Source organism: Pelodiscus sinensis, chromosome 18 (assembly GCF_049634645.1).
Source record: "Pelodiscus sinensis isolate JC-2024 chromosome 18, ASM4963464v1, whole genome shotgun sequence".
Lineage (NCBI taxonomy): Eukaryota > Metazoa > Chordata > Testudines > Trionychidae > Pelodiscus > Pelodiscus sinensis.
This window is the reverse complement of record NC_134728.1, coordinates 16,542,800-16,686,978: the sequence shown is the minus strand read 5'-3', so window position 1 is coordinate 16,686,978 and position 144,179 is coordinate 16,542,800. Positions and strand designations below refer to the sequence as shown.

At 42.9% G+C, this 144,179-nt stretch overlaps 1 protein-coding gene across 10 annotated transcripts; it reads right to left on the bottom strand.

Annotated features, from left to right (window-relative positions):
- Positions 1-40,357: 40,357 nt before the first annotated feature.
- On the bottom strand, positions 40,358-138,779 carry BCAS1 (brain enriched myelin associated protein 1). 10 transcript variants are annotated; one of them, XM_075901170.1, is made up of 14 exons: positions 138,629-138,779; positions 131,161-131,242; positions 129,719-129,806; positions 112,418-113,007; positions 99,266-99,409; positions 98,241-98,285; positions 93,482-93,622; positions 87,899-87,934; positions 87,378-87,593; positions 68,120-68,296; positions 57,582-57,647; positions 50,653-50,706; positions 49,918-50,169; positions 40,358-41,794 (listed from the first exon to the last, which is right to left on the bottom strand). In XM_075901170.1, the coding sequence occupies exons 2-14, from the start codon at positions 131,230-131,232 to the stop codon at positions 41,717-41,719; spliced, it is 1,959 nt and encodes a 652-aa protein (XP_075757285.1). In that variant the 5' UTR covers positions 131,233-131,242; positions 138,629-138,779; the 3' UTR covers positions 40,358-41,716. The 10 variants fall into 10 exon arrangements, with proteins under 10 accessions (XP_075757285.1, XP_075757287.1, XP_075757286.1 ...); XM_075901172.1 differs by having other exon boundaries at positions 131,161-131,237; positions 138,629-138,669; XM_075901171.1 differs by lacking the exon at positions 138,629-138,779 and adding an exon at positions 137,923-138,046.
- Between the last annotated feature and the right edge of the window lie 5,400 nt (positions 138,780-144,179).

Genomic DNA, 144,179 nt, shown 5'->3' with positions numbered 1-144,179 from the left:
GGACAAGCAGGGATGGGTGATGACTGCACTCATGGCTCCCAGCAGCCACCCTGCCTCTTCCCTCAAGTGCCCATCCCAACAATACTCCCCAGTCAATGCTAACCACTCTGCTGCCATCAGCAGAGCCTCACAGCCGGCAGCAGCAGAGGGGCTGGCATTGACCTCCCTGGGTCAGCAGATGTCCTGGTTTGGGACCAATCAGGTCCCAAGGGTGCTGGACCAGGAGGTACATATCTGTTTTCCTTTGGGGGTGGGGGAGTTATGAAAATGATCCCAATACAAACCCTAGCGTGGACATAGTTGTACTGAAACAAGGTGTTTATAATAGTATGGTTCATACCCCTTCACGTATGACAATATGTTATACTGGTATAAGTACTTTTAGCCTAAGGGTGTGTCTACACAGCACCCTAAACTCAAAATAAAAGTATCTTATTTCGATTGTATTTTGAAATAGGCTATTTCGAAATGTGGCGTGTCTACACAGCATCACATTTTCAAATAATGCACTATTTCAAGACATCCCTTAACCCTCGTGCAATGAGGGTTATCAGGATGCCAAAATACTGCGCCCATTATTTCGAAAAATATTTTGAAATAACAGGCAGCTCATGAAGACGCAGGGTAGCTATTTCGGGATACCTCTAGTATCCCGAAATAGCCGTGCAGTGTAGACATACCCTGATAGAACTACATCCATATGGAAGGGATGTACCACTTTAAATTATACCACATAATTAAATCAGAACAACTTGTGGGTGTAAATAACATCACAATAAAGCTAAAGATGTTAAATTATGTTTCTGTTGGTGTTAAAAGGGATGTTAAATCAAGTATGAGTTGCAGAACTTAAATTAATTCAAGTGAAATATATACAGCTCTTAGGGACATATGTCTACATACGGACATTTAATGATTTAGGTCTCTTCTAGTATGCAGGTCAAATTTTCAGTGGAGATAAGAGCCTAATCAAGATAGGGCTGTAAGAGTAACAAGTTCTATTCATTTATTCTATTTATTTTGGGTCTGCAAATTCTAAAGTCAAAACTCTGGTCATCTGAAGAAGTGGGCTGTGCCCACAAAAGCTCATGATACCATCTATGTGTTTTGTTAGTCTGTAAAGTGCCACCAGATCATTTGTTGTTTTTTAGGTTCTCTTCTGACAGCATAGAAAGAATATAAGGAAATTAAATAAGAATTCACTGTAAGCAGGTTTTTAAAATAGCCAATACAATCTCCTTATTCTTAGATTAACAATATATTTCATCCCCAAATCCAAATAGTAAATGTAAAGGGAAAATATTTCTTTCTAAATAATCAATAAGAAGGCAGCAGTAAGTGTATAAATAAAAGACAAGTTAAATAACTATAAGAGAAGATGTAATTGAGTTTTCATTTCTTTCATCCATTGTTCTTAGCATATTACTAGCAATAATCGTACTTGGAAAAAATGATGCAGAAGGTGGAAGAAACCCTTTTTCCAACAATGCAAACATGCTCTGAAAAATATGAAACTTTGGAAATTCACCTCTCATTCTGGAAAAGCCAGACAATAGAGAGTGTAGGTGCTTCTCCCAACATTCAGCTTTTCTAAATGGTCATAACATAATAACCAACCAGAATGTTTGTACATATGTCAGCTTGATCAACTGAGTAACTGGGCTAAATAAATAGTTGTCAAAACCACTCATATTTTGCAGCCACGCCTAGAAAAGATTGTACATGCATTCAATCTATTTTCTTTCAGTTATACAATACTGCATTTAGCAAATGGTTAGAGTAGGTGTGGCAAGTACTTTGTAATCTTGCAAGGTAACCTAGTAGCTTTGTTAAAAAGTACCTTCCCCCACTCCCCCATGTACCCTTTTTCAATTACAATGGGTAAAAAAAATACTTTATGTAGGTGATTAAACTTTAAAGTAGTCTCATGCATTTTAGAGGACTGTTTACCTGTGATTTAAAACCAGTATCTGTTGATCAAAGTGATAAGCTGTCTCCATGCTGTCTGGTGATTAGTACTTTCATAGGTCCTTCTCCACCTTCTGTTAATTTGTTTTAGTTCTACCTGAATAATAAAGGAATGGGTGAATACAAGTTTGCAGTTTGCTATTAGAAGGTGACACATAATTTTGCCTAGCTTTATATTACTATGTCTGATGTAATGGTTCTGCAATTTAGGTTTAACAGCTGCTGTAGAGAATTGCAATTGGATAATCACAACCACACAATAACTTTGAAGTTGCCAGTTTCTTGCTAATGTTGCACTTATTATCAGACAGTTGGGGAGAAGATTTTCGATGTGCCCTTAAAAACTTTGTTAGCTCTTTTTGCTAACTTCACCTTGAGACCTGCAGATGAACAAAAATTAATGCTCTATTCTTCTTAATGGAAGTTTGAAGTGTAAATAAAAGTGAAATAAAGTTTGGCCTGATTTCCTTTAGTATTTGTTTATAACTTCAGAGCCAAAAGAATCTTACTGCTTGGTGGCAGTCCATTTCCTGAATTTAAAAAAAATAGTGCAAGTTACACTGCGATTGCAATGCTTTGAATACACGAGTTATTGATCTGGCTGAAAATTAAGGATAGAAGAAGGACTCTGTATATTTACCAACTCCATCACAGAGAACAAGAAATTTTTGTCTTTATTACCAAAGTATTTTATGCTCACTGAATTGGGTAGTACATGTTAGCCCTCCCCCCAGCCTTGTTAAAGACTGCAATGATTTCTCTCTGGGATGATGGGACGTAATCAATGATTATAAATATTTACTTGAAAATAATGTCAGAGTCAGACTTAATTGAAATGCTAAATCTTTTGTTTGCTTCTTCTAGTTCAGTACAGCTGAAACAACAAAACCAGTTAGACAACTTTTTTTTTCCGTCAGGTATGTACTGAATTACTGGTAATAAGGCTCAGGATTCTTGAAAAAGCTATTACAGCCACTTGATTTCTTCTTCTGAAGAAGAGGCCTCATTTGAATATTTGGGGTTTTTTTCCTATATGGGATGTTTGTTGTTGTTTCAGATCATTACATTATCCATTTTGGGGCTAGACACACAGAATTTAATTTTTAAAATGCCGTAGCGCCATTTTTTCAAAACACTAATGGGCTATAATGATTGAAGTTTTTATACATACATAGACCATATGTGGAGGAGGGAGAACTGGGTTTTGGTTTTTTTTATATACTATAAAAGGTAATGAATATTTGGAACATGAAGAATAAAAGACTTGCCTTCATGTTTTTCACATTTGTCGTGTATATGTTGGTTTGTAATACAGTGTCTGATAACAAATTTCATGTGAGTTTTTCCTTGAGTAGGAATTTCAAGATTAAATGATTCAGTTCTGTAGAGTTTATCTAGATTAGGGAAATTAACATTATATAGCTACATCTCTCTCTCTCTCTCTCTCTCTCTCTCTCTCTCTCTCTCTCTCTCTGAAATCCCTGACTTAGGATACGTCTACACTGGAAAAGTTTGACTACAAAAGTGCTGTCAACAGGCAAAAGTCACCAAAAATGAAAACCGGATAAACTGTTTTTCCTGTCTCTCATTGTCGACATTTCATGGTCACATTGCTTGCACCTTGTTGACAGAGCAAAGCAATGTTGGTAAGCATCCCACAATACAGTGTTGTGGGAAGGCAGAGCTGATCCCTGAGTTTCTTGGGATTCCCTCATTGTTCTGTGAGCTCTCCGTGCTGGGGAATGACAAAGCAGCACAGCAGTCTCCCCTGCCCGCCCGCAAACAGAGCAGCTCACTTAGCTTTTCTAGGAGCTTTGAAAAGGGAGAGGCACATGTCTGCAAGGCAGCAGAGATCACAAAACATTGAACACAGCCATCAGGTCAGGCATTGTGGGATACTGGTGGAAATCTCTCACAGGGCTGGAAGTTTTTGTTGCCAAGACAGGGTGTTTTTCCCAAGATAAGTTGCATTGCAGTGTGAACGTTCTCACTGTTTTGTCGCCAAAAGGTATTTTCGGTGACAAAATGTGCCAGTGTAGACTAGTCCTTGGGCTCCACCACTGGACCTTCCTCTCAATCCCAGTGTGTTGATGTTGTTGTTATATCATGGGGTGTGTTGCATTATAGGAAGCTGAGACTATCTTGTAATTATTTGGCTTCAGCAGGTGAGTCTTTAAGTAATTAAGCAAATAAATATTAAGAAATGCATCAAATATGGAAAGAAGCATGATACAATCATGAGCGTTACTAACACTGCAAACTGTTTATACCCCTGGTGCAGAAGAGGCAAGGTAGCAAAGCATTGTCTACATCTGGCCATTTTCCAGGTGTAGACAAAGCCACAGAGTTTTGCGGATGATTTTTATATCATTTACAGGTGAAAAACAGACAAAACTCTGATAGTGTTCAGTCTGCTTTTTAAATCAGTCATTGTAAATTGTATACCATAAAACAAAAATGGTTTTTGAAGGGCATATCAATTTCTGTTCCATAGACAATACCTCTTGAGAGTAAGTAGGAGTCAGAATTTTCCCACATAGGCCCCTCTTCACAAAGAAAGAGAAGAGAAAAATACAATTTATCACTGTGTGTGTCACACAGTATGCAAAGATTCTCTTTTGTTTCATAAAGATGTGGTGATGCATACCAGGATGTGGGTGACTCAAAGGTTAGTGCTAATATTATGCAAAAAATATATGTGTGGGGTGGGAAACAGATCTACAGTAGAATGGCATAAACTGTATATACCCCATTAAACACACACAAATGCAGGCAAAATATCTAGAATCCCATTAAAAACCACACACACAGAGCCAGACAAATGTGTCTTTTTTCAATCTATGACTTAACATAACTTCTAATAAGAATGTTTCAGAGGCTATAAATAAGTAACATTCATAGCTCTCTAACTATGTTTCATGAATTTGGTTGGTAAGATTGTTAAAAGCACAATGATCATTTATGTGCTTCATAGGAGCCAGATTTTTACATTGAGTTGTGATGTTGCTTTCAGTGGGACTGCTTTTCCTGCAAGGTACAACTCAGCCTGAATAAAGGTGGCAGAATCTCGTTCAACTGCCACCACTCTGCACATAAAGTAGCAACTTCCTCCATATCGATCTCAATAGATTTCAATGGAGCAACTACTCAAAATGACTCAGAGTATCAAAATCTAGCTGTCAATTTCCTTTTTTCAAAATTAAAGTGAAACTATGAATTTCATTGTGCAGAGCCCTCCACAAACAACTAAGCTGACATAAGTCAATGTTTTTTTACAAAGGTGCTACCTATGGATACAGACTGATATCTAGTGGAATTTTAAAAAGTGCCTAAGCAGATTAGGTGTCTAATGCCCAATGAAAGTTAGGCACCTGACATGCTAAGGTGCTAATGAAAAATCCTCTTAGGCATCTGTCTGTATCTTTAGGCACTTAAGTGCCCTTTAAGTGTGGCTCTGTGGTTTCTGCCTTGAATATCTTACTAAAGATCTTGTTAAAGTAATTCTGAACATGGTAGACCTATTAGTGACAGAATTCAGAACCCAGAACAAAAACAAATATCAAAGTTTCATAGGTCAGATTTTCACAGCCAAAAAGGCGACTAGAGTGTGAATTACTGTGACTCAGAAAACCAAGGCAGAGTGGGTGAAAATAGCCCATGATGTAATTAATATTCCAGCCTTCACAGTGAGAAATTCCATTTTGATAAGTAATGGCAAATCAAATATGTGCAAGTTCAGCTCTTGCAATTCTGGGCTAGATTGTGCAAACTATCCTCGCCCTAGTGTGCATTTACATGATCAATCTGACACAGAGCTCAATAGAACCCTAGTACCAGGAATTCTTGCATAATCTAGTGCTGGCATATGTTTTAATTGTACAGGATATTCAGGATTGTGAATTTGCCACCCTTCCTTCCACTGAATGAAATTCACCCCTGTACAGCAATAGCAAAAACTTAACCAATATTAAGTTTCACTTCTGGCCTTCTGCTACCCTATAGCTCATTATATCACTCATTATTACTTTACTCCACAAGTATCCCCATTGCTGGACCATTCAAGTAGTAAAGTGCAACTCTAGGTGAATAAAGATGGCAGAACCATAACTAATCATATTGTATGGAAAATGGACTCTCAATCTGGCACCAAAAGTACTGTATTTGAAATGAAACAAAGAGAGTAGTGAGAGACAACCTAGGCTAATGAGTGCACCTCATGAATGGTCCACTATCTTAGTGGGCAGCAAGACTGTTATAATACAATGGTATCCCGGGATAGGATAGTTTTGCTAACTGCATTTGTGTAGCTAGAATTTGCAGGGTGTGCGGATTGAACTGTAACAGCACTTTGATTAGATGCAGAGATAGCACATGACTCACAATATTGTGGGTAATCAGCATGCACCTCACTTCATGTGCCCTTGTTTTAAGTGCATGTCACTTTTGTAACTTAGCACAATAGGAAAACAAGTACACAGACGAAAACCAGCAGAGTCTGGCAACTCTGTGCATGGGCAACAATAAACAAAATGCCTTATGGGCTACACAAAAACTCCAATTGGCCACTCCAATAGTCCTCAGCCACAGCTTGCTGACCACTGAAACAGAGGAATGTCTTTTATTAGGAGACAAATATTTATAAATGGTTGTTAAAGATGCGCATGTTGGCTTCTCTAATGTTCTAACATTTATTAACAGAGAGATATTTTTTCTTTGTTTTTTGTCTGCTTTTTGCCCATCTGCTTTTTCATTAAAGATTATTGATAGGCATGCAGACAGCACAATATGATTATCTGATAGCAGGCAATGTTGCTTCCACTTGCTTTAGATCAATTTTATGCACTTCTTAGAAACACAGAACAGTTGCACATAATGGTAGTGCTGCTTTTTATGAAATATGCAATGTTAGCTCGATGTACTACATTGATCTAATTGCTACATCTAGCGTAGAGATTACATTATTAGGTTGGTGTGGTGGGCAGCTTCCACTGGCAGGAGAAATGTTGCAGCGTAGAAGACACTTGGGCTACGTCTACACTGGCCCCTTCTTCGGAAGGGGCTTGCTAATTTTGAACTTGGGAATAGGGAAATCCGCGGGGGATTTAAATATCCCCCGCGGGATTGAAATAAACATGGCCGCCGCTTTTTTTCCGGCTTGGGGAAAAGCCAGAAAAAAGCGTCTAGACTGGCGCGATCCTCCGGAATAGAGCCCTTTTTGAAGTAGGAATAAGAGATCCTCCGGAAAAGGGCTCTATTCCGGAGGATCGCGCCAGTCTAGACGCTTTTTTCTGGCTTTTCCCCAAGCCGGAAAAAAAGCGGCGGCCATGTTTATTTCAATCCCGCGGGGGATATTTAAATCCCCCGCGGATTTCCCTATTCCCAAGTTCAAAATAAGCAAGCCCCTTCCGAAGAAGGGGCCAGTGTAGACGTAGCCTCTCAGAGCTAGGTCAACATGAGCTGCCTTACCTCAACCTAAATCTAGTGTAGACAAAGCCTTAGACTCCTAAGTGCCTCAGATAAATTCAAAAACAGGGCTTAGATACCTACATCATTTAGGAGTTTTTGAAAATATTACCTGAAAAATGCTAAGCATTACTATGAATGCATAGTAATGCATTCCAAGCATACTGCTTGGAAGTATTACTGATATTTCCAAGGTGTTTAGCAAGTATACAGACCTGTGATATGTCTCCTGATCCTCAGTCTGAGGCAGTTCATCATCTTATTGATAGAGAATGCATTCCCTGTAAGGAGGAGAATGTGATGCATTTTGCTGTAGTGTAATAGGATGAATGAGCAATAGGACTATGGGAATCTGTTTGAAAACTGAAAAGTGTATTTATTACAGATGCTCACGCTTACATTTGACAGAGAGCATTTGCCTCCAACCTTCTGAGCCAGAAGTGGAACAGATGTTCATGGAAAGCTAGCTAATTTCCTGCCATTTGTGAACTGATTAGAAACTGAAACTCTAGTGCTGGCACTTCTTTATTTTTTTATCTTATTCATGCTTTGAAAGGAAAAGAAAGGACCACTAGGAGCTAAATTCAGATAAGAATGTGCAACACATTCTTGTTTCCTGTTTTAACTCAAACCTTTTCTGTCAAGGAAATAGGAAAAAGCAAAACTGACCCCACAACCTCTTGAAACTGATAGAGTTGCAAACTCGCTGTGTGTAACCGGCACAGTGAGTAAGTGAAGGGGAGAGAGAGAGAGAGAACTCACACACTCTTGCTACTGTAACAATTGTTTTGCATGTAAATAAGGCAGCTCTGGTTGGCTTCAAATGCTGCTAGCAAGCAGGCAGTTAAGCTCTAACGATGATTGTCCAAGCTCAGTGCATTGCCCCATAATGAGGAACAAGCAACAGGGAACCTTTTCAGTTTTTGTTTTCAAAAACATTGTTATTGATCTTCATTCATGACTGAAGCCAAATGATCTTTCTGTTGTAATAGCTTTCCAGAATAGGAATTTAGGGCCAAATCCAAACCTGGTGTAAATAGGCTCATCTCCATTCAAAACCATTCATTATTCTCTAGCTCTAATCCCAGGACAACTCTTTTGTTATAAACAATGTATGTACTACTACAGGTATTATGAATTCCAGTGGAAGATCTTTGGACATGTGTTTATGAGTTGTTTACATATTCCAATCCTGAATAGACTAGGGACTTTTACTGCCTTGGGTCAAATGGAGGAGCTTACATAACAACAATAAAAAGCACTGCCTTTTCTCAAAACCGCGAGCCAAACTTATTTTGTCTATCCAGGAAGAATTTGGAAGTCCCTAATAGGTTGGTCAATATTCTCTATTCTTTGCCCATATCATAGTGAGATTTGGAGCTGGTTAAATAAGGTTTTGATTTCTTAATATATACTCTGCCACTGTAGGTTGCCAAATGGAAGATACTTATCTGATAAGCAGACAGTGATAAGTAAATCTCCAAAAAGCTTCATATTTCTTAGGATTAGGGGTATGGAAACCTTTTATACTCAAACGTAACTGAGTTGGATAGAGGGACAAAAAGAGAAACAAAAGCTGATGTTTCTTGCCAAACTTATATGGGTTTTCCAAATCTGTCACTCCAGGTGAGCCTTGTTTAGTGTATCTAGAATGTTTGTTTTGTTTTTGTCTGAGTTTCATGCTTTCATAACTGTTGGTTGGACAAATCCTCATAAACCGGCATACAATACACAGAGCCTGACTTGTTTTGCCTTTACCAAACTGAGCTGGAAGAACACACCCAAGCTTATGAAACCTTGAGTGAAACTAACTCAAATGTTACCTCTCTCCCAGTGGACGAACAGTACAGATGTTACACAGAATATTCTTTTCTTGATTTCATTCTGACTCTTATCTGCAGCTGGAGTAAACTTGTGTAGCTCATTTAAAGCCAGCAAGACATCACATTTATAAAGTAAAACAAATGCTTTGTTGGATTCAAACCAGCATGCCTGCATCCTTGCAGGATGGAGCCCCCTGGTTTATAAAGATAATTACAAGTATTCATTCAAGACATGAATCAGTGCAATAGCATTTCTCCTTCACTTCTACCCCACAGTCAATATCTACTGGTCAGCATTTGGTATTTGCCCATAGTCACTAAAATTCCTAGCCCAACCTACTTTCTGCACTAGACAGAAATCCCCCTCCTAACTACCACAGCCCTGTTCCAGTGAAACAAATGGACTCTACAGCAGACCTGAAAGGCAAGGTGGCTTGGGGGATTCTTGGACCATGCTTAAGAAGCATTCCCAAACAATGGGGCCCTCACAAAGAATGCTTTGCAGCCCACGGTCCCTTATACTTATGGGGTCTATAATGACTGTTTCAAGAGAACTTGGAGAACAGCAATAAAAGTAACTATATTTCTGGATGGATTTATTTGTAGGGAAAAAAGTAAAAGAACTAAATGTGTAACATGGTTAAGTGGTGAATTAGGGAGGAAATAGTGACTGTCTACAAATATTTGAAGGTTGTGAGCATCAAGAAGTGGGGATGAATAGTATAGGCTGAGAATGAAATTGACCAAAGGAAAAATTAGGCAGAATAGCAATGAGATCTTCTAGACTGGAATATTTTCTTAAGAGTGTGTGGGTGGATGGGGAGGGGAGAGAAGACGTGCTTGAGTCATTTAAAAACCAGACTGGATGAGGAACTAGAGAATATTTTTATAAAAGCTAATGTTTTAAATGAAAATTCACATTACACAGATTTAAAGCATACTACAAGGAGCAAGAACCTGATAGATCAAAGGCTGGTTTTCAAGCTCTGAACCACTGTGCTCCTCTGGGGGAATGTAGATGAGGATGAAGAATGTGAGAGCTGGAGACAAAAAGCTTGATTACAAAATAATTTTCCAGAGGAGAGGAGAGGAGAGAAGACACATTCAGAACTTGCTCACGTTTAGGAAATGATGGGAATTTTTCTTTTCCTCATCAAAAAAGCCTTTCTGCTATAAGAAAGGGTCCAACAGCCTCCACGGGCTCCTGGGCAAGGTGTGTGCGGGGGAGAGGGGGGTGCTGGCTCCACGGTCGCAGAAGAGGGGAAGCATTAGGCACAAGGGGCGGGGCCAAGAGCAGCCAGCCCTCCGCATGACCTGGGGCACAGTGCCCCTCCCCACCAGTCTTCCCAGAGCACACAGTGCAGCACTCTGACGACGATTTAAAGGGGCTGCTGCTGCTATAGCAGGTCCCTCTGAATTGTTGGACCCCGGGGCAACTGCCCCATTTTCCCCACCTCTCATTGGCAGACCTATGCCCATACTGTGGACAATGCCATCAATCAAAAAAATCCCTCCAATAAAAAATACTCCCCCAGGCAGGGTTTGGATCCCAGAAAATTAAAGTACCAGAAAATCACTCAATGAAGTTCACTTGGGACTTCACTATTGCTATTGATTTTACATGAAAGATGTCGAGATACTACGGTGAAGAACAGTGGTTTAAAATCCTAGAATAAAGGAGACTAAGCTAAATCGGAAAAACGGCTCTCTTATTATAAAATAATAAAATAATATTTGGGGTGCTATTCTGAACAATGTCCCCATGTAGACAAACCCAGCTACTAGGGTTGTCAGGTGTCCGGTATTGGCCCGGACAGTCTGGTATTTGTGGCTTCTGTCTAGTAAAAAAAAAACCAGAAAATATGTTTTGTTTTTATTGGACGGAAGGCCGCTTGGGACATCTTTCCCTGTCACGTCTGGTGAGAGCAGGGGGAATTTAAAGGGGAAGTTTTTTTGCTCAACCAATTTTTTTCCTTCCATGTTCGGTATTTTTTGTGAAACTATCTGGCAACCTTACCAGATACAATATATAGACTAATTGTGAAATGATAGGGAAATAAACAATATTTGATGACCTAATTGATATTTTCTCTCTCAAATTTGATTTTTTTAAAATAAACTTACATTTTAAGCTAGTTCTAATTACTTGTCCATGTTAGAAAATTTAGTGTAAATTTGATTTATCCAAATTAAGCTAAACTGTTTTAAGTAAATGGGTTGAAGTGGATCTACATTCAGAAGCTGCACCAGCTTTACAAGTTTGATTGAAAAATCAATTTAGTAACCCTGGTGCAACTTTTCTATTGTCTTTTTAGTTAAAATTAAGAATGGTTTAGTTGTCAGAACACTTTAAACATAATCAACACATTTTACATATTTTAGGGAATTTTTCTCTGTTTAAATGATGGACTGAATAAAAATAATTACTCAGACCAGGCTCTATAAAAACTAAAACTGATTCTGCAACAATGGAAGTCCCCGTTTTCTGCCTACAAGAGTTATATCTGGAACATACCAATTGGTGATTTCATAGGGGCAGAAAAGATATCTTGCCAGAATGAACAACTTGGCAGTATGTCATCAGGATACACAGTGATCATTTCCTTTGTCCTATTAAAACAAAATCAGATTTTAAATTTCTCCATGGACGTTAATGAAGTTACACAAGGGATTAATTTGACTCTTTTAAATATATATGTACATGTGTATAAAAGCAACTTTTATATACAAATTAATTTGCACTACTTTAGGAATACCTGTTTAATCCATTGTTCTTTTCAATATTTGTGCTTCTTTGGTATTTATATGAACTGAGCTTTATTAGCTTCATTAGCAGTTTAAAATTACAAAGTATTCCTATTAGAGATGTATAGAAGATAGCAGTCCTATTTTGTGAAGAGGTTTGCGATTTAAAAATATGGCTTTGTTCCAAATCTGAAAATTTTGAAATATATCCAAAATGTCTGTTTTGAGGAGACATGTAGCTTGGCATAGGATAAATGGTTGCTTTTTTCACTCATCTGATCTTGTGCTATATCATTTTCCTTACTGTACGTGATTGACACATCTAATGTTGAACCATGAAGCTGTGGTTATAAAAAGCTTTTTATGCTAGAGAAATTAATCCAACAGGATTGAAAGCTTTTGTTTTACCACTATGTCACTGTAGCTTTAGATGTGTGTTGATTCCTGCCAATAATCTCATTTTATCTGAAAGACCTGATTTTCTTACAGTTTAGGCGTGCAATTGTATGTAACACCTATATATAATTGCACCTCTAGTTGTGTATGCACATAGATTTCTCGTAATAGTTATTTAACATTAGTTGCCCAATCTGTGCATGTGATCCTAGGAACACGGTCCCAGAGGAGTATGAGCAAAGATGAACAGTTTGCCAGACCTCCAAAAGTGCCCCCCAGTGTTTACAGAATATAAATTTTCATTAGGTTCTAAAATTGGTAAAGATCCGTAGATTTTAGAAAGTGTTTTTGACTATTCTTGTAGAAAAAACATACTAACATTCACTAGTCCAATATTCTAATTGTATGACCCCTTTATTTGCTTGTTTGCAACTGACCCTGTTTTTATACACTAGTATATTCAGTGAACACAGAAGTTGCATGAATCCTAGTGTAAATAAATATTTTGGTAGGGCATTCACTAGCTATAAGTGTCCTTGTGGCTGTTCTGAAAATCCATTTTCATTATTTGTCTAATAGCTAATTTGCGGTTGGAACCTCTATATGTCATTTCAGTCATCCAATCAAGAAAGTATCATAGGACCAATCACATGATAAGAAAAGCAAAAGGAATTACAGAGAATCCTTGTATTGGCCAGTTCTTGAACCAAACCCATAGGCTAAAATTAATTTGCATAAACCATTTGCTGAATAGTTTTGAATAACAAAACAAGAAACAAATACAGACTTTAGGAACAGAAGTAAGGGCTAAATTGGATAAATCATTTATAATGAATCCGTGAAATATAAATGTGGCTTATTATCTTATTCTATCAAGTTTTTATTTATCCAACAGATCCACCTAGCCCAAATTTTTATACAAATGGCAGTCCCAGGCACAGCTGAGATGTGAAGTGAGCAACAATTGCTAATCATTTGGGTGGGGATATTGAGGGAAAGTGCTGAGCTTTTCAAAACTCTTTCTTCAAATTCAGGTTGTATATGATTTCATGCAGACTAGTTTGCCAAAACTTGATTTTTACTGTCCTTATCATTGCTACCCAAACCCCACCTTCCTCCAAAAGATTCTTTACTAACTGGAAGTGAGAACATCAGCTTCCCTTTTGAGTAACCATATGTGTTGTTACATACAAATGATTAATGGCTTTTGGTGGTTTTACCCATAGTGATGGGCCTAACCCCACAGAGACTGGATCCAGATCCAAACTTCCCTAGCTTTAGTGGCTTTCAGAACTGGAAGATTTGGTTTGGTTCTCTCTCTGTTTATTAAGCTTTACAAAATGGACTGTTGCATGCACTTTGTGTTTCTCGATAAAAGGGCATGACCGTGCAAACTACTAACCACTCTCAACTTGAGTTGACTTCATTGCAAGTCAAGAATATTTCCTGCAATGAATTATTCAGCATTCTGTGGACAGTAAACTTAGTTGTACTCCAGAAGAACATGTTTTCCTGTCACACAATTGTGTTGACAAACCTAAAATGAGTGCAGTCTCAGAGCCAACACAGTCTTTTTCCAGGAAAACAGATCTCAATCTCTCTCTCTCTCTCTTTTTTTTTTTTTAAAGAATCTGTACCAACAGGCCCAGAAGGTAAATGTGAGAAGTGGTATTCTGCACTCTTCTCACAAGGTTGCATAGATTTTGTGGAACAGTAAAGCCAGCACTTGATCCCTGAGAGGTAAATCACACATTGATTTGGTTGTTAGGTTTTGATATCCATAGCCTTGTCTACACTAACCCGCACCGTTAATCTAATCTATGTCCCGTCAGTGTGTCGTAGACATTCTTACTGCAGTGTCTTGTGTGCAGTAAAGTTGGTGGGAGCTGCTCTCCTGTTGATGCCATCTACTCTTCATAACCTGGTGGAGTACCGGTGTCGATGGTAGAGTGCTCAGAAATCGATTTACCATGTCTAAGCAGACGCTATAAATTGATGGCCAATGGATCGATTGCTGTAGTGTGGATCCCCATCATAGTGGAGACAAGCCCTATGTTAACCCCTGTGAAATCTTTGTTAGAAGTAAAGTAGCACTGTGCATTGGCTTAGGCAGAGGCTGATGTGCAGTGGTGTGTATGTTCCAGTGTCAGTGAGTTGGAGCAGGCAAGCAGACAAGTGTCTCCATATCTATTGTGTATCTGAATACAATATAATTATTTATATTCTGTCTGCTTCAGGTTGTCATTCATTAAAGCTTGGCTTATAGTAGGGATGGGCAATAATTTCTGAAGGGGCCCCGGGCCACTCTAGAAGCGGCAGGGCCAGGAGACTTCCCATGCTCCCCCACCCACAGACCATGATTGGCCTGGGGTGGGGGGAGCATGTAAAGTGTTTGACCCCCACCACCTGGTGACTAGAGAGAACTGCCAGCTGTTCTGAACAGTTAAAGGTTCCCTCTAGGCGTCATGCACTCCTGGTGGCAGGAGGAGACTTCATGCGCTCCTCCAGGTCAATCAAGGCCTGGGAGTGGGGGAATGTGTGAAGTCTTTGCCCATCACCCTGCAAGGGGCACCCAGTGCCTAGAGTAAACCACCAGCTGTTCAAAACAGCTGGTGTGTCTCTCTAGGTGCCACATGCCTCTGGTGCAGTGAGGGGACTTTGTGCACTGCCCCTACCCCCAGCTCTTGATGGCCTGAGGGCAGGGGAGTAGCAGGATGGCCACGGGCCAGATCAACTGGCTTGGTGGGCTGGATCCAGCCCATGGGGACTGTCTTGCCCACCCCTGGGTTATAGTCAGAGGGGCACCTTATTTAAATTTTGGTCAACATTTCTATTCTCTTCTGTACATTTTACTGATTCTGCTGCTGCAGGGATGAGCATTAAGCCAGACATGTCTCACCAGGATTAGCCCCTGGTAGGCTGCTGCTGCTGTATTTACCTGTGCCTCCACAGATACAGCTGCTTGAAGTTCCCGTTTGCCATGGATTGCCGTTCTCGGCTAATGGGAGCTGCAGGAAGTGGTGATCCATTGTGAACAGAAGCTTCGAGCAGTCGTACCTGTGGAGGCACGGGTAAATACAGTGGCGGCGGCCCTCCAGGGCTAACCCTGGTGAACTTCATTTGGCCTGCCGGTAGATTATTGCCCATCACTGTTCAACTGGCAACGAGTTACTATTTTTGCTCTCCTGCAGCAGTAGATATACGGGATGTTTAGGCTGATGTCAAATGGACTAGAGCTGCTCAGCCAAATTCGTCTCTAGCATAGTTCAGTCTGTGGTGCATTCTGTTTGGCCCTGCCTGATTAAAAAATGGCCCTGCCTTGGCTATGACTAAAGTAGAAACATACTCTGTGAGTCACTGGAACCTCCCCTGACTTTGTCAGAAGGCGTGTGCAAGAACAGCCCAGAGTGTGAGTGCCTGCATAGATAGTCCACTTGGAAAGTTGATGCTTGAGTTAATCTGAAACTGTCTCCTATGCTGTCTAATTGAATCAAGGAGAGAACTCTCCTTTTTTCCCATTGTCTGATAAGGGGTGTATAAGTGACTTGCAAGCGGGAATTAGATAATGTCTATCTTGCCACTTATGTTGGCTCTCTCCCATCGATTTAGAGTGGCTACATTAGAGAGCTTTGGCCTAAGACTTTGTTCAACACTCCCCTTCTTTGCCACCTCTTCCTGGCCAAGACCTGGATTTATGTATGCAAACTGCACTCTGCACTGGCAGAAATGCTGCTGAAGTGGAAATGTGACAGGATTGCCCAGGCAGTTTATACTTCATGATCTATTAGGATTAGGGTCGCCAGATACCGTCACAAAAATCCCAAACATGGCAGGGAAAAAATTGGTGGGGGGGGGAAGGATTGCTGCACCTTTAAATTCCCTCACTCCTCACTCCCCCTCCAGACGCAGCAGCGGAAAAAATGTCCCCACCAGCTTTCCGTCCAAGAAAAATAGAAAATACCAGACATTTTACATGTCCAGTATTTTCTGTTTTTTTTTTTTTTTTTTTTTTTTTTTCAGGACAGAAGACACAATTACCAGCCTGTCTGGGCAAAAACCGGACACCTGGCAACCCTAATTATGATATGTGGTTCCGTTAGGCCGGTAGCTATGGATACAATTTTTGACTCCAACCAAACTTCCCAAGGCTTAAAAATGAAATTTATAACCACAAAAGCCCAGCATCAGAATTTCCCCACCCCCATTCCACATAAGTACCCGCTCTCACACTGATTACTCCACCTACTCCTCCCAGCCACATAAGTACAGACCTAGACAACAGGCCTGTGTAGAATTTATCTATCCTAGTCCTCAAGAACCCCCAGCATATTGTATCCTACCCAGTCAGTGCCAGTAGAACTTAGTAGATCCCACCTGCAGTGCTCAGAAATCATTCTGAGCCTAACACACTTGAAAGAGATAATCCTTTATTTAGCAGTGAGCAGCAACTGCCTCTGCATAATGGAGCCTGGGCTTCTGCACCAGATAGGTCTGTCTCTGAAGCTGAAGTAGGGGTGGGCAAAAGGGCCTCCATGGGCCGGATTCCACTGGCAAAAGCGTTTTCTACACTGGTAGTCCCAGATGTGTTTTTAAAACCCAAATGCACTTGCAAAATAAGACAGAAAACATTGGCCTTGTGAGACGTGTTTGGCACTTCTTGCTCCAGACAGGGCTGTGTGCACTTTGCGAAGGCATGAATTTCTGAGGGATTGAAACACCAGTTTTCTGTCATGACAATTGTTTTCATTGTTGCTGCTATCCTTTAGCTCAGGGACAGGCAATAATTTTTGGCTGCGGGCCACCCCGGAAGGGGTGGGGCCTAATCTGGAAGGAGAAGGGCCAGAATACTTCTGGGCTTCCCCACCCCCAGACCATAATTGGTCTGGGGGTGGAGGAGGCCCTTTGTCCCCCCCTTCCCACTAGGCACCCATGCCCCTGGCAGGTACAGGGTTGTCAGGTGTCCGGTATTCACCCGGACAGTCCGGTATTTTTGGCTACTGTCTGGTAAAAAAATTCAGAGAATACCGGACACCTAAAATGTCTGGTATTTTCTGAATTTTTCCCCGGCCAGGAGACGAAAATGCCGGGCACCTGACAACCCTACAAACACTCAGTGCCCAGCCTCACCCCCCCAAGTACCCACTTGGCTCCCTAAACCCGCAGCCCCCCTACCCCGGCCCCCATGCTTACCTGGTTCCCTGCTTAAATGGCTGCCAGCCAAAAGACCTAGGGGAAGCAATGCTTCCCCTGAGTCTTAGTGCTCTACTGCTCCCCTGTTCCTATCCCTGCACTTACTCTTAAAGGAGACATGTTTTAATGCTGTTTTATTTTAATTTGGGGGGGCTTAATAAATCCTTGGAATATAACTTCGGTTTCCCCCCCCCTTTTTTTCCCTTCAACAGAATTTTTTCCCTGTTTTTTTGGGGGGGTGGGGTTGTTCGGTATTTTTGTTTCAACCATCTGGCAACCCTAGACAGGAAGAGGCTTCACACATTCCCCCAGGCCCTGATTGGCCTGGGGGTGGGCGGAGCGTGCAAAGCCTCCTCCCACCCTACACCCGCCCTGCGAACAGCACTTCAAAGTGCCACGTGCTGCTCGTAGGGCAGGAGGAGATGTCACGTGCTCCCCCTCCCCAAAGTCCTGATTGCCTGGGGGCAGAGGAGCTGTGCGAAGCTTCCCTCACCTTGCTCCCACCTTGAGCAAGCGTATGGCACTTTGCACTGCTTTGCTCTCCTTGCAGTGTGGGGAGGTAAGGCAGAGGAAACTTCACACATGCCTCCCGCTCCCAGGCCAATCAGGGCTTGGGGGCGGGGGAGCGCATGATGTCTCCTCCTGCCCTGCAAGCAGTGTGCAATGCTTCAAAGTGCTGTGTGCTTTGCATGCTCCTCCACTCCCAGGCTGTAATTGGCTTGGGGGTGGGGGAGCGGCAGGGCCTCCGCAGGCTGGATCAATTTGCTTGGTGGGCTGGATCCAAGCCATGGAAGCCCTTTTGCCCACCCCTGTTTTAGCTACATGGATGGTAAATTGTGGTCCCTAGTTTTTCTGGTGTAGACAAGGCCTTCTTTTCACTAGTAACCGAAGTGCTGACTAAGAAGCTGATGGTTGTGACATGCAGGCAAACATGTACAATTGTGTTCTTAATTTACACATGCAATTGATACAAGTGCACCTGGGAATTGGTTAACCATGCATGCAAATAGCTAGTTATACATCTCACTAGCAATCTACACACTTGGCTGATATACACATGCAAGCACAAATATAACTGCAAGCAAAAACTGGTCATGCAGTTGTGTGTGCATTTGAGCTGTAGTTCTGAAAAATCACATTGTGTAGGTCTTTGCTGAACTGCTTACAATCTTCAAAGTCCCCTCCCCTATTCATTTTGCCACCCATCATGCATTAATAGTGTCAATTAGTTACAGCTAAAAGAATTGTTCTCATTTAGAAGCCATTGACAGGTAGAAAAGTTTTTTCAGTAACAGATGTGTCTCAGGTCTTATGCAGAAGAAGGCAAGTTGTTTTCCAGGAAGGATATGATAAGTGTGTTGCAATTTTTTCAAAGCAATGCGGTGAAGCACACAGGTAAGTAAATGAGCTCACTGCAGCTGAATTTCCTGCTGGCTACAAACAACAGTCAATCGCTCACCCCTTCTGTTTTTAATGCAACCTTTCCATATTTATTATTAAAATGTTTTTAAAACTTTACATATGCACAAACAGGGCAGCAAGATGAGAACAAGGTGAGAAAAAAGTTAAACACAAACCAGTTTCCATGTAGTAAATAATATAGTCTGACTAGTGCTTTAGACCCACTTTTTTGGCAGGGAGGGGCAGGGGCAGGTAACATGACAGGAGGAGCTGGGGACTGAGAAAGCGTAACTAGCTTTTTTGAAGGAGTTGGGGGAAGACATTTTTCTTTTTCATATAGTTAAAGATGTTTCTGTAGTGCTCGTCTTACCTGAAAGCCCTCTTATGTGTACACAAACTTTGAAATAACTATTGAGGTAATTTTTCATTTTCACAACTGTACTAATCATAAAAGGGATATTTAGAAAATGGGAGGACTAGCTGCAGTACTCTTTTGTCCCCCTCTATAGTGTCAGCCTTGCCCTTCCTGTCAATGTCACCATTTATCTGCTTTATAGGCTCCAAAGAAGCATCCCTAGTCAGGACAGTACTTGCTTACCTTTAAGTCAGTGGGATTGAAACACATGTTCAGAATTAAACATGTACTTAAGTGCTCACCTGAATATGTATGTACGTAAGTGCCTCGCTGAACAGGGGTGTTTCTGAGGACAATATATACATACCAGAAGATTTACCTGGTATTGCTCAGATCCTTAAAACTATTAATTTTTGTTTTTCTTCATTTGAATAATTGCCCTGGGATAGGGCCGGAGTTGAGGGATTCAGTATGCAGGCTACCCTGGGGAGAGGACTACCCCAGCCCTCTCTCACTACAGCAGCATGGGATCAGGTGGGAAGTGCCTCTCTATGCCTGCTGCTCCAGGGAAGAGGTGCATGTCCCCCAGCTGGGGCAGATCCAAGTTTGTCTGCTCCCCGAGCTTCCCAGCCAAAGTGAGGAATGCAGCAAACTGTGCACTTTCCCTCACTCCCTGAATATACTACTCACCTTCACATGAGGGAAGTGGGCACAGTCATCAACAAGTACATTGGGCAGTGGTTACCAAGGACAAAAGTGAAGTTTGAACTATACTTTCTACCAAAGGAAAGTAAATAGAAAGGGAGATATGCTACCTCTCCATATCATCCATAGTTCTTAGGGTGTGCCACCATTTTGTTGTGAAAGTGTTATTCTTACACAGCACCTATGTGAAATAATAGAAAGGATGTGTGGGATGGTCTACACTATGAATCAAAGTCAACCTAACTTACGCAACTCCAGATACGTGTGTATCATAGCTGGAGTTGATGTACTTAGGCTGAGTTACCTCAGGGTGTCCAGGGCAGAGGGTCAACAGGAGAGTTCTGTGGAGTACCAAAGTAGAGGAGAGAGAGATCAGCAGTTGATTTAGCAGGTCTTCACTAGATCCTCTAAGTGACCCGGGGGATCTATTGCCACAGCCAGTCCCCCCATAAATATAAACAAGCCTTGTGTGAGCAGATTCTTACAAAGAAACTAGAAACAGAAAAACATCAAGAATGACATTTCTAACTTAGAGAGTCTCATCTCAAGACAAACATCCACACCAACTGACACCTTGCAAGACTTTTGTTCCACCAGACAAGAAACCTACTATACACACTTCTATTCCCTACAACAAAGAAAAGACAATACATTTTCCAAACTGCTCCACACCCCAGGCTACAACAGCAACAACCTCAACCCACCGGATAATATTGTTAACCTCTCCAGCTACAAACTCAATCCAGCAGAAGAGTCTGTCTTGTCCCGGGGTCTCTCTTTCTGCCCCACGTCCCCCACAAACTGGATACAATTTTGTGGTGACCTTGAAGCTTTTTTTTGCCACCTCCGCCTCTGAGAATATTTCCAAACCACCAATGAACACCAATCTGACCTACCAGATCCCCCCTATCAACATAAAAGGAAGAATAATTCTATATGGACTCCCCCTGACGGTCGGAATTACAATCTGGATTTCTATATACAAAGCTTCCGCAACAACGCACAGACTGACATTATTCGCAAACAACAACAAGCGACACACAATCTCAGCCACGCTGAACAACATGCCGTCCAGAGTCTCAAAAACAACCTGGTCATTATAATCAAACCAGCTGATAAAGGTGGTGCTGTGGTCATTATGAACAAGGCCGACTATAACCAAGAGGCAACCAGACAACTCTCCAACGCCACATTTTACAAACCTCTCTCCTCTGATCCTACCTCGGAATACCAAAAGAAATTACTCTGTCTCCTTAAAAGCCTCCCTACAGCTACTCGGAACAAATCCACACAGAAACACCTTCTGACCCCCGACCAGGATTTTTCTATCTGCTTCCCAAGATCCATAAACCTGGACACCCCGGACGCCCCATCATCTCTGGTATTGGCACACTCACTACTGGTCTATCCAGCTATGCAGACTCTCTCCTCAAACCCTACGCAACCAACACCCCCAGCTATCTCCGAGACACTACTGACTTCCTAAGGAAACTACAAAACATCGATTACCTCCCCAATAACACCATCCTTGCCACCATGGATGTAGAATCACTATACACCAACATCCCACATGAAGACGGATTACAAGCTATTAGAAACACTATCCCAGAGGACACCACTGCCAACCTGATAGCAGACCTATGTAACTTTGTTCTCACCCACAATTATTTCCAGTTTGAGAACAACTTATACCTCCAGATCAGTGGCACAGACATGGGTACACGCATGGCCCCACTGTATGCTAATATCTTTATGGCTGACCTAGAACGTTTCCTCAACTCCCGTCCCCTTTTACCTCTTCTCTACTTACGCTACATCGATGACATCTTTATGATCTGGACGCATGGCCAAGAAACTGGAGACATTCCACAGAGATTTCAACAACCTACACCCCATCATCAACCTCAGCCTGGACCATTCCACATGGGAGATCCATTTCCTGGACACCACAGTACAAATCAACATTGGGAAATTAGACACCACCCTCTACAGAAAACCCACTGACTCATACAGTTACCTACATGCTTCCAGCTCCCATCCAGCACACACCATACGATCCATCATCTATAGCCACGCCCTTCGATACAACCGCATCTGCTCTAATCCCACTGACAGAGACCAGAAACTTCAGGATCTCTACCAAGCATTTATAAACCTCAACTACCCACCCGGAGAAATAAAAAAGCAAATTGAAAGAGCCAAACGAATACCTAGAAACCATCTACTTCATGACAGACCCAAGAAAACCAACAATAGAACACCACTTGTCATCACCTACACCCCCCAACTTAAACCTGTCCAACACATTATCAATAAACTACAGCCTATCCTGGAACAGGATACCATACTCCAAGAGGCTCTGGGAGACAGACCCATAGTCTCCTATAGACAACCACCTAACCTCAAGATGATTCTTACCAACAACCACAGGACATACCACAGTAATACTAACCCTGTTACCTTCCCTTGCAACAAACCCTGTTGCCAGCTTTGTCCACATATTCATTCTGCTGATACCATTATTGGACCTAACCAAGTGAGTTATAAAATCAAGAACACATATTCCTGCGCATCCAGAAATATAATTTATGCTATCATGTGCCGAAAGTGTCCGTCTGCTATGTACATTGGACAAACATCTCAGACACTTCGCCAAAGGATTAATGCCCACAAAACAGATATCAGACAAGATCACAAAGAAAAAACAGTTTCTTGCCACTTTAACCAGAAAGGACACTCTATCGATGACTTAACCACCTGCATTCTGCTACAAAGACCTTTTACATCTGCACTTGAAAGGGAATCCTCTGAACTGTCATTCATGTTAAAATTCGACACTCTTTGAGAAGGAATGAACAAACACTCAAACTATCTTACCCATTACCAAGATAGCTTCCCCAATTATCACCTCTAATACCATTAGCTCAGAGACATCCCACTCTCCCCACCTCTAATATCATCAATTCACAGACACTGACCTTCCTTCCTTTCCCCTCCCCGCATCCCCCTCCTGTTCTGAAATGTGATTTGTCCTTTTCATATGTGTTCATTTTTTTTTTAATTGTATCCTTTGGTATATATGGTTGTGACTATTTTCTTCCACTATTTGATCTGAGGAAGAGGGTCTGGCCCACGAAAGCTCAACATCTAATAAACCATCTTGTTAGTCTTTAAAGTGCTACATTGTCCTGCATTTTGCTTCAGCTACCCCAGACTAACATGGCTACATTTCTATCACTATGCTAAAATTCAACACTCTCCGCGGGGGCATGAACAAAGACTCCAGCTATCTTACCCATTACAAAGATAGCTTCCCTAATTATCACCTCTAACACTATTAACTCACAGACATCTACCCTTCCACACCTCTAATATCATTAACTCACAGGCATTCAACTTCCTTTCTCCCCTCCCCCCGCATCCCCCTTCTGTTCTGAAATGTGATTTGTCCTTTTCATATGTGTTCACTTTTTTTTAATTGAATCCTTTGGTATATATGGCTGTGACTATTTTCTTCCACTATTTGATCTGAGGAAGTGGGTCTGGCCCACGAAAGCTCATCATCTAATAAACCATCTTGTTAGTCTTTAAAGTGCTACATAGTCCTGTATTTTATTTTAGCTACACCAGACTAACACGGCTACATTTCTATCACTAGAAAGCGTAGAGTCTGCCATTATCTTCTCATGCAGTGATATCGCAGATATATCTGTTGCTTAGGGGCCTGAAGACACCTTCTCTCTCTCCTGTTGATCTAGATATAAAACTTTTCTTTATTCTTCTTGGCTCACCTTTCTGAGCCTTTCAGTTTCTACAAGAAAAAAAAAACAGGAAAAAGTCTGCAGTGCAACTGACTGAATAGTTTTAATGACTTCATCTCCTAAGAAACTAAATCCAACTGCCCTCTACTGGCCAGTGAAGGGAGAAAATTGGAATGAGAACGTGGGTGGGGGAAAGGCAGTAAGAACAAGAGGGAAGTGAAATTAAGCAACAGTAGAAGGAAACTGTGTTAACAAACTGGGCATGGCCCCAAAACTACTCAGATATCAGGACTAACAACAAAGCCTGCCAACAAGTAATAATATAATGTACAGTACATGCTGAGTACTGTATTGCTTGTATGAACCCAATCACAATTCAGGATGTTGAAACAACTTCTGTCTGGGGAAAAATGGAATTAAAACTTGTTTTAAGTAATTATTTTTCCTGTATCCTTTATCATTTCCTGGAGACATTTAACACAGTAGCTTTGTGTTTTTGTTTTACTTTTTTCATTTTGGAAGAGAGAAAGAATTGTGATTGTGATTATTCAGTATCTAATGTCTGTATTTATTGCTAAGGAAAGAAGTTGTGCAACAACAGTCAGTCTGGAAAAAATGATATTGTGTGTGCTTTAGAGAACTTAATCCATGAGCCCGTAGAATCTGTGGGTTTGTGAGGATGAGAGTATGCAATGATGAAATCAGTTCATGGAAAATCTGTTTTAAAAAGATAGGCTTCTCTGGATAGTACAGTTTGCCCTAGCCCTATTAGGGCAGCAGATACCTATGTGAGGTTTTATTGCTGATGGAGTCATTGTGCTGATGGAAGTTTGTAACATGGCTTATTAAATTTGGGAGATCATATATAGCAGTGAAAGTAGCTTAACATTTCTTATAGGTAGGCTATTTCTACACTCCCAGGTTATTTTGAAATAATAACTCCTGAAATAACTATTTTCAAATATGCTTATTCCTCTTTATGCACAGGAATGATTATTTTGAAATAACAAGCCCATTATTTTGAAATAAGTATCTTGGTAGTGTGGACACTCGCCTCATTATTTTGAAATAAGGGGAGTTATTTAGGGAGTTATTTAAAAATAAGTCCCTGGTGAGTACATGCCTGTACTATCCTATTACAACAGAGGTCCCTGCCAGCCCTTTAAATAACTCCCTGCTGGTTTTTGCCACAGCTCAGCCAGTTCTTGCCAGAGCTGTCCACGAGGGCGCATCCGCTTACTTTCACCTCTGATCATATATAAGATGTATATAATATAGATTGGGGTGGGCAATCATTTTTGAAGGGAGGGCCACTTCACAAATTTCTGAAGTGGCCCCGGGCCTGGAAGGGGCAGGGCCTCAAGCGAAAGGGGCAGGGGCAGGGGCAGGAGACTTCCTGTGCTCCCCCACCCACAGAATGTGATTGGCCTGGGGGTGGGGGAGTATGTGAAGTCTTTACCTCTTGCCCCACCCTGCAAGGGGTGCGCAGTGCCTAGAGAGAACTGCCAGATGTTTTGAACCCCACCCGAGACCAGTCAGGGCCTGGGGATGTGGGCATGCATGAAGTCTCTTGCCACCTGCCCCCACCCCAGGGACACACGGTGCCAAGAAGGAAACACTAGCTGTTTTGAACAGCTGGATGTTCCCTCTGATGCCACGTGCCCCTGGCAGGGGGAAACTTCCTGCACTCCCCCATCCCCAGGTCCCAGCTGGCCTGAGGGTGGGAGAGCAGCAAGGTGGCTGAGAGCCACCAGCTTGGTGGGCCAGATCTGTCCCATGGGGGCTCTCTTGCCCACCCCGATATAGATAATATAAAATATGATCTCATATGATCTGTGATATAAAGTATAAGAACACAAACAATGTATAGAGCACAATACTCTGCAGAGTCTTTATAACCTCAGCAATAGTTAGAAACAAACTGAACTAATACTGTGGATTGGCTCCAGTAATCCACTGAACAATAAGCCCTATGACCAAAAAGTGTAAAAAAACCCTCCCCAAAACTAGACAGAAGTGAAAATAATAATTACAAAAAATCTGGGAATTTTTTCTTAAGTGTTATAATAGATGGTGTTTTTTTCTTCTGCTTTGGTTTAAAGACCATGTCTAAGGCTTAAGGTATTTATAGGGAGACAGACACTGGGGAAGTTAGCAATGAAGCTGGAGAACTGGACTGTGACTTAAAATGATCATCTAATGACTAAGAATAAAGTTCAATTGCAGCATGAGGAAGTAACTCAGGAAAGTTGTAGACTTGCCTTTTTGGCGGGGTAGAAGATACTATGATCTGGAACAATCTTAATAATGCAGGGTGGTATTACAATTACTCACTTGAAAATAAGATTGTACATCTCTGTTGTCATCATCTCATCTTTCTGCTTTACCACGTGTCGTGCCTCAGCCTCCAAGGCACAGAACTGCATTTTGAATGCAGGTTTTGGATAATTACCCTGTTGGGATATTGGAGGAGCTTTACATGAGGCCTGATTCCAATCTCGCATACATCTGCTTTATGCAGCTGTAACACCATTAATGTCAATGTAACCAAGATCAGAATTCTAAATAACTTCAACTAACGTGTGCTTAAAAGAACAGCGACAAAAACTTGTGCAGAGTCAAAGATTCTTGAGTTGTGTTTTGGTTAGTACTAACATTTATTTATATAAAAGTAGCACCCTAAGGCCTGGATCAAGGAACATACAGCACCTATGCAAATATGTACTTAAGATGCCATTCTGGACTTAAACTGCCTAACATTTTGGATTGCCTATTGACAGAAGTATCTTCAGTTACACCCAAAAGAGACTGGCTCTTTCTGAATATAATGTTTGTTGCTAGCTATAGGCCCACCAACAGAAGGGTGGGGGGAGGGGGGAAAGAGGGCAGGTACCCCAAGGTCCGGTAATTCAAAGGGTTCCTGGACTCCCAGCTGCTAGTGTTGCTGTAGCGGCAGCCAGGAGCCCTGGGCCTTTAAATTGCTGCTGGAGCGCAGAGCAGCATGCTACAGAGCCCTGGATGGCGCAGTCCAGATGATGCTGGGGAGGGTCATGATCCGGGCAGTGCTGAGGACTGGCTGCTCCAACCCCACCTCTGCCCCTTTTGCTGGAAACCCTGCCCTTTGCCCAAGGTCCCAGCAAGTCTGTTGGCTCCCTTGGCTATCTAGTTTCTCCCACTGTCCATTCATAAAAAGGATTTTGGTTTTAATATAAACACGTACAATAGCATCATTCTCAATATCAATGATGCTTTTATCAGCTCCATCTTTAATGATTTACTGCTGGGAGTAGTCAGCACATATGTCTCTGCTGTGGTTGGTTGGTGGTTGTCTATTTTTCCATCAGCATCTCACTTGAACTACACTGCCAGCCTTGCCTGAGCTAGGAGAGCTCACTTAGTGCTGAAATCATTTATTCAGAACACAACAATCCTAGACTTCAAATAATGTTCATTATTTGGCTCACACATAAGCTGCTCACAAACCCGGATATTAAACTGTAACCAACTCAAGATTAGTTTTAATATGGAAAGCTGAATTTTTATAAAATGCAAGAGGGGGAAAATTGAGATGAAAGAGTTATGTTAAGTAAACTGTGGCTAACGGGGTATTTGTATCCAGAACACCACTTTGAATCATAACTTGGTTTCCCACTGACTTTTAATGAGAGTTAGATGCTTAACTTCCTTAGGCACTCCTGAAAAATCCCACTCATTAATATTAGTTTATGTTCTTCTATTTCTTTCCCCAAACAAGTGACTATGATGTGTGTGATGGAAGGAGTAAAACAAACAACTGATTTTGTGGGGTTCAGAGAAGCATGAAGATCAGTGTAGGAGCTCTGATAATATAGGGCTAGACTCTGATCTTAGATACACCTATATATACCTGGTAAAATTCCAAAAGACCTATACTAAGTTAAAACTGCTGCTGGAATTACTGCAGTGTAATTAAGATCAAGATTGGGCACATAATGTATTTTTCCAAAACACGCCTGAATTCTGCTAATCTGGCAAAATGAGTTTGGGATTGGGTCCAGAATGGATACACTAGTTGTACATGACTGTTTGATTTTGGACATCACTGTGCTTGAATGCTCAATGTAAGGAACTTTAAAGGTGCCTGATTTTCAAAGGGTGGGTGCCCAAGACTCTGAAAACTGGATCCCTTTAAAGTTCTTCAAATTAGGCATCCCAAATCAGAGTCAGCTCAGAAAATCTTGGTAGAAGTGTTTACATAAAGAGGCATTGGTGAACAAAGAAGCTTAAGGAATATTGTATGCAAAACCTTAAAAACTATTTCTCTCCTAGAATAGACACATTTACAAGTAGTTCTGTCAGTGGTCAGTTACGATTTTAAGGGTGTTCACTGCCAAGCAGTAACTACCCTATGTAAATTGACTAGGGATGGCAAATGTTGGTGCTTACTGCGCTTATTAAGATGTTTCTTTTCTAAAGCTGGAAAAACAAGATTTGATGGAAATGGAACAAAGTATATTCACTTCTTCCACTGGTATAGCTGAACGAGTCTTGCCAAGCTAATACACCACCCATTGCTGGAGACATGAGGATCAACATTTAATTCAGGCTAAGGTAAAATGTTCTCTTTAAGCACGTGCTTTTGACAAGGTGCACATGTAAAGTGCGTCTACATCCATTTTATATCACACCATTTTGAGTCAGTGTCTGTCATGTCAGTGAAAGACTGAAGACTTGAATTCATTGAGACTTTCCTTAACCCTTTCCATCCCACTCTGAGGCTACATCTACACTGCAGGGTTTTTGTGCAAGAAGTCTTTTGTGGAAGAGTTCTTGTGCAAAAACTTCCTGCACAAAAGCGCATCCATACCTCAAAGCGCATCGCTTTTGCGATGCACTTTTGTGCAAGAGAGCATCCACATTGCATAGATGCTCTTGTGCAAGAAGCACCTGTGCTTTGTTGGATAGACTCTTTTTGCACAAAGCGTCCACACTTGCTTTTTTTGCTCAAGAGCTGTAGCGCAAAAAGGAGTAATTCCTTGTAGAAGGAGGTATACCTACTCAGCAAAAAGCCCTCTGTTCTGTCGTTTTACTGTTGATTTCCTTGCTCTTGACGTTTTGCACAAAAAGCTTGTAGTATAGACGCAGCCTGAGTGACATTCTCCAGACAGGCTCAGCATCTCTTTCTCAGTCTCTTTTTGTTGCTCCCTTTAAAGCTATTTGCATTAGGAATGTTATACATTTAAAAGGAAGTGTGCAGTATCTAATGCGTGTGTTGTTAAAGGAGAGCCACGCTGGTAATGTAAACAATGAGGCAAGGCTGGAAATCTGTGCTAAAAGGCATCAATTACTTGATGAGAACATTCAGCATCAAAAGCTCAGCTTCTCCTTTAAGAAAATGTTACCGTTTTGGAAATTCTGTGCCACCAGCTGACAACGACACTCCAGAATTCATCGCTCTAACCTCAAAGGCGCCAATATGTCCAGCGCATCCCTGTGTGTTGATACAGTCAATGTGATGCCACAGAGTAGTTCTGGAATGTCTTTTGCGCATCTAACAGAGACAGAGGAATGTAGAGGGAGGGGCGATATATTTTGTATGCTCTCCTGTATTCCTGAGTCACGTTACATTTTAGCATTGATCATATTTAAATAAATATGACTGAGATAAAAGTTATTCCAATGTAAGAGCCTAAAATTAGGCTACTAAATCCATATTTAGGCACCTAAATTAAAGCGGCCTGATTTTCAGAAGCAATGAGAACCTGCCACTTCTTTTGACTCCAAGGAGGACTGCAAGTGGTGAGCTCTTTTGAAAAATCACCCACCGCCCCTTTTTAAGGTGCCTAAATACAGATTTAGGAAGGCTTAAGGCCGGGTGTCACTTGAAAGTTTTACTGGTATAACTGTTTCAGTAAGGGATGTGGTTTTTAGTTTAAAAGCTTCTGTGTGCATGTCGTTATACCAGCATGAAAGTGACTTGTCTTGCTATCATTATTTCCTATTTCCCTACAAAAATAGCTTGCTAATATGAAACATATCTCTACTGATGTACAGTAATTACATCCACACTTGGGGACAATAATGATACAGCTACAGTGGTATTACTTTCTCAGGTTTAGAGAAGTTCTAATTTTAGGCATCCAATGTTGAGCTATCCATACTGAGCTCAGTTTCAAATCAGTCTAGAACTACTCCTATTTCTTTAACTCCATAACTGTAAGCCACCTCTGTGAAAGCAGCCATTGTACTGATATTTCACAGCAGGGGATTCAGTGTGATGATTTTAAAGCAGGATTTGGAGATTACAGGTACAATTAAATATAAAAGAAAGAAGGGACTTTCAAAATAATCACCAGGTTCTGCCGTTTCTGTAAAGTGCAATGCACGAGCACTTGGTTATCTGTGTTTTGTTGTATCCTATCCCTGAGACTTAGATTTTATGCTAGGATGTCTGAGAACCTTGCATACCTTTGATATTCAGTTTCTTATGTTCTTTCTGAGCCTACACAATGCCAATTTAAATGGAAAATCCTTTAAAGTCAGGGATCTTGAATTTCTGTGTTTATTCACTCTAGCATATTTAGGTCAATAAATAAATACATAAAAATAATGAGTACATTTCTTGTAAGACCTACATTACTCAATTAAATCACTTTACATCATTTTTATCTTAGGTATCTGCTCTAGGGATTTGGACTGGTTTGCCTAAATCAATTTTAAACCTAGTTTAGTTAAAGTGATGCAAGTACGTAGTGTAGATAAGGTCTTTGTTCTGTTGTTTTTGTGTGTGTAGTTAAATATGACTTAAGTATCCGTAGGGTCATCTTGTTAGCTGGTGTATCCTGAGGACATAAAGTTTGGCTAGCTGTATTTAATCAATCTATTCATATACTGAGGTATTTGCATGGTCCTTATTAGCATAGTGTCTGAGCATCTCTTATGTTAATAAATAATTTGGTATCACTTATTGGGTAGTGAAAGCAAATACCTCTCTGCTTATAATAATGCAATATTCAGAAAAAATTGAAGAATATACACAAGCCTATGCGCTCACAGGGAAGTTATAGCCCCCTATGGAAAGCCTGAGGGAAAAAGCTGTGGGAAGGGGAGTAATGTAGGGACAGAGACAGGTTGCAGGACTTTTGCACTAATAGGCAACAGCTGCTGCACTGTACTAATGATTATGATCTGCTGCATGCATGCCACACTATCTCTCCTGCCATAAACATATCCAGGTGTAGGTTAAGGCCAGCAGTCATGCAAACTGCTGACCTGCTGCAAAATCCCTACAACTCCTCCAGACTGCTCTCAATGTCACTCTTCATGGTCTTGGAGAAAGCTCCTGCAATGTCCTTCATACCTGACCACTCCTGCTGCATGAGGTGCTACAGAACCAGGGCAGTTCTGGTTTGAAGTGGGCATTCCAGAGCCAAGGTGAGATGGGAGGATTTCACCTTCTGTAAGCAGACGTGTATGCTTCTTGCTGTATTCCACATAGTATTATGTAACTCCAGCAATGCAAACAGGCGTGTTTAAAAATTTGCTTATGAAACAGGTTTCATTTTACATGCAAATGTTCCTATCAGCAATTCCCCTCTTTTTCCTTATTAGCCCAAAGACAGATCACTAGCCAAAACTGCAGAGAGAGAGAGAGAGAGAGAGGGATTGATTGATTGATTGATTCCTAGGCATTCAGTGTCTGAACACAGCACAGATGCTGATCTCACAGACGTGTAAATCTGGACAAACACAAGTGCAGACTATAAGTTTTTCTAGACCTGATAGTGGCATAACAAAGCAAACATGGCCCGGGGTGAAAATATTCAGAGAAGACCCCACAGACATTACAATCACTACTATCTCTTAGGGTATGTCTACACTACAAAGTTAATTCGAACTAACGGATGTTAGTTCGAATTAACTTTGATAGGCGCTACACAAGCGCTCCGCTAGTTCAAACTTAATTCAAACTAGCGGAGCGCTTAGTTCGAACTAGGTAATCCTCATTCAAAGAGGATTAAGCCTAGTTCAAACTAGCTAGTTCGAACTAGTGGAAGGCTAGCCCTCCCCAGCTTTCCCTGGTGGCCACTCTGGCCAACACCAGGGAAACTCTATTGCCCCCCTCCCGGCTCCGGACCCCTTAAAGGGGCACGGGCTGGCTATGGTGCCCGTGCCAAGTGCAAGCCTGCCAGCACCCAGCCAGCAGACCCTGCACCTGGCACGGCTCGAGCCATCCACCTGATGCCCCCCAGCCCTCCCCCTCTTCCCGGGACCAGGCTGGTGGCTCCCGGGAGTTTGCCCAGGACCGCAAGAGGCGGGCACCCGCCTGGTCTAGTGCGGACATCATGGACCTCGTTCCCGATCTCCGCACTAGGCACAGGAAAGCAGCCGTCAAGAGCAGGAGAGCTCCCAGCCTGGCCACCCAGGAGCAGGTGTGCCTGAAAATCAAGGTGCTCCACTGAGACCCCTGAGCCCTGAGCTTACAATGGCCGTACTGGGTCAGACCAAAGGTCCATCTAGCCCAGTAGCCTGTCTGCTGACAGCGGCCAACCCTAGGGACCCTGGAGGGGATGGACCGAAGACAGTAACCAAGCCATTTGTCTCGTGCCATCCCTCTCCAGCCTTCCACAAACTTTGGGCAGGGACACCACTCCTACCCCCTAGCTAATACCACTCCATGGACCCAACCTCCATGACTTGATCTAACTTCTCTTTAAACTCTGTTCTTGTTCTAGCCTTCACAGCCTCCTGCAGCAAGGAGTTCCACAGGTTGACTATTTGCTTTGTGAAGAACAACTTTCTGTTACTAGTTTGAAGCCTGCTACCCATTCCTTTCCTTTGGTGTCCTCTAGTCCTTCTATTATGGGAACTAATGAAGAACTTTTCTGTATGCACCCTCTCCACCCCACTTGTGCTTTTATAGACCTCTATCATATCCCCCCTCCATCTCCTCTTTTCTAAGCTGAAAAGTCCCAGTCTCTTTAGCCTCTCTTCATATGGGACCTGTTCCAAACCCCTCATCATTGTAGTTGCCCTCTCCTCTCCCACCCTCTCTCTTCCCCTCTCCCACCTCCTTTTCCCAGTCTCTCCCAGTTTTGTTCAATAAAGACAGATTCCATTTTTGAACATAATTGTCCTTTATTTTGTACATCAGGAAGTGGGGCTAGGGAGGGATAAGTGGAAGGAGGTAAGGGAGGAATGGGGTACGAGCCCCCGATGGGGAGGACTGGGCTGGCTCTGCAGGCTTCTGGGGGTGGAACCTCTCCTGCAGCCCCCCAATTGCCCCCTCTCCCCAGATGGCAGCCTGCGGCAAGTGCAGCCGGTCTGATGGCCGAGTGCTGTGATGTGCCCAGTGTGGGTACTCTGGGCAATCCAAGCCAGGACTGCTTTGCAAGTGGGGCACCCCTGAGAACTGTCTGTCCGGGGTGGGGGTCGGGTCCCTTTAAGCACAGCCCTCGGCTAGCCTGAGACAGCAGCTCCACGCTCTAAGTCCTCATCTGATGCCCTGCCGGCACTGCTTCCGGCCATCCTTAACCCCGGTTCAGGGTCCACTCTGTGTGGATAAGCTAGTTCGAATTAGCAAACCATAATTCGAACTAGTTTTTTAGTCTGGATGCGTTAGTTCGAATTAGCTTAATTCGAATTAACTAATTCGAACTAAGTTAGTTCGAATTAGCGCTGTAGTGTAGACATACTCTTACATTCTTATGGTATAAATTGTTCTGTGGTCAAACGGACACAGATGTCCAAGCAACACGGCGTATTGATGTGTCTAATGATTCAATTAAATATTCATAGGAGCCAAGAGCAAGGGTTTGGTCCCAGAGATACTTCCTGATGCTTAAAAGTGTCTCTAGCCTAAATAAGGTCATATCTTAAGTAAGGATGCTAAGGACTAGTCAGAGGACTAGTCAATTTCCTCCCCTCCTCCCGCCTTGGTGACTCTATCACATAGAGGAAGCAAAGGGAGGGAGAGTAGAGGGGGTACTTCAAAGTGGCAGCACTGCAGAGAGCCTGTACCTGGGATCCGTGTGGCACTGTCGCTTTGAAATGCCACCTTGGCATTTCAGAGCAGCACTGCAGGGAGCCCGGGGGCAGGTCCTTGAGGCACTGCCACTTTGAAACATCGAGGGGCTCTTGTACATTTCGAAGGAGAAACGTGGAAGTGCCTATCGACTAGTCGAGTAGTCAATGGAAATTCTATTGGCTACTTGACTAGTAAATTAATCATTAGTTAATCTTAAGCCTATTGGCAACAATGATTTCTAGGCAGCACAGGTATCACTATTTTAATTCTTTCTGTTCAGTACGCATTTCTAAAAGGAAGTTTCTGTGTACTATTGCTGTGTCCATTAGTGTTTCTTCAGCCACTGATGTTTCCCCACATAGTTCAGCAGAGTGTTAGGACAAGTTTGCCTCAGTTTCCCCTTTATTTGCCCAATCTCCATTTAGACATGTCTGATAAATTCCTCACTATAACTGCAGCCAGATGTTTAATAGTCTCTCCTTTTTCTGGGCAGTAAGGAGTCTCTCAGGAGATCAGTAACCCTCATGAAGAGTCAATAGTGTCTTACCTTTTGGGGTTCACACCCTTTTGTTCTTCAGGCTAATGCTCCTGCTAGGATTACTAGAGGAACCTGGGTTCCAGTCCAGAGATCCCATGTTTCTCCCAATCCGTTACTGCTTCCTATCATTTGTCTCTTGTAGGCCATTTCCCAGAGTCACATTCTACAATCCTGTTCCTTTGCAGGTCCAGCTATCTGGGCAGTTTCCCACTTGTCCACTGATGGAGACCCCTGTTCTCAGTAGGTTCCCTCAGCCTCTTTGGTAGCCATCTCTCTCTTCAGCACTGCAGTCTATAATACTGAACCAAAGAAGGGCTCATTCAAATAGCAACTGGATTGCAAGCAGAACTTGCAGTCCAGCTGACGTGGGGGGTGGGAAGGTGGAGGGAGGGCAAAGGAAAAAATTGCCTCAGGGCCTAGCAATACTAAGGAGTCCAGGGTGCCCAGCCATCTCTGTTTCTCTGCATGAGCTGGAGGGCGGGCGGAGGGAAGCGCTCACTGTATTCCCCATGGTGATGAGGCCTGGCTGCCCTTGGTCCCCACCCCGACCAAGATCCTGCCCCTTTCAAGGAGCCACTCTCTCACCCCCCACAAGCCTGTCCTATAAAGTAGCCACCAGAGCTTTCCTTCTGGCATTCTTGGGGCATAAGTCCTCTATTTAAAACGGTCATGTGTTTAGACTGGATCTACTATCTCATGGATAGGAAAGCCTTATTCCACGTCACATAGGGATCACCCACAGTTAAATATTTAATTATGATTTCCTGTTTGTTCTTAGTCTTAAGTTTGGTTCCTGAAGACTGAATTAGAGGCCAGTTTGTCAGCTGGTGGAAACTCATGTGCTTCTGCTGAAGTCAGTCATATTAACTTGCATCAATTGAGCCCTAGTGGGGATTGAAAAAAAAATGATAAAAATAAACTTCCTGTGAGAAAGTATAATATATTTTGTGAGAATTTTGCAAATTCATTCCTCTGTCCCCACTTGTTATGAAGAAAATATTAGGGTTAAAATTTCTTTAAAAATTCTCCAAGTACTTTTACTGGGGCTGGATCTATAATATTCAGATCTAGATCTGAACTTGTCAGAAGTTGGGGGTTTGTTCCTGTCACAGTTCTGCCTCCTGTCTTGCTCTACTAAAGGACACATGCCATCAGCAGACTGTAATAATCAGAAAGTGCTTTTCTCTCCTTTCAGGAAATTCTTCATGGTAAAAAAAAATCCTTAGATAAGAGTGGGTAATCTCAAATACATCTAGTGCTTCATTACCTGTGCACAGTATGTAAGGCAAGATAAAAGTTTGGACTCTGTTCTTTACTGGTTTAAACACAGATGGGTTAATGCTTTCTTTCAAGTAGCTTAGATTTTTTTAATGGTTTACTAGGCAACAAATTTAATAGGAAATGATTAAGTAAAACCAAGGAGTCTTGATAAGAAACTATTCTCCAAGGTTTGTCATTAGTATGGGTGGGTTTTTTTAAACAAATAAATGCACACTTTATACTAAAGGGGTTTACACACATCTTCAACGGTAGTAAGGGCTGGTGCACAATTTCCTGTTTTTGTGCTGTTAGAACTACAGAACTGCTCAAACTGCCAGTAAAGACCTAGGGTGTTTATCCAGAAGAGGTGGAGTCTGTTGTCATTCCAGGCTCTTCAGGGGTATTCTCAAGTGCGTATATGGAAGTTAGAGCAGTTCCACAAGTAACCCTTCCTCTCCCCCCCCAAATATCCTGTGTAGATGTCGTTAGTACTTTCTGCTTATCACTTCACAGAGGAAATACTGCTTTTGTTGTTTTAAACAATGGATTTTGTTGTATGAGACAGCTGAAAGGAATCTTGTGAACTTCTATAGGCACAAGAGGCAGCAGCCTACCCATAAAAACTGGTGCCTTTACTCAAATTGTAGTATGAAATTCATCTACATATGCTGGCTGTTGTTTTGTTACCCACTTGCAGAGCTAGAGTGGGATCTCAGATCTGAATCTGGCTTCTAATCTCTTAATGAAAAAGAGCCATTGCATACAATGGGTAAGATTCTGCTTTGATAGGATTTGGATCCGACTCACAGTAGGGTTGTTTTGATTAAGTGTAATGTAAGGTTACGTCTACACTAGCACTTTTGTCAGTAAAACTTCTGTCCATCAGGGACGTGGAAAAAAAAATCCTTCCCCGACCAATACCCCCACAGACATGCCATTGTGGACAGCTCTATAGCTACTATTGCTTGTTGTAGGTGGTTTAATTATGCAGACAGGAGAGAGTTTTGCCATCTGCATGGAGCAGTAGCATGAGAGTGGCACAATTGCAGAGGTATAGCTGTAAAGTCCGTACTGTAGACTTAGTCTAAGTGAGACCAGAATCAGGCCCAAAAGGGCACTAATATGAAAAATATCCAGGATGGTGTAAATCTTTCAGTTGTGCCAGGCACAGTTTGAGGCTGCAAACGCTATGAGCAAGTCTGTATGCAGTTACTTCACTTAGGGGAAAAAAAGCTTAAAAAACAACCAATCTGATAAGAATGATATAGAAATAATATCTATGCCACTATGCTTTCATAATTAATCCACTTCATTCAGTTGCCTGAAGAGTTTTTTGTATCTTTTTGATTGTGTCCTGAACAACATGCATTTAAAAAAAATATAAGCATCTACAGAACTTTTTCTGGTTCTGTAGTCACAAATGAGTCTTTTTGACCCACAGGTAGGGAAAGCCAGTGTAATAAATGCAATCAATGACAGAGGGATCTTGAGGACCCATTGAAACTAAGTTCAGTTCCTAGCTGCAGATTTCCTGAGTGATCCTGGGCAGGTCACTTAGGGCCAGATTTGCAAAAAGCCTCAGTCTGAATTTTATTGTGCCTCAGTTTCCCTTCCATGAAATGGGGATAATGACAAATCCTTTCCCCCACCCTTTGCCTGTTTACTTTGAATGGGCCAAATCCCCAAAAGTATTGATTTCAATTGAAGTTAAGAGCCATTTGTGGATCTGTGCCTAAACTATTTGGCAAGGAGCTCTTTTGTGTCTGAAAACAGTGCCTAGCACAACTGTTAATTTGAACCGTAGCACCAACAAGATCCAGTCATGGAAAAGGACCACGTACTATGTGCTGTACAAACACAGAGCAAAAATGATGCCCTCTGTCTCAAAGAACTTGTAGTCTAGGTATAAGATGAAAGACAACCAGTAGATGCAGCGGGTGACAGAATGGAGTCCTGTTTTTGTACAGATCTCTAGACAAGAGTTAGTACAGAAATAAAACACTAAAATCAAATTCCATATTTTGACTGTCTTGAGAATTCAGCATCTATTTCTGCATAAAATCCACATTGGCCTGTTTGACACTGGAAATTACTGGAAATTGTTTTACTCAAGCTGTGTATATACCTGGTACTGAGTCAGCTCAAGACAGTTCCAGTCTTGAAAATATCAACTATTGGCCTTTTTTAGTTTAACAAAGTTGAGCCCCTGGCCAGTTTCCAAAAGAGAACAATTGAGCTCACGGGTATTTTCATAGGAGATAATTTGTTTGCAGGTTGAAAAACTTGAAGCATGAAACTTCACAAGAATCTAATTGTTTTTCTGCATTTCCACCACATAGCCTGGCTGAAAGAAAACTAATCCTGTAATGAGAAGAACACATGGCCATGGAGCGCAAAACAACTTAACTGTTGAATGAGCTCTTTTATGGAGGGCAGTCCATAAATCACTGTCAGTTGGAGGGAGGCATTTCTTACCCAAATGGCAGAGCTATTTATTTAAACTCATTTCCTAGGAAGCTTACTGATTCCTGAAACTGCATTTTTGTCTTTAAAATTTGATTTCTTTCAAAATATTACCTTACGATCACTAGGTATTTTGTAATATTCTGATGTAATGTGGTGTGCTATTCAAAAGCTTAAATTTAAAGACAGAGTGGATTCAGTAAAGTTCTTCACATGATTTCTTGACAACTGCAGCTCAATGCAGTATTTTAGTCTGGGAACTAAGAAACATTAGCAAGCTTTCCCTTTGTCTTTGGCTGTGGCTTTGACAAAGCTCTGCTTCTCGACAAATCAGTTCTCCATCTTTACTTTATGTGAACACCTACCATCTAAAAAATACTGAAATTTAGTAACATGTCACTGGAATGAGGAAGCTCAATTAAATGGTGGATTAATCCCTTAAGACTTTTTTCCCCCTCTTAGAGCTGCATGTGGTGCTGCTTTATGAGAAAGCTGACTCTGCTTCTTCAAAGCTTGTAATCTTCCTGTTATCAGAGCTGAATCAAATGAAAGGGGTAGTTCCTGCGTAATGGGCCCTGCCAGTGCTAATCACTATTTCATCAGTATTAGCCACACAGTGGTATGAAGTCATTGACAATCACACTCGACTTTTTTGAACTGAAAAATTGTTTCAATATGACTTGTTTCAACATTTCCTTTAATCTGATTTTTTAAAAGGTTGAAATGGAAATAAAATGTTTAGATTTTGTTGAAACAAAATTGTCCAGAACTTTTTTTGCAGTTTTTGATTTGCCAAAAAAAAAAAAAAATGTGTTTCCTGTTAAAAATGCCAAAAAACAAACAAACAAAAAAATCATTATTCTTACTGCTCCCTGGGTAGTCACTTCCCTGTTTCTGTGTAGAGGCAAATTTTGCTTGTAAGGAAAGTCAGGCCCTTACACAGACTCTTTAGTATTATAAAAGGTCAGGTTACGGGAGTAACACTTTTTTTTTTTTTTTTTTGCAACTGAAATTAGTTGGTCTGGTACAACCTTTATTGTGGATGCAGCTTTGTTGGTATATAGATGTACCACGAGAATTATAAGGCTTATGGCTGGTTTTGTGCCACATTAAACTTTTCTGTATGAAGTGGAACAGTGGGAAAATAGGAAGTTAACTTAAATCTGACAGAGCTGTGTATAACAGGATTATTCATTAACTCATTGCAGTCAAAAGAATAACATAGGGTACACTCTACACAGCAGGGCTAAAGTCAGATAAGCTATGCAACTTCAGCTACGGCAATTGCGTAGCTGAAGTAGAAATAGCTTAACTCAGCAGTTGGTGCTGCCTACACAGCAGGAAGCCGAAGGAAGAACACTTCCTTCAATTTCCCTTACTCCTTGTAAAATGAGGGTTACCATGATAGGAGTAAGAAGTCCTCCAACTTAACATTACTTTGAAATAAAGACTTGTAGTGTAGATACACATTTTGTTATTTCAGAATAACAACAGTTATTCTGAAATAACGCTGTTGTGTAGACGTACCCTTGGGTGTAAAACCAGAGAGCTGTGGATTAGGCTAAAGATGTATACAGTGGTTTTCCTGATTTATATCATTGTATAGGACATCAGATTAAAGGCCCATTGTGCTTTGGAAGAAGAATAGCAAGTGCTGTAATTATTAAAATACCAATGTAGCTTTCTGAGCATGTAACACATGGTGCTAGTTTGGTCATCGATCACAAGACTATGGGTTTGCTGGGGCCTCTTGAAGCATTATTAACTATCTACAAAGATTCCTAATGAGAGAGACAAATCTCTTCACCTCCCCTTTTATAATACTCATCAGGAATGTAGTTCTGCAAATGCTACAGAATCCATCTGCTTACAGGGATGATATCTGGAAAGAACTGAAGTTTGAAATCTGATTAATCTAATCTTTCACTGAGGGAGGATGACAGATATTTATTCCACAGCCAAGAATAGTGTGTGGATATCCTGGCTTCCATATCAATGATCTAAGAATAGGGACAAACTGGGTCCCTTTTATAAGGATCTTCAGTTAAGGATCAAAGATGCAAATGAGTTATTTTTTGAAGGAAAAGTATTTGCTTGCATATATTGATTTAAGTATGATTTAATAATCTATAATTCAGATATTACTATGCTTTAAATGTCAATTCCACAGTTCCCTGTTTGAGTTAATAGAAGGGTTGAATAAACCACAGAAATCTGAAATTATTTGTAAAATTTATTAACCCTGATTATTCCAGGAGTTTTGTAAAGCAGGAGGAATCCTGGTCAGTCTTAAAGTTGGTTTTTATTAGGATAAATTACAGATATGAATGGAGATGAGTAACTGACAAAACAACTAAGATTTTTTTTTTCTAACTCTGAAAAACATTAACAACATAAGATTGTAGATAGAGCTTTTGAATTAGTAAGAGAGTGGAGATACTGGCGCCCCCTTGTGTTGTATTAATAGCTTAAGTATTTTTGTTATTCCACCTCACTAAGTCAAGGAAGAAATTGTACTTTAAATCATTTCAAGCCTTTGCATTTTAGCCTTTTAATTTTCATTAATAATGTGTAGACCAATCTGAAGCATAATCTTAAAAACACAGATTCTGTTGTACTGTAGACCTTGCTAATTACAGCATAATGACAAACTATGTAAGGTTGGTGGGTATTTACTTTTAAATATAACTTTTATCAAAATATGATTTTTTTCATGACTGCTTCAAAGCTTGGTAGCTGAGAATTCTTTGTTCACTGTTTTGCCACAAAAATGCATTGCTTTCGTCACATTCACTTACTCCACAAGTCATCTTTTTCACGGCCACTTTCTTACCTCACCTTTACATCCTCTCAGTGGTTTTCAAACAAGGGGTTGCAAACCAGTAGTAGGTCGTGAAATGTCAGGCACGGGGTCTCCTTGCTGCAGTGTGATCGGGTGACCAGTGGGGGTACTAAGGCAGCTGTCTGCCTGTCCTGGCACCGCAGACCATACTGCGCACCAGAAGCAGCCAGCAACAGGCCCGGCTCTTAGGTGAGGGGGGAGAGTGCACAGGGCTCCCTGCACTGCCCTGCCCTAAGCACTAGCTCTGCACTCCTATTGGCTAACAACCTGCTGCCAGCTGCTTCCAGGGTGCAGCATGGTCTGCAGTGCCAGGAGAGGCTGGAAGCCTGCCTTAGCACCCCGCTGTACCGCTTAAGGTAAGCCCTAGCCCTGACCCCGCCCTCCCGCCAAGCCAGAGCCCGCTCCTACATTCTAAAACTCTTATCCTCAGCCCCATTCTGGAGTCCACACTCTAGTCAATTTATGTTGTTTCATAGGCATCAACAATTTTCTTCAACTAGGTCTTGAGAAAAAAAGTTTGAAAACCACTGCATCCTTTCACCCTCCCCAGACTTAAAAATCACCCGTATGACCTCTCTTTAATTATAATATTACACATTGCTTCTCAATGACCTTTACAGTTACTTACTAACATCTAATGAACAAATTCTGTAAATGATACATCTCAAATGTACACAAATGTTTACTTTAGTCTTCAGCATTGCCCTCTTTTGATGACAGCCATATAAAGGAAAATAATGAGTCGTCTTTACTGCAAGGGAGCTCAAAGAGTGTGTCTGATTCTTCAGCAGCCAATGTATTCATTGGCTGGATTTTCCAGCAGGTAGAATAGACACTGGATCTGTTTGCACTTCAGCATCAGACATCCGTTTTGGCCCCTGAGGAAGAATATATAGAGAGACATAAAAATAGTTGAACAATACTGAGGAACAATTACATCTGTGGTTATGTTTTAGTTCTTTGCAAACAGACATTTTCATTCATGTTACCTTTTTTCTCTCCTCCGTTCTCCTTTAATCAGTTTTTAATACTATTGAGAGTAGGGATGTAAAATCGTTACTTTAATTGGTTAACTGGTTAATTATAGTTAACCGGATAATTAAGGGGTGGAGGGCAGGGCCAGAATGAACAGGTCCCTCCCACCCCCACTGCAGCCCGGCGGAAGCAGCCCCTACTTCAGGGGTGGGCAAAAGGGCCTCCGCGGGCCAAATCCAACCCACCAAGTGTGTTGATCTGTTCTGTGGAGGCCCTGCCACTTCCCTGCCCCCAAGCCAATTAGTGCCATACGCTCCTGGCAGGGTGGGAGGAGACTTCGTGTGCTCCCCCACCCCCAAGCCCTGATTGGCCTGGGGCTAGAAGGGGCAGTGCGCAAAGTCTCCTCCAACTGCCAGGGGCATGGGCGCCTTAGGGGAACCTGAAGGGGGGGGCAGAGACCTCATCCGCTCCCCCACCCCCAGGCCAATCGTGGTCTGCGGGTGGGGGAGCAGGGAAGTATCCTGGCCCTGCCCCTTATGCTTGAGGCCCCGCCCCTTTCAGTGCAGCCTGGAGCCACTTCAATAATTTCTGAAGTGCTGCCCCGACAAAAAATTATTGCCCAGCCCTGCCCTCTCTGCATCACACCAGGGCTTGCCACAGACAGGGGCTGTTCAGGCTGGGCTGCAGCTCCCCTATCTACAGCGGATAACCAGTTAACCAGAACCAGTAAGCATCATCAGTTAACCATCCCTAATTGAGAGTAGGAGTCTGCACATTCACCACAATGGGAGTATAATGGTACAAGCCACAACTATACCTAAACATGGCTGTTCATTCTCTTTGATTATTTCCCTGGGCAAGAATTACTGTTTTCAGAGAACTACACTCACTAATCATGCTGTATTACTGTGGTACTAGCAGGGGCAGATGACCGTTTTGCGGGGCCCTGGGCAGCATAATTCCGCAGGGTCCCCCTTTGCCATGGTGCATGCGCAGTGATGCCATGCGCATGCGCAGTGGCGCCACGGCGCATGCACGGGGCGGCCGCCCCGTTCGCCCTGCCGTATATCTGCCCCGGGTACTAGAATAGTTCTCAGTAAAATATCATTGTCCAAATTGGTTACTGAAGCCATACTATATATCATAATGATATTGCATTTTTAATGCCCTGTGTACACTACAAATATAACTATTTTGGTAATAGTTCATGACACTCCTCTTTTCCAATTATAACAAGTATGGTTGAGTTGCATCATCTCTATTCACATCACAAATATGACTCTATCTTATATTAGGTGCAAATTTCCAAGTAATTAAAGCCATACTGTAAAGCCCATTTTAGGTGATTTGAGGTGCCCTGACCTACTTTTACTTGTCTTGAAACCAGCACAATAAATAGAAATATGCAAAAGCAGTTGAGTAATTCTGAAGGACAGACTTCTTAAAACAGTCTAAGTCGAAACCCCTGTCTAAACTACAGAGATAATCTGTTTTAAAACGTAGTTTAGCTGAACCAGATTTGAATCTGGGTAAAAGATTTCCTGCTTTAGATAAGTGTCACGTGTGTGTTGTACTTATGCAGCCATACCTACCATTCTGTCTAACTATGTGAATTTAGTGCATTATTAGAAAATTTGATCAGCTATCATTCACAACTTCAGTATTAGCTCTATTGACCAGAGAGGACATGTATACAGCATGGCACCAGTAATCCATAGGACATTGCTGAATGCACTCTGGGACACACAGTTTTACAGAGAAATGGGAGAATGGGAGACTAGTCAAACAAATTTGGTTAGGGACTCCTATCAACTCTGCAAAGGCAGTGTGACAAACTGGGTAAAAGAAGACAGCGTGTCAATATAGGCTGACAAAAGGAGGAAACAGGTGTGTTCTTAGGATTCATGGGACCTTACGCAGTACTATTAAACTGGTGTCTCTATGTTCAGTGACAGACTGGGGAGGGAGGATGACAATTGTTTAAAGATGGGATTTTATAATCTTCAGCAACACACTAATTAAATATTTTTAAAGCAAATTTTAAATGAAGGTCCTTTTGACTAACACAGTAAATTCAGAAACATATATACCATCCTTCAAAGCCACCACTCCCACTCCCACTGCCACAATGGGTCAACGAGTGCACTGTTTTATCCTGTGCAATCTGTATTGACCATGGTGCAGGCAGGTGCAACTCAGCTGATTGTATCTGTTTAGACCAAAGTTGAACATGGGCCATTGTGTCTAGAATTAAATGTCTTCTACATGGTTATACCCCACAGACAGCACAAAACACTTTACTTTTTAAATGCAGCAACATTGGTAGCTGACCATATTTACAGATCAACAAAAGAAGCAAGTTTTTCCAATTTAAGCCAACTAAAAGAGTCTGGACATCATTTTAAAGATTTCCCAATGTTAGACAACAAGTTTGAAGCCTGTCAGCTGTAACTGTGTCTGTGCAATGGGTGGATGTATTACACTTAGGGCATAAGAAACTTCTGTTTGCCCCATCTCCTAGAAACACGGCAGGCTGGAAGTGAACTCATTATGACTCACTTTGCACATTTACCAAGCAGCATCATTTATTAATGTTCACCTTTAGTGCATCTTCTTTGCTGCACCAATTTTCAAAGTGGCTTGTTGAATAAAACTGGAAACTATAAAGGAGTCTTCTTAACTTGAATTTTCAAGGCTCCTATCTTTATAAAACAAAGTGTTGATACCTTTGTTTTAATAAGCAAATTTCAGTTCTGCCCTCAGATCCACGGGCTGGCATGGTTTCCCATGGTCTGAACTCAGCTCTCGGTTACTCCAGCCCCTTTGAGGTGCTAATTTGGAACTCATTTAATTTGGATTGTATCTGTTCTAAATTGGCGTCAGGAATGTGGTGACAGAGCAGTTCTCATTCAGAGTGAATTCAGAAAAAGTAATGCCTCAATAAACATTATCATTTCTGATTCAGATAATTTCTGAGAGTGGTTTTAGACAAAGGGAATCTCCAGGGTTTCCATTTATTTTTAGTCATACTAGTTATGAAAATCAGACAATTAATCTCTACCTTTTGTAAGTGAACATTTTCCTGATTCACACCCTATTCTAAATTCCTTTCCATTTTATTATGCTGTGCATCCCTCTCTTGCTTATGTAACAGCCACAAAATTGTATTGTTCCTCTCAGTGAAGTTGAGGTAGTTAACCCTTGCTCTCTGACAGACCCACACCATTGGTACTGTAATTTTAATAGCATCATCAATTCTATTAGTAGTAGGAACAGATGTCTGATCTGGCCTTTCTAATCTAGTGCATACCTGCATATTCAATTTCCTTTACACTATGTCCGTTCCCAGAATAACCAATGGGTTCAGGGTAGTGTTTTAAACACGTGGCCAGAATTCAGGGGACAATCCAGTGGACTTTGTCCATGAAAATGCACAATGGAGTAAGGAGACACGTAAAGTCTAGATAATTTCCACTTCTTCTAAAAATATCTTCCAACTCTGTTTCATCAGTTCAGAGCTCAGCATTTTATCAGAGAAGCTATTACCAGATTTCTGGACTGATACTCTGAATGGAGGATACTGTGATTAGATTATTATGTATAGCCTAGTATTTTTAGATTAACTATTACAATTTGTGGTGTAGACTTTGACACTTATTTTGGTTTCCTCAGAACTATGGTTGTACTGGGAAATGTTGGTCTTTGGAAGAATTGGGTATTGAGTTCCTTAGATGTGGGTAACAATTTGAGTCACAAATATTTGAAGGAGTGGTAGTGTGCTATCAAATATTTCAATCTGAGGAACACTTCTATTTTAAATGCTGAATATTCTTCCTGACTGAAGAGGTAAAAATCCCCTGCACATCTCTGTTCAGAAAGAGCTAGTAATAACCTTAGGAGTGGGTTGTAGAGCTAGCTAATTGGCCAGATAAACTGTAGAGCTATAAATCTAAAATCTTTATTCTCTATGGGTGTGTCTAGACTACATGGCTCCGTTGATGGCTCCATTTATGCCTCATGAAAAAGGGCTTACAGGACCTGCCAACAAAGGGTTCTGGGGTTGGCAGATCCCCATCTAGACTGCCGCGCTGTGCCAACAAACAGCTGATTGGCACAGCGCGGCAGCCATTTTGATGTAAATGAAGCAGCGATTATTTAAATCGTCGCTTCATTTACCTTTGCCGAGTAAACTCATCTACATGGCTCCGTTGACGGAGCCATGTAGTCTAGACACACCCTGTGTGTGTCTATTTTTAAAAAGAAGAATTATTCCGTTCATAAAAGAGGAAAGATCCCTGAGTACTTCAGAGCTCTGTTAATGAAAGAGAAAACAATGGACTACACAGACAAATTAGTATCAAGAACGAGGAATACAAATCATCAAAGAAAAATATTAGGGATGATCTCTCTTTCTATTCTCCCTCCACTTTACTTGCTTGTAGAAATATCCACCTCTCTCTTTCCCTGCACATAATTTCACCTCTCTCAATGCAAGTTTCCTCTGCTCTGCATCTGAGACATCCTCCTGCCTTATTGACTTTCGTATAAAAACATATTTTCTTGTTTCCCTCCTAATCTCTTTAGCAGTTATTCTAATGCTGTAGGTATTTAAGGCCTATGTCTACACTTACAAGCTCACAGTGGCACAGTTATATGGATACAGCTCAAGTTGCCATGTTATGCTAATGGAAGAGAACTCTGCCATCAACAGAATAAAAACAGCTCAGTGAGTGACAGTAGTTCTGTTGGCGGGAGAGCATCTCCCACCAACATAGTGCTGTGTATATGAGCACTTAGGCCAGCAACATTTATATCACACAGGGTGATTTTTTTCCCCACACTCATAAGTGGCAAAAGCTTTGCTGACATAAGTGCTCATGCAGACCCAGTCTAACTTGTATGAAAGGTTTTTGGATGCAGTTTTCTAAATTACACAATACACATGTAAAAAACCCTATAACTATAGAAGTCCTTTATCACACAGGGTATGTCTACACTAGCCCCCTAGTTCGAACTAGGGTGGCTAATTTAGGGATTCGAACTTGCAAATGAAGCCTGGGATTTAAATATCCTGGGCTTCATTTGCATGTTCCTGGGCGGGCGCCAATTTAAAATCCCCTTAGTTCGAACTGACTGCCTGCGGCTACATGTGGCAGTCAGAAATTAATCCGAACTAAGTCCTTAGTTCGAATGAACTGTTACTCCTCCTGCAATGAGATGTATCTCCTTGACTTCAGTGAGAGCTGCAGACAGTGCTTAATTTGTAATGAGGTGCTGAGGTTCAAGCAATATTTTACTTTCATAACTGATGCGGCAAGCACAGTGGTGCTGGAGGTATGAACCACCAAACTTAGAGGTGCCAGGTCTCAAACCTGGTTACTTCAGCACAAATTAAGTACTGGCTGCAGATGAATGGAAGTGAATGGAAATTATTTGGCCTTAGCATCTCTGAACATCTGGGATAAAATCCTGGCTCCACTGATTTCAATGGCTAAAAGCCCCCAATTTTGAGAAGGCTAGAATTTCACCAAAGGCCTTTGAATGACAAATATATTTTAAATAGAAAAAAATTGTTAGTGGCTTCATTATTACTAAGAGTTCATGCAGAAAAAGTTAAGTTTCTTACCTTCTTCTTCCCTGGCTAATACTGAACACAATATACATTTTTTTTTGTAATGCAAATGGCAGTATAGGATAGATTACAATTCTATGAAATGCATGTAAATCAAACACTCCTTATGAGGTTGAAAAACATCTGCCACAAAATGAATCATATGGTTCTGAACAACAGCTTAACTTGATAACCTAATGTTCCAAAGGGCTAGATTTCAAATCAGTGTCAATTTAAATTCTGTTCTACTTGCTTTTTCCTCTTTTGGGCAGTGGTCATTGGGTCAATTTTAGCTTCTTTCCTAACCACCTTACAAGCAGAGCTGGGGAGAGGGGCGGGGGCAGGGAAGAGGAGGAAATGTTTTAAATAACCAGATTCATTACAGCTAAGATGTGTCCTCGTCATTTTGTGCTCCTCCCCGCACTAGGCACAGCAAAAGATGTGGCCAGGCATGGTGCTGGATGTGGCGGCAGCGGGGGGAGGGGGAGGAGAGAGAGAAAAAGGGGGCAACTTCCCCGGGCCCGGCAATACAAAAGGGCCTGGAGTTTCCAGCCACCACTGCTACTACTGTGGCAGCAGCTGGAGCCCTGGGCCCTTTATATCACTGCTGGAGAATCATGCCAAGTGCTTCTGGTAGGGTTGCCAGGTGTCCGGTATTCACCCGGACAGTCTGCTATTTTCGGCTCCTGTCTGGTAAAAAAAATTCAGAGAATACCGGGCACCTGAGATGTCTGGTATTTTCTGAATTTTTCCCCAGCCAGGAGACGAAAATGCTGGGCACCTGGCAACCCTACAAGCACTCAATGCCTGCCTCCCCCCCCGAACCCTCCACTTGGTCTCCAGCCCCTATGCTTACCTGGTTCCCCAAGGCTGCAGGCACAAAATGGCTGCCGGCCAAAAGACCTAGGGGAAGCAATGCTCAACCCGTGCTCCTATCCCTGCACTCACTCTTAAAGGGGACATGCTGTTTTAATGCTATTTTATTTTATTTTATTTGGCAACTTTGGTCTCCCCCCCTTTTTTCCCTTCAACAGAATTTTTTCCCAGTGTTTTTTTTTGGGGGGGGGGGGGAAGGGAGGTGTTCGGTATTTTTGTTTCAACCATCTGGCAACCCTAGCTCCAGGCAGCGCTGAGGAAGGCATGTCATTCTTCAGTCGCCATTGAGGGCTGCCTAGTCCCAGCCCCGCCCCAGCCACCTTGCTCAGGGGCCCAGCGAGGCTGTTGGCCTCGCTGGAAGTGGCTAGTCTTGGATGAGTTCCTGAAGTCAGGAGCGACCCCACAGCATGTTGTATTCAGCCTCTCTGTTGTGGTAAGAAGAGCGGAATAAGTTGCTTCCTGCCAATTGTTTTATAAAAAGCTACTAGAAAATGTGTGACTTTTTATGTTCCCAGCATTAGTTGTTTTTTTAGAGAGAAGGCTTCTTCATGGAGGCAAGTGGCTACTCTGTGAATTAGCTTTCTCACTGCTCACCATGAGAGAGACCATGATGGACAGGTAATATCTTTATTAGACCAATTTGTGCTGAAAGAGATGTGTTTTTAAGCTACACAGAGCTCTTCTGCAGGCCTGGGAAATATAACCACAGTCTCCCAGCTAAATATAAGGCGGGACAGATTGTTAAGCATAAGGACTTAACACAGTGAAGTGGGCAACAAACACCTTTGCAGTCACACGACAAAGGGAGATTTAGTGGATTACAGATTATTGTAATCAGATGTAACATCAGAGTCTGATGTGATGTTTAATGTCTGGCAAGTTATGATTGTTAGCTCCCATGCTCATCTTTTGAAGGGGTTGTGCAGGTTTCCCTTGAGAGGAAGATCTGAGAAGTCAGACAGGGAGAGTGATTGTTTTGTGACAACTGTTCACCCACAGAGTGTTTTTGTCTAACTTTTTTCTGTGACAGTTAATTTGACAGTTTAGTGACTGTCTGGTTTTACCCACATTATTGTTGTTTGGCTGACTTAATAAAAGATATTGCCTCACCCGCCTTGTCTCTCTCATATCCTAGACCAACACAACAACAACAACCTTGCTCACTAAGGTCTTACTAGTTGGGGGAGAGGAGGGAAGCAGAAGGAGCCTTTCAGCTTACAACATTTTTTCAAAAATCTAAATTTCAGGGGCGTGAAATGCCACAAAATAAAGAGGGGAAGAAAAATCCACACACGTGTTCCCAAAATATTTTCTGCTCTATTGTTGATTGGCAGCTGCGTTCCCATTTCCCCTGCCTCCGCCTCCGGCTGAAAATATGCTCTGGTCCTTCAAGCAGCTCCATGTAAGTGGACCTCTGTGTCACCCCACTGAAGTTATAGCCTGCACCAGTGTAGGGATAGGCTCACAAGAGGCAGCTTGCCTGATCATCATTTAAAATGAGCTGAATCATGATTTAAAAGCAATAAAAAATTAACATACAAGGCCCTTAAAAAACCCTCCAAGTGACTGTCTCTTCTCTGTCTTCTTGAGGGGGCTGTCCTTTGCAGTGTCTCCTCCATTCTGGATTGACTCTGTGGCTGTGGTTTGCTGTTCTCTGGAGTCTTGCTGTTCTTTGGTTTCCTGTTTGCTTAGCTCTGCTGTAGATGTTTTGTCTTTTGAACTCCCCTTGCTCTTCTGGCCCACAGGTTCACTTTCCGTTGGGGAGACTGGCCTCTCTGTGGAGCCTGATGTCTAAAGCAGTTTCAAACAATGGTTATTTTTAGTGGAAAATATAAACATTTTGGCAGGAGGTTCATAAATATAGTAAAAATTAAAGGCCACCTGTGTGTTTGTGTGTGTGGGGGGGGGGGGGGGGACTCTCCAGTGTACAGAGTTTAAGCCTCATTCCTGTAGCCTTTATGTGGAAGAGGAGCCCCGATGGGATTGAGATCACTCATGTGAGTAAAGAGTGAGGATAGCCTTTATTTTTACATATTTCTGTGGCAAAGCTTTCGCAGGCAGCAGCATATGATGAAAGAAAAAACAAGATCATATAGCTATGGATAGAATTACATGCATGCACCCACAGCTGAAAAAATATAACCATCTCTGCATCCGAAGCTGCAAAATCACCATAGAAACTTGGAAGTGCCAGGGGAGGAGAGATAAAGGCAGGTAGCAGGACACATGAAGCAGAGGTAAAAATATCCCATCTATAAAATTACAATACTCCACCAGGTGATTAACAAGCCATGATTTGGCCCTGGAAGTCCAATGCCATAGAAAATGCTGCGTGGAATTGCAAAAGGAGACACTGCATGAATTCCTTAAAAGACAAACAACATCACAGAGCAGACAAATACAGTAAAGATAAGAATTCAAAGTGAGAAAACACTGGATGTAGTCAAAGTTCACAAATCAAGTTTCAGATTTGAAGGACAAATAAAATAACATGATAGCTCTGTGAGGTTCTGTGCTTGTAGATTACTGGTTACATTTGTGCTAAAACATTTGCTTGCAAATGGGAATATCAAAACAACACTGACATTTATTCAGCTAAAAAGAAATATGGTAGGCGAGCCTAGAAATTAGATATGTTTAGGTTCTCTGCAAATTTGACTTGGAGAGCGTTCAGATGACCCCATGGTTTAATAAATTGCAGTGTTACCAATTTTTTTATTTCATTGTGAGTCTCATAGTAGTTGTTTTTCTTAAAGTTCCATCTCCTGGAATCATGTGATTACAGGAGAATAACAGCTTTTATGGCAACAAAGTGAGTTTTTAGCTATCATAGAGAAAGTTACAGAGCAACTTCAAACTATAAACTCTAAAGCATGGGTTCCCAACCTGGGGGGCATGAAGAAATTCCAGGAGGGGCGTGAGGTGTCTCAGCCCCCTATCTATCTCCCCCCCAAGTTTTGCTGCTATTTTTGTTTCTTGTCCCCCATCAGTTCCCTTCCCCTCCGAACAAGTTTTGCTGCTATTTTGTGGGGGGCATGAGGGTTTCTCAAATATCAAAAAGGGGGCGTGATGCTGAAAAGTTTGGGAACCACTGCTCTAAAGGCTCAGAAAGTCAGAAGGCAAATAACCCCCCCCCCCCAAGTCTATTAAAATACTCATAATTTTTAATCTCATCTCATTTTTTTTTTGGCGGAGGGGAGGGAGCTGATGTATGATTTTGGACTTCCTGGGTTTGGAAATACTGCAAATGGTCTATTTCATATAAAGCCCTTTTTCCTTTTCATCATAGATTCACAAGGTCTGAAGGGACCGCAAGGGTCATCTAGTCTAACTCCTTGGCAAGATTCAGGATTTGTTGTGTCTAACCATCCAAAACAGATGGTTTTTCTTTTGAAAGCCTCCAGAGAAGGAGTTTCCACAACCTCCCTAAGCAAACTGTTTCACTATCTTATGGTTCTTACAGGTGGGAATATGTTTTTCTGAGATTTACTCTAATGGTGTGTCTAAATGAACACTTTGGTCGGACAGGGGCGTGGAAAAAATATGCCTCTGACCAACGTAAATTCACCAGCAAAAGGGCTGGTATGGACATGACTATATTGGTGGGATATATGCTTTCTCACTAAGGGTATGTCTACACTACCCCCCTAGTTCGAACTAGGGGGGTAATGTATGCATACCGAACTTGCTAATGAAGCCCGGGATTTGAATTTCCCGGGCTTCATTAGCATAAAGCCGGCTCCGCCATTTTTAAAAGCCGGCTTGTTCGAACCCCGTGCCGCGCGGCTACACGCGGCACGGGCTAGATAGTTCGAACTATGTAGCCATTCCGATCTATCTGTACACCTCGTTCCACGAGGCTACATAGTTCGAACTATCTAGCCCGTGCCGCGTGTAGCCGCGCGGCACGGGGTTCGAACAAGCCGGCTTTTAAAAATGGCGGAGCCGGCTTTATGCTAATGAAGCCCGGGAAATTCAAATCCCGGGCTTCATTAGCAAGTTTGGTATGCATACATTACCCCCCTAGTTCGAACTAGGGGGGTAGTGTAGACATACCCTAACATAGCTACTGCTACTCATTGAGAGTGATTCAGTTATGCCAGGCTTGGGCAAAATAAGGCCCGGGGGCTGGATCTGGCCCATTATGCCACTGGATCTGGCCTGTAAACCTGCAAACCACCCTGCCAGAAACCTCAGGCACACAGCTGCTACAAAAGTGCAGTCTGTGGGCTCTCTACTCTGTGTGGGGAAGGGGGAGGGCACTTTGTGTGATCTCCCCATCCCCCAGTCCAATCCTCAGCTCCGATTGGCTGGGAACACCCGGCCAATAAGCACTGAGAGAATGGTCTGGGGAATGGAGGCAGTGCAAATCTCTTACCACTCCCAGAGCTGAGATCCGTGTGGAAGGAGCAGCCTGCAGTTTAAAGTGATCTGAGGCTGCAGGAGGCAGGGAGCCCAGCCTGTCTTGGGGGTGCTGCAGGGCTGCTGGCTGGGAAATACATAGGTAAGCACCTCCAAGTCAGAGCCTGCCTCTGGCATTCCAGCCCCTCCTGCGCCCCATCTCCCTCCTGTAGGTAACCATCCAAACCTTCTGCACCCTGCTGCCCCAGGCCACAATTCCCTTCTAGATCCTGTAACTCCTCCTACACTCCCCCCCAGGCCAAAATCCCTCTCCTGCACCCATACTCCCCTGCAACCCATTCCCCTGCTCCAGGTCACCACCCAAATCCTCTTCAGTCTGCACCTCCTTTTCCCCATCTCCCAGGTCACAATTCCCTCCCAGACTTTGCATCTTCTCCTATAGTCCCTCTCTCAGGCCAAAAACCTCTCCTGCATCCATATTCCCTCCCTTACCTTACACCCTAATCCCCTGACCCAGGTCACAACCCCTTCCTTCACCCAAATTCCCTCTCAGACCCCACACTGTCTCCTGCACCCCAGTCCCTACCCTGTGCATCCTTCTGCACCCAACCTCCATCCTAGACCTCACACCTCCTCCACAGAAAAGTGTAGCCCTTGACCACTTTCCAAAATCTTGGCATGGTCCCCCACCAAAAATTATTGCCCACCCCTGAGTTATGCTGATGGGAGATTTCTCTCCCACTGCCATAGAGAAACCACATGGGAGACCTTAGCGCAGCATAGCTTCAGTGGTATAGCTGTGCCGCTCTAAGATCTGTAGTGTAGAATAATGGCCTAAATCTGTGACTGTGCTGGAATTTGAACTCAGTGCCTCTTCTCCTGCCCTCTTTAGCAAGAGAGAACCTTTCTCCATCGTTTTTATGCAAGCCTTTCAAGTATTTACAGAGCACTATAATGTCCCCTCCTTAATCTCCTCCTTTCCAAATTAAACATGCCCACTTCGTTCAGCCTTTGCTTATATGGCTTGCATTGCATCCCTTTGATCACTTTTGTCACTCGCCTCTGGCTCTTTTCCAGTTTTCTCTACTACACCCTTTCAGTACATGTGCTGCTCACACCACAGTCTTGAAGGTCAGGGAACCTTTGATTATATGTCCTTGCTAATTCCTCTGCTCTTTAAGACTTAACAATTTAATTCTTTGATTAAGGCTATGTCTACATTGACAGCCTATGTCAGCATAACATGTCACTCAAGGCTATAGAAACCTCTCCCTCTAAGCAATAAAAGTTACAGCTACATAAACCCTTATGTGAACAGGGATAAGTCGTGACACAGCTGCTGCTGCTTCCAGATTTTTTTCTTATGTTGATGGGAAAGCTCTCTCCTGTTAGCATAGGGTGTCTTCACCAGATGGGCTGCTGTGGTGTCTCTCTCTATATATTGCCTTATAATATTTTCTTTATTTTTAACTGTGAGCCCTTCCTTTTTCTTATGGGCAGGTACAAAATCTAGGCATTGCGGGCTTGTACATTAATTTCTCAGCCTTTATATGAAAAGAGCTGTAGCATTTTTTTTTGACATTCCCTAATTCTACTGTAGCCCATACAATGACACATCAGGTTTGGAGCTAGATTGGGGTTTATAATGTTGTTTGAGCAACAGCACTGTCTACCATACTGAGGCCAGCTGTTAGCCATAGTTTCAAAGGAAAAGAAATATTCTTAAATCTAATTCAGAGCTATCCTGGAATTGCCAGATTTATCTACACAGACTCTATATGACCTGGTTAGTGGTATAATTGCTGCTGCTGTAGGAATTCTGCCTCCCTGAGTGATGGTAGATCCATAAACAAGAATTTTTCTATTGACCCAGCTGTGCTGGGATTAGATCAGCATAATGACAGCAATCAGTGGTGTGGATTTTTTTTTTTTTTTTTTTTTTTGCATACCTGAGCACCATGGCTATGTTGACCTGTGTTGTTAAGTGTAGATTAGGCCTAAATTCCAAGATGTAAGGACAGAGTCTAGCTCTGATTAACATCCTGTGAAACCAATGGGGCCATACAGGTTGTGAAGTTACAGCAGAGTTTGCCCTATCATGTTTATTCAGTTGAGTGGGTCCCTGATAGTTATTGTAGTTTTTCCAGCCAAGTCCAAACTAGCTTCAAGGGGACTGTTTTGATGCGTGCAGCAAGCAGATATTGGCCTTTGATGTTCAGACAAAACACTTGAAACAATATTGGTAATTTTGTTTTCAGACAAAGCAGAAAACAATCAGATAATCTCTTTGAGGCATTTCATAGTAATCTTGAAAGGAATTAATCAGGAAATTGACAGATTTAATATTGATGGGAATGACATCAGGACATGCAAACTGAAATCTATGAATAATGAATCACATTAATGTTTCTCATTTTAAAGGCTGACCTGCAGCCGACAATCTACATTACAGGCAGTCCCCGGGTTACGTACAAGATAGGGACTGTAGGTTTGTTCTTAAGTTGAATTTGTATGCAAGTTGGAACTGGTACATATTGTAGGGGAAACTCTAGCCAAACATTTCTCCAGAGTTCAGTTTTATTCTCCCACACCTCACTTCCCTCAGTCCTTTCTTCTCAAGCTGAGAAAAGCCGCTCTGCGTCTCCCTGGTCTGCTGAGGGGAGGCCGGCGCTAGCTTCGCGTCTCCCTGGTCTGCTGGGGGGAAGCAGCTAGTGCGGGGTTGCCTCACCCTGTTTGTAAGTAGGGATCCGATGTAAGTCGGATCCATGTAACCCGGGGACTGCCTGTACTGGTTTTGGCGTTGATTTACTCCTACTGAAATGTGTAATAATTTATTTTAAAAAATTAACATCATAGTATTTTTCTTGTTGTGTTCTAATAGGGTTGAGCCAAAGATTTTGAAGTCAAAAGAAAGATTCCCACTGACTTCATTGGCTTATGGATTAGTCCCCTAATGCAGTACAAAATGTCAGTGATGCCAATAGAAATGGAATCAGAACTTTCCAGGAAAAGCTAGAAAGATAAATTAGTGTAACCATTTAAACCAGGTTAAAAAAAATAAAGTAAAAAATTGACTTATTCTTCTCTAATACTGCTGTTAGTGAAACTTAAGTTAAATGATATTATTGCACATGAGAGAAGAACCGGGCCCACTATATTCATGTTTTTTTTCCTAGAAACATAATGGCTGTGTCTACACTGACAAGTTATTCCGGAAAATCAGCCGCTTTTCCGGAAAAACTTGCCAGCTGTCTACACAGTTCGCTTGAATTTCCGGAAAAGCACTGACAATCTAATGTAAAATCATCAGTGCTTTTCCGGAAAAATTATGCTGCTCCCGTTCGGGCAAAAGTATTTTTCCGGAAAACTGTTCCGGAAAAGGGCCAGTGTAGACAGCACAGTAGTGTTTTCCGCAAAAAAGCCCCGATCGCGAAAATGACGATCGGGGCTTTTTTGCGGAAAAGTGCGTCTAGATTGGCCATGGACGCTTTTCCGGAAAAGGTGCTTTTCCGGAAAAGCATCCTGCCAATCTAGACTTGCTTTTCCGAAAATGCTTTTAATGGAAAACTTTTCCATTAAAAGGATTTCCAGAAAATCATGCCAGTGTAGATGTAGCCAATAGGTAATTTTAACAAATGACAATTTAAGAAAAAGAAAGAAAGAAAAAAAGTAAAGAATATGAGCCCAGGATTGTAACCTTTAGTCATTTAAGAAACCTCATTGTAAATAAAGAATTGTAAGTTTAAAAGAGTAAAGGTCACATGATCAGACCCTGTATCTTCTGTGATCTCTATAAGACACTAATCAGCTAAGATTAACTTAAACTATCAGCGGATGTTACACAACAGAAAAGCATTTTCCTGATGCTAAAAATGAGAATGAAGAAAGAAGTTCTGACAGGTCAACTTGCATCACTGCTTTAATTTTGCTAGTAAGTTATAGAAAACCATAACATCCTGAACATGACCAGGTTCTTAGGTGTCAATTGATTTAGCTGGTGTCGGTTGATTTAGTTCTAGTGACTTAAATAGAGTTCTGCTGATCTAGTGACTTAAATAGAATATGATGGTCTGGCTCATATAAGGATTACAGCTTTTGAATGTCTACTAGAAAAGTCAGTAATTTTACAAAAAAATCTTGGATAATAAGGAACATAAAGGGACATAATCAGGCAGTTTTGGCCCACGTGTTTGAAGGAAAACTAAATAAAGGAATAAAAAACAGGACTATGTAGCACTTTAAAGACTAACAAGATGGTTTATTGGATGATGAGCTTTTGTGGGCCAGACCCACGAAAGCTACATAGTCCTGTTTTTTGTTCCAGCTACACCAGACTAACACGGCTACATTTCTATCTCTAAATAAAGGAATGTTTTCCTGATTTTTGTTAAATTTCAGTGAAAGTTTTTACTTTAAATTTAACTCTTTTTCCATTGGGTTTGTTACCAAATAATAATCTCTCCAATAGTGTATTTGAAAAACTAGGAAATAGCCAACTCAAAAAAGATCTGTCTAATTTCACTGTCCAAGCCAAGTAAAGTGCAAAAAGGTAAACAAATAGCATAAAGGATGTAAAGGAAAATAGATTATGAGAATTGGCTCATTTAGCTAATTATTTTATTATGAAAATGGAAAATATTTTAAAAGTAAGATTTTTAATCTGGCAGTGACCTTTTAAATTCATCTTTATTAGGCAACAATAACTTGAAGAGGTTCAATGGACATGATGCAGTATTTTTACAATCAGTGATTTTTGTATTAAAAAAACAATCAAACACACAAGTGGAAAATAAGATACAGTGAAACCCATCACCAAGAGATGAATAAATCCAAACACTTACTTGGTGACTGGGGTCTGGCCCATTTATCTCTTCTGAACTGGTGGCCCCGCCATCATTTTTAACTGACTAAAATAACAAAGGAATATAGGTCTTCCCAGCAGACTCTTGCTTTTTAAGCACAGTTTCAATATTCATTCAAAAGTCAAACAAAACCACGGATTAATTTGAGTACATTGGCAAAACAAAACCATCACTTCTCAAACTGTCTGCAAACAGTATTGAAATGCTTCCCATCCCATGTCTCTATCTCCAAAGCTAATTTTTGCATATGTATTTCAATGCAGCACTATTGTCTTTTGGAAGGCAATTTTCCTGTTGAGGGCTGCACACTATGAACAGCCTCTCACAGGCTTGATGATTGTGCAGTATGATAAGTGGGATAGATGATGCTATCATTCCTTCCATCAGAGTTAACTAGGGTCACGTTTCTAGCTTACAGCTCTGAGACAACTAACTCTTATAGGACAATCCTCTTTTGAGGTTGTGGTTATATGTTATTTCTACATATGTGCTTGACTCTGTAGTTGACAATTAAAAACTACTGAGATGTGTAGATTTTCACCACTGCTCTACATTTCCATACAACTTATTTGTTCTACTTTATGCCTTAACTCTCAAAGGACCACATGCACAGAGGTTAGGGGTTTGGAACGGGTCCCATATGAGAAGAGGTTAAAGCGACTGGGACTTTTCAGTTTAGAAAAGAGGAGACTGAGGGGGGATATGATAGAGGTATATAAAATCATGAGTGGTGTGGAGAGGGCCAATAAATAAAAGTTATTTATTAGTTCCCTAAATAGAAGAACTAGAGGACACCAAATGAAATTAATGGGTAGCAGGTTTAAAACTAATAAAAGAAAGTTCTTCTTCACACAGTGTGTAGTCAACCTGTGGAACTCCTTGCCAGAGGAGGCTGTGAAGGCTAGGACTGTAATAGAGTTTAAAGAGAAGCTAGATAATTTCATGGAGGTTAGGTCCATAAAAGGCTATTAGCCAGGGGATAAAATGGTGTCCTTGGCCTCTGTTTGTCAGAGGCTAGAGAGGGATGGCAGGAGACAAATCGCTTGATCATTGTCTTTGGTCCACCCTCTCTGAGGCACCTGGTGCTGGCCTCTGTCGGCAGACAGGATACTGGGCTAGATGGACCTTTGGTCTGACCCAGTATGGCCGTTCTTATGTTCTTAGGTAGCCACCTTTCCTGGCATCAGATCTTTTTGGTCAGAATAAGCAAAGTAGATTTTCAGGCTGTTGCACAAGCAGCTTGTTCAAAGTAAACTCTGTCTCTGAGGATGCATCTACACTGCATTGTAGGTCGAAATAAACTACATAATTTGAGCTATGCAAATTGTATCTTATTTTGATGTTATTTCAAAATAGCTTATTTTGAAATTTGGCACTATCTACACAGCACTTATTTCAAAATAAATCCCTGTTCCGAAACATCCCTTACTCCTCGTGGAGTGAGGTTTACAGGGACATTGGAATAGTGGCCCGTTATGTTTTGAAATAACGGGCGCACTCAAAAGATGTGGAATAACTATTCTGGGATACCTTTAGTATCCTGAAATAGTGCTGCAGTAATAGACATGGCCTAAAAGACCTTTTAAAAGAATATCTAATGTACCCATATTTTGAATATGATATATAATCAGTTTTATGGCTGGGTATGGTAAAAGGATTCATTTCAATTTGGGTTACATGTTAGGTTAACATTAATAATTTAAAAATGACTAGAACAATATACAAATATTTCAGAGTTTAAGAATGGGTTCCGTTTATGGCAGGTCAACAGAATATATAATATGGTCTTCTGTTGCACATTGTTTAACCATGGAGTATTAAACCCCAAAGTTCCCGAGTTTGAATGTCATTTTTCATTGCCTAAGTACAATGAAAACAATGAAAGGATGTGACTTTTGCTCTAAAGATAGACCAAGCGGATTTGTGGTTTTCTGCAGCTTGTAGATTTATCACTTGCAACACAACATTATCAGCTCAATCCTGAGTACAATCTCTTAGCAAAGATTTGGTTTTGGTGTATGATTATTTCTTTTCACTCTAGATGTTGAAAATTAATACTAAATAGGAGTTTGTTCAAAAGCTAAAATTTTAAGTGGTTACTATAAGCAATCGCATTTAGGGAAAGCATTATTCCCTTCGGAACATGTTTTGGCTTGATTGATCAATTAGTTATATACCTACACTCATTCTCTTAGGAACATGTTTTGGTTTGGTTGGACAATTACTTAGTTATATGCATGATAGTTGCAATCTGTAGGAAAGATTGAAGAAACGGGGCTGAAGAAACACTGCACGGTCTTTGTTTCATTACAGGCTAGTACCCTAGTCTATGGTGTTTGATGACTATAAAGCAATAAGATCAAGTTTGCATTTCTATTTCAGTGACTCTTATTCATGTATGTTTAAAGTGAATTTTATAAACAAGTACATTTACCACAATACTGCCTTTTATACATAGGAAAGAACAATAGCAAACCTTCAGTAATCTCTCATATTTTAAACAGTTAATTATCATCAGTGGAGCATAATTAACTATGGCCTAAATCCTTCAGTCTTTAAACAAGGGGAAATCCTGTTTGTTTCAATGGAAGTTTTACCTGAAGACTATATGGTTTCACCCTAAAGAACTGTTTCCATTTAAGAAAGGAGGGTCAACATGACAAGACAGACGATGACAGGGTGGGGACAGGTAATAGTCTTGATAAATACAAGCTATGCTTTTTTGAGAATTTGGTCAGTGTAAAATACCTTTATCTATACTAAGAGGAAGCTGTTACTAAGGACTTGTCCACACTGGGAAATTGACTGGCTTAGCTATTCTGGAATAATTTCCTACAGGAACACTCCATTATGAAACAGAAAGTGACTTTGTTCCAGAATAATTGCTCTGTTTCTGAAGCAGAATAAAATCACTTTTTATTTCAGGACAATGTCCACGGGTGGGAATTATTTCAGAATACCTAAATTATAGTAGAATAACTGCAGCGAAATAGTTGTTCTAGAAGAATTATGCCGATCAGTTTTCCCGATATAAACAAGAGTTCATTTCCAGTTTTCCCATTGACCTCAGATTTATGACTTTCACTCATTGTGGTCAGAGAACAAAGAAAACTTTCATACTGTTCAAAAAATTCCTCATAATACCCACAAATCTTTATGACATGTGACACATACTTGTTTTGATCAAGTAAGCATTAGTGGCAGGACTGGATTTTGCATCCATGCTTGATTACAGTTGCTGACATTCCTTTATGTTTAATATTGTTATACAGGATTGGACTGAGTCAGTACTCGGTGGAGCATTCTACCAGCCCTTCTCTGATAGCACCAGTAGGTGTTGTAATATTTATTCTACATAACAAGATTCTAGGATTGTCTCTTGGTGAGTCACTCTGATGCTTAAAATCTATGAGTAAGTGTGGCGTGATGGAAGTAGCATGACAGAGATCTTTTTGTTCAGGAGATCCCTGGGTTGAATCATAACTGGGTTTCGCAGTCTGTTACTGTCCAGTGTTCAAGTCTCAGACATCTGTACTTCACAAAGTACCATTATGTTGTGTATGCCTATGGCCACTATCATGACAGGACAGGACAGGAACACCTGGGCCTATGACCACCACAAGGACAGGACAGTAAGCGGTGGGTAGTACCGGCTCCAGTGGCCAGCCTCATCTCCTCCACCCATGGGTTGTGCCATCCTGCAAGTCACTGTCTGTCTCCATCTGGCTGTGCAGCCATCCCCTGGTCCACTTCTAGCCTACAGCTCATGCTACTCCCCCCTGCCTGGTGCCTCCTGCCTTTTCCCCTGCCAGTCTCCTGACTTCTGCAACCCTGGGCCTGCTCCCCCCCCCCAACTCTGTCCTGCCCCCATGACCCTGAGCGCAACCCCCCTGCAGAGTTGCCATGGGGTGCAAGTGCTCTGGCTGTGTTGCACACCAAGAATTATAAGGATGGTCTTGCCTCTTGGATTCACATCTACACAACCAACCACACAGCAACACAATATCCCTAAACACATGCAGCCCTTCATGGCAACACATGATGCTCATCCACAATTCTCACAAGTTCACACAATTCTCTTAGCACAATATAAAACAGTCAGCATGCACAATATAACACAATCTGCATGCACAATCTCCCCAAACATCACGGTGAAACTTAGAATGTCTGCAAGTCACTATGAAGCAATGGAAACAGCAACAAGCTAGGAGCTCTTTTTGTTCAGAATATTACCAAGTTCAGTCATCACTGCAGTCTCTTACTGTCCAGTTTTCAATTTGCTAGCTATTTTCAGCTTTTTTTTTACATATGAAGTTATGAATCATGTGACAGTCTTTTATTAACCCTCTCTACATGTATTTCTAGCCTTTAGAATTGCAAGTAATTCCTTCCCAACAGAATGAATAGAGTGCTGCCTGACTGAGTTTGTAAATGGCTTGTAAAAAAAGCTTTGTGAGATGTGAGCTGCCTCTTGCAGAATATGCACAGTTAACTCTGAAGTCTAATGATGAAATTCTAAATGTCAAGAATGTTAGCAATATTGACACTCATCATTTTTGCAGAAAAGCCCAATTACTATTGATTGAGACAGTTTCCCCTTCGGTTATAGTGCTCCAGTCCCAAGGAATCCATTCCTTGTGAGTGAGGATGATGGTCTTAGCACTGTTTGAGTAGAATAGCACCTCTTTCCCCTCACTCTGGCCTCTGACTGTTTTGAGGACTCCCCTCAATCAAGATGAGTTAAGGGAGACTGGATCCCTTGGAATTGGAATCATGCTTGAAGGGGAGCCTGTCTCAGTCAAAGCAGAACAGCAAGTGGCACAGAGGTGTTGGCTGTTCTACCTATACTCTCCAGTATTAAAGAATAATTAGGAACTCAGGAACAAAGAAAGACAAGACATAGTTCAGAACAGGATCCTGACAGGAAGAGTTTAATCTAGGAGGACAATGAACAGCCTACCCATGTAGTCCAAAATGTTTTGTTCTGCTCAAGCCTTGGTAAACCTTGATCGACTTCTGCCTTCACTATGGCAGTATACACTAAAGGGCAATGTCAACCTAAGGTACGCAATTCCACCTAATGTAGCTAGAGAGGATGTCCCTTAGATTTAATTGCTGCGGGGTCTCCACTGCAGGGGGTCGATGGGAGAAACTCGCCCATCAACTGCCTTTATGTTTCTCGTACTGGTGATTGGTAGTTGATTTAGCAGGTCTTTACTAGACTTGCTATATCGACCCTACTGGGGATCGATGGCCACAGTGTCAATCTCCTGGTATGTATAGACCTTCCCTATATGGTGAGGTCTTACACTGAGGGAATGTAAGAATATTTCCAGTGTCTAATAGCCTGTGAGCCATGGATGACAGAAAATATGGTCCAGAGCATTTCTCAATAGGCACACAGGCAATAATAACTTGTTTAATTTCCTCTGTGGAAATGGTGACTTCTAATCAACGAGTCATGAAAAAATAGGGACCTCCTTCCTTCACTGATAATCAAAGGTATCTATATAAATCTTCATCAAATAGCCTAAAGCTCTAACTTATCTCTTGTGTTCCACTAAGGAGAGCAGCACACCACTTGTTGGAGATATTTCCCTATTTCATAAATAGGAAACCAAAGCATAGAGAGGTTAAATGATTTGTCTAGAGTCACACAGGAAATCTGTGGCAGAGTCTGAAATGAACCTAGAGAAGGGGTAGGGGTAGCTCAGTGGTTTGAGCATTGGCCTGCTAAGCCCAAGCTTGTGAGCTCAATCCTTGGGAGGTATCTAGGGGAAATCTGTCAGGGATGGTATAGTACTGCTGTGAGGGTAGGGGACTGGACTCAATGACCTTTCAAGGTCCCTTCCAGCTCTATGAGATGGTATATCTCCTTATATATATATATATATTCATTCTGAATCCTAGCCCAGAGCCTTAAATTGAAAACCATCCTTCTCTTAAACTTCAAAATTGATATCTCTTTATTGTTATTTTGTCTAATTGTGGGTATTCTCATTATCCATGTCAACATATGATCTGGTTTTGAATCGTGCTGAACACTGAGCCCTGATATCATGTAGCAGAGCGTTCTACTGGTAAATTATTCACATTTCTATATCTATTATTAAATGAATGAATAATAATTCTTAATTTTGCTACTTTTCATTTTTATTTAATATCCCCTTATTAATGCACCTCAGGAAATAGAGAGGAGTGATCTCTTTACTTTCCTGAGTCATCAAGTTAACATGAAGATATAAAATGAGACAAAAAACTCTTATATTTGTAGCCACTGGGAAAGTGATAGCTTTGAATCCCATTCCACAAGAAAAGGGGGAAATCCAGAAACCCAGATAAGCAATTTAAAATTAAGGCAGTTAGTTACTACTTCAGCAATTGTTACTACTTCAGCAATTGTAATGATACACCTACTGCCTAATGGTATATAACAACAGCTAAGCTAGAGAGAAACCACCACCTCACCAATGAAGTCGTGGTTTGTCCATGAAGCTCTGCAACATTCCATTCCAGGTACAAACTCCCCTCATAATAATCACTTAAATACCAGATTTCTTGAATAAATATTTGTGAAGATACAATCTTTTAGAGATTTATAGACTGTTGCAAGAATTTGAGCATTTCCTAAGGCAATGTCAGATGAGTGGTGGCTTGTATCCAGTCATGTGGCATACCTTGAACAGCTGAGTGTGTTTCTTTTTGTCATTTTTTTACAGCTGTAGTAACTTCCTTGTCCTGGTGTCACATGTTACGATTCTTGAGGTGTTGAATCAGGAAGCATATTTGGGCACAGATTTGAGTTTTCTCTTATTTTGTAATAGTGATTGTGTAAAACAGATCTAATCACGTAAGTCATTGCATTAGCTTTGGTACTTTAGGTAGCAAGGGCTAATGATTAAACTCATTGCCCACATGTAGGAGACATATAGGCAGGGACAAACATTTGAGAGGCACAATCCAAGCACTGTGGGCCTGATTGTTCAGTCAGACACCTGCAGTGTCCCTCCAAGAGAGATGTACAGATGAAATTGAATAGCCTTTGAGTAGTAATTACAGCTACTAGCAAAAGTCTCCATAGTACCCAGCTGTTCTGTGCAGAGATTCTCCACATACATCTCTATAATACCAACCACAACTGCAGCACAGAAGCTTGTCTCTCCATGTCACCCCCTGCAGTGGCCAATCATGCAAAGGAACAGGATGAGGTGGAGAGACATGATGCTGTAATGACGCAACTATAGACAACAGCTGGGGAATTCTAAACACTTCAGCATGTAATTATTAGTTGAAACATGTTAGGAATGTTTTATTATTCATCATTTGTTACCCTCCTGCTTTTAAAATCTTTAATTTAATTAGAGAGCAGAAATAACACCATGCAACTTAGACCAATCACACAGAAAATAATATGCCTACTCAATAGCATGTATTCTAGGCAGCCAGATGGATATTATCCAGTAAACTGAAAATCATTCAGTAAAACTATTTGGCACATACTTCAAGAGCAACTAATATAGCCAAAAGGAAATCAGGGTTTGTTTGGGAATGATTGGATATACCAAAATGGGCTGAATCAAGAATAAACTGTTCAAAATGCTGTAGGTTCAGTTATATAATGAGTACAGTTCTGTTTCCAACATGGAGGGAATATCTGTCTTTTAGGAAGGAAACAAGGAAGTTTCTTGTGTTTATTCCTTAACAATAAAGATAAAATGTCAGCTTCCACTTTTAAAGAAGCAGAAAACAGCGAAGCTAAGCTGAGGCTAACTCCTTGCTCTGATTAGAGCTGTGTTACATCTAGTACTTTTTAACAATCTTGTATGTTTTGTCATGGTGACTTTAGAGACCGTGGAATAGAGCTTTATATTTAAACAGTGCTACTTTCTTTTATTCTTCAGTAGTTGCGGGGGAGTGTTTTAAAGTCATGATGATCTCAGAATTGAAGTCTGATGCACGTGGTTGCTGACTCATAGGGACTGCTTTTCTAACAAGTTAGCTATGCTTTCATTTACAAGCTTATATGATCAATTAGGTGACAATTTTTATGTGCAATTACCAAAGTCCAGATGCAAACAAAAAATTGGGGCTGGGTTTTTTTTAAAAAAGCCGCAGTGAGTTAAAAACAACAAATGGTCTGATAGCACTTTATAGACTAACAAAACATGTAAATGGTATCATGAGCTTTCGTGGGCACAGCCCACTTCTTCAGATGATCGGAGTTATGAGTAGGGGATATGAAAACACAAAATAAATAGGAGAAGGGAAAGGGGAGGGGGGAAGAGAATGATGCTCTGTCTCCCACACCCTTTCCTGTTTTTTCTTTAAGTGTCTGGAGAATGGGTGCTAAACCTAAGCAGATAAAGATCTAAATCAATAGATAGATTGCTAAAACAGGAAGGATACCACTCAGAAAGTTGTTGCACCTTCAGTTCCCACCAATTTAAATCACGGTTGAGTCCATTAGCATGTGAATTGAATTTGTGTATGTAATGTAATTCCAGGCTTTCCCTGTGAATATGGCTTGAGAAGCTGGCCTATGACAAGACCGCCACCTGTCAGATTATGGTTAGGCAAGCCGTTTTTGGATTGCAGGGCTCACTGAATATGACTGTGGCAGAAAAGAAGCAGAAAGTTAGCAGAAAAGCACTTTTAGGTTGGCCTTAGAAAGAACCTGAGAGTGCTCACTGAAAAAATGCTTTGAAGTGCAAGCCTACTGTGTTCAGAGAAACAGGACTTTATGTGCATTCTTTGCACCTAAACAAGACTGTGCTCAAGAAATACCTGACCCCATCATCAATTTCTCCTTCTAATGGAAACAACTCTGGCCAAAAGGGACAACAATATGAAAACTTGTTCTCTTCACTGTCCCTCATCTCCCCTCCTCTCAATTTGTTGGTCTCATGTCACAATCAAAAGGGTGCGTTTTTGGAGCTAGGGCTGTTTTTATTTTTATTGCGTGTTGGCCCAGCTCCTAGCATGATGGGGGCTCTGATCCTGTATTGGTACCCATAGGCGCTACTACAAACAATTCTCCACAATCTTCAGATCTGCTTTAACTTTTACCTGGCTGCCCCAAGCAGCCATTCTGGATGCTAGAGGTTCCAGCGATATAGAGATGCACACACCAGTGTCTTTTTTCCAGGAATGCCCACTGCACACAGGTCTGGGACCAGGAGATTGGGAAGAATTGTTCTGTCAGCACTGTACCCTCTGGATATCCTTTACAAATCCTAAGGGAATTGATTGAATCGGCTTTCTAGTTCAGCTTTCAGCAACTAGAGCAGACCGAAGAATCCACATATGTGTCAAAAAACATTTGTGAATTCACCTGTGGCAATGGTATTTTCAAATTAGATGTGCAGTGGTATAGCCAAACAAACACCTAACTTGCTAGAAAAATGTAGGCTGCTCTAGATAATGACTTGGATTCCAAAAACTGTACATCTACCTAATTTCTGCATAATTGTGCATGCACATATTTGCAAACATCCAGTCTGACTGTTTGGGCCGTTATATGGTATTAGATTAAAGCTTAGTTCTGTGAAATTATGACTCCATATTAGGTAATTATCTAACCAATAAAAAAGCACCTGAACAACCATGCCAAAATGAATAAAATGCTATTAAAAGTTGACCTGATATTGTTTTAATCAGAGAAGCTGGTTAGGTCTATATTAGAACTGTTTTTCATTTCTGCTTCCTTAGAATCATTTGAGGAACTGACTTCAACTGCAGTAAATGAGTGTACAATTGCCATTTAGATTACTACACTGTCATTTGCATGTGCATTCACCGAGAGTGGTTCATGTTCAGAGAAACAATAAGGTACATGACATTATTACTTTGATCACTTCCTTATATGTTGTTTGTTCCCATTTCCAGCCCACTTTGTCAACAGATGAGGAGTACATTTTGATTTTGTCTTTTTAGATTGTAAGTTCCTTGGAGTAAAGGGTTGTGTCTAGATAGCCCACGTGGGCTGACAATGGGATGTAATCCTGAGACCTTCAGCATGTTAGGCATAACCCTCTATGTCTTGACCTAAAAAATTAGCTCCATGGTTCAAAGCCTACTGAGATTAATTTAAAAAAACCAAACACATTGACTTCAGTGGGCCTTGGATCAGGCTCTCTCTCAGTAAGGAACTGTAGCAGACCCATAAAAATTTGTGGAGCAGCCACGAGAGGGAGCAATTCAACACAAAATAAGCTATGGGTGACACTTTTACAGCGCCTAGCACATTTTGGATGCCACAGAAATATAAATAATGATATTTTATGTGCAGTAATAGTAATTTCATATGCAAAACAGGCACACACGTTTTCATAGCATTACAAGAGCATTTACACGCCTCTGGTCAATTATGTAGATTGCCCCCATTATTTAGATATATAGTTTTCATTGCTATATCTAAATAGAATTGTGATCTCATTACGACTATTGATTAAAAAGTTGCTATCCACAAGTTGTGAGCAAGTCACCCTCAGATCCTTTTGTTCAAAGACCCTGCTTACCAGTTTAAAAAACTTCCTCAGGTTTGTTTTGGGGTTTTTATTTTCTTCTCTTCTAGGTTTCACTTCTGCAGCTTCTGCAGCTTCTGGGCTTTTAGTCTCATCTTTATCAGGAGCCACTGCTTCTAAAGATGCTTCCACTTTCTCATTGTTTACAACCTCTGTATCTTCTGGTGCAGTCTAGGGTTATTTTTGACAAATATTAAGAAGGCAGAAAATCATTCATCTGTCATATTCTCTACAGCAGTAAGGTTTTTAAATGCTGCTATGATTTAACCATGATGTCCTCCTGAATTAGAAAATGCAGTAATCCCATACAGAAAAAAATGAACATCATGGTCCATGATTGCATTATATGCTTTAGGGCCCCCAGTCAGGAAAGCACTGAAGCATGTGCTTAAATCCATTCCTGTTCAATAAAATACTTACATCAGTGGGATTTAAGCACAAGCTTTGTCAGACATTTGTTTGAGAAGTTTTCTGGAAAAAAAAAGTGCTTTCTTGAATTGCGGCCTTAGTTCCTAAGTACAATCATTCACCTTTACTATAAATTTAAAACAAAATATAGTCAACAAAAAGAATGTGGATAGTTACAGTGGCATAAAGCGGGAGCAATTTTACTGAAGTCAGTTACACCTGTACAAAATGGACACGAGTGAGAGGAGGATCAGGCCCAGGGGCTTGTAAACAGAAATTGGAATGAGGTTAAATAATTTATGAAAAAAAACCAGTGGGTCTAATTCTTCACTAGCTTTCACCTTAATTAGTGATGCACAGGAGTGCAAAGGAAATACGTGGTGGATGAAAGATATCAGACTCAGAATTCTACACTCAGTCATATCTGTAGTACAGCCCCCCCCCCCGACACTTTGCACAAGTGTTAATAATCACAAGTGACATAAGGCAATGGAGAATCAGAACCATTGTTTTACCACAGTGCTGATCCTATAAGGTCTAGAACACCTCCAGAGTGTACTCAATTGGCAAGAGGCACTTTGCATTTAGCAGAATTGAGGTCACAATGAACCCTTAAAGATTAATGAAAAATTGTGTCTATTATTATTCTTCACTTGAATGCTTCATCCCACAGCCTACTCAGAGTTACTTCTGAGAGCTTAGTATGTTCAAGTGAACAGTGAAAACTGCTCAATTCAGAGTATAACCAGGGGGAACATAGGTGCTTCATTGATGTACGGATGCTTCAGATCCTTCCTGGGGCTAAATGTGCATTCCCCGGGCTGACCTCTCTTATAACTGCTTACGGACATAGGTGCTGGAACTGTCTCACACCCCCTGCCTTGAACTAGTTTCCATTATACAGACTTTACAGATTGGTTCAATGAGTCTCAGCATCCTCACTATAAAAAATTGTTCCAGAATCCCTGCCCAGATAGACAATAAAAAAGGCCCCTCCTGTGCAATAAAGAAAAGTTAATTAATTTGGCACTCACAGTCACCATATAGAGAAGCATCTTCTCTGTCTTAGAGACTGAGGGTACGTCTACACTACAGCGCTAATTCGAACTAACTTAGTTCGAATTAGTTAATTCGAAGTAAGCTAATTCGAACTAACGCGTCTAGAACTAAAAACTAGTTCGAATTAGCGTTTTGCTAATTCGAACTAGGATGTCCACATTGTGTGGACCCTGAACAGGGCTAAAGGATGGCCGGAAGCAGTGCCGGCAGGGCATCAGAGGAGAACTTAGAGCGTGGAGCTGCTGTCTCAGGCTAGCCGAGGGCTGCGCTTAAAGGGACCCACACTGGGCACATCACAGCACTCGGCCATCAGCCCAGCTGCACTTGCCGCAGGCTGCCATCTGGGGAGAGGGAGGAATTGGGGGGGCTGCAAGAGAGCTTCCACCCCCAGAAGCCCGCAGAGCCAGCCCAGTCCTCCCCATCGGGGGCTCGTGCCCCATTCCTCCCTCACCTCCTTCCACTTATCCCTCCCTAGCCCCCCTTCCTGATGTACAAAATAAAGATAACGTTTCTTCCAACATTGACTCTGTTTTTATTGAACAAAACTGGAGGAGACTGGGAAAAGGAGGTGGGAGAGGGGAAGAGAAAGGCTGGGAGAGGGGAGGGCAACTAACATGATCAGGGGTTGGGAATAGGTCCCAGAAGCAGAGAGGCTACAGAGACTGGGACTGTTCAGCTTAGACAAGAGGAGATGGAGGGGGAACAGGATAGAGGTCTCTAAAAGCAGGGGTTGGGTGGAGAGGGTGCATTCAGAAAAGTTCTTCATGAGTTCCCATAAAGAAGGACTAGAGGACACCAAAGGAAAGGAATGGGTAGCAGGCTTGAAACTAGTAAGAGAAAGTTGTTGTTCTTCAGAAAGCAAATAGTTAACCTGTGGAACTCCTTGCTGCAGGAGGCTGTGAAGGCTGGAACTAGAACAGAGTTTAAAGGGAAGTGAGATTAAGTCATGGAGGTTGGGTCCATGGAGTAGTCTTAGCCAGGGGGTAGGAGTGGTGTCCCTGCCCAAAGTTTGTGGAAGGCTGGAGAGGGATGGCACGAGACAAATGGCTTGGTCACTGTCTCTGGTCCATCCCCTCCAGGGTCCCTAGGGTTGGCCGCTGTCGGCAGACAGGCTACTGGGCTAGATGGACCTTTGGTCTGACCCAGGACGGCCATTGTAAGCTCAGGGTCGGGGGTCTCAGTGGACCACCTTGATTTTCATGCACTCCTGCTCCTGGGTGGCCAGGCTGGCAGCTCTCCTGCCCTAGATGGCCACTTTCCTGTGCCTAGTGCGGAGATCGTGGACAAGGTCCACGATGTCCGCACTAGCCCAGGAAGGTGCCCGCCTCTTGCGGTCCCGGGCAAGCTCCCGGGAGCCGCCAGCCTGGTCCCGGGAAGAGGAGGTGGGCTGGGGGACATCGGGTGGGTGGCTCTGTGCCGTGCCAGGTGCAGGGTCTGCTGGCTGGGTGCTGGCAGGCTTGCACCTGGCACGGGCACCGTAGCCAGCCTGTGCCCCTTTAAGGGGTCCAGGGCCGGGAGGGGGGCATAGAGTTTCCCTGGTGTTGGCCAGAGTGGCCACCAGGGAAACCTGGGGAGGGCTAGCCTCCCACTAGTTCGAATTAAGGGGCTACACACCCCTTAATTCAAACTAGTAAGTTCAAACTACTGTAGGCTTAATCCTCGCAAAATGACGTTTTCCTAGTTCGAACTAAGTGCTCCGCTAGTTCGATTTAAATTCGAACTAGCGGAGCGCTAGTGTAGCGCCTATGAATGTTAGTTCGAACTAACGTCCGTTAGTTCGAACCAACATTGTAGTGTAGACATACCCTAAGCTATTAGCATGGAAATAACTCAAATAATTTGACCTGAACTCCAGTGCAAGCCTTTGTAACATTTTACAGCCAGTTGCAAATGATACTTAATGTTATAAAAGCACCTTACATTACGTTCAGCACCTTAAACACGGAACTAAAATGACAGTAGTTTCACTAGACGTTGACACTTAAATATGACCTGCTGTTCTACATTGCCAACAATGTGAATATAATTAAAAATAATGTACAAACCACATGCTGTAAAGGTGTCACATCAGTTTATAGACAGGCAACATTTATGTACACTGCATAGAGTTACTTTTAATGTGCATGCCTATATGATGACCTCTTCTTGGCTGATACACAGCAGATTGAATTGGGGAACCTAAAAAGCACGAGCTGCGACAGTTTGATTTGAAGAACCATGACTCTCTTGCTATATAGGCTGTAACACCTGCTTTCATTTGAATTTTTGAAAATGGGGTTGGCAAAGTGCATGAATTGGCAGTGATAATCCTGATTGTCTGGATGAAATTCAACCTTTTGTGGGTGAAATGCATGGAGACTGGTGGTGTGTGTTGGGATGTATGTGTGCATGTGTGTAGAGTTAGAAGGGAAGATATCTGTCTCCCTGACCCCCAATCTCAAAAACTCCACAGCGCAGTCCCCGTTCTCCATGACTAAGGGTACGTCTAGACTACAGGGTTTTGTCGACGGAAGTTTTGTCGACAGATACTGTCGACAAAACTTCTGTCGACATGGAGCGTCTAAACACATTCAGTTCTGTCGACAAAGCAAGCTGCTTTGTCGACAGAACCCTGTAGTCTAGACGCAACCCTACAGGCAATAACACCTTCTGTCGACAGAAGGTGTTATGCCTCATAAAATGAGGTTTACCAGCGTCGACAAAACTGCTGAGTTCTGTCGACGTTATGTCGACAGAACTCAGCGGTAGTGTAGACGCTGGTATAGTTTTGTCGACAAAAGTCCACTTTTGTCGACAAAACTCAGTAGTCTAGACACACCCTATATGACTACTACTTCAGCTGATGAAAGGCAAGTGGCTACAGGGTCTCTGCACCACGCATGTGAGTGTAAAGGGCCCACAGGATTTCTTGTTCATCCCCACTTCCAACGTCACCCTTTTGTATTTTGTTTTGATCATTTGGATCCACTAAGAGTGCACCTGCAGCTTTGCTACCAGCCCCCAATGGCATAGTCCCATTGACCCAGGGCCAGGCATAGTCACAATCTGGTTACTGGTTCTCTAGAGAAGGTAATTTGAATCAGCCCTATATCTGCCGATAAGTTCTCCCACCACCCCAGCTCCACTGGTCCACAGAGCACACTCAAGGGGCAGAACCAAAACTATTCTAATCCTGTCCCTGACCTACCCTGATTCCTCCCCTCTCCTCAGCCTGTATGGAAGTGGGAGTAGCAGCCTGGTGCAAATTGACTCTCTCTACCCCATGCTGCCATTGGTAATGTGGTATTGACCTCCTTACTTCCCTGGTCCAGCACATAGCTAGGTTGAAGCTCTCTAGTCCAGCACTCTCTGCTCCGGCAATACCCAGGGTCTGGCATGATTTTCCTTATCCGGATGTCCGCTTATCATGAGTGTGGCCAAGTTTCCCGGGGTCCCATAAAGTTTGTTTACAGACACCAGTCCTGGCTCTCAGTGATCTGTGCTGTTGTTTAGCTCTAATATACCCCTTAATGACTTCTAAGAGCTCAGTAAGCAGTGGAAATGTTGGTAATGCCTCTAGACAATATTGACCTCCCATGATTCAGCAAATTCTCTGGTTCAGAACTGGTCATATCCTGAGGGTGCCGGACTAGATGAGTTCAACCTGTATCTATGGGCCCAGTTCTGACGTCTTGATTCACATTGTCTAGCACCCAAGTAACCCCACTGATTGCAATGAAACCACTAACAGTACCCTTCAGTGTAAGAATGGCATGATCAGACCATTTACTAGTTCAGACAAAGTAGCATGACATTTCCTAAGATGCATTGAAAGAGATAGTGATATATTACTAAACATGGGTTTGTCTGATCTATTCTTTTCCTGTTTTTTTTCTGTTTTATAGGCATGAATAGTATTTTGATGAGAATCAATCTTAGATATTCAGAATCATAACTTTTTCCAGTATTACAGTTAGTTTTAATCACAATGTTCCTCTTATAGCAATTACTGCATGCACCTAAAACATGTTTTAAAATTACTCTGTGAACAGGATTAAAACGTTAATGAAACAGTAAATCTGTAGTAATTTTAATGTGTATTTCTATTTGATCTGCCTTATAATATACACAAACAATTCACTAGTAGGAAATGGCTCATTGCATGAACTGGAAAAGTGGCTTGGTAAGGCAGTCACTTAGCTTCCAGGAGTTCATCTTTCAAAGATTAGCATTTGGGATTGTATTACAGCTACTGCTGTTACAGCTGCAGCACAAAAGAGTTTTATCTAAAGCGCTTTCAGTGAAGGGGGGTTAGTTCCTCCAGTCAAATGACAGCAAATGCATCCTGGGAGGAAATGCCAAATACTGGAGGGAAGAAAGGAAGAAAGATGTGCTGCCTTTTAGAAAATATTAAGAGAGAATCAGCCATTCAGAGGAATGAATTTGCTGAATATTCTATGCTTCCCAATTTATTGATTGGTCACTGAACTGTACAAATTAAGAGTTGGAAATTAAGTGTCAAAAAGGTTTAGGAGAATTAAATAAAACTTCCAATGAAAAAATAATATCAAACTTATTTTATAAATGCGGCTACAGAGCCAGATTTTTCAAAAATAGACATACAAAATACATGTCTAATTTGCCATGATGACAGTGCTACATATGAAATCTCTCATTTTACCTGGGCAATGTTGCTAATATACAATTTAATTAGGCATTCCACAGTGTTCCTGAAGAAATTATATTGTATGCAGTTGTTAGCCTGATATTAGGCATGATATTTTTTTAATAATTCAGTTATAATTATGTATACAATTGCATGTGTATGTATACATACACTAGAATCCCCTTTTCAGTTTTTATAGTATTGCTGTTAACTTGGTCCAGAATAGTTTCTTTGGGCAGGCCCCACCAATGGTGGGGTAGGAGGTAAGAGGAAGCAGCATAGGAGGCATTTGTCCCAGGGCCTGACGTTTCAGAGGGACCCAGAGTTCCCAGCCATCATCACTGCCCCTGGCTCTTTTGAATTGCAAGCAAACTGTCACTGTGAAGCTGTGTCTAGACTACATGCCTCTGTCGTCAGAGGCATGTAGATTAGACACATAGGCAAAGTCAAATGAAGCCGCGATTTAAATGATCGCGGCTTCATTTAAATTTACATGGCTGCCGCGCTGAGCCGACAAACAGCTGATCAGCTGTTTGTCCGCTCAGCGCGCCAGTCTGGACGCTCCCCTGCCGACATCAAAGCCCTTTGTCGGCAGCCCCGTTATTCCTCGTGGGATGAGGTTAACCGGGGCTGCCGACAAAGGGCTTTGATGTCAGCAGGGGAGCGTCCAGACTAGCGCGCTGAGCGGACAAACAGCTGATCAGCTGTTTGTCGGCTCAGCGCGGCAGCCATGTAAATTTAAATGAAGCCGCGATCATTTAAATCGTGGCTTCATTTGACTTTGCCAAAACAACAAATCTACATGGCTCCGTCGACGGAGCCATGTAGTTTAGACGTACCCTGAGGGTTGGGGAGAGGGACCCAATGCTGTGGTCCAGATGGCGCTAAGGGCTGCCTATCCTCAGTCCTGCTCCTTCCACCTGAGGCTCTGCCTCTTCCAGGAACATGGAGCTGGCATCCCCACACCTTGCCCATGGGCCCTTGGTGGCTGTCAGCCCCACTCTCTTTGGGTAAAACTTTGTGTACAGTTATCACATCATGGTTTCTTTATACTTACAAACGTACATCAAATCTAAATGTTTTTAAATGCTAGGTAGGTGCTGGCTTTGGAACTCAGAGCATATCTGTGAATAATTCTTTCAAATATAGACATGATTATATCATTGCCTCTTACTACCACATTATACTTTGTGTTACATATGTGTTGATCCACTATTCTCAATCAGAGCTTTATGTGCACTTTGTATGTTGTACATTTGTGTGCCTAACTTGCCCAACCCACTACTGCAATTCTCAACGTTTCTGTGCTAACTGATCACGGGTGAAATTCTGACCCTACTGAAATCACTAAGGGTGCATCTAGACTGGCAAGATTTTGCGCAAAAACAGCTGCTTTTGCTCAAAAACTTGCCAGCTGTCTACACTGGCCGCTTGAATTTGCGCAAGAGCACTGACTTTGTAATGTACAAAATCAGTGCTTCTTGCACAAATACTTTCACACTCCCGCTCGGGAAAAAGCCCTCTTGCACAAGAATACTTGCTCAAGAGCCCTCTTGCGCAAGAATACTTGCTCAAAAGGACCAGTGTAGACAGGGAAGAATTGTTTTGCACAAAAAAGCCCCGATGGCTAAAATGGCGATCAGGGCTTTCTTGCGCAAAATCGCACCTAGACTGGCCATGGATGCTTTTGCTCAAAAGCACTTTTTGCGCAAAAGCATCCATGCCAATCTAGACGCGCTTTTGCAGAAATGCTTTTAATGGAAAAACTTTTCTGTTAAAAGTAGTTCTGCAAAATCATGCCCGTCTAGATGCAGCCTATGGGTATGTCTAGACTACATTAGGTTTTTTTTTCGGAAAAACTGCCCCTTTTTGAAAAAAACTTCATCTGCGTCCACACTGCAATCTCATTCTTTCGAAATTAAATTGAAAGAACGCATGGGTTATTTTCGACATTGGTAAACCTCGAATTCTGAGGAAGAACGCCTTTTTCAAAAGAGTTCCTTCGAAAAAAGGCATGTGTGGACACAGAACACAGACATTTTTCGAAAGAAGAGGCAATTGAAAAAAGCACGGGTACACTGGTGGCCACTCTGTGAATAGCAATCAAGACTTTCTTTCGAGAGAGTGTCCCTGCAGTCTGGATGCTCTCTTTCAAAAAAGCAGATTGCTTTTTCAATCGGGTTTTGAGGTGTGGATGCTCTCTTTCAAAGAGCTCTTTCGAAAAACCTTCTTTCGAAAGAAGCTCACAGGCTAGACATTTCCTAAGAGTCTTTTTATTGCCTTCCAACACATCAGGGTTCCACTCCTTGTACCTAACCAATCGCTGATAGATGAAATCCCTATAACCATTTGGAGTGTTGTTACTAGATGTGAGAGTACATATTTGATATACAGTTACATGTTGTATTATTCCTACTTTCTAAAACACCTCAGCCTACATTACTGCTCTCTCTCTCTCCGTCACTCACTCATACACATACACACAGAGGCCCACTGATGGGGAAGGAGGGCCAAAGGGACATTGGTCCTAAGGCCTGATGATTCATATAGATCTGGGCCCCCCGGCTGCTGTTGCTACTACTGTGGCATCATCGGCAGCTGGAGCCCCGGACCCTTTAAATCACCATCAGAGCACCACTCTGCACGGCTCTGAAGGCTGGCTGCCCTGCCCCTTCCACCTGAGGCCCTGCCCTTTCCAGGGGTGTGGAGCTGTTCCCCCTCCCACCTTGCCCAGAGGGACCGCAGATGCTATTGGCCCCCCTGAACATGCATGTGCACACATGGTATGTATATGATATGGAGTCCTGTACTGGCATAGCCTGCCAGCATAACTCTCTGTAATAGAGTCACAGAACAGGTTTTTTTTGTTGGTGTAGGATTATCACCTTGCTGAATGATGTTAGCTACATTAACAGAAGTCTCTTGTGTCAACATAACTGTGCCTATGCTGTGGGTTACGTTCACATAGCTCCATCGGTCAGAGGCTATGCTGATATAACTTTACATGCTTCCTCTCTCTTTTTCCTATAGTATTGCCTACTGTAGATATGCTGCTGTAGCTTCTACAGTACATGCCTGACCTATTCTTTCAGCATGAGGAATGAGACATGAAAATGACTGCCTTCCTCCTGTCAAGACCCATTTTGTGTGTTATTTGTCCAAAAATGCATTTGTGAGTTACAAAAGCTCTGTAAGGTTCAGGCCTTTCATATTCTTTTGGCTCCTATTATGCTTTACATCTTATAATGATGATTTAATTTTCAGATCTTATTTTAAAATACTTCATTCCAGAAATTCAAAATCCTTCAAATGGTGCTTTGTAAATATATGCTGAAAGAGCACAGTAGAGCAGCTGAACAAGCATCAAAATTCACTCCATTGTTGCCATAACATCTCAAAGGAAATGCCACTCCTATAACTATAAAGATGGTTTCCCAACTGCTGCTGTGATTCTGTTAACTTCCAGTTTTATTTCAGCATCTTGGTTGACACACTGATGCTTTGCTATAGTTTTTTTCTGGATAAGATGTTTCAATGAAATGCAAAAGCTTTTAAACTTATACTGTTACATACCTATCGATATATTTTATCGATGTGCATCTTTCTGTCTTCCTGTCCATCAGTCCATGAGTCTGTTTGTTCAAGAACTCCTCCTAAATGGCAAGAGCTAGGACCACTACATTTGGTATGCAGTTTCCTCTTATCATAACTTCAAGGTCTGGGTTTGGTTGTTGTAACGGGGCCCCGCAACCCCGCACTAAAGCCCCCGTGGCAAGTGCCCTATTCAGGCGGCGGGGAGGCGCGCACCAGCATTGTGCTGGGTATACACGCGCCACGGACCAGCTGGCAGCCTCAGGTGCGGTGGCCGCAGCATGAATGCTGCGGGAGGGGTGGAGCTAGCCATTGACGTCAGCATGACGTCCCCCTCCGGCGCCGGACACAGCAGGAATTTTAAACGCCGCCCCTGAGCTGTGTGGGGAAGGGGGGATGCGGCAGGAAGACAAACGCCAGAGATTGCAACCTTCGACCCTAGAGGACGGGCGAGGGCACGAACACGCGGCTGCGGAAGGCAGGACATTGCAGACACCCGAGGAGCAATGGGGTCCAGAAGGCCTTCTGGAGCGACGACCGGAGGGCCCACGGAGGGCTGGGTAAGCCAGCAGCAGAGGAAGGGAGCCGGAATGGAGAGGAAGTAGCCCAGGGCGGGGTCATATAAGAACCCCACAAATTGGCAGGTTTCGGCTGGACGCCTCTGTCAGCCAGACCTGGACCAAAACCGGGTCTGTGTCCTTTAGGGCCCTGGGCTGGGGCCCGGGAGTGAGGGTGGGCCCTGGCCCCCCTCTCTACTCTCTCCCTCTCCCAGAGTAGCTAAGAAGGAAATGCCTGAGGGTATGTCTACACTACAAAGTTAGTTCTAACTAACGGACGTTAGTTCGAACTAACTTTCATAGGCGCTACACTAGCGCTCCGCTAGTTCGAATTTAATTCGAAATAACGGAGCGCTTAGTTCGAACTAGGTAATCCTCATTCCATGAGGATTAAGCCTAGTTCGAACTAGCTAGTTCGAATTAAGGGGTGTGTAGCCCCTTAATTCGAACTAGTGGGAGGCTAGCCCTCCCCAGGTTTCCCTGGTGGCCACTCTGGCCAACACCAGGGAAACTCGTCTGCCCCCCTCCCGGCCCTGGACCCCTTAAAGGGGCACGGGCTGGCTACGGTGCCCGTGCCAGGTGCAAGCCTGCCAGCACCCAGCCAGCAGACCCTGCACCTGGCACGGCTCGAGCCACCCACCCGATGCCCCCCAGCCCTCCCCCTCTTCCCGGGACCAGGCTGGCGGATCCTGGGAGCTTGCCCGGGACCGCAAGAGGCGGGCACCCGCCTGGGCTAGTGCGGAGATCGTGGACCTTGTCCACGATCTCCGCACTAGGCACAGGAAAGTGGCCGGCTAGGGCAGGAGAGCTGCGAGCCTGGCCACCCAGGAGCAGGTGTGCAAGAGAATCAAGGGGGTCCACTGAGACCCCCGACCCTGAGCCCTGAGCTTACAATGGCCGTCCTGGGTCAGACCAAAGGTGCATCTATCCCAGTAGCCTGTCTGCCGACAGCGGCCAACCCGCTGGACCGAAGACAGTGACCAAGCCATTTGTCTCGTGCCATCCCTCTCCAGCCTTCCACAAACTTTGGGCAGAGACACCACTCCTACTCCCTGGCTAATAGCACTCCATGGACCCAACCTCCATGACTTGATCCCACTTCCCTTTAAACTCAGTTCCAGCTCTAGCCTTCACAGCCTCCTGCAGCAAGGAGTTCCACAGGTTGGCTCTTTGCTTTGTGAAGAAGAACTTTCTGTTACTAGTTTGAAGCCTGCTACCCATTCCTTTCCTTTGGTGTCCTCTAGTCCTTCTTTATGGGAACTAATGAAGAACTTTTCTGTATGCACCGTCTCCACCCCACGCCTGCTTTTAGAGACCTCTATCCTGTCCCCCCTCCGTCTCCTCTTTTCTAAGCTGAAAAGTCCCAGTCTCTTTAGCCTCTCTTCATATGGGACCTGTTCCCAACCCCTGATCATTTTAGTTGCCCTCCCCTCTCCCAGCCTCTCTCTTCCCCTCTCCCACCTCCTTTTCCCAGTCTCCCCCAGTTTTGTTCAATAAAGACAGATTCCATTTTGGAAGACACGTTATCTTTATTTTGTACATCAAGAAGAGGGGCTAGGGAAGGGTAAGTGGAAGGAGGTGAGGGAGGAATGGGGTACGAGCCCCCGATGGGGAGGAGTGGGCTGGCTCTGCAGGCTTCTGGGTGTGGAAGCTCTCCTGCAGCACCTCAATTGCCCCCTCTCCCCAGATGGCAGCCTGCGGCAAGTGCAGCTGGGCTGATGGCCGAATGCTGTGATGTGGGCACTCAGGGCACTCCAAGCCAGGACTGCTTTTCAAGCGGGGAACCCCTTAGAACTGTCTGTCCGGGGTGGGGGTCGGGTCCCTTTAAGCGCAGCCCTCGGCTAGCCTGAGACAGCATCTCCACGCTCTAAGTCCGCCTCTGATGCCCTGCCGGCACTGCTTCCGGCCATCCTTAAGCCCGGTTCAGGGTCCACTTAATGTGGACATGCTAGTTCGAATTAGCAAAATGCTAATTTGAACTAGTTTTTAGTTCTAGACGCGTTAGTTCGAATTAGCTTAGTTTGAATTAACTAATTCGAACTAAGTTAGTTCGAATTAGCGCTTTAGTGTAGACATACCCTCTCTTCCCCTCTCCCACCTTCTTTTCCCAGTCTCCCCAGAGGTTAATTCCCCCCCCCCCTCACTCCCAGTTTTGTTAAATAAAGAGAGTTTCTATTTTTGAACACACATGTCCTTTATTTTTTACATCAGGAAGGGGGGCTAGGGAGGGGTAAGTGGAAGGAGGTGAGGGAGGAATAGGGTACGAGCCCCCAATGGGGAGGACTGGGGTGGCTCTGCGGGCTCCTCGGGGTGGAAGCTCTCCTGCAGGCCCCCGATTGACCCCCCCGGATGACAGCCTGCGGAAAGTGCAGCCGGGCTGATGGCCGAGTGCTGTGATGTGCCGAGTGCGGGCACTCAGGGCACTCCAAGACAGGACTGCTTTGCTGTCCCTCATCGAAGTAGACAAACAAGCGGGGAACCCCGAGAACTGTCTGTCCGGGGTGGGGGTTGGGTCCCTTTAAGCACAGCCCTCGGCTAGCCTGAAACAGCAGCTCCACGCTCTAAGTACTAACCTGATGCCCTGCCAGCACTGCTTCCGGCCAGCCTTAACTTTGGTTCAGGGTTCACTCAATGTGGACATTCTAGTTCGAATTTCAAAATGCTAATTCGAACTAGTTTTTAGGTCTAGATGCACTAGTTCGAATTAGCTTAGTTCGAATTAACTAATTCGAATTAAGTTAGTTCGAATTAGTGCTGTAGTGTAGACATACCCTAACAGATTTATTTGGGCATAAGCTTTTGTTGGTGAAAAGCCACTTCCCATGCATTTGACAAAGTATTTTTACCTACAAAAGCTTATGCCTAAATAAATCTGTTAGTCTTTAAGGTGGTACAGAACTCCTCATTGTTTTGTACTGATATAAATAGAGGTAGTTTTGGAGACACATTTTGGGAGCTGATCTTCTGTGTCTGTGAACTGAACACCCTGCAAGAAACCACTTCCTACATGAATTGCTGATATACTAACTCTTCTCTGCACTCTTTTTGATCCTTAGGCCTTGTCTCCATTTACAGGGAGATCAACATGGCAGAGTTCAATCTCCTAGGGGTTCATTTTGTGGGTCTAGTAAGGACCCACTAAATTGACCACTAATCGCGCTCCTATTGACTCCAGTACTTCACTGAGTCAGAAGGAGTAAGGGAAGTGAGCTGGAGAGTTTCTTTCATCAACCTCCTCCTCCCCGCAATTCAAACTAAGGTATGTTAACTACAGGTGCGTTATTCACATGACTAGAGTTTGTACCTTAATTTGACTTTGCCCCTTAGGCTGTGTCCAGACTCCATGCCTCCTTCGACGGAGGCATGTAGATTAGCCAGATCGGAAGAGGGAAATGAAGCCGCGATTAAAATAATCGCGGCTTCATTTAAATTTAAATGGCTGCCCCGATCTGCCGATCAGCTGTTTGTCGGCAGATCGGGAGAGTCTGGACGCGATGCCCCGACAAAGAAGCCTTTCTTCATCGACACAGGTAAGCCTCGTGAAACCAGGTTTACCTGTGTCGATGAAGAAAGGCTTCTTTGTCGGGGCATCGCGTCCAGACTCCCCCGATCTGCCGACAAACAGCTGATCGGCAGATCGGGGCAGCCATTTAAATTTAAATGAAGCCGCGATTATTTTAATCGCGGCTTCATTTCCCTCTTCCGATCTGGCTAATCTACATGCCTCCGTCGACGGAGGCATGGAGTCTGGACACAGCCTAAGTGTAGTCTTAAAGAGTCCTGCAATGCATGGATATCCACTTTAAATGCCTGGACATCTGCACCTGTGGATATGGATACAGATATTCATGGCTCATTTTTGTGGCTATGGATGCAGATACAGATACAAATTTTGTAGCCATTCAGGACTCTATAGACCTGGCCTTAGACAGTACATTGGCTGTTTGATTATTTTGTCTCTGGAATATTTTTAACATCAAATAGCAATAGTCAAGCAATAGGCTAAACTTTAAGTTTATACCATTGACATCGTTAGGCTGGCAAAACCTCCAGCATAGATGCAGCTATTCCAACAGAAGAGTGTTTTTGTTGGCTTAGCTAATGTTACTTGAGTAGGTGGTGTAGCTGTGTGAGATCTTCTGATAACTTACACTGCATCTCCACCAGGGGGCTATGCCAGCATAGTGATTCCAGCCAAGACTGTGAAGTATAGATAAGCTCTCCATCGTCACTAAGATGGTTTTAAATGTTTTTTACTTGGTATGTTTCAGGCCCTGGAACATTGTGAAGGGTCCTGAAAGGTTTATTTGAATGAGAATGGTGGTTGAAGCCCCACGTACGTCGCCCTTTCAAAGTGTACTTTTCAAAGCCATTGAAAATGCTAGCATGATAATGGCTTGCTAAAGAGATATTACCTTTAACTAGGTAATTGATGTACAGTGTTGACTAGAATTAGAAGTCAGAGTCTGTGAAGAAAATGGTGAATTCCCTGTGACCTGAAGTTTTAAAATCACAATTTGAGGATTTTATAGGTTGGACCTCCCTGATCCAGCACCCTTGGTTCTTGATCAGTATTGAATAAGGGAATTTGCTGGACCAGGGGAGGTCCCCAGCGTGCTGCCAGCTCTGCTTCTGGCCCTACGTGCTCACCCTGCCACTGGTCCCAGCAGGACTGCCTGCTGCTGGCCCTGGATCCTCTGCAGGGCTGCCATACAGCCCCGGACCTCCTGACACCTGCTGCATAGCCCTGGTCCCAATCTTAGCTCCCCTGCTGGGCTACAGCTACTCCTGCTGGGCTCCCAGCTGCTAGTCCTCCTGTTGCCTGACTCCTGGCCACCGGAGCTTTCTGGCCCTGGAACATCTATAGTCCAGCAGGACAGATCAGCGAGTCCCAATTTAGGGAGGTGCAACCTGTAGTAACTCTACCAGAGGTTAGGGGCCTGTTACAGGAGTGGATGGGTAAGGGTCTGTGACCTGGGATATGCAGGAGGTCAGACTAGATGATCATGACAATCTCTTCTGACCTTCAAGTCTATATAGAAGAAGGTTGGATTCACACAGAGTCAGAACTTGGTATGCAAACCTAGCATTATACAAAGGGAAACTTTAGAGAAAGAGGCACCACAAAATTCTCATAAGGTGGGAGAAGCCAAGTTGTCTTACATTTTGCAGATTCCTGGAATCAGACCGCACATAACAGATAGCATATAACTCCTCTTACTTTTAGGGTGTGTCTAGACTACCTAGTTTTGTCAACAAAAGTGGACTTTTGTCGACAAAACTATACCAGCGTCTACACTACCGCTGAGCTCTGTCAACATAACGTCGACAGAACTCAGCAGTTTTGTCGATGCTGGTATACCTCATTTTACGAGGCATAACACCTTCTGTCGACAGAACTCTGTCGACAGAAGGTGTTATTGCCTGTAACACTGCGTCCAGACTACGGAGTTCTGTCGACAAAGCAGCTTGCTTTGTCGACAGAACTCAATGTGTCTGGACGCTCTTTGTTGACGGAAGTTTTGTCAACAGTATCTGTCGACAAAACTTCCATCGACAAAACGTGGTAGTCTAGACGTACTCTTAGAGAATACTGCATACAGACTTCCAAAGGCAAAACAAGCCCTCCAAATCACAAAGATATTTTTAATATACTTTTAACTCTCTACTTTTGATAGCAGGGCAAACAAATTTTTCCATTTACCATCTTGAGAGATGTTCTTGACAGCAGCTGAAGTTTAATGGGACAACCCTGACAAAGATGAATAGTCAATAAACTTTGAATGATTTTATGTTCACTTTAATTCTCCTCTAGGGTATTGGCCTGTCTTTCTCTTTACTCAGCAAAGTAATAATACAAATTAAAATGACATCATGTTCTGTGATTAGTTTTATAAGGAGGAATCTACAATTTGTGCACTAATACATTACAGGGAGAACAATTATATCTTCTTTATTTGTCCTGAATACACAGTGCTATTCCTATTGCCATCAATTACATTGACTGAGCTGTCTGGATTTATAAGTTGAAATGCTACTGTCAGTTACACTCAGGTAAATTGTAATTAATTCCACAAAATTCAAGAGTTAATCCTGATTTGCACCAATGTGAAGGATCTTAAATTCCTTAAAAAGAGAGAAAACAGACTCTGCAGAGAGCAAGCCCAAACCTTCAAATGATATTCATTTTTCTTCTCTATGGCACCCATCTTTCAGGCATTGGTTGCTCTGCAAATTCCATGCTAATGACTCAATGCTCAAGGTTGCTGTTTGGTAAGTGTTTATCTGGGTTTCTGGCTATTCTGTCAATAGATAAGTCCTCCCCTTTTGGTAACAGGGGCAGGTCTTTTACAGAAACATATATAACATCAAAACGGTAACAGCTTCAAATTGCGATCCCCCCTTACAATGTTTATTCGTTATTTGAGACTATACACCAACCTATTCTCTTGGAACCTTTTTAGTCTGCAGCTTATTTTTAATTATTCTATATTCTAAATGGTCATGAAGTGAATTGCTAAGCCTAGATACATATAAGTCCTGGATTCAGGTTTCCAGTGTAAATACTTGTGATTGCAAATGCAAAATTTTGCTTTTCCATTAATATCCATCATTGGCTTAAAAAATAAAAAGCTATAATGGCAAACATTCCCGTCATTTGTGAGAATATTCCTGGAAAGTATTCACAAATGGGGCCAAACACAGCAGATGTGAATTAATTTGGAAAGTTAAACAAGCATTCACGGGTATTATTTTGCACTGTTTACCAAGCTCTAATTAAAGCGTTAGCACTACAGTCTGTTAACAGTCAGTTCATTAGTTATACAGTATTTTGAAGTCCAAGCTCCTTCTAGAGATAAGCATTTTAAATTCCAGGGAGTCTTGCTGGAAGGGGAGAAGTAACTGGATCTGTTTGTTAGTTCAGAAGAAGCATTACACATCAGTCTGAATTACATACATTTATTTTGAGTTGCTGCTAGCTTCTGCTGTCCAACAACTAAGGGAAGAGGTCAGGTATGCAAAAAGAATTGATAAAGTAAAAATCAAACCCAACAAGCAATATCTCCAAAGCAACCTGAGTTTCAGGCTAATCTGTGAGGGGGAAATCATTTTGAGTATTTATGTAATTCTTTAACCTCAACTAATTAGGTCACCAAGATCCCTGGCTAAAGGAAATATAATATCCTCCTCTATCAAGAAAACCTAAGAAAACGATTATTTTTTTTGCTGGTAAAGGGTAATCATTCAAATCAAACAGGTAGTTTTAGTTTTTTGAAACAACTGAATATAAAGGGCTAAATTCTGTTCTCTGCTAGACCCATTTGTATTTGTCGTAACTCCACTGGTCAAGTCAATGGAATTTGCACTAATGCAAGGTTTGGATTTGACTGACAGTATCCATTTCTCAGAGAGAAGAGTAAGATCTTCAAAAAACATAGGCCTAATTAACCTCTGATTTACATCCCCACATGCAAGATAAACATCAGTGATTATAGAATAGTGAATATGGAAGAAGAACTGGATCCAAAGATTATTTTAAATTAATGGAATATAGCAACAGAAACTCAGATGGTATAATTTGGTATAGGTCCACTGAAATTGACGAACAGTTAATTCATACCAGCTGTGGACCTGGCTCATATTTTTAATTAGCCTAATTTTGACTGTGCCTGTCACATATGAAATAAGATATATAATTATTCCATGACAATCAACCTTCCTTTGACAATAACTAATTCATTAATGGAGACAAGAGATACATATTCATGTACTTTTAAATCAGCTGCATTACAATGAGAGAGAATGAGAGAACATGAATGAACATGAACTCCCTAAAGGGAGTTGAAGACTGGTGCAATGCATTATTTCAATCAAAGCCAAACTAGGAATTTTATTATGAAGTAATTACAATATGTCTTGTTTCCTACTGAGAAAATAAAACATTTAAAAACAACACCTGTTCAGCTAACAATGCAAATATTTTACAACATCTCTGAGAGAAATCAAAGAGATTTCTAAAGCTGGATTGGATTAATAAGAAACAAGATGGCGCTTTCTTTCAAAATTCAAAACCATTTCTTTTCTCTGCTTTGTAAAAGTTTGGGCAATTTCCCCAATTTCTGTTATTTTTCGTTGGCCTTTATTTGGCTATAGTTAGCTCATGATACTTCTATCCCATGTAGGAGCAGGAAAGACCACAAATCTCACAACCAATCTCATTCTCAGAAGACTTCCTGCCAAAGTTTGCAGAATCAGGAAGTCTGGATATTTAAAAATTAGGCAAAGATGAGCCCAAGAAGCAAAATTTGGGTCCAGATTTCAAAGATGTCAAAAGTTCAGAGGTGTTAAGATGTAGGTGTTTAGTGAAGGCCCATATATGCTCAAAAAGTTTTGAGTATTACCCATATTTGCTACAGCCTGTGTAAGGTGTGCACAGAGATATGGAGAGCTCTCCACAGACCCTGTCCACTACTGGGGCAAATTTTCATCCTGATTGCCTTTAACAATATGGTAAGGAAGATAAGAAACCCAAGGCTGGAGGCGGAATGGAGCCAGAGAACCTGTGGGATTTTTGTCATGCAGTAATAGTGTTTATTTTCATTCCAAATTTTGAGGGCCACAAGGAACAGTTGGTAGGAAGATCAAACTTTTTTCGTGGGTTTAAGGAGAGTCACACATGCTAGGAAGGACCTTGAGATGCTCTCATACCCCTTCAGATGACCGGGGTTAAAACAAACAAATGAAGGAGTTGCCTATGACTAACATATTTGAGGGGGGTTGTGGTCTGTGAGGGCAGTTGATATTCAAAGTGGATGGAACTCACCACAGTGCAGAACAGAGACATACCCTCACATTAACCTAACTTGTTTAAAAATGTGATTCGACTTACCTTCTTCTTTGTTTTGGTTTCTTCATCAGGAATGCATTTATATTAGCCCTCAAAACTGGGGAGGTGTGGAGTGGAGGAAACAATTCTGAAATCTATACATACCTTTTTTCTGAAGAGTTTGCTCAATGGTGTGGGAGTAGGAGCAGATTTCTCTTTAGCCATATCTTTCGGGGCTTCAGTAGTTGCTGCTGCTGCCTGCTGCTGAGCTGCAGATTCAGGGGGTTTTACATTCTGCTTTGTCATCTGTGATTCTTGAGAGGGAGGGGCATTTTTTTCTGATTTTATACTGACAGAGGTGACAGGCTGTTGTTCAACAACCTAAAAACAGACACCGCATCATTAAAACATTGTAAAGGAAAAAGGACACAAAACACATCCAAGCATCCCAAGAAACAACCATAGCACAACTTGTACAGCATCACTCATACAAATTGCACTGCCACCCACTTCAGAGGTAACTGTAGTGAACTCCTAGCAAGGAAAATGTAAATGAAGTGGAAATCTCTCCATTGCAAAGGTTGTTTATTGTTAATTTCATACACTGTGTGAGAATGGATGCGGCAGTTATATTAGTTACACAATGATGGAACCATATATGGGTGGTTATAAGTAATCCTACTCACTTTGGCATCAGTTGTCCGTTGGGCCTCTTTTGTGGACTAAAGGGAAACAAAGCACAAAGACAAGTTTGTTTTGAACAATGCCATTTGCCCACAAATATACACTTTAGGAATTGGTTATTTCTCTAATCATGTTATTTTCAGTGAATATTTGTATGTGTAAAAGTCCAGATTCCTGCTGCCATGTAAACTGAATTGGCCTGCCCTGCCTCTACCAACCTCTTTAAAGAAACAAGACAGCTCTAGTCTGAGCAGTTTCAGCAATGAGCCTTCTGCTTGACTTGGAGGAATTGCCCTTTAATAGAGAATAACTAATGCCACATCACCTAAGTCCTGAACCTCACTGGAGTAGAGCTAGCTACTAATGGTGTTGGGCTTTCATTCTTTGTGGAAATCATCAAACTCAGATCATCCATTATTTGGTGCATTCCATGTTCTTCTCCCATCTGCCTATTTTTATCCTTTATTTGGAGTTTGACGTCAAGTTGTTTTGTGTCCAATTCTTGTGCATTTATTTTCACACACTTGTACTTTAAAGAAAAAAACCCTTCCAACTAATTTCCTAGCATAAGGCGTAACAAATTTTTAAAAAGAGACATAATTTTTCAGTGGTACACATTTGTGTGTGTTCCTGCATGTTCATATATACAATACAACTCTCAATGCTTGTGTACAAACCCTGGCTTATGTTTGTATATGGGAACTGTTTGCAAAACGGTGTCTTTGAAAATCTGGGTCTTAATGCCTAGGATAAGAAATGTTGACGGTTAAATGATATAATGTAATCTATGTTTTGTAGCAAAACGCAGATAAGATATTGTGAACAGCGCTACAAAATTTCTTAATCAGGCTTTTTAATATAGTGGATCTGATTGTACTAGGTGTGGCTGAGGTAGAGAATTGTCTTGGATGTATTCTGAGCTATGTAGGGCGATGTAATGTTTGTTTTTAATTTCTGTTTTGAGGCCTGGTTAATATGTAAGCCATGCCCACTACAAATGACTTTTTAAGTAGATTTTTATTGTTATGATTGTTTGAACATCAGATCTTATTGCAGAGTTTTGAAAAGTACTATATACTCTAATTCAATAGTGAAGATAAAAGTTCTGTATTCTTGAAACCTTTAGGGAGTAACATTTACCAAGCTCAGAAGGCCTGCACACACCCTCTAAATAGGGTTGCCAACTTTCTAATTGCACAGAAGTATACACTCCTCCCCTGCCCCTTCTTTGAGCGCCTGCCTCCATTCACTCCATCCTTCCCTTCTGTCACTTGCTCACCCTTTCCTTCACTCACTTACTCATTTTTACAAGTCTGGGGTAAGAGGTTTGGGGTGCAGGAGAGGGCTGAGGGCTCTGACTGAGGGTGTGGTTTCTGAGGTAGGGTTAGAATTTAAGGAGGGATTCATGGTGTGTGAGGGGGCTCCAGGCCGGGGCAAGGGGGTGGTGTACTGGTGGTGATGAGGGCTCCATCTGGGGCTTTGGGGTGGGGCAAGGTATGAGGGGTTTAGGGTGCGGGGGGGGGGAGGGAGCTGGGCTGCGGCTGAAGGGTTCAGAGTGTGGGAGTGGGCTCTGGCTTGGGGCAGTGAAGTGCAGGAGGGGGCTCTTGATTGAGGCAGAGGAGTTGTGGGGTGTAGTTTCTGGGCAGCACTCACCTTAGATGGCTGCCTGGGAGCAGCAAATATGTTTCTTGGCCTCTAGGTCTGGGATCAGTCAGGGGGCTCCATGTGCTACCTCTGCCTGCAGGGACCAGCACCGTAGCTCGGAGTAGCACCTGTCGGTGCAGGGCAGTGCACAGAGCCTCTCTGATCACCCCTCTGCCTAGGAGCCAAAGGACACATCACCTCTTCCAGGGAGCTGTGCAGAGCCAAGGAGGGAGCCTGCCTGCCCTGCCAACTGCACTTTAACTGCGTGGTGAGTGGTATTGACTGGAGCCACCGGGGTTCCTTTCAGCCAGGTATTCAGACCAAAATCCAGACACCTGGCAGCCCTGCTTCTAAGCACCTGCACTAAGGCTATGCAGGCAGAGAGGGAGATGGCAAAGAGATAATGGTCACTCAGAGGGGCATCTCTGCACTTTGAAGACCATGGAGTGGGCATGGAACAGGGAAGAGTCTACGAAAGCCGCACCTATGTGAAGCCAGGGACTACGAATTTCCATGAACAGAACAGCAGCTAATTTCCAGGCTATAAACTAGTGGTATGGCTCCAGAGGAGTGGCAGTGAAGGTTGGAAGTTGATCCCATTGCCCCTCCTCCTCCTCTCTGTAGAGTTTCCCTATAAAGCCTGTTAACTCAGAACCAATTAATAATTTTATGTAAAAGATTTGGGAAATTGGTCATATCAAAATTGGGATCATTGGGTTTACTGAGGCACTAGTAGCCTTGCAGCACAACATTTATGCCACCAGATCCAAACGTCACTGAACTAATTTTCAGAAAATAATCTAAACCCCAGTTATCATGATCCTTGAGTTGCTCATTCCAAATTATAGTGCAGTTTATATTAGGAAATGAGCAGCTGAATTCTATAAAAGGAAGAGAAGCAATAAGTTAGAATACAGGGCAAATGCTCTTCCTGCTTCTCTAGTTCTAGGCTTCTTGCCATGCTGTAGGGAGATTTCATGGAAGACCAGGTGGAAGTGTTCTGCTGGAGACATGAACTTTCCCTTTTGTGGTTAGCACCAATGTTCCACAGTAATTTACAGAACTTCAGGGTGAATGCCAGAAGCTGACTTCAGCAATAACACCTGAAAGTTAATTAATTAACTCTCTGCTTTCCATATAGAATCTCATAAATCAATAACATTATGTTTAAAAACTGGATCTGAACATAAAGCAACATACACTTAGGATCTAAAGTGCATGATGCACAGGGATCCAGCTGGGAGAATTCCATCAAATCTGACAAAAATCTCACAGCCTCAGACTTAATATGTCAGTTATTACATCCTATGTTACTGCTCACGAGCCCTATTTGAAACTTGTTTTTTTTATCATGCTTATTTTGACTAGAAGTTAGTATTTTCTATAAAAGACAACACTGAAAAACAATGGATTTAAAAAAAAATCTCAAAATAATTGCTGTTCTCCTTCACTATGGTGGACACTCCAGGATGATGACAGTCAAACACAAAAAACTCTTAAGAGTAGCTAAGGGTTCTCAAAATGAAGTGTTCACAGTTTAAGTTTAGTAAAATAATTAACCATCATTTTGAGTAGATCAGCTTTTTTACCTACAGTAATTATTCAGAAGATGTGGCATGCTTAAGTTACAAACCTTGTCACGTCACAGCACCAGAAATTAAGACATGAGGAATTTCATTGTTCAATTATTAAAGTCACTAATTTAAGATTTTGAAGCAAACCAACACAAAGGACTGACATTCCTTTGTTGGCACAAAAGATAGTGTCTTGAATTGAGTCCTCTGCTACAACTACTGGGATAGTGTCTTAGCTTACTTTGAACTTTCCACCTGCCTTTTCTTTGGAGAGTGTCACACTCTGTAGTCATAATATTACTTACACTTGTTTTATAGTGTGGTAAGTTCATATATATTTTAAAACAAAACAACTACATACTTCAAAAAACACAAGAAAAAAATCTCCATAGAAAGAGGCATGAGATTCATCTTACAAAGTATGCATTTTGAATAGCTTAAAAAAACATATTAGTTAGTCACATTTGACATAGGGTACGTCTAGACTACAGAGTTTTGTGGACAGAAGTTTTGTCGACAGATACTGTCGACAAAGCTTCTGTCGACAAAGAGCGTCTACACTACATTCAGTTCTGTCGACAAAGCAAGCTGCTTTGTCGACATGGCAGTGTAGACGCAAGGACAGTTTACATGCAATAACACCTTCTGTCGACAGAACTCTGTCGACAGAAGGCGTTATGCCTCGTAAAATGAGGTTTACCAGCGTCGACAAAACTGCTGAGTTCTGTCAACGTTATGTCGACAGAACTCAGCGGTAGTGTAGACGCAGGTATAGTTTTGTCGACAAAAGTCCACTTTTGTCGACAAAACTCTGTAGTCTAGACACACCCATAGAGATGTAAAGGTTAACAGGGTAACCAGTTACCTGGTAAGCATCACCTTACTGGGTAACTTGTTTACCGGTGCCCCGGTCAGGAGGCTGCACTATCCCGGCCAGGCCTATCACGCCGCACCATGGGGCGGTGGGAGAGGGACTCTCCAGCCCGGCCAGTTTGGAGCAGCTCTCTGCCCGCAGTGTACTGAGGTGGGCCCTGCCTGGCCAGAGCAGCCCTCTGCCCACAGGATCCCAGTTAACTAGTTAAGCCATAATGTTTAACTGGTTAACTTTTTAAATGGGACTTTATATCCCTAGATTGACACTAGTGGAGTGACTCTAATGGGTAGAGTGTGACCCACTAACTTAATAAAACTTATTTGTTAAAATAGATTAGCTGTCATGTTTTCAAAATGAGACCCAATATTTTCAACTGCTGCAAAAAGACTGTCATCCCCTCCAGGAAATGAGACTGAACATTTCCAATCTAGAAAAAAAGTGAAGGAACGTGAAACTTTTAGTGAACAGAGAATAAAATGTTCTTTTTAGATTTAAAGGGGTTTTTCCCCACAACCAACCCCAATTATAAAAGCCCCCTACTTTCAAAAAATTCCAAGTGTGTGTTTGAATGGAGTTTACGCATGCAATTAATATTATTTTCCTCCCTCAACTAAAAGGCCTCTGACGCTACATTCTTTGGGATATATTGGGACTGTTCTTTGCCTCCCAATCACAGTGCATCACACCATCAATCTTGATTGTCCTTATTAGACAGAAATATTGATTAAGATCTAACACACTGAATTCTGGAGCTATTTCTGTGAACACTTCTTTCTTTTTTAACCTACATAAAAAATTTCATGGAAAGTGTCTGCTTTCCTCAAGTTTTCACTGCAGAAAAATAAATCAGATTTTCACTCAAAAACAAAATTCAGTTTTCAGCCAAAAATGTTTCAGTTTTACAATGAAAAGTCAAATATTTGTATGTGAAAATACTTCATTTTCCAACCATCTCTATTCAATGCATGTTTGGTGTTGGTTCAATTAAGCAAGATACTTATGTACATGCCTAACTTTAAGCATGCGAATCATCCAATTAAGTCAATGGGAATCTTTTCATTGTCTTCAGTGCAAGTTGGATTGGGCCCTTAGAGCTAGCATTCCATTGAAGGAGACCTTTTTTCGTAATTCATTGTTTGTCAGTGCTAATCTTCTATGTATTCTGGTTATGGCCATTGTAAGTTTAGTTAGTCTGAATGATTTAGGACAATAATCAAATAACATAGATTTTAGAGGATTAGAGGGATTCTTTCAGAATCCTGAATTCACAGATGGTATATGAGGGATTTTTGCTTTGTTTTGTTACAAAACATTTTTTTCTCTATAGGTTTTAGTTAAATGTTCATTTCATTATTTTTCAAATTATTTACGGGTTGGCCAGATTCCCATCTCAGTCACACCACATTAAATCCAATTATTTTAATACTTCATGCTGTGACAAGGACCATCTGTTACTGCTCAGGGTTCCATTTTTGCTAGAATAATATACAGACCTTATGCCTAAAGATTTTGCTAAATGTTTTGTGTCCTAACATGGGACTCTCTGGCTTCTTTTTCTTGGCTCCTTTAGCTTGGAATTCTGGTGCTGTCTTCTGAGCAGGATGCTCACCATGGCTCTTTTCCACTTTAGATTCCTTTTGTGCAACAGCAATCATAGCTTATTACATACTCCATTTCCTTTAATGCATTATTAATTATACATAATGAAGTGATAATTAATACATAATAAAAACACTTATATGTGGTATACTAAAGCCAAACATTTCATTTCATCCTGGACAACACGTCAAACAATGTTATATTTTTTTTTTGTATAATAGGTGTATATTATTCAGTTCCAATGGACTTTGTTTTAGGTGCAGACTACTCTTTCATCAACCTCTTAGAAAAATTATGTGAACATAAATGTATGAAAGCACAATGGTGTTCAATGCAGGGCATTATACATGCAACTTAACATTATAAAGCCAGACGGGATCACTGAGATAATCTAATTTTAGGTGGAATGGTAGAATCACACTATGTTTGTTTTCATTTGCTACTGGAAAATGTCTTGGGCTTAATTCTGATCTATTACCCCACTTTAACTCCACTTACTGCATACATGGTATTCCTGATTTATATTTACATGAATGAATTTTTTAAAAAAATCAGGCCTAATCCATTCAAAAGTATGACTATACCAGATTAAACTAATCAAATCCAAAATGAAAACTGCTAACTGGGTATTGAAAGCTTTGACCAATCAGAGTTGATTGAATTACAGAAACCAGCAGATCCAAGTCCTAAAGCAATACATAGTGTTTGATCTACAGTGCCCTCAAGAAAATTAAAGGCACATTGTTCACTGGATCAAGCAGGATAATAAGAAATAATTTGCAGGAAACTGAAGCCGACATAGAAATTAGAAGTCAGCCTGACACTTAGATCTTCCCTAGACATGTAGTTGTTCATAACTCTATTGCAGCCTCTCTCTGGATCTTTGAGTTAGTTATTAAGATTAACAAATGGTCAGTTCTTCTTTACCCTCTTGTGTTTGCAGTGCTGTTGATATTCTCCTTGCTCTACTAACCGGTAGAACATAGTGGGACAAGCTTCAGGGGGTAGCTGAGTGAGTCTGTACAGGATAAACTTAAAAAAAACAACAAATAGTCTGGTAGCACTTTAAAGACTAACAAAACATGTAGATGGTATCATGAGCTTTCGTGGGCACAGCCCACTTTTTCAGATGACAAGTTCAGGAGCTCTATGAAGGGTTGAATAGATATGCAGTTGAGGGCAAATTTGTTCCAGTCAAGAGAATAACTTTAGCCAATAATAATTTATAAAGAACCAGCTAATCCTATGACAAATAGTCTGGTAGCACTTTAAAGACTAACAAAACATGTAGATGGTATCATGAGCTTTCCTGGGCACAGCCCATTTCTTCAGATGACAAGTTCAGGAGTTCTATGAAGGGTTTTATGAACTTTAGCCAATAATAACTTATAAAGAACCAGCTAATCCTATGACAGTGTGATTCAGCTCAGGATGAGTACAGACTTATTGTACTGTGAAAATTCTGCCTTTGTTTAGAAGGCTGAAATTCCAATGACATCAATAAGGTTGCACCCATGATCAGAGAGCATGTTAACAGCATGTTGGTGTGTTTTAAGAAGCTAAATTCAACTCTGATTTGTTCTTTGCCAGGGTGAAGGTGAGGATTTTCCTTATGTTCTTTGGATAGATCTAAGGGTATGTTTTCACTGCTGAGTTAACCCAGGTCAACAGCCACATTGCAAAGGCCTCTCCAAACTACTGTGTCATCACTGGTGCTGTGTACAGCTGTGTGTCACTGAGGGTACGTCTAGCCTGCAAGCTTCTTTCAAAAGAAGCTTTTTCAAAAGAACTCTTTCGAAAAGGCTTCTTTTGAAAAAAAGCATCCACACCTCAAAACCAGATCGAAAAAGTGATGGACACATGGATGCTCTCAAAAGAAAGCTCTGATTGCTATTCACAGAATGGCCACCAGGGCACCTGTGCTTTTTTTTGGTTGCCTCTACTTTTGAAAAATGTCCCTGTTCTGTGTCCCCACACACCTTTTTTCGAAAGATCTCTTTCGAAAAGGCGTTCTTCCTCATAATTTGAGGTTTACCAATGTCGAAAAAAACCCTGTGTTCTTTCAATTTAATTTCGAAAGCACGCGATTGCAGTGTGGATGCAGGTGACTTTTTTGGAAAAAAGGGCAATTTTTTTCAAAAAAAAAATGTAGTCTAGACATATCCTCTATGGAGGTATATCCTATTATTCTTGTGCTGCAGGAAAACGAGTTGCTTTACAATTCCTTCCCAGTGAATTGTGGGAGAATATTTGTCCTGAAAGAAATTGTGGGAAGACTGAGGGCTGTCGGAACTCAAATGAATCCTCACTGCAAAGTGGGTGGGCTACCAGTCTGAGATGAAGTGGAACCCGATCTCTAAACCCTAGCAGGGATGCTGATAGCCCCTATGGGCCCCTGTGCAAGGTGTGGGGGGGGGGGAACGCGGGAGCTGGCTTCAGGATCCCAGAAGAAGTGGGCCTTGGGCAAAAGGGGCAGGGCTCGGGCAGCCAGGGGCCAGGGCACACCACATAGAGCACACCAAGCCAGCCCCCACCCAGAGTGTGGTGTGCCTTCTTAGTGCTGCCCGGAGCATTTGGCACATCATTCTGGCAACAATTTAAAGGTCCCAGAGCTCTGGCCATTGCCACTTCTACTCTCCTCCTTTACCCCTCCACCAATTAGTCTCCTTTGCCTTCTTTGCCTCTCCACCCATCAGCAGGCTGACCCACTACATCAACTGTGCCAGCTAGCTTGGGTTGAGAGCACCACCTAAATTGGGTGAGGACAGTCAGGAGCAGAGAGTTAAGGGCAGCAGGCAAATAAGCATATGGGCTGTCTCTGCAATGAAGACACATATATAGAAAGAACTTATTCTGCAGACAAAGTGGTTGCACTCTAAAAACCGTTCCCTGTTGTATTCATGAAGAACAGCCTGCTCCTGTTCTCTGAAGCTAGCTGTAAAATTCCCATTGATTTCACTAAGTGGAAGACCAAGCCCTAACTGGAATTAGGGGCAAATTTTAGTACTCTCATTTTCTGACAGGATTTTTATTATGGTGAAAGTGGAAAAAATCCTGTCCTAAGCAAAAACATTGATTACGAACTCACCCCCATCACTTCGCCATGCATCTGACGAAGTGGGTCTTTGCCACATAAGCTTATGCGCCAGTAAATCTGTTAGTCTATTTAAAGGTGCCACAGAACTCCTCGTCGCTTTTGCAGATTCAGACTAACACAGTTACCCCTCTCATACTTGTCACCCCTATCAGAAATTCATCATTTGTTCCTCACTCTTCCCCTACCAAACTGATTTTAAAATAGGGTTTAGGGGAGCAGGAGTAAAATTTAGTATAATACAAAACAAATACACAACATGATACCTTCTTTTTATTTTATTTTTATTGAATGGAAATAAATCTCACCAGAAGTGGGGATTTATTTTTCTTGACAATCCAAATGCTTACGCATGGTGTTAATTCTAGAAAACAATGATTGGAAGTAAAAATGTGTTCTTTATAGAAAGCACTCCCCAGCGAGCTCTGTATATTGTGTACAAAGACTGATTGGCATATCCTGCTGGAGGCACCCGGACATGTTTACCTTTACAGGTGTGTTAGCAAACCAATCCCAAACAGTGTATTTGTTTCCTGACTACAGTGTGCCTACAACTATCGTCAAGTGTTGTAGAAATATCAGGCTGGTTTTCACAAAGCCAGATATGCAACTGTATATAGACTGGGATTTTCAAAGGCTCTTGAGATAGCTAGATAGACAAATCTCATTGATATTGAATTGGATTTGGGTGCCTTACTCGTATTGGTTCCTTTAAAAACTTTATCCTTGATAGTTAGGGGCAGTTGACAGAGTTGTGTGGATAAGTTAGTAAATTGTGTGCATGACCCTATTACATGTCCAACCTGTCAAAATGTGGCTAGTTGTTAGAATGAAAGGGGCATAAAGAATATTAGGAAACTGGTGTAAAAGAACTACCTACATTAACAGTTATTTTTATTACCAAATATACATCAGGTTTAGACCTCAGGTCCAGCAAGAGCAGAATGTGTTGACATCTTCCTATGTACCTTTTCCACAGCTAGCCACACCCTGCACAGAATAGCTACAGTTCTGTTGTGTTAAGGGACTTCTGTGGCCCTCTATACAAACAGGTGAGAATATCTCCTGTATGCAAAGACTCAAGAAAAATATCTATCTTCACATTTAAATAATAGAAAGTGAAACCTGGAAGTTTTGCACAGCTATATAAGCAAAATCAAAAAGAAATTGTGACGCTCCAATAGTAAATGAAAAATTTGCAATTAAATTCAGTGGGGCCAGATTTTCATCCAGAAACCGCAAACTCATCTAGTTTGAGAATCTAAATAGCTTCCAATATAATAATATTACTATTTCAGATTCAAACCTCTGCCGTGGAAAGTGAATTGAGTAGTATATTCAGTACAATATTTGAAACTGAATGGGAAAAATAGACTGGTCTATGATCATCTTTCTTCTTTTGTATTTTGTTTCTGAAAGGTTACTGTTTCACTACAACAAGCAGTAATCTCATGTACAGTTGAAGGGAAGGCACAGGAGAAGAAAGGATAGCATTGAAGCCAATCTGAGCACAATGTAATGGCAAAGACAGAGAGAAAAACATCAAGCAAACTGCCTACCTTGTCCTCAGAGTCACTTTTGGCTTCTGATTTGCTTGGTGAAACCTTAAATATTTGAGAAAACAAAATAGGGTAATTGTGGATGAAATATATGTCTAAATTTAGCTTCTTTCAAAAGGAAAGATCTGGAATTTCATCAGTTAGTTAGAAACTAGCAGGCTTATCTATGGCAATAAGGGAAAGAATACACATTCAACCTACAAATATCAAACAATGTTTTGCTTTCTAAATGGGGGAAGACTTATTCCATATTAATATGAGATGCATTCATTTCCTGAATATAATTTTGAGACAGCATCTAGTTAGTAAGACAAAAAATTCAAGATCAAAATACATTAGACAAACCTGCAGCTTCTATTATCAATACAAGATGAACCCACTCATGAATTCTAATCCTCCTGGATTATAACCTATGACATTTGCTTTTCTTTTGCATTGCTAATTTAGTATTTTCATTACTCATCTTCCACTCTCATTAACAACTATTGTTTTTCCAAGTACTTAATGATTTTCCTGTCTCTTCCTTGACTTACATTTGTGCTGCCAGTAACTAATAATTGTTTTGTTGGTACATTTAGACATTTTCAAAGCATGTTTTAACTCATGGAAAATATTTTTAACAGAACTTGGGTTCTAAAATAGTCTATAAATAGACAAAGCTTTCCGAATCAATATAATTAAATCTCACAGTGGTAACTATGCTAGTCTATCTGCAAAAACGAATCCTGTGGCACTAGCAGTCTTATTTGGGCACAAATTTTCGTGGGTAAAAAACTTCATCAGATGCATCCGATGAAATGTTTTTTACCCATGAAAGCTTAAGCCCTAATTAGTCTTTAAGGTGCCACAGTCTCTCTCTACCTATCAATCTAAGCATTTAGGCATCAATTCAGTTTTATAACATTAATTTTTGGTACCTGAGATGATGAGAATATTAGATATTCCTAGATGCATATAGATTGGAATTTCATAAGTCTTTGTTTTTAGGTGTATTCTATGAAGAAAAACTGTAGGCAAACACTTACCAATGTTCTAAAGAAACTCATGACAGAATTATTGTAGTCTTCTGAGCCAAAAATGTTGGTGTTCTCTTGTTTTACTACTGCCTCGTCAGGATTGACACTCGCAGAGCCTGGCTGTGCAGCTTTTTGGTTGCAGTCATCTATATCCTAAAAAGACAACACAGTTTCTTCAGCCCCAACTTGCTTAACCTCCAGAGGAATGTAAAAGTAACACTTGTGATTTGCATCCTGTTGCTCTCAGAGTCACAACCCCAATTCCAGCCATACTTCTCCAGCCCACATAGTCAGAACAATCACGCATTTATACAAATCTTTTTGCCCCTCTCTTCTAATGTGGTAAGCATTTGCAGTTGGCAGAGGAACACTGTTCTGAGCTACAGAGTATAACACAGACAGCAAGTAAAATTGCATACAGCATCCAAAACAATCCCCCTTTTCTCTTCATATGGCTTTAGCACTTGTGAATGGTAACAAATGGCTGAGATTTTGGCCTTTGAAGCCTCCGTGTCTGATGACAACATACAAAGAAAGCTTCTGCTCCTCAATATACTGCAATTTCCAGAAATATTTTTTATCGGAAAATCACAACCCGTATTAAAAAAAGAATCTCATACCACCATCAAACATCAACAATAACTCTAGCTTGTTAGGTCACGCAGAGCTGTGTCTCATGTATGCAGGGCCAGATTTTCCAAACAACACAATCAGGGCAGTCCTTCCATTATGAATATGTTTTCAAAGGCACTCACTTCCCATGTAAGCAATGAATAAGGACCATATTGGCAGACGTGCTCTGTAGCTGCCACAAGGACATTTACAACCTGATTTTCAAGAGCGCAATATCCACCATGCTGAGCTTTTTGAAACATCTTAGAAAATGTGGTCCTTAGGTTGTCTTCATCATTTATGACATTGGCACCACTGATGGCTGAGAAATTATCTAACATGCAGGGCAAAACATTCTCATTCCCCTTTCCAAATATGTTTCTACATGAATACCTAGAAGAAATAACAAGAAGTGTGAGTCCTCTCATGTAGGGTTGCCAGATGGTTTCAACAAAAATACCGGACTGATTTGACATTACATCACAATCTACATTACATCTTGTTTAGAAAATACTGGACATTTATATTTTCCCGAACAGAAAGCTCAAATACTGGACTGTCTGGTTCAAAACCAGACCCCTGGCAACCCTACATCTGAAGGGCTTGATTTTGCAATGTCCTAAGTGCCTCAGGCACTGACCATCCCTATCTTCACTGAAATCTCTGGATACTGGGTCACTGAACACCTTGCAGGATTGGGCCCTGGGCTTTAGGGACTCGGCTAAGTTTACACTTACACTTTACAGTGCTGTCGCTTTCTGGCTCAGGGGTTTGAAAAAACATCCCCTCCCCCAGAGCAGCAAGATACAGCACTGTAAAGCACCAGTGCGAAGCAGGATCGCTGTTGGCTACTCCCCTCTCAGAAGTGGTTTACATAGAGGGTTAGGAGAGCTCCCTCCCAGCACTCGTGCTGTGGCCACACTTTCAGTTTAAAGTGCTGCTGCGGCTACGTTTTAAACTGTTAAGTGTAGACAAAGCCTGCAGGTTATTCCCTTTTCAAATAGTCATTTATATGTAAAACACCATAAACTGACATTGAATGTACTTGTTTTCATATGTAAAATGCCATACAAAATTACAATGCAGAAGATTTCATTGTAACTAACAAGCAACAGCATGATTAGCGAAGTGCAAGCAGACCAGTTAGGCCATGTCTACACTAAGGCTACGTCTAGACTACATGGCTTCGTTGACGGAGACATGTAAAATAGTTTATTCAGCACAGTCAAAGAAGCGGGAACTTAAATAATCCCCGCTGCATTAAAATAAAAATGGCCACTGCGCTGTGCTAACGATCAGCTGATCCGGCACAGCACGGCAGTCTAGATGCGGCGCGGTCAACAAGGGAAGCCTTTGTCGACTGCTCCGATATGCCATGTGAAATTTACTAAGTTTGGCATCTGGGCACCTGATTTTACAAATTCTAAGTTTTGTGTCCTCCCTATGGGGAAGAATTGAATATAGTCTGAGGCAGGCTCCGTTAATGTGGATGCCGCTACCTCAGACTTAGAGCTCCAGAAAGCACTCTGGGGAGCTGCAGGAGGCTTTCTGGAGGTCAATTAGTTGAATTAGAGGCACCGGAGTGTCCACCCTAACGTTATGTCAGGCTTACAAGTTCAGGAATAGCATTATTCCTCATGAAAACAGGACTACAGAGTCCGAATTCTGTGGCTCCTTATTCTGGAATAATGGGCTTGGCAGTGTGGACACATCACTTACAAATGTGACCGTGCAGGGGAGGTTATTTCAGACTAAGGTCCTAGTGTAGATAAGTCCTTGGAGATTCCTGCTCCTAACAGATAACTTCATAACTGTTAGCACTATAGAGGGCAGTAGCTCATTTTATCACAATTGTAAGGCATTTTATACATGAAAATGAGTGAGTTGATTGAAGTTTTCTCCATGAACCCACTTTTCTCGGGAAAAACAAATTTGGACATGTCAACATATCCTGTGAGAAAGCAATTCCATTTTTTAATCCGCTCCGGTGGTTCAAAACATGGTTGTTTTCATACTTTGGGTTTCTTGTTGTTCTAAGGTCTTGCTTGATGCTGACAGAGAGCAGAGATGAGATTTAAATCAGATGTTTGAGCCTGCACAAATTCCAATTGAAGTTAATGGCAGGATTACTGTCAACTCCAATGGATACTGGATCAAGTCTTTTCTGAGATACACACTCTGCTTTTCTGCACAGGGAATGGCACAACAAGGGGACCATGGTGCTGAGCCATTACCCATACTTAGGGAATGAGATGCTATGGGGCCACTCATTTGGAAACTGGTATTTCTGCTGAGAGCAAGCGTACAGCTCACGCTGCATTATATCCGCCCAGAATGAGTAGTCTCTTCACCAAACTGAATTTCTTCCTGCTCCTCCTTTTTCATGGCAGACAGCACACCCCGATTGCTTTAAGTGACTCCAGACTGTCATGCTGAAAGAATGTCAACACATGCAAGATCTCTTTATAGATCAGATAATCTTTATGGAGCCTGGAGCCTTTCAAGCTTCTGCGTTGTTTCCTTTTAAGTGGGGTTGTGAGGTTTTCTTTAATGTTTGCTTACATCTCAGAAACAAGGCTTCAGTATTAAACAAAGTTTCTAATGTTTGCTAACTCTATTGCAAAACATTTTTAATATTTTGGAAGCATCAGACTTATTATTTGTGGTCATCCAGATATTTTTTTTGCAAACGACTCCCTTTTCGTAAATTTTGAACATTCAAAATTTTTCAGCCAGCTCCAATTATAATCTACTAAACCATGGCAAGAGAACATATTTCATGCAGGAATGCTGTATGCAGTATCTTACTGTAACTGTGACGGGGACACGGGATCCGAAAGCAGGAGTCCCACTCCCCACACAAAAGCCAGGCTGAGCCCCCGTGCCGCGAAAAGCAAGCGGCTCTGATGAGCTTGCTCAGCAGCCGCAGGAGACGCATGCACAGCACGTTCCTGCCCGGACTCTCCAGGCGGGGGTGAGGAGCGCATGCGCCGGTGTCATGAGCATGAGCGTCTCAGCTGGGCTTGCCTAAGAACTGCTGAAAGCGCATGCACTGTGCGTTCCGGCTCCGACACGCTGGGCGGGGGCAAGGAGTGCATGCGCTGGCGTCCTGAAGACAGGGCGCCAGGTTTAAAGGAGGGATGGACCCCATCAGGAGGAGGATTGACGGAGCTGAGGATGGCGCAACAGCCGGGACTGGAGCAGGAGTCAGAATCGGAGCAGGGGTCACAGAGAGGGAAGGAAGCAGCCCAGGACAGGGCAGGAAGTTGCCCGCGGACCAGTAAGTTTCGTATCGGACTCCCCCACTGACCGAACAGGTATCGTCAGAACCTGTTCTTAGGGTCCTGGGCTGAGATCTGGAGAAAGGGCAGGCCCAGGTCTCCCTTCCCTCTCAGCAACCCGGCCCTTTTTGGGCTCTGACAACTAAGACCTGAATCCTTGCCGAGGCTTGAACTATAAACTTAACCGCGAACTAGGGCGGACGATAGCGTACTATAACACGAACCCATTCCTGTATTCTGATTCAGTGCTGCTTGAATGTGCTGTTGACTTGGGGCCTAAAATCTTATCATTTATTAGTTTCTTGCCCACTATTGCACACCCACCAGAGGTGCAGATATAACAATAACTACAAGAAAAAAGAAACCAACAGAAAGAAGAATATTTCTGTATCCCTTTAGTGAGGTGTATTCCCAGATGCGCTAAATAAATGAACATTCAAATTCATGTTTAAGTGCACCAGGGATACACTGTCCTTTTCATTCTCCTAACAAAGTTGACCTGCCGTCCAAACCACACATCTTGAGAACTTACGTTAGCGTCTAGGTAACTGTAATGAGGAGTGCGGGACATTACACACAAATGCATCTGAACTTCTATTGATTAATTTACTTATGGTTAGAGTTGCCTGCCCCAGGGTGAGGACTTGCTCCCTTCTGTCGTCCAATCCTGCTTGATAGGCTAATCCAGAGGGCATTGGGGGCCCATTTCCTCCTTGCCACTCCCTTGGGTAGTGAGCACCCTACCTCCCCAGTGAGTAGAGAGGAAGGGGGGTTTTTGCACCCAGAGAGCACAGGGACTGAATTCTGCCTGGTCTCTAGATGTACTACACAAGTTGGGGCATAAGGAGGTCATGGAAAGCAGTTTCCTTGGGTCCTTGTACTTCCACTGCTCCTGGAGCAGGCTCTTCTTATTTTCTCAGGGGTTTAATATGACGGCTACTATGCAGAGCTGTGCTTGAGTCCTAAGGAAAAGCACCACTCTGTAGTGACTCTAGGGTTGCCAGAGAGTTCACAAAAATACCAGACACACTTGACATTACATCACAATCTACATTACATCTTATTTAGAAAATACCCGATATTTATATTTTCTCAATTTGTTTCCCGAACAAAAAGCTCAAATACTGGACTGTCCGGTTCAAAATCAGACACATGGCGACTCTGTACTCCTGCTAGCATCCTTTGGACTGTGCAGAGGTACAGGCTCTCCCCATCCCTCTACTCCGCATGGTGGAAAGAATAGAGTGCCTGCAGCGCTGACCATAGGAAGGCAGGGCCAGGACACAGTGAACAAGTGCCCAGGCTTTGCCCTTGGCTGGCTCTGAGTGTAGACCCATCAGCTGCCTCCTCCCTTCCAGGCCATGCCTTGGCCTTCCCTGCCATGCTGAAGTGCCAAAATACCAGCAGGGGCTTCCCTTTGGGGAAGGATGCAGGTAAATGATCCCTGGCTGCCAAGCTGCCTCACACTGGTGCCCCTCCCTCTTTTTTTGCATCCTGGCCTCTTCATTGTGCTCCCCCCTTCATTGAGTCATGTCAGAAATACCAAAAGCCATTCTGGAACATTCTAGCACCGATCAAGTGCTGATACAGGGGCTAACTACACCCCTTGCACAACACTGAGAGGGACAAGATGAGAAAGGGACACTAGTGCAAATCCAGTCACCAGAAATCTCTGAGTAGGGGGGTAGGCTCTAGGCTTAGGAGATAAGGGTTTGTTTCTCTGCTGTGCTGTAGCCTTCCTGTATAATCCTGATCAATCACACAAGCGCAGAAATACAAAGGTATTTAGGCACCTAAAGATGCAGATAGGTGTCTAGCTCTTGATCCAGTAGCACCTATGAAGTTTAGGCACCTAACTCCCATTGGAAATCATTGGGAGTTAGGCATTTATGTGCATCTTTGGCCCTGAATCTCCTGAATATAATTCCTCATCTATAAATTGGGGATGACATTAATACAAAATTTCTCCAACCCTTTGTGTTGTCTATTTGACTATGAGCTCTTCAGAGCAGTAGCTGGCTGTCCATGCATAGACACAGACAGACACACACGCACAGGCACTCAGTAATTACAGTGCCCAGTACAAGTGGCTCCTGGTCTTGGACTAAGCATTATCTGAACAAAAATAACAGCTACAATATTCTGTGCTTATGGTTGCTTACAATATGTTTTCTTGAAAGTGTGGTATGAATTTACCAGAGGCAGGGAAAACTCTGACACAAGAAGTAGTAATAGTCTTTAGGAGATAATGTGCTCACTTTCTTTGGGGGACAATACTGAAAAAAAAAGTTGCCAATGTATCTTCGGTAGGTGGTATCTTTGAAATACCTCAAGAGAAAGGGCTAGCTGGAGTTATAAAGACACACAGGAGGTTTCTATGTCAACCTGCCATTGGGCATTTTTAGCACTCTCCATTTTTTCAAAGAAATATTCCCTTGGGTCATGTTTCTGAATTTTTCTTCCTTGCTACCATAGAATTTTAAAAGAACTATTTATATATGATTTACAAATGAACATGTATTTGTATGGGCAAGTGGTGGGCTGTGGGAGCAGGGGTGTGGAATTCTGAGCATGTAAAACCATGAATGCAATTTAAAGACTTTAATAGAGGGCTTCTTTGCCACTGCAAAGTGTGCGCAGAGTGTGGTGTGGTCTTAGACCTGTTTGTCAGGAGTTAAGTACACTGATTTCATTAGCAACAACAGGATTTTACCTGTTTAAATCCCTACTCAACATTTTGCAAATACACCACAAAAAGAAATGCATCACAATGGCTCAAAACGTTTTAACAGGCTATTTAGAACTTTCTTGCTAGGACCTGACACAATAGTTGGTACAACTGCCAATTACAGGCCAAAGCTTTCCAAGAACAGCATGTCCTATGCAAAACACAGCAGTTCTGTGCCAGTTTCACCAGGGCCGGTCCACAAAACTTTGGCACCTGAGGTGGGGAGCTCAAATGACGCCCCCATGCCTCCTCGTTTGGGCCAAAACTTTGAAAGGTCTTAATTCTGCCTTCTTCCTGTTCTACTCCTCTCATGGTACTGCTCTGCTACCTACATATGCACCAGCAGCAGACACAATTTTCTACACTCTGGGTCCTAGAGGTGCCCCCCCACCACCACCACAGTCTGGCACCTGAGGTGGCTGCCTCAGTTCGCCTCATGGTAGGGCCAGCTCTGAATTTCACTGATCAGTCTTCAAAGGATGCCATATATAGTGGTACTGGCCACATGATAAAAGCTCTGCTTCAGATGTGAAAAGGACAGTGAAAGTGTGAGGCACCAGACCAAAAACAAAACACCACAGAATGCAGAGTATACATTGCCAAGCAAAACTAGGGTTTGAAAGTGGTGACATCTTCAAAAGCACTTCTGTGGCAATTATTTAGTATCTTTAACTTGAGTTTCTTTCTCTCTGTCTTACACACACAGACACAAATAGAAACGAAAGAGAGAGACACACAAACAAAACACACAGTACTAACTAGTGACTATATTTGGTCTGGTCAGATAGGAATAGGTATTATACATTTATACAGCCATTCCAAAGCATCTCTTGGCTGACCTGAAACACACTCTTGGAAGAGCCAAACAATACAGAAAGCACGTCTATACTTACCAGAAGATTGACACGCCAGAGGTCAATCTTCTAGCATTCAATATAGAGGGTCTAGTATAGACCCATAAATCGAATGCTGAGAGCGGCCCCCGGCAGCAGCTGGTACTCCTGTGCAGAGTAAGGGAAGCTGATGGAAGCATTTGTTCTTGTTGGCTTGCCACTGTGTAGATACTGCCACGGCTTGGCTTAAAACAAGCCAATTCCAGTTACTCTTTTTGCATAGCTGGACTTGCATACCTTAAGCTGACTTTCCTGGTTTAGTATATACCAGGCCAGCATGTAGAGAGGTGAAGGATATACAGAGCCTGAGATACCATGCTATCCAGAGCCAACTCAAAATCCCACATGGCACAATGCACAACTAACTCCTCTATCCCTCTTTCTTTCCCCACCAATAGACACACACACATAGTCAAACTCATCTTTTCATACATTGGCAACCAAGTTGCATAACCAAAATGGGTGCACATAGGAACAAACAATGAAAATGCACTCATAACATATAACTTTTCCTACAGAAAGTGGGCAGTTTCATAGACAGTTACCTGTGAACTATAATTGCACATTTTGTACAAAGAGCTCCCTAAGCTATTAGTCCCCATCAGCATTCAAGTTACAAACTCAGACTCAAATCTGGGTCTTGATTTGGGCTTTAATTGTGGCCCATCGCTACCTTGAACAGGAATTTTGTTGGAGTAAGGAATGCAGCACCAGGCCCTTACTGTGTATGTCAGCAGGAGACGATAAATATGGAACCTCACAATATCACATTCTAGCGCCATATTTAAATACCCTCTGGAAATAATATAGGAGGAAAGTCAACATTAGGAGCTAAATGTTCCTGGGTAAATGTTCCTGGGTAAATGCGTTTTGGTAAAGAGCCAAGCTTCTGAGTAATTAAGGGCTTATACTATAGTCTAAGTTCAGTCATTAGAAAAATGTATCAAAAGAATGCATTGCTGCCAACACTTGTTTGTATGAATCCTGGCTCAGTGAAACATTTCAGGCAAATAATTTATCTTTTCTTTGGCTTAAATAGTAAATTCTTCATCAATTCATGAATTCTACTCTTGTTTTAATTATGCTGTTATGTGAATGTAGTCTTGTAGGCCACAAAAATAAAGAACAGTTTGTCAAAGACTGAAGGCTTGTGCATTTCCTAAGCTAAAATGGTGGTGTGTGTCCTTCACTTACCAGCACTGTTACTGGCCATTTGTGGGGGTTCACTCTCAGTGATGCTTTGACTTGAATGGGCTCTTATAGCAGCTACAAGTCATGATTCACCAAAAAGGGTAACATGCCAACAGCAATAACACGAGTTTCTTTTTAATTGTGTAATATTGTGCAGACACAAACAAGTTTAATTAGCCATTTGGAAATTTTTTGGTGTAATTTTAAATCTTAGGTCTTTTGCTATCATACGTGAAAAATAATCAGTTTTATGGGGGTCAAGCCCATCAGCAGGTAGGATTGAACTAGGGACCTTAGAGGCTAAAGCCACACGCCTCTCCTGCATGAGCTAAAAGCTAAATGCTCTTAGCTAAGGTGGGAGAACTCCCTTTCTCACTTGTCATTTCTCAGTGTTTCTGGGTTACACAGGGAACATAATTTGTGTATACTTCAAGACAGAGACCAAGCCTTAGTTTAATAATGTGGAATTTAAGCAAAGCTCAGCAGCGCAAGACTAATTATACATTTTACTGCATTTTTACCATAGCTTATCATTTTTGACATCATAAAAGATCCAGGTCTCCTATTCCATCCTCTTCCCACCCCCTACTGTTTTGTTCTGTTCCTCAAATACACAAAGAAATGCTAGGAAATTTGAGGCTAAGACCGAAGTTCCATTTTCACATTGAGTACCAATTGAGGCCCGTGTCCTACAAACACCTGTGTGCATTTGGGACCACTCACATGCTTAAACTTAAAAGTATTTACAGAACCAGGGACTTAGTCCACAAGCAGTTCCACTGAATTCCAAAGGGATTCTTTTTAAAAAAAAAAAAACTAGGGGCCCAGTCCTGCAAACACTTCTGCATGTGCTTAACTAGACTGCTCTGAGTAGTCCCATTGATTTCACATGCATAGTCAAAAGTAGAATTCAATATGAATGAGAGTAGCAGATGTCCAAGTATCTGAGCTAAAGCTGTGTGAATAGCAGAAGCATTTTAACATGTCATTGTCTGAGTTGGGAAAGTTTCTTTTGATTTGAATGTGTTTGTGGTACATTGACGGGCACTTTCTACAAACAGTCGCATGCTTGAGGTTTACAGATGTCGGAATTTGTTGACAACAAGCAAATGTTTAACTTAGATTCATAGTGAAAAGCTATTTTGGATTATGTATTGCAGTGAACAATGTGTGCCTCACGTTTCATTACTCCTATCAACCCACACACAGCATGAACTGTACACTGCACATTATATAATCAATATGCAATTTGAAATTTGTGCTTTGTGCTTGCTTAAGTCTTAATGGAGAAAAAAAAAGAAAAAAAGAGAAGCATAGAGCAACAAGTGTTTCCCAGTGAGCGAGGGGTGTGATTTTATATGCCAGCAATATTATTTTGCTGAGATAGCTTATTTAGTTTGGGGGGCAGGCACTAAAGTAGAGCACTAAAAACATTTTTTCTGGTATAAGTTGGGTCTCCACTCAGGGTATGTCCACTAGGGATGTTAAATTCCATTTAATCAACTAATCAGCTAGTTGATAGATTTTTCATTAACTAGTCGATTAATTGATAAGCGGGGGAGGTGTAGTGGGATTAGCTCCCCACCCCAGGAACTAACTAACCCCACTGTAACTCTGCCTTTTAAATATATTAAGAGTCTGCTGGCTCTTAATACATTTAAAAGGCTAAAGTGCAGCAGGGGGAACGCAGTGCAAGCTGGGACAGCTGATTCCTGGGTCACGCCGGGTCTCCCCCACTGTGCACCAGCCTTTTAAATGTATTAAGGCTGAAGTACAGTGGGGACCTGACACAAACCAGGCCAGCTGATTCCCAGCCCGCATCAGGTCCCTCTGCTGTGCACCAGCCTTAAATGTAAAAAGCTTGGAGCACAGCAGGGGACCCAGTGCGGGAATCAGTTGTCCTGGCTCGCACCAGGATCTCCTACCCCCCCCCCCCCACTGCACTTCTGACTTTTAAATATATTAAGAGCTGGCATGTCCCTGCCTCCTCTGCCCCCTGTGCAGATGATGTTCCTCTCCTTGCTGCATCTGATAGAGGCAACAAGGGGGAGAAGTAAATAGTCCACTAGTCACTTACATCCCTACACAGCAGCATTATTTTAGAATAACTAATGTTATTCTGAAATAACAAAGAGCGTGTCTACACTGCAAGCCATTGTTTCAAAATAATGGCGAGCTGGAGCCCTTCTTTCTCTGACTCCTGTAACTCTCCTTTCACAAGGAGTAAGGGAAGTCGAAGGAAGAGTGTTCTTCCTTCAAACTTCCTGCTGTGTAGGTAGCACCAAAAGCTGAATTAAGCTATTTTGACTTAAGCTACGCAATTGACGTAACTCAAGTTGCATAGCTTAATTTGACTTTTGCCCTGCTGTGTAGATGGGCCCTCAAAGATTTTGCCATTCCTAGTAAAGTGAAATGGCATAGGGCAAGTCAAAAGAGCAGGACAAACAAACTATGAATTGTTAATTTTATATTTAACTGTAAAGGTAATCATTTTAATCAGATATAGGCCAAGACTTAATCGTGAAGGAATTTGTAAAAATATTTGAATACTGGGAGGATATCAGTCTTTCCCTGGATAATTTTCAAACTGAAAGAAAAGGCAATATATACTGAATACACTATTGATTGTGGATTATTCACACATCTCTTCTTTAAACAGTGGGTTTTTTAGATTCCATGAATCCATGTCAGAACACATATACACAAGTGGGCATATGCACTCTAACCCATCTGTTATAAATGAGCTGTCTGGGATACTCAGTGATGTGCACCATTTTTGAAGAACAGGCACCAAACCACATTTGTTATCTATAAACTTCTATCGTACTCTTATCTTAAAACAAACTGGCAAACTTTTTTTTTTAAAATGAGAAATAGCTTTATTGTGGAGCTGAGATCATCAAGTTTGAGGTTAGAGCTGAGATACCAAACTTCTGCAGGGAGGGGAAATGAATTTCAGAGTGGAAAAAGAGAGACTTATTTTAGAAACAATACAGTAATAATATATTCAGAAGGCAAAACAGATCTCCTTCAGAGATATGGCCAATGCTGCTTGAGGCAACAATATTAAAGAAGTTATCCTAAATCCATCAAGATACTAATTTCTCTAAAAAAATCCCTTTTCCTCCATAGATTCTGATAAACATATCCAATATTTATAATTTTTCCCCAGAGGTCATCAAAATATTTGAGTTAGATCCAAAGTTGATGTAAATTGACCATTGAAGCTAATAGTAGAGTTACACCATTTTACAGCTGCTGAGGGTCTGGTGCTTTGACCAACATAATTATGCTTAAAGTACCATGATATGCAAAATCAATCTCTAGTAATTTGGGTGATATAAAAATTTACAAATGAAACCTGAACTCATCCCTTGGAAAAAGTTTGGCTAGCTATTCAGCTATTGTAAAGAAGCATGACTGTGTTGAAGTCAATAAAGCTATATTGATTTGTCCCATTAAGTTTAAGAACCTACTAATAATAATTTAAAGCCAGAAAGAACTCAGATCACATTAAAATAGAAGTAGTAGAATGTAGGAGGAAAAGTGCTGACAGCCCTTCATCATAAATAAAAATAAATAAATAAACTGAAGTAAAATAAACAATAAACCATTTACATTCTCCTTGCTTCTACCCACTTTTCCATAGGAAAAGTAAAAAAATAGCATCACATTTGTGACAAGTCTAAAGCAACACAATAGTAGCATCAGAACAATTGTTATAGATTGCTTATCTCAAATGCTGAGATCTTTCCTCAAGTCACACAAGAGAGTCAAGGTCTATTTCCAGCTCTGCTATTGATTAGCATATGACCTTAGGCAAGTCAGTTAACTTCTTAATGTTTCATTTTCCGTGTTTCTAAAATTTATTCCTAACCATTCTAAAGAATTATCATTCCTTGGATGAAGGGCACTAGACATACAAAGTACAAAGAGTTATTATTGTATTCTAGTCTTCATTAAGAGTTGTGACCTAGCATGTACAACATGCAATCAGTAGCTATTGCATAAAAAAGAGTGTTAGTATTTTATAAGTTTCTTGTGAAATATGCGTAAAGAATTTCCTAAAACCATCCAAAACCAAAGTTCCTAAAGCATGAAAGTTAATTCTGCTTCCAAGTACTTTTTTTTTGCATTTGCAGCCAGCTGCCATTCATCATCTAGCTCTAGATTAAAGGAGCATGAATATAGCTATCTTTTCTAAGTCTTTGTAAAAATACAAATAAATTTAAGCTGTAGGTTGGACACTAACAATTTGGTCATAACAGAAGCCACAGCTTTTATTAGTCTTCCAGAGATTGATAGATATCCCTGATAAATGTGGGGTCACACTACAGAGCAAGAGTATTTGCTGTCTTATTCACGCAACCATCTGAACATGACTCTGTCCTGTACCATTAACATTCCTAAGAGATTTAATTAAGGAAGACATTGATATTCCCATTCAAACACTTGCCTTTCCCTGTGAGACACTGTTAGGTGTGCTCTGTAATCCAGCAGACACTTCAGCTGTGAGGCCTGTGTCAGGGATTTCTTCAGTCTGGCTTTCCTCTTGGGTTTCAACTGGTGTCTTAGTTTTTTCTTTCTCCTTTCCCTTTTCCAATTTGAAGAGTCTGTCAAAGAAGGTTACTTGTTTTGAATTTGATGGGGCTGCTTCCTCTGTCTCAGGTGGTGATAAGGCTATTAGTTCAGTTTCACTAAGTTCTGCAGCAGAAGGAGCCTGGTTTACGTTTTTATCTGATCCTTCCTCCAGCACAGATGTTGCAGGACTCTCTCTTTTCTCACTTGATGCTTTGTTTGCTTCAGGCATCACTGAACTGACCTCAAGCTTAGCTGGTCCAACTGATGAATCTCTAACTTGCTCTTCAGTACGCCCTGGTACAGGCCGTGAAAAAGTAAAGCTAAAACGAGATTTTGCAGCTGGTGTTGGATTCTTGGCTTCATTCCCAAAATTCTTTCCGTTTGCATCAGAAGTGGAGCTTATCTCCATTGTCTTCTGGGAAGAAATGGTCACATTATTCTGTTCCACACTTGTCCTTGCATCCACTGCAAACAGAAACATAAAACAGCAATTATCCAACTAAGCAGGGAAGTTATCTTATCAATCATGGTGGTGCAGAGCTTTAATACACTCGTTCTAAAATGCAATGCCTGTGTGAAGACAATAAAGACTGCAATGTGTTAAGTAAATATGGTGATCTCTGTTACAAAATGTGAGCTTCTGCTTAGCTTTGAGGCCTGATGTGAGTTTCCAGTGTTCTCTGTTCTCACCGAAGTCAGTGGGAGTTTTGGGGCTCAGCATCAGCCCTGGATCAGACCCATTATTTCTTTTCTCAGAATTATATCCTAGCTAGAAAAAGACTAACAAAAGGAGGAAGTATTTCCATCTCTGTTTTACAGATGGGAAACTGAGGCGCAGTGAGATGAAAGAGGAAGCATGGCCCAGTGATTAGGCACTAGCCTAGAACTTGGAAGACCCAGCTTCAATGCCTTATTCTACAACAGACTTTGCATGTGATCCCTGAGCAAGTCACTTAATTCACTGTGCCTCATTTAATCTGTAAAATGGGAATAATTGCAGTGCCCTGCCTCTCAGGAATGTGTGAAGATGGATAAATTACAGATTCTTAGGAGCCGAGATTTCTGTGACTCCGGAGTACTATCTAAGATAAATAAACATTTGATACCTCTGTAACACTGCCACCAATCAGATTTGAATCTAGGAACTCTGGAGCTTAGTTCAGGAGCCTCTACAGCTTGAGCTATAAAACGACCTGGCTCTTAGCCCATGCTGTAGAGGTCTCTTGATCTTATCTGTTGCTGTGATTTAAGTGCCACTGCGTGGGATAGCAAACCACACTAGGGCTACATCTATACTGTCAGTTTTTTGCAGAAGATGAAATGCAAATGAAGCACTCATTTGCAAATCTTGGGCTCTCATTTGCATAGTCTCTTCTGATCCTTTTTGTGGAAGAGGTTTTTGCACAAAAAAACACAGTGTTGACAGGGCCATTTTTCGGAAAAAGAAAACCTTTTGTGCAAGATCCCTTATTCCTCAAAAAATGAGGTTTACAGGATCTTGTGCAAAAGGGTTTTTTTCCAAAAAATGGCCACGTCTACGCTGTGGTTTTTTGAGCAAAAACCTCTTCTGCAAAAGGATCAGAAGAGACTTTGCAAATGAGAGCCCCAAATTTGCAAATCTCGCACTCTGATTTGCATAGTCTCTTCTGATCCTTTTAGCAGAAGAGGTTTTTACGCAAAAAAACAAAGTGTAGGCAGGGCCATTTTTTGTAAAAAAAAAACCCCAACATTTTCTTCTTCCACAAAAAACTGACAGTGTAGACGTTGCCTAGGTGTGGGTTACACCTCCACGCACTAAAAAAGCTCTGCAAAAATGGTTGCCTTTTATTTGCCCTTATAGAAAAGATTTACTTACTGTCCACAGTAAGGTAAAATATAACTAATTTAATGTATCAAACAACCATCACAACAATATTTAAGCATGATTTAGATCTCTTTATGTTAGAACTACACAAAAGAGGTGATAAGTCAACAAAATTTCAAGGGAAAATTGTTGCCATCTCATTATAGTCAGTTGAACATCATGCTTCATTTTGTCATCTAATATTTACACAGTGGAAGCGCCCCAAGATCCTAGTTAGAAAAGGATCCAGTTGTGCTAGGCACTATGCAAACATGTCCATTATTTTCTGTAAAACATGCTAAAATGACATTTTAACATAGAAACAACTGAAAGTCTAATTTCAGACGATATTTTAAAATTTGTCACTTAAAATGAGCCCCTTTTTTTGCTTTGAAATTGGCTCATTCTTGGGGAAAGCACCCCACCTTTTTTTAACCAGAACCACATGTTGTTATCTAGTTGGTAATGAGCTGTGAAAAAAATCTTCATATTTCACCTTGTTTAGAGTTTTTCCTACACTTCAGATGAAATGCTTGAGAGGCATCAATACAGGCAGTCCCCGAGTTACGCGGATCCGACTTACGTCGGATCCGCAGTTACGAATGGGGCCCTCCCTCTCCCTCTCCCTGGTCTCCAGCAGACCAGGGAGAGGAAGCAAAGCGGCGGAACACGCGGGCAGCGGACAGCCCAGACATGTCTGGGCTGTCCGCTGCCCGCGTGCTCCGCGGCTTTGCTCTGCTTTGCTCCCCGTCCCCCTGGTCTGCAGACCAGGGGGACGGGGAGCAAAGCAGAGCAAAGCGGCGGAGCCTGGGGTTCTTAAGTTGAATCTGTATGTAAGTCAGAACTGGCGTCCAGATTCAGCCGCTGTTGAAACTGATCAGTTTCAGCAGCGGCTGAATCTGGACGCCAGTTCCAACTTACATACAGATTCAACTTAAGAACAAACCTACAGTCCCTATCTTGTACATAACCCGGGGACTTCCTGTACTAGCAGGCATCTTTAAGCAGCAGCATAAAGAAGTAGCTCACATTCAGCGACATGGCTCAGATGAAGGCTTTGTTCAACAGATGACAGTTTGAAATCACAGCCATTCTGCCTAGAATATTTTGTTTTGATTCTTTCTCATTGCCTGAGAACAGTAGGACATCATCATAATCCTTGAAGATCAACAGGATGGCTATGCTGGAATTTTTCTTGATCATGCTCAAGGGAAACCCTGCCTACAGGAACATGCACAATGTAGCTAAGTTGACTTTATTATTTATATTGTGGTAGTGGTTAGGAGCTCAGTCATGCATGGAAATTTCATTGTGCTAGGTGAGGTACAAACAGAGAACAAAGACAGGGTCCCCCATCCACACACAACAAGTAAATCAAATTTACATTCCCTTCATAAAGTTAACTCTGCGTGAGTAATTTAGACTCCCAACACTGATGTCGCCATTCCTGCATGCCTATCAAGTAGTAGCACGTGGGAAACATCTATAAACTGGAGTGACAAGAGAAAGACCGAGCTAGACCAAGATTATCAATCAGCTGATATGCCAAAGTGAATGTAAATGGTATTTGTTGACAGGCTTCAGCAGGAAAGGAAACAGCCGATGAAAAGGGAAGGCTGTGACATTGAAATTCACCACCAAGGCCAGATTCTTACCAGATGCCAAAAGGACTGATTCATTTAGTTTCTCTACTTTTACCACATTCATTCCTGCATTTCCCACCTCCCTCCTAGTGTGTGTTTTGTTTCAATATCTTGTGTTTTATAGTTTGTCAATAATCAGATTTCCCTTTTCCAGGTCTGCACTTCAAAGGGCATAAATTGTGGCAGACTTTATGTTCTTGTTACTGCTTATGTAGAAAGTAACTATTTCTGGAAACAATTTTGTTAGCTTTTAATAAAACAATATTATCTAATTGCTTCTTCAATATTCTGTGTGTATCTGTTTGAGTATCCGTGCATGCAAAAAGAGGTTTGCATGCATTATTAAATAGCTGATCCAGTAAGGTCCACTAGCTATTGATAGCTCTCTCTAAGCACACACAGCTAGATTCTTAAAGGTATTTAGAAACCTAAAGACGCAGATAGGCACCTACTAAGATTTTTAAAAGTTCGTAGTGTAGTTCCTGAACTTCCTCAGGAGTTTTGCCTGAGAAGGGACTGCAGTATCTGGCCTTTAATTTAGAGAAAGAAAACGTGAGACAGAATTTCAGGGCCTCAGATAGGGATGTGAAAGACAATCCAGAAAAAAACAAAAAAGAACAAAAAATTGAATATACATTTTCTTTCTTTAAATGAATAGCAAGGACAAGAAAATAAATAAAGAAGCCTATATCATAAAAGATGCTATGTTCCCATTTTGTATCTTAGACATGCACTTTTTCAAAAAATTATACACTAGTACAAAAATATAAAGATAATTGTGTTTAATTCTCAATTTCAAAACACAGCTTATGAAGCTAAGAAATAACTTATGTCACTAATTACCATGGAAGGAATGATAGGTCTGGAAAGTATCATGCACTTTGTATTAAATTTAGTGTCAGGAAAGTTCTGTTTATTTACCAGGCAAAAGTAGGTCAAAAGGAAAGCAGTTGCACTGAGTGAAGTTGAAGTGTTCATGTCATGAATGGAAGGTTGAGAATAGTACCATATACCAAGTTTATAGCCATTAAATCAACATTAAAAGTCTAGTTTAAATCCATAAATACGAAGATAATCAACTGAATTTTCATCTTCGAGTGATTGCTCATGTGCATTCCAATATAGGTGTGTGCGTGCAGCATGCACACATTGTCAGAAGTTTTTTCCCTCAGCAGTACCCTTAGGGCCAGCAGGGAGCCCCCTGGAGTGGCACCGGTATATCAGTGCATATATACCCCTGCTGGTCCCCTCCTCACTCAGTTCCTTCTTACCACCGTGATGGTCATTGGAACAACCCTCAGCTCCTCCTCGAGTTGTTTCCCTTGCTAATTCTTCTACCCTGTTATCAGCATGCTTCAGTTAAGAACCTGTGAATTCGTTCTAAAGATTCTCCTTTGTGTTCACCCTTTCCACTCCACTGCGAAGCTCCCTGCACCCGCAGCAGGGCATGCCTGGCCCTCAAGCCTTCAAGGCCTGTAAGAAGTGCAGCAAGTCTATGCCCTGTAGCAACCCGTACTCCTCGGCTGTGTCTAGACTGGCAAGTTTTTCCGCAAAAGCACTTTTCCGTTAAAAGCATTTGCGGAAAATCATGCCAGTCTAGATGTAGCCCTCCTGTCTGAAGTGCCAAAGAGTGTTGCATATAACCTCTGCGTGCAAGATCTGCAAGGCATTTTAACCCAGGACCAAGCGAGAGCGCAAATCTCAACTTCAGACGCTCCTAATGGAGGCAGCTCTCCAGCCGGCACCAGCCTTGGCACTAGCCTCGGCAGCAGGCCCTGGCAGTGCACCGGCCTCGGTGTGGGACACCTCAATGCACCACTCTTCCCCGGCACCACACAAGGCCTGGCACCGCTCACACTTGCCGGCACAGCCTAGGAAGAGGTGGCTTGATCGGGGTCGGTCCATGCCCAGGCATGCGCCCTCCGTGCGCTCCTCAGTGGGGCATGTGGTGCCAGTCAGCCCACAACCTGGACCCTCGAGGTCAGGTGACTATCCTGCCCGTCGACGGGATGCCAGCCTGCCGGACAACTTCCCAGACCCGTCCTCCCCGGTGGCTTTGGAGGTGGCGAGGGTACTCATCGAATCGTTTTCCTCCTCTCCTCCCATCTCGCCACCTCCCAGACGGCACAGGGATGCCTGGCACTGCTCTCCTTCTAGAGCATCACAAGAGACAACGCACGAGGCACGGAGTCATGGGTTGCAGGCGGCACCGCCCTCAGTACTGGGCATGGAGATGCCGCTGCAACTAGCACCGGCACCAGCACCAGACACAGCCTGCGCTCCTCGCTCAATGCCCTTGCCGACCCTCAGCACTGCAGCACCTGCTCCGCCCAAGGACCATGCCATGGATATGCCTCCACCCTCGCCTCTACCTCTGCCTCGACACCGTGGCAAACCCAAAGCCATGTCGTGACATGCTGCAGCACATTCAGTGTCAGCACCGCTATGGTCTGCGTCGGACTACTCCTCCAACTCCGACACAGAATTGGCATGGTCATCAAGAGGCTCTAGATCCCACTTGCGGCACCGGTCCTGCTCACAGCACTGTTCCTGATACTGGCATCGTTCCCGGCACTGTTCCCCTCCACACCACCTTCAACAACAGTGGAGACAGCCAATCCTGGTGCCGATGCTACAGCAGACTTGACCTCCCCAGCCATCTGGGCAGTGGCCTTTTTGGACTCTCTGGGCCTACCATCAGAGCCAGGGCTCTGCTCCTCCTCAACTGGCTTCCACTATTTCAGGGCCATGGGCTCCCCCATAGGCGACCCTGTTGGTCCGATCCCCCACCTCGACACATTCCTTGCCTCTGGGCCAGTCGTCTCCGGGGCCAGGAGGGAGTACGGCTCCTCTAAGCCAATCCCCTACCGCTCCCTCTGTGACCACCTCAGAGGGTCCTGAGCATAGGGATGCCCCCGTGGAGGATATCGCAAAGGGGTCATTGTCCTCTTCCCCGGATGAAGAGCTGGCTGATGAAGCACCCCCCATGCCGTCAATGGATGCCAGGGCCCACCAAGATCTCCTCTGCTGTCTGGCTCAGAGCCTAGGCGTTCAGGTGGATAAGGTCGCTGAGGACTCGGATCCAACCGTCTACATCTTGCACGCTGAAACCCCCTCAGCTACCCTCTGGCAGATGCCAGATTCCATCCCACCCATGGATAAGCTTGCTGAGCGGAGGTATTTTGTCCCCCCGGAGGGTACTGAGCACCTCTTCTCGCAGCCTCCCCTGGTTCCCTGATCATTCAAGCAGTCAATCAGAGGGAGAGGCAGGGGCAACCAGCGGTTACCCCTAAAAACAGAGACGCCAAGAAGGTGGATTTACTGGGCAGGAAGATCTGTGCCTCTCGGGGCATCCAGTACCGGATTGCTAACCAGCAGGTCCTCCTCTCCAGGTATGGCTATAACACCTGGGTGTAGATGGCCAAATTCGTGAAATTGCTCCCCTGAGACTCGCAGGCAGAATATAAGGCCCTGCAAGAAGAGGGACGGGCAATCTCCCGAGTGGTGTTGCAAGCAGCACTTGATGTGGCCGACGCAGCTTTATGGGTCATGGCTACGGGAGTGGTACTACGCCGTAGTTCCTGGCTCCAGGGCTCAGGGGTGTTGCCTGAGGTCCAAAATACACTCCAGGACCTCCCCTTTGAGGGCACCTCATTCTTCTTGGAGCAAACTGACCAGCGGCTCCATGGCCTGAAGGACACAAGGGCTACATTAAAATCTTTGGGCCTACACACCCTGGCCATGCAGAGGTGTTCCTATGCCAACAGAAATGCTCCTAGAATGCCCCCACAGGGCCCACGCCCTGACTTCACATGCCGTCAGGGCAGGGGCAATAATGGCAGGAACAATCGCCGACACTCCTGCCCAGCCTCGGATTCTACCAGGGACCTCCTAGCAAGCCCCCCAGGCCCCGCCAGGGGTTTTGACGGGACCCCTGAGGGCCTTGTACCAGTCCCCCCATTTCCCTTCTGGGATCGTTTATCCCGCTTCCTCCAGGCCTGTCGGTTGGTTACATCAGGCCACTGAGTCCTGGAAATAGCATAGCCCAATTCCACTATCGCCTTCCTGTCGCCCCCACCTTCCCAGCCCCCCACCCCTTCTGTTTTCAGGGACCCCCTCATGAGCCTCTATTACAGGAGGAAATAAATCACCTCCTTGAGCTGGGGGTGGTGGAAGGCATTCCTCCTGAGCATTGGAACAGGGGCTTTTACTCCCGCTACTTCCTGGTTCCAAAGGCGAAAGGGGGCCTCCATCCTATCCTAGACCTCAGAGCCCTAAATCTCTTCATCGCCTAGAAGTTCAAAATGGTGACATTAGCATTTATTATCTCCTCCCTAGCACTCGGAGACTGATACGCTGCCCTCGATCTAAAGGACGCTTATTTTCACATTTCGATTGCCCCCTCTCACTGCAGGTTTCTGTGTTTTATTGTGGGTTGGGACCATCACCAATTTACGGCCCTCCCATTTGGCATTTCTACAGCCTCCCAGGTCTTTACCAAATGCATGACGGTAGTGCTCGCCAGCCTCAGGAAAAGAGGTGTCCAAATGTTCCCTTATTTGGACGATTGGCTCCTCAGAGGGGAGTCCGGTACCCAGGTGAGAAACCATATCGCCATAGTATGTGAGCTTTTTCTAGAACTCAATCTCCTCCTAAACCTGGACAAATCTACCCAAGCTCCCACTCAGACTATAGAATTCGTGAGTGCCACCTTGGACTCCTGATCCCAGAGAGCCTCCCTGCCCAACTTCCACTTCCTCATGCTGCAATCAGAGGTTGCGTCGCTTCAGAGCTTCCCCATGACCATCGCCCGGATTTGCATGTGCCTGTTAGGCCTGATGGCTGCCTGCTCTTATGTAGTGCTACATGCCAGGCAGTGCATGCGCCCGCTGCAGATGTGGCTCTCACAGGTCCAGAAGCCGACCGTCCACTCCTGGGACAGGGTGTTGACCGTCCCCGCGAACGTTCTCCTCGCACTGCAGTGGTGGACCTGCCAAGAGGTCTGCTCAGGAGTCCCGTTCTCCCGACCAGCCCCGTCACTCCGGCTTGTAATAGATGTATCGGACACAGGATGGGGGCTTACCTCGGGGAGCTGCACACTCAAAGTACGTGGTCCTCCCGTGAAACCTCCCTTCATATCAATGTCAGGGAACTCAGAGCAGTCCGGCTCGCTTGTGCGGCTTTTCTTCCACAACTGAGGGGTAAGTCGGTTCTCATCCTGTCGGACAGTATGATTGCCGTAGCGTATATAAACAAGCAGGGCAGGACCTGATCCTCCTGCCTGTGCTCCGAGGCGGTCCATCTCTGGGGGTATGTCTACACTACCACCCTAGTTCGAACTAGGGTGGTTAATGTAGTCATACGAACTTGCAAATGAAGCCCGGGATTTGAATTTCCCGGGCTTCATTTGCATGTTGCCAGGCGCTGCCATTTTTAAATGTCCGCTAGTGCAGACTCCGTGCCTGCGGCTACACGCGGCATGAACTAGATAGTTCAGAATAGGAAGCCTAATCCGAACTATCTGTACACCTCATTCCATTTGCAAGTTCGTATGACTACATTAACCACCCTAGTTCGAACTAGGGTGGTAGTGTAGACATACCCTGGGAGCTCTGTATTGGGGCAGATATCCACCCAATGGCCTCGTAACTCCCGGGCTCCCAGAACATCGTGGCGGACAGACTGAGCAGGTCTTTTGCGAGACACGAGAGGTCTCTGCTCTGGGACATAGCCCAATCCATTTTCCATGCTTGGGGTTTCCCCACCTGGACCTGTTCACCACGGCTCGGAATGCCAAATGTCACCATTACTGCTCTTTCATGGGGCAGGGTCGGGGTTCCCTAGGGGATGCTCTTCTCCTATGCTGGCCACAGGGCCTTCTTTACGCCTTCCCACCATTCCCTCTCGTCCACAGGGTCCTGTTGAAAGTGTGGGAGTTCAGGGCACTACTAATCCTGATCGCCCCAGCAACATTGGTACTCAACACTCCTCAGTCTTTCGTGCGAAAGACCCATAGCCCTCCCACTAGTCCCAGACCTCATATCCCAGGAGTCGGGCAGGCTGCACCACCCGGACCTGCAGCCTCTCCACTTGACAGCCTGAAAGCTCCATGGCTTATGGCTCAGGAGCTCCAGTGCTCTCAATGAGTCCAGGAAGTCCTGCTGGGTAGCAGGAAATCCTCCACTAGATCCACATATCTTGCTAAATGGAAGTGGTTCTGCTCCTGGGCGTCCCACCAGGGAATGCACCCAAGATGGACACCAGTACCCAGGGTCCTGGACTACATGCTAGACCTTAGGCTCCAGCATCTCTCTTCCTCCTCCATTAAGGTCCACCTGGAGGCCATCTCGGCCTTCCACCCAGGGGAGGGGGGCAAAACATTGTTCGCCAACCCGATAGTTAATCGATTTTTGAAAGACTTGGATAGGCTCTACCTGCATGTCCGACAATCTGTTCCCCAATGGGACCTAAACTTGGTCCTCTCCTAGCTTATGGGGCCCCCTTTTGAGCCGATGGCCACATGCACACTCCTTCACATATCATACAAGATCTCCCTCCTAGTGGCAGTCACGTCCGTGACGCGGGTATCTGAACTTAGGGCACTCACACGTGATCCCCTTTACACAGTATTTTTTAAAGACAAGGTTAGACTCCGCCCCCATCCAGCTTTTCTGCCTAAGGTGATCTCTTCTTTTCACACTTCTCAAGATATCTTTCTGCCAGTTTTCTACCCAAAACCACATGCATCTGGAAAGGAACACGTCCTACACACATTAGATGTCCGAAGGGCGTTAACCTTTTATTTGGACAGGACCAAACCTTTCCATAAATCACCACAGCTTTTTGTAACTATCACGGAATGTATGAAGGGCCAACCTGTATCCACCTAGAGGATCGCCTCATGGATAACCGCCTGTATCAGGGAGTGCTACTCCCTAGCGGACATCCCAGCTCCATCTCTTCGGGTGCACTCTGCGAGGGCGATGGCCACCGCTTTTGCAGCGCAGGTCCCCATCCCCGACATCTGCAGGGCTGCCACATGGTCTTCGGTCCACACATTTGCCAATCACTATGCCCTGCCCCAGTAGGCCAGGGAGGATGCCACCGTGGGTAGGGCGGTTCTTAGCTCTTCGAGATGTGTTGCTCATGTCCATTCCAAATCCCCACCCTTTGCTGAGAACATACTGGTAAGAAGGAACAGAGTGGGGAGGGGGCCAGCAGGGATATATATGCACTGATATACCGGCACCACTCCAGGGGGCTCCTGCTGTCCCTAAGGGTACTGCTGAGGGAAAAAACTTCCGACGACACGTGCAGACTGCGTGCACACACCTATATTGGAATGGACATGAGCAACACATCTTGAAGAATCACAGCTACGAGGTAAGTAACCAGTCTTTCTATTCTTTAACAGCCTCCAATCATTTGGGTCATCCGGGACTAGATTATTAGATGATCACAAATTAGTTTTATTTGACAAGTGATGATGAATTTATAGTACAAGTTGAACCCCTCTAGTCCAGCATCTGTGGGACCTTACTGGTGCTGAACCAGAGAATTTGCCAAATCATGGGAGGTCAATATTATCTAGCAGCATTACCAACATTTCCACAGCATACTGGGCTCTTAGAAGACATTTAGGGATACATTAGAGCTAAATAACAGCACTGAATGCTGAGTGCCAGGACTGATGTATGTAAACAAACTTTATGGGACCACGGAAAACCTGGCCACACCAAGTGGACATCTGGCAAACTATAATCATGCCAGACCATGGATGTTACCAGACCAGAGATGCCAGACTAGAGAGGTTGAACCTGTAGTTAATTTTTGTAAACAGACTAAATGACTTGCTCATTAAAGCAAGTACATGATGAGTGAATTTTTGATGGAATAGTTTCCATAACAAATTGCAGTTTTGTTGAAATCAGGATGATTTAATGTGATAAACAGCTTAGACATTTGTGTATAATGCACATTTTTTTAAAGGATTTTTCATTTGTTGTAATACAAGAACTTTTTTTTGTGTTTTAAATTTTCAACTTAATTTTCAGTGTACATAACCAGTATGTGTGAATCTCTTTTCACAGATATTTAAAATGCCATTGCTTTGTATTGCTAACATTTATGTACATTTAAAAGTCCCCCAGTGCTGTAGATATGTACACAGGCAGAGTTGCTGTAGTGATGCTAATCCCAAGATATTAGAGAGACAAGGTGGATAAAGGCTACATTAGGGAGAGCAAAGCTGCCCAGTCTTTTGATCATGCTACCCAGGAGTCAAATCGCTTAGGCCTGGTCTACACTAAGGGATAAATTCAAATTAAGATACACAACTTCAGCTACATTAATTGTGTAGCTTAAGTCAAAATATCTTAACTTTAATTTTGGTGCTGTCCATGCTGCAGGAAGTCGAACTACCAGTGTCAATGGGAGTACCTCTCATAAGAACGGCCACAATGGGTCAGACCAAAGGTCCAACTAGCCCAGACCTAACCTCCATGTATTTATCTAGTTCTCTTTTGAACCCTGTTAAAACCCTGGAATTCACAACATCCTCTGTCAAGGAGTTCCACAGGTTGACTATGTGCTGCGTGAAGAAAAACTTCCTTTAGTTTGTGTTAAACCTGTTACCTACTAATTTCATTTGGTGACCCTAGTTCTTGTATTATGGGAACAAGTAAATAACTTTTCCTTATTCACTTTTTTCACACCAGTTATGATTTTATAGGTCTCTATCATATCCCCCCTTAGTCTCCTCTTTTCTAATATGAAAAGCCCCAGTATTTTTAATCTCTCTTCACATGGCACCCATTCCAAACCCTAATCCTTTTTGTTGCCCTTTTCTAAAATCTTTCCGATGCCAATATATGTTTTTTGAGATGAAGTGAATACATCTGTATGCAGTATTCAAGATGGGGGCATACCATGGATTTATATAGAGACAATATCTGTCTTATTCTCTATCCCTTTTTAATGATTCCTAACATTCTGTTTGCTTTTTTGACTGTTGATGCACATTGAGTAGCTGTTTTCAGAGAACTATCCGCAATGACTCCAAGATCTCTCTTTGAGTAGTTATAACTTAGTCCCCGTCATTTTGTATGTAAAGTTGGGATAATTTTTCCCAATGTGCATTACTTTGCATTTATCAACATAAAATATCAGTTTGAATTAGCGTGTCTTCACTAGATCTGCTAAATTGAACCCCAGGAGATTGACTGCAGCTGCTTCAATCTTATCTGTTGTGTAGACATGGCCTTGATTGTTTAGTGTCCCTTTGCTCTCTAGGGGTGCATCTAGACAGCAAATCTTATCTTGGAATAAGCTACTCAATTTGTGCTATGCAAATTGTGTACCTTATGTTAAATGTATTTCAAAATAGCTTATTGCAAAATTTGGTGCTGTTTACACACTGCCAAATTTCAAAATAATGTGCTATTTTGAGACATCCCTTAGCCCTTGTGGAATAAGGGTTACAGAGATGCCAGAATAGCATGCCTGTTTTTTCGGAATCTATTTTAAAATAGCAGGCACGTGTAAAAGACGTGTAATAATTTTTTGGGGATACCTCTGGTATCCCGAAATGGCTCCGCTGTCTAGAAATACCCTAGGTTCCTAGACTTGGGAAACAGCTGGATCACTTTGGACTGAAGCCTAGATGTAGGCCACTGATACCTGCAATATTTCCCAAAATGTTTTTCTTAGCAGTCACTTATCAAGAGCCATTGTGTTACTTTCCTTTTGTTTTTCCAACAGTCTGCTGTTAAACTAGATCAATATGTTCATGCAGGAAAGCTTTACAATCCAATATAACTGTACTGTAACTTTGCCTCCAGCTACAGGAGCAGCATACCTATAGAGGTAGCTACCAATCCGCCCACACCAGCGAGTAGCAAATTGTAAGGGAGCCTTCCAAATAATGTTAATCCCTTTGATTGAATGACAGGTGTAGTTAACTCTCTGGATTACTTGTGTTATATTAGCAGATGGGTGTGTGAAATCCACCTATTTACCAAATATACTGTTAAATACAAACTACTCTCACATGATAAGGGCGTTGTTGGAAAGCACAGTAAAATAAAGATTTGGACCTTGTAGAGATGATGCATAACTATTGGTAGAGGGGGAGGAGGCACAATTTAAGTTTCCAGTGGTATACAGCAGGGTTCATTCATAAGAAATAAGAAGGTTTCTCATAGGAATTATTCTTATTTACAAGGAGCAGCTGCATTTTTATGTGCTGATATTTTGGCTAAGCTAGACCAGCTTTTGTGTTTTCAATAGTACTTCAATGTGTATTTGAATTCCAGAGCAATACTTTTAAAATATTGTAAAAACAACAAGTAGTCTGGTGGCATCTTAGGCTTCATCTTCACTGCGAGTTCTTCTGGCAGAAAATATGCTAATAAAGGATGCTTTAGCATAAATCACAATCTCATTAGCATATTTTCTGCTGTTTCTTTTTGCGCAAGGGGTTTTTGTGTAAAAAGAAGCAGTGTGGATGGAGTTTTTGCACAAAAAATTTACCAAATGTGCCTATATGTTAGATCACACCCTGGTGTAAATAAAGCTATGCTGATTTACTTCAGAGCTACGTTGATTTCTACCAGCTGAGGATATGGCCATGCTATTTTTATATACATACATATATATTTAGCTTTAACAGGCTATTTAAGATTTATTACAGCAACACAGTATTGAACTGTGGATGTATACCATAAAACAGCTGAATCTTTATTTACTGTTCCAAAAAAACGCAAAGGCTAGATATTTCTACTGGCTGTTACGTGCTAGTAGTTTCACTTAATAATAAAGTTCTCAATAAGAATGGAAACAATATTTAATAGCTGCTATAATCTGTAAACAGTGAGAAATGGAAGATGTCCCATGCAGGAGAAACATTAGTAACATCCCTTCTGCTGTATCTATAAACATTGAATTGAAACATTAAGGTCACAAACGAGTATTTTCTCAGCACGTAGCATGAAGCTTGACAAGGCTTCAAAAGTAACAGGTGGAAGAGTAATTAAATAGTTTCCAAAAGAAAAGAACTACAGACAATATAATAATATAAACAGGCCACAGGTCTGCGTTGTACCATGATTATCTTCAATTACAATAAATCTTGATCTTGTAGTATAGATGAGATTAAAATTTGTGGGGGGAAAGGTTGCAAAACTGACATAAAACGTCAATAAGGCTTAGGGCAAAAGAGATTATATATATATATATATATATTGTTCTTTTTTACTGACCGGTACACAGTACTGGCACTTCTAGATGCAGTACCAGCACCTCCAGTCAGAGCTCAACAACTATTACCCTGGAATACTGGTACCTTTTTTTTTTAAAACAAAAAAAGCAGTGTGTGTGTGTGTGTGTGTGTGTGTGTGTGTGTGTGTGTGTGTGTGTGTGTGTGTGTGTGTGTGTGTGTGTGTGTGTGTGTGTGTGTGTGTGCAAGGCTTGAGTTTGGAGGCACGTTAAGTACATTCATACATTAACTCACCAAGAATCAAAAAGAAAAAAAATGGGAAATCATGAGTTTCCCAGCCTCTGGAAAAAAAACTTTGATTATGAATACATTTCCCTGTTTCATAAATTTCACCAGGCTTACTTTAACTGCTCACCAACTCATCACACAGACATATTTGGGGGAAAGCTAAATGGGGGTAACACAGAGCTGATACACACAACTTTGAAAACTGACCATGCATGTGTCAGTAGCTAATCAAAGTTCCATTTTTTCTTCCTTGGCAGTAACTCACCTATGGGAGAGGAAACCAGCCAAGTTTCTAACATTCTTGCACTGAGGATTTACCCCTCTGTAGAGTAAACTAGGTGTTCGACCTTAATCTGCAGGCTTCTGGGATTATGTAGCAGCCAAGGTCATGCAGGCAGATGGCTCTTTGCTTCTGCTATAATGCTGAATCCCATGGATAGAACTGTGGGCTAGCACATAGGTATAGGGGAAGCATAACCTGACCAGAGGGGACCACCTCCCAACCCCACATGTGCATCACTCTCTCTCTAGCTGACAGTCTGGCTTGGAAAACAGGAAGGAAAAGGTAGCTAAATGTGAGCTATATCAAATCAAATTGTGTTAATCATCCAAGTATCGAGCCAACACCCACAATTTATACATAGTACTGACATATGTTCTATGTACGAAAAGACAAGGCTACACCTATGTATAGTTACCAGTAAACTACAATCCAGTGCAGACTATTACAGTCAAATGGGTCAGGGGGCTTGTGACAGGGCATCTGCCCTGCACTGGCCCTTTAAGGGCAAAAACCCAGCCCTGAGTGAGGGCTGAGAAGCCCCACCTGTGGCAGTTATTGCTGATTAGGGCCCAGCTGGAGGCTATATAAAGAAGGGCTCCTGGTGGGAAAGAGAAGACTCACTTTTGCAGTGGCTAGAGAACAGGAGGGACCTGGCTGCCTGGAAAGCAGGAAGCTTCCTGGAGGTAGTGGGGCTGGGGAGCTCTGGCCTAGCCTCACTCCCAGGCTGCAGGGCTTAAGGCAAGACCTGAGTGTATTGGGTTGCAGGGATACAGGCAGGATAGGAAAAGGAAGCAGGTCCGCACCCTCTTGCCAATGATGAGTGGCCATTTCAGACTGCAGTTTGCTTCTGAGGCAGGGGCTAGATGAAGACTGACAGTGAGTGGGTCACTGAGGCAAGCAGGGTACAGGGGAACTGGGTGTTCCCTGGGAGGGGAGGACCCCAGAGTACAGAGACTGATACGTACACACCCTCCCCTGGAAGTGGGCTGAGATACACTGGAGTGGGCACTTTCCTGAAGAGGACACCACGGTCCAAGAATGACGTGGGTCCAGACTGGAATAGGAAGGGAGGACACGGGGAGACATCAGCCAGAGGGAGGTGTCCAGCTAGCTGACAAGAGCTAATTCCCAGGGCTACCAGCAAGAGACACTGTGGTGGTGAGCTTGCCCCGTGACAGGGCTGAATTATGTTATGATAGTCTCCAAACACAGATAACCCAGCCTTTGGTCTTGCAGTGTAGATGTGATGGAATCCTTGGCTAACCACAAATTTCCAAATCATGCTACAGTCCTTATGGTCACTAGGGTTACCAGGTAGTCGCAAAAAAAAAAAAAAAAAACAGACACACTTGATCGGGGGCGGGGTATGGCAGGGAGGAAGGGGAGGGTGGGAAGCAGAGCAGGCGAGGGGTCAGGGGCAGCGGGGCACAAGAAGCTCTCTCTTGCCTTGCCGTACTGTAAATGTCCTTGCGCAAGAGTGGGCGAGCAGTGTGGACGCTCTGCGGATTCTTGCGCAACAGCCATACTTGCGCAAGAAGCTTCAAGTGTAGACATAGCCTCTTTGTGCCCACTGGGGACTCTGATTAATCGGGTCTGAAATATTCAGTCTACTGTGTAACACTTTATAATTTGGGCAGGGTTTGAAGCAGCAGACTCGTAATCTGATTAAATAAACATCTTAATGAGAGTATTTGAATTAGCAAAGGCTGCAGCTGTCTTACCTTCTTGAGAAGCCTAGGCTTTGGAAACCACAAGTGATGATTCACAAGTCTGAACTGACACACAAACTAATCTTTTCATCTGATACTGAACATGGCTCTTATTGTTTCAGCTTTAGTATTGCATCTTCCTAGCTGCTAGCAGAAGCAGAGTGGATGTGACAGCTCTCCCTTTCCACTACATACCTTTATCATTGTTTTCAGAAGAATCAGTCTGTACAGCCTGAAGTGTGACAGGTCCATTTTTAGCACAGGCAGGAGGTTCAGACGCAACCTGAAACACCAAATTTTATATATTTGCTTAGCTGCATGCCTTAGAATACACATTGTCAAGAATTTGCACAATGTAGCAGAAGATATCTGATAGAAAAAATTCAAGTGTTTAAGTGACCTAGGTTTCTAAGTCCAATTTTAAAATTGACTTAAAAACCTTAGAAATTGAGTAGAACAATGCCTAAATATCTTTAGAAATAGGAGTTTTCATGCCCGAGGCCCAGATCTTAAGGCATATAGGCACCTAAATGATTGGAATGTATTGTGTTAGTGTTCCCATCAAAAGGAGAGGAGTGAAAATGTGGTGCCAATGACATCAATAGGGGGTTTCATATTGAAATCAATCAGGATAATACTTTATCTCAAGATTTTGGGGCCTGTGCACCAGTATCTAATATATAAAGGAGAATGTTTATAAGTGTGTGTGCTAATAACTTGGACACTATAAGAGCTACTGCAACCAAACTTTGCATGGGATAACCTTTCATCCAGGAGAAGGTTTTAAGGTACTTTTGGACCCGATTGGGCCTGAGCTCAAGCTGTAAAAATCAAAAAGTAACCTGCTGCACTGCGCTGCAGGGGCCGCACTGCGCTGCAGCGGCCGCCCCGCCCACCCTAGGTTCCGTGCCTGCCACCTGCGGCCCCCAGCACCATCCAGGACTATCCCCCTCCCACCTGTGAGGTTACATAAGCGACCCCCCGACCTTCCCCCCACGCCGGCACACAGTGCCCCGACCCCCCATGCGCACAACAGCTCAGGCACCTGCCCTGCCCCCCGCAGCACCTGCAGCCCCAGGTGAGAGCTGGGGCACCCTTCCCATGTGTAACCTCCCCTCCACCTGGGGCCGCACCTTCCCCCTCCTCCGGGGATGACGTGGACCTATATTTTAATCCCTATAGAAATCAGTGCAACTTTTCTACCATTCAAAAAAAGATAATGGACTACTGTTTTTTCTACATTTTGTTCCTCCAGTTTCCCAAGCAACGCCGGGTAACTTCAGCTAGTTTCTTCTATTGTTTTTTCCACCCGTGTGCAGAATAAATTTTGTTATGTGCACCAAGGCACGTGCAGATGTGCACCACCAATATAAACACATTCTGCTGGCTGTGGGCAGCACCTGAATTTCTCCTATATGGTTGCCCAAGTGCTCATCTTACAGGGGACACTGCTGTGCACCCTTTCCTCCTACTCTATATACACAGGAACAAGAAATCTATACTGAAGCCCGTAACATAGGAAGGTTTTATACAATGAGAGTGGGATTTTCAAAAGCACCAACGGCAGCTTGAACAGGACTCTGGGTGCCTTTCTTATTAATGCAACAATAGTCAAGGGATGAGGTTTTTTTGGTTACCTGATAATTCTCTGTTGTGCACACGTTATCTTGGTCTTCAGCTTCTTCTTGAACCGTCAAATTATTTCCCATATTTGCTGCACTATGGAGAAAAACCATTTATTAATGCAGACTTAATGCATGGCTGTGAAGGAATCTATCAAATTAAGAGAAGGCGACTGAGCACAGGTTTTGGCAGATCTGCTTTGGAGAAAGTTCTTTATTACATCACGGTCTCTGATACTACAGGCCTCATTGCTTGGATATAGTTTGCCCTATTGACAACTGCTCACCAAAAAGAGGGCATATTCCCAAATATTTCTGGCTTCTTTATGAAGTTTAGTTGCAGCTGACACATGTTTTGCTTGTTTAGACTATATGAACTGTGTGAAATAAGAGCATAGAGCCTGTGGCTGCTAGCTGCAAAGAAGACAAGGATATGCAAGGAATTGCCCATTATTAAGATGAGAGGCTAAACACTGTGGCTGCGTCTAGACTGGCATGATTTTGCAGAAATACTTGTAACGGAAAAGTTTTTCCGTTAAAAGTATTTCCACAAAGGAGCATCTAGATTGGCACGGATGCTTTTGCGCAAAAACATCCGTGCCCAGTATAGACGCACTTTTGCGCAAGAAAGCTCCAATGGCCATTTTAGCCATCGGGCTTTCTTGCGCAAAAAATTAAGGGGCCTGTCTACACTAGCCCTCTTGCATAAGTATTCTTGCACAAGAGGGCTTATCCCTGAGCGGGAGCGTCAAAGTATTTGCGCAAGAAGCACTGAATTCTTACATTAGAACGTCAGTGCACTTGCGCAAATTCAAGTGGCCAGTGTAGACAGCTGGCAAATTTTTGCACAAAAGCGGCTGCTTTTACGCAAAATCTTGCCAGTCTAGACGCACCCCATGAGTATCTAGTACTGAAATATGGGAGGGAGGGAGCGTAGAGATTATCCCAGCTGCTCTCATACGAAGTGCAATTAAAAGGAGGATGAGGAAAGTGCTTGCAGGCATTTTGAAAATCTGGCTCGTCAGAGAATGGTCTGTAGCATTTGCCATACTGCACACGAGACGTTCTGCCTCCCAACAGCCTCACACATCTGGCCAATGGCATCTAGTGGGATAAAAGCACCAGACAGTGTCAGGGAGAGAATTCCCCAAGGCACAAGAGCAGGGAAGACCCAATGATAGCTCCAAATGTGGGGGTCATGTCCAGGTGAGATATTTCAGTGAGGTAATAATAGTTTAATTCAGAAAGGACAGGATCTAACAGCCTTAGAAGTCAATGAAAAGACACCAAGCGCTACCGTCAGCCATGTTCCTTCTGCCCAAGGCCCTGCCCTTTCTGGGAGTATGGAGTCAGGCTCCCCCAGACCTTGCCTGGGGTCCTGTGGAAGTTATTCCCCTCCCCCCCCGCCTGAACCAGACCTCAAAACTGCAAGTATTTAGGGACTGTGAAGTTCTACTGTAATTGCCGACCTTAGTAGTTCATTCCACTTCATCCCATTCTGTCTTTTGACTGATTGTATCAAAGTGCTGTACATAGGGTTGCCAGATGGTTTAACAAAAAATACCAAACACCACCCATTCACATCCCCCCCCCCAAAAAAAAACCACCAGGGAAAAATTCTGTTGAGGAAAAAAAGTGTGTGTGTGGCGGGGGGAGACCAAAGTTGTTAAGCGCAAAAAAAGAGGGGGGGCGCTGCACCTTTAAATGACCCTGCACTTCTCACTCCCCCGCCCCCACCAGATGCGGCAGGGGAAAATTGCCCCTCCCCCCCATACTTCCCGCAGTCCTCACTCCCCTGCCACCACCAGACACGGGCTTCTGTCCGAGGGAAACAGGAATACTGGACATTGCACATGTCTGGTATTTTCTGGAGGTTTCTTTACCGGGCAGGGCACCCAAATACTGAACTGTCCAGGCAAAAACCAGGCACCTGGCAACCCTAGCTGTACACAAAGAAGCAAAGCAATCTTAAGCCCCAATTGGCAGGTCAGGCAGGCAGTTTTGTGTTTTCCTCTTTGAAAATGAGAATCCAGTTTGTTCTTTTAATTAGGCAGTAAGTGCTGAGTTCTTTCTTTCACTCCCAGATGGCTTTGGTCATGTTGCTTAGATGTACCTCAGAGGAGAATTTTTTTCTAGCTGTTTTCATTAGGCAATCATTAAATATTCAAGATGGAGGAAATGCAGGGGTAATTAAACCTTTAGTTATGCAAAACTCATTCAGAACAAGGTCTCCTAGTATTTGAAGCCACCAAGATTGAAAGTTTAAATAACTGGTCACAGTTAGGGACCAAATTCTCATGAAATGGGCTAAAATCTGGAATGGTTTTGCTAAACCTCATCGAATAGGATTTCTCCTCACACCCCCATCTCACCCTGAGCTAGTTCAAAACTGGTTCCTTTTGTATGCAAACTCCCAAATTTGGTGAGGCTATGTCTATACTGAGAAGGTTTGATGACAAAAGTGCTGTCGCCAAAAGTGAAAACAAGTCAAACCAGTTTTTCTGCCTCCCATTGTCAACATTTCATAGCCACATTGCTAGCTCCGAAGACAGATGGAGCAAAGCATCCCACAGAGTAAGTATCCCATAGAGCAGTGTTGTGGGATGGCACAGCTGATCTCTGCACTTTTTGAGATTTCCTCCTAGCTCTGTGAGCTCTCTGGGCTGAGGAATGTGAAACCAGCACCGCAGTCTCCCCAGCCTTCCTCCTGCAGCATCAGTCTGCCTGTTGCTGTATTCCTAGCAGCGCAGAACAAAAGCATTTCAATGATTTGCTCTCTGTTCCCCAAACAGAGCATCTGGAGCTTTGAAAGAGGAGGGCTGCATGCCTGCCGAGCAGCAGAAATCACAAAATACTGAGCACAGCCACCAGGGCAGGCATTGTGGGAGACTGGTGAAAGCCAGTTCTCTCAACAAAACAAACAGCAGAGTCCACACTGGCTCTTAAAGAGATAGAGAAAGACATGTGTCTCACAGGGCTGGAAGTTTTTTGTTGCCAAAACTGGTAACACACATTTTCCCAACACAATTCGTATTGTCATGTAAACACTCTCACTGTTTTGTCGCCAAAAGGCAGTTTTTGGTGACACAATGTGCCAGTGTAGACAAGCCCTGAGCCTCTCTCTCGCACCCTTTTTGCTGCACTTTAAGGGTCTGATACCAGACTGCAGTGAACATTGAAATATTACCAATTGATTTCAGTACATAAACACAGCTGATATATTGACTTCAATAAGAATACTTGTGTGAGTACAGACGGTAGCATTGAGCCCTAACTTCAGACTGTGGAGAAGTTTTACAAGAGGCTTATCGTTTTAGCTAATAATTGAGTTATACATCAGGACTTTTGACTTTTTCTGGAAAATGGCCAGTATTTCCCCACAGGGTTGGGTAGTTCTGTTGCCTAGCAACAGTAAGTAGCATGTTATCTGGAGATTTTTTTTAAAAAGGGTTCAACTCTTACTGCTTAATCTCAGTAGGAAAATTCAGGATCTAGTTGAATCTGGAGATTTTATTTCTGTTTTCCATGCACAATGTAACTAGGTTTAACTGCTTATACAAGCGGACTATACAACTTACACAATGTAAGCAATGTTTGCAAACTAGGTACTTCACTTTCCACTTATGCATATTTCCATGTATGCAGTTGTAACAGATATATGTGCATTTGAAAGAAAAAGAACACAGCATCTAGGTATTTTGACAAGAGTCTCTAGGGCCTAACTGTAAACTCATTTGTATCAGTTTGATATTCATACAATTCAGATTTCAGTTGCACCTGAACAATAAATTACTGAGATCAGAACCTGGTCTAGTAATTTTATGTTCGTACATAACATTAAATGTATAACTTTGATTGAAAAATATAATTCCAGCAGAAAACAGATTGTATTATTCATGTTTATTGCTATAGTGCCTCAGAGCCAAGCAAAACCAGCCCCTGCTGTGACAGACATTCTTCAGTAGCAGTTCCCAAGCACCTGTCTGTGGACTGGTGTTGGTCCGCAAACTGCTGGCTGCTGGGCTGTGGCAGCTGCTGGAGCTGAAACTGGCTGTTTGCAGCAACTCGGTTCCAGCAGCCGTGGTGGCTAATTTTGCAGGGTGGTGGCGCTAGGGCTGAGGTGGTGACAGGAAGAGGTGGAGCAGGAAGCGCCTCCCCACTTCCACCCAGGTAAGATGGCAGCCTGGCCAGGGCTTCACACTCTGCCCCGCTTCTACCAGTAGGGGCACAAGATGCACTTGGGGAGGGGGGAGGCACAAAGGAGGAGGGGCCGTGTGCGCCACCAACGGCCACTCCCCCTGCCTGCCTCTATAGAGGGGGCAGCTTTGCTCTGAGGAGTGCAGGGGGCAGTGATGCCCTAAGATCATGCTGTAAAAACTCAAATTTTCACAGAGGTGCAGGGTTTTTTTTTTTCAAATATTCCCTTCACCTAACAGGCTAAATTGCCTCCAGTAGGTCAGTTAGGTCTATTACTGAAATAGTTAAAGTGTCAGTCTATGCAGTTCAAATCAAAGCTGAATTCATCCAAGTGCAGAATGACTAGAATCAGGGCTCTATTTAGAGACCATTTCCAATGTCCTAAACTCTTTCCCAAGGAAAGCACTTGTTTGGCAGGATCTTTTTTGCACACATCTAATCAACATGGGTAACATCTTTCCAGTATGCTATTCTCGCTCAGATGACAGAAGCAGAACTCATTTTATAGCAGTTTGTCTAATTTTTAAGGCCAGTTAGCAAAAGAGGTAAAGCCCAGCTCCATTAACAAAATGTGAGTGTATAATATATGCACAAGCAATTGGTGCAAACCATGACAATAACTGCCAATTTTGCTGCTTAGAGGTCCAAGCAGCCATTTGTGCATGCAAGTATGTTATTTGCACATGCAATTTCAGTAAATGTATGCACAGATTAAGCATGAAAATGCCCACACTATTTTATATGTACCTATGAGGAAAAATCTCACAATGGCACTTAGGAGCATTATAATTCCCTCCTTTCTTCTAGTCTGACAGGCCAAGCTTGTTAGCTCATCACCATGTAATAGACAGTCGGGGCAGTCTGCTATTACAACAGATTACTTAAAATCACAGTACAATCCCATATAAAGAAATTAAGGTGGAACTCCCCCTTCTCCAAGTCAGCAAGGTGGTGCTTTGATAGGCTGCTGGGTTGAGGATGTGTGCACAGCTACATTCTCTTCTATATTTATTCTCTGAACTTTACAAGCCAAGGCTGTCATGCCAGAACCTTTCAATACCAGCAAATTTATTTAGATCAGTGGTTTGGAAATTGGGTTGCCCAAAGTTAAGCTCCAGAATCCATTTAGACACCCACATAAAAAAGCCACCTGGTTTTCACAGGTACTCAGCAGCTGCAATTCATATTGATTTAAGTAAATTATTTAGGCTTTGGTGCAAAATTAACAAAATGCCTGAACTTTCATATGCACTTCACTTTAAATTCTATGATCATCTGCATATTTTCTTTTAAGCAGAATCTGATCTTTTCTGTCACTGTCTGAGAGTCAGTCTCTCTTAGAGCTGCCTGATGGGATCTCCTCATGTCTCTCAGATTTTATACTTTACCAGTGCATCACTTATTTATTCCCCAATCATGGAACAGGACCACATTGTGCTAGGCATTGTACAAACGCAAAATAAAAAGATGGTCCATGCCCTCAAAGAGCTTGTCTCTTCCAGATACGGGCATGTAGGCAAAGCATGATTCCACATAAGATTTGCTAATAAACCTCTTCCAGACCTAGCCTGTGTTGGGGGCAAATAGTGATTATTTTTGGTAGAGTGATACACCCTCATGGGAATCGAGTGGGAAGAGAAAGTCCTTGCCTTGTGGAGGAGGACAAAGGTAATCTTGTCATCAGCCTGGCGTTTTTTTTTAAGAGGCTACAGGTTTTTATATCAAGTTGCAACTGTAACCTTGCAGGAGAATCAGTCAAACCTGGAAGACAGGAATGTAGTCTAACTGGATTTAAAAGGAAAGCATGCTATGTCCAAGTCAAACACAACCCGTGAATAGTTCCTCTTCGGAACACTTTTTCACCTCTTCTGTTTTGAACTGAGAAAAGAAATTCCGAAAGAAATAGGCTAATTGTTCCAACTTGCTGTGAGGAGTAGCATTTATATATATTTTTGGAACCAAAGCACTTTCCTTAAGGGAGAAGTTCAGTCTTTGTGTGGCTCCCTATCTCCCTATGTAAGGGTGAATATCATCCTCCCTTCCCCCACCATCTAAAAATCATAGGTCTGGTTCTGTGGTTTTGCAGAGTAAAGACTGACCAAGTAATAAATAAAAAGTGATCTCTTGCCCATGCTGTGTGAAACCACTCTGAAACTAACCCTTTAAATGCCATTTATTGACCAACCTAAGATTGTAATACCACAATCAGATAGCGTTCAGTAATAGAGGAACGTACACAAGGAGCTCAGGCATTCAGTTAATTCAGCACTGAAACAGCCATGTGCTTTGCTGGAAGTCCCTTTACAATCAGTCAGGCTTAGTTCTTGTTTCACTATGTTCTGTGCCTAGGGAACAGCATGTTTTGCTGCTGATTTTCAGTGAGAGCATAAGTAAGTCTGATTGGATCTGCACTGCAGGTGGCTGCTGAGAGAGGAAAATAAAATAAATGCAGAGCAGAGGTGTACAAGGATCTGTCACTGTACAAATATCCAACGAGAGCAAGAAGCTTTTGATCCGACCCATATGTAACCAAAGACGGACTAGGAGTGGGGTAGCGCCCTCAGCAAATCCCCTTCCTACCTTCACAGAAGTCATCCAGCTCTCATTCACTCTTTGCAGAAGATGGGTGGGACAGGAGTTGTGATCTAACAAGCTGTGGGAGGTGGAACAGGACTCTTGAACTTGGAAAGGAGATTTTATCCACCTTACACAGAAGGGAAGGGACCAGAAGGAACAAGGGAGGAGTGAAATTACTCACACTGAGCAAACAAGAACCACCCCAGAAAAATTCAAACAGCAACAAAGCTGTGGCTACTCATTCAGAAGGTGCAAAATTGAAATCCTTAAATGTTCACATTCAAGCTTTGCAAGATAGTAGTGCATTGCATGATGTGCATTAGTCAAACAGGAAGGGTAAATTAGCTAAGACTGGCATTTATAGACACCCCATGCTCTCCTGGGAAATCTTACGAGGGAAATTCAACAAGTATCAAGAAAGCGTTAATAGCTCCCATGGAATTTGGCAAGCATCTCTCTTGGAAAGTCTATTTCCTTTTGTCTTTCTGTTAATTTGCACTAAGCATCAGCTGGCAAATGGTGATGCAAAGTAAAAGATGACGTGCACAAGCCACGCTGAACAATAAACAAATCAACACACAACTGTGCAGCTGCATCCTTCACAAAAATTCATGAGAACAGACAGATCTAGATTGAATTGTGGGATAGAAGTACATCAGGAAAACAGCCCAGTCCAAGACACAGGAGAAATAATTACCCTGAATATTACCTTGTAGAGGCTCTTTCCAAAGAGTCCCACGACCACTGGAGCTGTTTAGGTGGCAGTGCTGCAGTCCCTCAGTGAACAGCTGCCAGCTGTAGCTTGTTGTGGCTTTAACAATCAGCTGTCAGAACACTCAGGAACACTAGGTGCAAATAAAGAGAGGGGTGGAGTGCACTACTCTACCAGCCCTGTCCAACTATTTTCTGTTCCTGGACTTTAGGGCCACTCAAACCTGTTCAGTTGCATCCATTTGCTTCACTTTTTTTTCTCTGCTGACTTCTTACATTGTGCTGTCCCAGCAGCAATAAATTCTGTTTCTTCCCAGGGTTAACAACTATTTGCTGAACACTATTTAAAAGAGCACAATTTCCCTCACATTGCCAAAACAGACCAAGGGAAAATCATTGATGATTTTCCTGTTCAGTGTAGATGAGATGGATCTTATATTTCCTTCTGGAAAGGGCAATACTATTTAGCCATTTTTATTTTCAGAGCATTGCGAAAATTAAATATTTAACCTTCATTTTACTATTTTATATATAGACCTTGAGACAGGGATTGTCTTTTTACTCTGTGTTTGTACAGGACTCAGCCCAATGGGGTGCTGGAGCATTATTGGGGCTCTGAGGTTCTCCCACAATCTACTGTATATTTGAGAGAGTCTCTGTGTGTGTCTGTCTGTTCAAGGACTCCTCCTAAAGAGTAAGAGCTAGGAATACCAAATACAGCTTCCAAATGCAGGCAAGAGCTTGGTTGTGCCAGGAAAATGGGATGTGCCTGGGATGGGACTGTTTCTCATAAAACCATAAAGGAAAGAGTCACAAGGCACTGGAAAGGGGCGGGCTGGGGGCATGCCCCCCCATCTGGGACTGCCCCAGTTATGAGCCTCCCATCCTCTGGCACCATTTAGGGAAGGCAAGGAAGCTGCTCCCCCCTAATTTATGTGGGGGCATTGCTGGCTGTTCCTCTTTATCAGGGAGCAAAGGGAAAGTGCACAGTTTGCTGCATTCTGACAAGGGAACTCAGGGGCAGAGGAACCTGGTCATGACCCCGCCAGGAAGGGGCATGCACCCGTCTGCCAGCTGTGCCCACTGGAGCTGCAGTGGTCATGGAGAGGTGCTTTTCACCTGGCCCCAAGTTGCTGCAGAGAGAGAGAGAGGGCTGGGATAGTCCTTTCTCCCCAGGGCAGCTTGCATACCCTCCACCCCTCACCCCCAGTCCACCTCAGAGCAATGATTTAAATGAAGCAGGTGCATTTTCATTTTATTTTCCAAAAAACAAAAATTAATTGAATTAAGGACCTGAGCAACGTCAGGTAAATCTTCTAGTACAAAACAACAAGGAGTCCCATGGCACCTTAAAACTAATGTTTATTTGGGAATAAGTTTTCGTTGGTACTAAAACCCACTTAGAATCATAGGGTTGAAAGAGACCTCAGGAGGTCATCGAGTCCAACCCTCTGCCCAAAGCAGGACCAACCCCAACTAAATTATCCCAGCCAGGACTTTGTCAAGCCAAGACTTAAAAACCTCTAGAAATGGAGATTCTACCACCTCCCTAGTTAACCCATCCCAGTGCTTCACCCCCCTCTTAGTGAAATAGTTTTTCCTAATATCCAACCTAAATCTTCCCTACTGCAAATTGAGATCATTGCCCCTCATTCTGCCATCTGTTACCTCTGAGAACAGTCCCTCTCTATCCTCTTTGGGACCCTCCTTCGGGTATTGACGGTTGCTATCAAATCCCCCCTGACTCTTCACTGCTGTAGACTGAATAAGCCCAAATCCCTCAGACTCTCGTAAATCATGTGCTACAGCCCCCTAATCATTTTGTTGCCCTCTGCTGGACTTTCTCCAGTGCGTCCACATCATTTCTGTAATGGAGGGAAGGGGCAAAATTGGATGCAATACTCCAGATGTGGCCTTACCAGTGCCGAATAAAGGGGACTAATCACTTCTCTAGATCTGCTGGAAATGCTCCTCGTAATGCACCCTAATATGCCATTAGCCTTCCTGGCTACAAGGGCACACTGTAGACTCATATCCAGCTTCTCATCCACTGTAGCCCCCAGGTGTTTTTTTTTTTTTTTTTTTTTTTTTGCTGAACTGCTGCTTAGCCAGTCGGGCTCCAGCCTGTAACAATGCTTGGGATTCTTCCTTCCTAAGTGCAGGACTTTGCACTTGTCCTTGTTGAACCTCATCAGATTTCTTTTGGTCTAATCCTCCAGTTTTTCTAGGTCACTCTGGACCCTATCCCTACCCTCCAAAGTATCTACCTCTCCCTCTAGCTCAGTGTCACCCACAAACTTGTTGAGGAGGCAATCCATCCCCTCATCCAGGTCATTAATAAAGATGTTGAAAAAAATTGGTCCTAGAAGCAACCCTTGGGGCACTCTGCTTGATACCGACTGCCAACCAGACATCGAGCTGTTGATCATTACCCGTTGGACCCGACAATCTGGGCAGCTTTCTATCTACTTTACAGCCCATTTATCCATCCATACTTCTTTAACTTTCTGGCAAGAATATTGCAGGAGACTGTCACAGGGCGGGACTCACCCCCATAGCACCTCCTGCTGGTAGCACTGGGAATTAGCTCTTATCTCCCTGCCAGAAGCCTCCCTCTGACAGGTGTCTCCCTGTGTCCTCACTCCACATTCCAGTTCTGGACCCGCATTGCTTCTGGATCACAGCATCCTCTTCAGGACACTGTCCTCTAGCAGTGCCCACTACAGTTGTCAGTCATCCCCCTTTTGGGAGGTTTACCAGCAGTCCTGTGTCTCTGCACTCTGGGGTCCTCCCCTCCCAGGGAACCCCCTATTCCCATCTTGTCTCAGTACCCACAGCCAATCGTCATTAGCCCCTGCCACAAGGGCAAACTGCAGTCTGAAATGGCCACTCATCATTGGCAAGGGGGGTACAGACCAGCTGCCTCTTTCTAGCCTTGCTGTCTCCCTGAAGCCCTAGTACACTCAGGCCTTGCCTCAGGCCCAGCAGCCTGTGAGTGAGGCCAAGCCAGAGCTCCCCAGCCCGGCCTGCCTTTTCTCAGCACTACATTGTCCAGGAAGCCTCCCGCTTTTCTTGAAGTTGGGTCCTTCCTGCTCCCCAGCTAGAACAAGAGTGTCTCTGTCCTCATCTCCCTCCTGGAGCCCTTATTTATCCAGCCCCCATCTGGGCCCTCATTGGCAGCATCTGCTTCAGCTGTGGGCTTTGCTCCCTCAGCCCTCTCCCAGGGCTGGGTTGTACCTTTAAAGGGCCAATGCAGGATAGACACCCCATCACAGAGACTATATCAAAAGCTTTGCTAAAGTCAAGGCATATCACCTGCACTGCCTTCCCCATAGCCCCAGAGCCAGTTACCTTGTCATAGAAGCCAATAAGGTTGGTCAGTCATGACTTAGAATAATAGAATCCTAGGGCTAGAAGAGATCTCAGGAGGTCATCGAATCCAGCCCCCTGCTCAAAGTAGGACCAACCTCAACTAAATCATCCCAGCCAGGGCTTTGTCACGCTGCGACTCAAAAACCCGTAGGGATGGAGATTCCACCACCTCCCTAAGTAACCTATTCCAGTACTTTACCACCCTCCTAGGGAAATAGTTTTCCCTAATAGCCAACCTAGACGTCCCCCACTGTAAATTGACACCATTGCTCCTTGTTCTGCCATCTGTCACTACTGAGAACAGCCTTTTTCCATCCTCTTTGGAAGGCTGCTATCAAATCCCCTCTCACTCTTCTCTTCTGCAGACTAAATAAGCCCAAATCCCTCAGCCTCTCCTTGTAGGTCATGTGCTCCTGCCCTCTCATCATTTTGGTTGCTCTCTGGTGGACTCTCTCCAATACATCCACATCCTTTCTATAGTGGGAGATCCAAAACTGGATGTAATACTCCAGATGTGGCCTCACCAGTGCCAAATAAAGACTTGCCCTTGGTAAATCCATATTGACTATTCCTGATCACTTTCCTCTCTTCCATTCCTTCAAAATGGATTCCTTGAGGATCCCCTCCATGATTTTTCTGGGGACTGAGGTGAGGCTGTCTAGTCTGTAGTTCCCTGGATTGTTCTTCTTCCCTTTTTAAAAGATGGGCACTACATTTGCCTTTTTCTAATTGTTTGGAACTTTCCCCGATCACCATGGCTGTGTCTACATTGGCATCCCTTTCCGGAAAAGGGATGCTAATGAGACACTTCGGAATTGCAAATCCGCGGGGGATTTAAATATCCCCCGCGGCATTTGCATTTACATGGCTGCCGCTTTTTTCCGGCTCGGGGTTTTTGCCGGAGAAAAGCGCCAGTCTAGACGCGATTCTCCGGAAAATAAGCCCTTCTCCAGAAGATCCCTTATTCCTACTTTCAAGAGAAGGGCTTATTTTCCGGAGAATCGCGTCTAGACTGGCGCTTTTCTCCGGCAAAAACCCCGAGCCGGAAAAAAGCGGCAGCCATGTAAATGCAAATGCCGCGGGGGATATTTAAATCCCCCGCGGATTTGCAATTCCGAAGTGTCTCATTAGCATCCCTTTTCCGGAAAGGGATGCCAATGTAGACACAGCCCACGAGTTTTCAAAGATAATGGCCAATGGCTCTGCAACCATATCAGCCAACTCCCTTGACACCTTCGGATGCATTAGATCTGGCTCCATGGATATGTATGTTCAACTTTTCTAAATAGTTCTTAACCTGTTCTTTCTCCACTGAGGGCTGCCCACCTCCTACCATACTCTGTGGTCTAGTGCAGGGGTCTCCAAACTACGGCCCGCGGGCCGGATGCGGCCCGCGAGGCCCTCTCATCCGGCCCGTGGAGACCTTTTTGTCTGGCCCCGCCTTCTTCCACGTGCCGGTGTGACGAGGCGACCCCCGCCCGTCCCTGGGGCGCCGCCGAACGGGCCCTTCTTGCCGCGGGGGGGGGGCCCTGTCAGGGGTGTGCGGCGTGTACTCACGCCGCGCCGGGGCAGGAGAAGCGGGCCGCTCCGCTGACAAGCGGCCGCGCGGCGGCAAACGGCGCAGGGGGCGGGGGTTAGCACGGGCGGCGTTCCCCCGCCCAGACTGACAGGGCAGCCGGCCAATCATGGGGCAGGATGGGCGGTGGTGGTAACGCCCGCCCGGCGACGTGCGGGGGAACGTGAACCCCGGCGGGAACTTTAAAAAGGTGACCCCTTCCGCCCGGGGGGGGAAGGAGTGAGTGGTGGCAAGCAGGAGGGGAGGACAGCGTGCAGAGGAAGGGGAGAGCAGGGGGAAAAGCCCCCCCCCTTCTCAGGAGTCCAGACCCGACAGCCACCCAGACGGCAAGACCAGCCCCGGCAGGAGGGGTGGGCGTCTGGATATACGACCGTCAGCCTGACGGACGAATCAAAGGTGACCGCCCCACGGTGGGGGGAGGTAGAGGGTCACACGAGGAGGGAAAGGAAGCAGCCCAGGGCAGAACTCGTTAGAGTTGGCGGGCTGACGAGTTACGGCAGGAGCCCCGTCAGCCGGACCGGAGCCACCTGGTTCCGTGTCCTTAGGGCCCTGGGCTGGGGCCCGTGAGTGAGGGTGGGCCCGGGCCCCCCTTTACCTCCCC

Coding starts and splice junctions, on each gene's coding strand:
- BCAS1 (XM_075901170.1), bottom strand. CDS start 131,232: ATGGGAAATAATTTGACGGTTCAAGAAGAAGCTGAAGACCAAGATAAC. Junction 113,008..129,718: donor TTCTGAAAACAATGATAAAG/GTATGTAGTGGA, acceptor TTCTGTTTGCAG/TGGATGCAAGGACAAGTGTG. Junction 87,594..87,898: donor AACGGACAACTGATGCCAAA/GTGAGTAGGATT, acceptor GTCTGTTTTTAG/GTTGTTGAACAACAGCCTGT.